Source organism: Mus caroli, unplaced genomic scaffold (genome assembly GCF_978045245.1).
Source record: "Mus caroli unplaced genomic scaffold, Mus_caroli_1 scaffold_7, whole genome shotgun sequence".
In the NCBI taxonomy this organism is placed as follows: Eukaryota; Metazoa; Chordata; class Mammalia; order Rodentia; family Muridae; genus Mus; species Mus caroli.
The window spans coordinates 77082981-77227159 of NW_028227262.1; the positions used below are offsets into that span (position 1 = coordinate 77082981).

The following is a 144179-nucleotide window of genomic DNA, read 5'->3' on the forward strand; positions in this document are numbered from 1 at the left end:
CCTGTGCCCCAGGTCCAGTCAGTGATGTGGATGGCTCTTCTGATAGCCCCTCCTTTCTTTCTCTCCCCTCTTAATTGTCCCCCACAGTGAGGACCTGCCAAGAGGCTGTGTTTAGTCACAGGCAAGGGCTGACACTTCCCAGGACATCTCAGTGTCTTTTTGGTAAGTCACTCATGCTGGAATTAGAGGAGCTCCTGCCCAGGGCAGCACTACACTCATGATCTATACCCAGCCTGTGACCACACAGCGGCTCTCCCAGACTTCTAGACAGCAGGAGCTGCCTCTGCTTTCCCCGGTGATTCGAACCCCAGAAACTCACAGCCAAGAGGCCTGTTGGAATCCAGTTATTGGCTGTAACTTCTGGCATTGTGGTTCGTTGAGGTCTTGGGCAAATCGCTTCCTCTCTTTGTACCTCAGTTTTCCCATATAATTGAATTCCTCAGGATTGAAAGGTATGGGGTGTTTGAGCCCTAGATACCCTGGGGAGCCGCAGGATTTTTCTGTGGGAGCCACAGTTGGGGTACCACATAGGCCGTGTGGCTGAGCTTGAGGGGATGACTGACCCAGAGTTCTTTCCAAGCACTGGGAAGGGAGGAATCAGTGTTGGGGAGGCTGGTGTGCCCTGATTTGGCACCTGCAGAATTTGTAGCTTGGTGGCCCCCACTTCTTCCCTAACCATTCTGTAGCTTTGACATTCTGGAGAACAGCCCATATCCAGATAAAGGCTGTTCTGAGCCTAGAGTGCCCTGTTGGGGACACCCCTGATGCCTAACAGATTTGTTAACACATAGTGGCTTGAGATCCATAGGACTTCCCAGGCTCCCAGAAGGTCCCAGTGCTTTGGACCTGTTATGTTGGAGTCTGGAGGTGCTTAGAACCTGGTGTTCACACATTGGTGACCCAAGAATCTGATTGTTCTACTGGAAGCAGGGGATAGCTGCCAGACAGCACACCTTATTCCATTAACAGTCCTTGAAATTGGTGGCCTCGGAGAGGGAAGGTCTTCATGGTGCGGCACCGCCCTCTGCTGGCCAGAATGGGAAGTACTGTCACACAGTACAGGTGGAGGTGATCTTATGGTAGACTTTCCCACCTGCTCAGCCTTCACCAGTGGGGACCTTCCAGCTCTCCTGAACCCTGGAGGGATACCGACAGGAATGCTCTTCATAACTCCACATAGAGTCATCTTGTGAGTGGCTGGAGGTGTGACTCAGTTAATAGATTGCCTGCCTATGGAGAGCCCCTGAATTCCATCCCTGCAGTGCATGAGTGGGGTGTGAACGTGTGCACCAGTAACCCCAGTATACTCAGAAAGTAGAGGCTGGAGGACTGGAGTACTCAGGTCATCCTTGGCTTCTTAGTGTGGGATACATGAGACTCGTGTGTGTGTGTGCGTGTGTGTGCACGTGTGTGCGTGCGTGTGTGCGTGCGCGTGCCCGTGCGTGTGTGTGTGTGTGTGTGTGTGTGTGTGTGTGAGTGTGAGAATCAGCTTGTGAGAATATAGCAGGACTCACAACTTCTAGAAGTAGTGATTTCATTAAAATCACTAGGTACCGTGGTGCACACCTTTAATCCCAGCACTTTGGAGGCAGAGGCAGGTATATCGCTGTGAGTCTGAAATTATCAGTCTGGTATACATAGCCAAGTTCCAGGCTAGCCAGGGATTCTTAGCCAGACCCTGGCTCAAAAAAGAAAGAAAGAAATTAAAATAGAATCCAAATGGACTCCACTGTACTGGGCTGGCAGAAAGGCTTTTCTTATTAGCTTTAGAAGATGGAAATGTATGGTCTCTTTGCCCAGGCTGTGATACAGGGAATGAGGAGAGTAGAGGAGGCATGTTTCAGTCTTCACAGGGCCCACCGTAAGCTCAGGAGGCTGTTTCCTGTGGTGACTGACAGCCCTGGCCTTGGCCCGTGCCCACTCCTGCTCTTTCCGCTCCACCCCACCCTCCACCTGTTGCCTGTGGCTACTGAATGTGTCCCTCAAAACTTCTCTGGAGCCTCCTCCTTTCCCAATCCCCTCAAGGTTCTGGGAAATAAAATCAGGAAAGTCAGGGTGCCCAGGGGAAGGACTATATGAGGGCCACAGCCATGTGGCCATCTCCAAGAAAGTTGCCGCCCTTGGCTGGGTTATAGCGCATGTTGTGGGACAGTGTGGGTTCCTGGAGCGAGCGATCTCTGCCCTGAAGCTGAAGCCAGTACACACTGCTCTGACAAGGATCCACTGCTTGCCTCCTTTTGAAGACACATGAGTCTGGATCAGGAAAGCGTCGTTCTGTTGTTAGATTCAAAGCTTGGGCCAGACATCTCCTCAAAAGCCAGGGTTGGCCACCTGCCTTTAACAGACTCATTAATCAGACAAGTAACAGGGAGAAGCAGAGACGAGATATGCATTCAGTGTAGCCATACTGGGAAGAGGAACAAAGAGAGGCAGTGGTGCCCACACCCTTCCCAGCTTTATCTTCAGGGTCCTGAAGGGTGTGAGTTATGTACAGAGGTGTGCATAAGTAAGCGGGTCTTGGTCAAGTTATGGTCCCTCATCATCACCGCCCCAGTCTCCTCTGTAAGGTGGTCTCTGGAGTTGGTTGTCCCCTCTACCTTTTCGTGGGTTCTAGACATTGAACTCAGGTCATCAGGCTTGTGTGTCAAGCGCCTTATCACTGGGCCATCCTACCAGCCCCAAGTGGCTAGACAAGTGTCAGCAGTGTGAAATCCCCCTTGGGATTGGTCCCAAGGATCCAGCCTTTCTTTCTGCCAGCAGGAGACACCTGAGGAAATTCCACTCCCGGTGGCTACTGCGTCAATGGTCTGACACTGGAGGGAGAGACTCAAGTGTTCCTTTAGAATATTCACATTCATGTCAGGATGGTAATAGTGTGACCTTCCCAAATGAGTAAGGGTCACTTGCCCAGGAGGTGGTCACAGAGTTGATCCTTTTTGTCCTGTAATCATAACTACATAGAGAGCCTTGTGGGTCCTTCTGGTCACTGTGGCTGCCGGGTCAATAATCCTGGATTTTTGACTCTCTGACCAAAAGGTACTGCGTGTCCAAGATCACCAGTTCCCAGAAGGTAGCCTCTTGGCCTGCTGGAGGCAGTTCATGTTGTCTTCAAGAGCCCTCTTCTACCTAGGGAAGTATGACTGTGCCCGCTATGAACAACTGAAACCTCCACATTATGTTTAGAAATGATCTCTGTGTTAAATATTGTTAACATACTAAGGGTGGAAAGATTGCTGATGCTTCTAATTAATTAGTGTGTGTGTGCGTGTGCGTGTGCGTGTGCGTGTGCGTGTGCGTGTGCGCATGCACACTGGCCTGGCACTCACCAAGTAGGCCCGACTGGCTGACAAGTGACCCCCAGAGAGCCACCTGTCTCTCCATTTCTCCATTTCTGGGACTATTAGAGTCAATGCATTATCAAGCTTTTTTTTTTTTTTTAAATGTGGATTCTGAGGCTGGAGAGATGGCTCAGTGGTTAAGAGTACTAACTGTTCTTCACTGAGTTCAATTCCCAGCAATCACATGATGGCTTGCAACCGTCTGCAATGGGGTCTAATGCCCTCTTGTGGTGTGTCTGAGTACAGCGACAGTGTGTGCACTCATATACATAAAATAAATACATCTTTTTTTTTTTAACAAGTAGATTCTAGGGGATGGAACTCGAGTCTCCATGCTTGTGAATCCAGCGCTTTACTGACCAAGCCATCTCTCCAGCGCTGATACCTTCCAGTTTAAATGGGTAATAAAGTTTAGACCTGTAATTTTAAGGGGGAAAGAAAGAAAACTTGACTCATTTTTGTGCCCCTCCTTGGGCTTTATGGGAAACTGGTGCCTCGCTGCAGAGATAAGTTTTGTTTCCTAGATTTACAGCTGAATGCATGCAGGATTTTGCTTGCTAAGGCTGTGGTCTGCTTTGTTTGACAACGAAAGTACTTACAAAGGAGAGGCAACGTGCTAAATTTATAATGCAGTTCAAAGTGTTTAAGGGAACGTAATGAATTACATTTGCAAATGATCTCTAAGGGATCCCAATGTCTTCAAGATGAGCTAATAGCTCGTTAACCAGAGAACATTGAAGCTCATTGTTCTTAGACTTCTGATTATAAACAGAATAACGAGATTTACAGAGAGCACAGCAGCTCCGGTGTAATGGGATCACTTCTCCTTTAATGAATGGGTCGTTAGCTTTAAGGCCTAGTCCTTTCTGGATTCGCCTCGGATATGAGAAACCAATTCTCACTGGCAGCTATGAAGACTAAAGGCCATCGTGGTGAAACTCTTTACCCTAAAGACCTCACCCCGTTCTCCATGACAAGAGAGAAGCTTAGGAGCGTAGGGACTTGCACAGCTGTGCAGGTACTCAAGCCAGACTTGCTTGAGCTTGGGCCCTTGATTCCAGATGGTCCATGGGTCTTGTTTCTTGAGTTCGCACTGGAGCTCCCCAGAGAGCAGCTGACATGTTTTAACATCTGCACCCCTTCTTTGGTACCCTCAGGGGATTGGTTCCTGGATTCCTGGAGGTGCTGAGGTCTACACACAGATGTCTTAGGTCGCATTTCCCATACCTACATTTATGACATTCACTTCTTTGCTTTTCAATTGTTATGCTTTGTAAACATTTCTTGCATTCATTTGCTTTGTGTATGTGGGAGGATAGCAAGCTAGTGGGGGTCAGTTCTCTCCTTCTAACAGGATGAGGACCCCAGGGATTGAACTCAGGTCTCGAGGATTGGCAGCAAGCACCTTTCTTTACCCATTGAGCCATCTTGCCTGTCTAAGATCATTATACTCTTTGCTGTTACTTCTTTCAGTCCCTGTACTTGGGCTTTAACCTCTTAACAACATCATTGTCAGGGCCATGATCTGCACTCGTGTCCAGAGCCTGTTATCCTGGGCGTGTTAACTTCAGGGGCCAGGTACCATCCTTACAGGTGGGCATTCCCCATTTCACATTCACTAACACTGTCACTTTGAAGGGTTGGGTGACAGAACTCAATTCTCTGATATGATGAGATGACAGAACTGAGGGTGAGGTTGGAGATCCCACACTGGGGAGTGGACATAAGCTTCTAGTTTTATCAGCAGAGCAGCTTGAGTGAATTTCCTTCTTGTTGGGAACTTAATTGTTCTTCCTGTGAAATGAGTTGTCACATGCTTTCAGAGTTTTATTGTGATGATTAGAGGTGAGGTTTACAAAGTGTCTGGTAGAAGTTTTATGGCTTGCAGTCTGTGTGTGACATTATTTCTTTCTTTTTTTTTTATTATGTATTTTCCTCAATTACATTTCCAATGCTATCCAAAAAGTCCCCAATACACTCCCCCCCCAGCCCCCCACCCACCCACCCCCACCCCTTGGCCCTGGCATTCCCCTGTACTGGGGCATATAAAGTTGGCAAGTCCAATGGGCCTCTCTTTCCAGTGATGGCCGACTAGGCCATCTTTTGATACAAATGCGGCTAGGGTCAAGAGCTCTGGGGTACTGGTTAGTTCATAATAATGCTCCACCTATGGGGTTGCAGTTCCCTTTAGCTCCTTGGGTACTTTCTCTAGCTCCTCCATTGGGGGCCCTGTGATCCATCCAATAGCTGACTGTGAGCATCCACTTCTGTGTTTGCTAGGCCCCGGCATTGTCTCACAAGAAACAGCTATATCTGGGTCCTTTCAGCAAAATCTTGCTAGTGTATGCAATGGTGTCAGCGTTTGGAAGCTGATTATGGGATGGATCCCTGGATATGGCAGTCTTTAGATGGTCCATCCTTTCTTCACAGCTCCAAACTTTATCTCTGTAACTCTTTCCATGGGTGTTTTGTTCCCAATTCCAAGAAGGGGCACAGTGTCCACACTTTGGTCTTCGTTCTTCTTGAGTTTCATGCGTTTAACAAATTGTATCTTATATCTTGGGTATCCTAAGTTTTTGGGCTAATATCCACTTATCAGTGAGTACATATTGTGTGAGTTCCTTTGTGAATATGTTACCTCACTCAGGATGATGCCCTCCAGATCCATCCATTTGCTTAGGAATTTCATAAATTCATTCCTTTTAATAGCTGAGTAGTACTCCATTGTGTAAATGTACCACATTTTCTGTATCCATTCCTCTGTTGAGGGGCATCTGGGTTCTTTCCAGCTTCTGGCTATTATAAATAAGGCTGCTATGAACATAGTGGAGCATGTGTCCTTCTTACCGGTTGGAACATCTTCTGGATATATGCCCAGGAGAGGTATTGCTGGATCCTCCGGTAGTATTATGTCCAATTTTCTGAGGAACCGCCAAACTGATTTCCAGAGTGGTTGTACCAGCTTGCAATCCCACCAACAATGAAGGAGTGTTCCTCTTTCTCCACATCCTCGCCAGCATCTGCTGTCACCTGAATTTTTTATCTTAGCCATTCTGACTGGTGTGAGGTGGAATCTCAGGGTTGTTTTGATTTGCATTTCCCTGATGGTTAAGGATGTTGAACATTTTTTCAGGTGCTTCTCTGCCATTCGGTATTCCTCAGGTGAGAATTCTTTGTTCAGTTCTGAGCCCCATTTTTTAACGGGGTTATTTGATTTTCTGGAGTCCACCTTCTTGAGTTCCTTATATATATTGGATATTAGTCCCCTGTGACATTATTTCTGGGGAGATGTGACACAAATGTCTACACACTCAAATAGGAAAACAATGACAGACCAAAGTAACAGTATTGCAAAGTAACAGTATCCAATTTGATGAATTAATTGGGGGTGGGGGTCAGTAGCAGGAATATAGATGAGGGGTTACTTACAGGGACAACTCAAAGGCAACTGTGCCATAGAAAGCTCAGCCCCGCATGAGTGACAACTCTTGAAAGCTGGTATCCAGGAGCTCATGGTATGAGTTGTTAGCAGCCTGACAGGTCAGAGAGTCTCCTCTAGACTGCTCAGCTGATTTCTGTCCTTAGCAGTCTTTACTGCTTATGTATCCACCGGGAAGGAGAGGCCTTCTGCATCTTGTAAGTTTCAGGAATTTCCTAAGAACTTTGAGTTTAATTCCTTTAGAATTTCTTAATGATCCCTCCTTTAAAACTTCCAGAGTCTTAAATACCTTCTGGGTTTTAATGAGGCTCCTGGCACCAAAGAAAATTGCTACACAATATAAGCATAGTTTCCATATTGTGTTCTCTGACCGGGCTGATAAGCCACTGAAAATGTCGTGGGAGTTCAGACTTCTTGGCTGCCAACCTGTTCACAGGGAATCAAATTCCAAGAACCCATTACTCTTGTCCTTTGTGTGTCTTGGAGATATGTTCTATTTCTGAAAGTTCTGTGGGAACCCTGGACCGTTTTCTGCCCTTGGTATTGGTATATATACTTTCCCACTTCCTTCTTTCAATTCCATTCTTTCTTCTTGACTCAAAAATAGCAGCACTAGGGGCACTTCCTGTTCCAGCTTTGGTATGGAAAGAGCTTAGAAGTCACGATTCCCAGCTTGGGAATGTAGTTCAGCTAATAAAGTGCTTTCCCAACATTCACAAAGTCCCGGGTACCACGTGAAACCAGGCATGGTGGTGCAGGTCTAAATCACAGCATTCAGGAGGATCACAAGTTCAAGACTACCCTAGGCAACATGGCTATTTTGAGTCTAGCCTGAGCTACATGAGAGACTCTATCCTATCTATCATCTCTTTATCTCTCTATCTCAAAAATCTGTTATGTTCCTCCTTATGACAAGGAACATGCTGAAAAAAAAAAACTAAAAATAAACCATTTTCAGTCATAACAGAAAAGTATGTTCTCAGGGCAATCCACTAACCAGTGTTGGAGAGATGAACAAAGCAGAGAACAAGCTCAATGCAGAAGTGGCCGGAACAGACTCCTATGGGTCACGGCTGGTTTTAAACCAAGATCCCAAAACACTGAAGAAAATCACAGCCTAGGCAGGAAGACACGGATATTTAAGGAAAACTGAGGCTAATGTGTGAAAGGCTCTACAGCAGTCAGATTCCTCAGAGGAAAAGAGTTTGCATTTATTCTGAAGAATTGCCGAATTTGATCATGGAGGCTAAGTCCTGCTAATATGCTGTCTGCAGCTGAAGATCCAGGAGAGGCAAGACTATAACGTGGTCCAAGTCTGAGGACTCCACAGCCAGTGCAGCAGATAATGTGCATTCTAGACCAAGAGCAGGGGGTGAGATAAGCCTGCCAGGCCAAACACAGAGGCAGGAAGAGGCGATTCCCTCTTTTCTGGTTCTGTTCAGGGCCTCAGGGCTATTGGATAGCACACTGGGGAAGGCAACTGCTTTACTTCTTCTAAATGCTAATCTCATTTAGAAAGATGGAAATGCTGTGTTGTGAAATAGAGTCTCATGTAGCCAAGACTGGGCTTATACTTGCTATGTACCTGAACGTCTCATCCCCCCTCCTCCTGCCTCCACATTCTGAATACTGGCATTGCAGGCTTGCACTGCCACGCCCCGCTCACACAGAGCAAACCCAGGGTTTTGTTCATGCTTAGTAAACACTAATTGAGCTGTTTTTAGTCCCAGAATAATGTTTAACATGCATATACTATGCCTCATTCAAGTCGATGCCTGACATTAAATGTCACAGGCCATAATGGAAGAAGCAAACTCATACAGGACAGATGAGCAAGCAGGAGGTTGGAGATGCTGGTGCAGAGCTGAAAGGGAAACAGAAAGCAGACACACCGAGACAGGGCTGGAGAGGAGGCTTGGCTGCTAGGACTGTGCACGCTCTCACAGAGGACCTGCGTTGGGTCCCCAGCTCCCACAACAGGTGGCACACAACTGCCTGTGACTCCAGCTCCAGGGGATCTGATGCCTCTGGCCTCTCCAGGGACCCACACTTACTTGCATACACCCACACATGTAATCACAATTGAAAAGAACTTTTGAGGCCATGTGTGAAATGCATATAACTTTAATCCCAGCACAAAGGAGACAGAGGCAGGTGGATCTCAGTGAGATTGAGGCCAGCCTGGTCTATGTCGTATAACCTATACACAAACAGGATAACTTGCACACAAACAGCAACAAGTCACAGTGCAACCTGTGCATGATGGGATAGCCGGAGCAGCGGAGAAATAAAGGAGAGGCAGTATTTGAAACAACACTGGTTATCATGATGGGAAAAATTTCAGAAATCAATGACAGATGCAAACAGCTCAGCTCCACAGTGCTCACCCGGCACTAGCAGCATAGCCAGCAGCAGCTGCAACAGTCCCACACCTCAGCTCATTGTATAAGTACAGACACCCAAAGAAAAACACAAAGCCTTCCAGGAAGCTGTAAGTGGGGTGCCAGAGAATGCTGAGGAACGCGTTCTCTCTAGAAGAAATGGATGGCAATTACATCAAACTTCTCATCGGAAACCAGCCAAGCAAACCATAGTGACATAAAATATTTAGGTCATTGAAAGAATACATGACCATTTGAATACCTTTTAGATTGTCTTTCCTTCCTTCCTTCCTTCCTTCCTTCCTTCCTTCCTTCCTTCCTTCCTTCCTTCCTTCCTTCCTTCCTTCCTCCTTCTTTCCTTCCTTTTTTCTTTCTTTTTAAAAACTATTTAAAGATTTATTTATTTATTTTATGTATATGAGTACACTGTAGCTGTACAGATGGTTGTGAGCCTTCATGTGGTTGTTGGGAATTGAATTTTAAGACCTCTGCTCGCTCTGGTCAACCCCACTTGTTCTAGTCAGCCTTGCTGGTTCCGGTCAACTCTGCTTGCTCAATCCCTGCTTGCTCTGACCCAAAGATTTATTTATTATTACACATAAGTACACTGTTGCTGTTTTCAGACACACCAGAAGAGGGAGTCAGATCTCATTATGGGTGGTTGTGCACCACCATATGGTTGCTGGGATTTGAACTTAGGACCTTTGGAAGAGCAGTCGGTGCTCTTAACCACTGAGCCATCTCTCCAGCCCTCTTTCTTTCTTTCTTTCTTTCTTTCTTTCTTTCTTTCTTTCTTTCTTTCTTTCTTTCTTTCTTTCTTTCTTTCTTTCTTTCTTTCTTTCTGTCCATCCGTCTTTCCTTCCTGTCTGTCTGTCTATCTCTCTCTCTCTCTATCTATCTATCTATCTATCTATCTATCTATTTATCTATCTATCTATCTAGTATATGTGTGCTTGTGTGAGGTTATGTGCACTGTGTGTGTGGGTGTCTGAAGATGTTGTAGCATGTCAGATCCCTAAGAACTGGAGTTAGAGGTGGTTGTGAGCTGCTTGTTGTGGGTGTTGGGAGCTGGACCCTGGTTCTCCACAACAGTAGTAAGTGCTTTTTATGGCTGAGCCATCTCTTCAGCCCTTACCATTGGTTAAATTGTGTCTGGTTTCCCTCTGCAACAGTCTCCCTAAACTTGAAGTGTTGAAGCCTTAGTGACTTCAGAAATAGGCCTTTGGGGACATGATTGGATCACGAGGATGAATTAATTTATTAGTCAGTGAATTAGTGGATCAATGCAGTCATGATTTGATGTCATTATTGGGAGATGGGAGAAACCAGGAGGCGGCACCTCACTGGCAGAAATAGATCATTGAGGACGTGCCTTTAAAAGGTATATCTTGTCTCTCCAGGCCTCAGCCGTTCTCTCTCTCTAACTCTTTCTTTCTCTCCCTCTCTCTCATACTGTCCTCTCTGCTCTCCAGTCCCATGAGCCCCCACCCCCACAAAGCCCCTATTCTCTTGCACCGGTTGTGTTTCTTGTTGTGACACAATGTCTAAGGCAAACAACTCAAGGGAAAACAGGCTGACTCCGGCTTAGAGTCCTAGGAGACACCTTCTGTGATGGATGGATGGAGGGGCATGCTGGCAGAAAGAGGGCAGCCTGTCTCACTGCATTCACAGTCAGGAAGCAGAGAGTGAACTGAGGCCCATCCCTGGTGACCTGCTCCCTCCAGTGAGGTTGCATTTCATAAGGGTTTCACAACCATCCCAAAACAGTACCACCAGCTGGAGACCAAGTGTCCAAATGTGAGCCTTGAGAGACACTTTATGTTCAAACTATATCTTCTAGATGTGACAAAGAAGATACACCCCTGCAATCTCAACAATGTGGCTGCCCAAACAAGAACTGAACAATGACAACACCACCTGATGTACCAACATAGATGGGAAAATCTCATGGGCCTACAACCCTAGATAAAGAGCTACAGGCTCTCAGAAAGGAAGAATTAGTCTTTCCAGGGATAGAGCCTTAGCTGGTTATCCAACACCAAGTGCTCAGACCTAAACACACACACACACACACACACACACACATACACACACACACACTGGACTTAGCAGATCAGCATGTTGCATAATGTACATATGTGTGTGTATAATACAATAATAATTAAGACAAAAATGATGATAATTATTAGAGAAAAAGGTCATGAATTTGAGAGGGAGTGGAGAAGTCATGCAGAGATGTGGGGGGAGAGAAGTGTTGTGGATAGACCTGGGGCTAATTATATTTGATGTTAAATCTGTTCTCCTGTGAGTGGTTGAGAACAAGGACTGAGTCAGCACTCAGGTGATTTCCTGTAAACCTGCTTCCCACCTTAATTTGTAAAATAAAGGAGAGCTGATGATTGGGCAGATAAAAGGGAAGGTGGAGCAGAAGATGAGAGAGAGAAGGAGAAAATGGAAGAGGGAGAGGACACAGGGAGGAGGAAGAAGGAGAAAAGCAGAGCAGAAGCACATGGCCTGGAGAAGCCACAAGTTCTAAGGAGTTTCATAGATGTGGAAGATGGTAGTGTAGCGGTAGATCTGCCCAGTCTAGGCGCACAGCATGGAATCATAGTAACTGTGTTGTGTTTTCATTTGTTATAGTGTTGAAAAAGTGACTGAAGCAAGAGTGACTCAAGATTCAACAAGGAGCCAGAGAGATGCTGGGTGGAGAGAGATGCCCTCATTATAAGGTTGGCTGAATTACAGAGAGAACTCAAGTCCCAGCCTCTGAGGGTGTCAGTGGTTAAAAGTAAGGGCATTAATTAGTAAAGAATAGGATCCTGTTACTTAGGGATGTGTGGGAAGACCCTATTGATGCTGAGAACTTTGATCCCTCAAACTCTCAAGGGTTTTTCTCACTTGAGGAAGTAAATAGTCTATGTTCAGCTTCACCCCTTGAAATATTCCCCTTTTCATCTTTGACAGAGGAAATTAACCCTTCATTGACTGCTAAACCAGCAGTGACCTTGTCTGAAGGAAATGCCAGGCAAGGCAGTTCTGATCTCCCTCAGGACCCACCAGTAGTTACTGCTAGCTCTATAACTAGACTTAAGGGACAGAAGGCTCCTAGCGATGCCGTCTGTGAGGAGGCACGCTGCGATACGAAAGCGCTTAATGTGTTTGCTAATTCATTCAAGCAGAAGTCTGAGTAGTCTGTGAAGGAATGGATAAGAACATAAAAGTGGATCAGGCTGAGTTTATCAATATGGCCCCTCTCGGTGGAGATTGTAAATTTAATATGGAAGCTCACACAGTGAAGAAAGGTATCTAAAAAAATTTTTTTTTAAAGATTTATTTATTTATTATATGTAAGTACATGTAGCTGTCTTCAGACACTCCAGAAGAGGGCGCCAGATCTTGTTACGGATGGTTGTGAGCCACCATGTGGTTGCTGGGATTTGAACTCTTGACCTTTGGAAGAGCAGTCGGGTGCTCTTAACCACTGAGCCATCTCACCAGCCCCAGGTATCTAAAATTTGAACGGTTGGCTGAAGCACTTGTCAAAAGAAGGCCTGCTGAAAAGGAGCTGGAGACATGTAAAAGCATTTTTAAAAAGCAACAATCTTTTCTCTATCCTGGCTAGCTCCCAAATAAATGAGACAGAGACTATAAGACTTATTTGATAAGCTTTACAGCCTAGTAGCTAAGCAGTTATTAATCTATTCAATCCCTCTAAGCTAATCTGGCTACCTCCCTGTCAAAATCCCCAAAATACTTGTGTTTTAGTATTGGTCTGGCTCTCTCTGTGTGTTCCCATGGTGTCTCGCTGACCCTCTTTACCAGGCAAATCCTCTCCTCTTTCTCCTCCACTGGCTGGGATTGGAAGTCCAGCCCTATCCTCTCTTCTGTTCAGACATTGGCTGATCAGCTTTTATTGACAAGTCAGAGACTAAATGGGGAACAATGTTTACACAACATTTAGGCAGGAGGTACTTACATAAGCATTCCAATGTCATGCCCATACTGCAACCAGATAGGGGGGCAGAGAAATCAACATTTGAATCATAAAAGACTAGTCTTTATGCAGTGTACAATAACATTATGCCTACAGAGATGCCTGTATCCTAAGTGTTGATGAAGGAATTTTAAGGTTCAGGGAAATTACAATGCTATGGTAAAACCTAATTCTCTACAATGGAAAGGCCCAGAAGAAATTCCCTTTACTAATTCTATAAGATGCAAACTGGTGAGAGGGGCACCAGCTCATTTGAAGAGCTGTGTTGTTGCCCTTTTCCTTGTGCCAGACCTTAGGGTTGGAGATGCTGCTGCTCAGTTGGGTGAATTAAATGCAGTGGGTTTAACTGGGTCCCAAGGTAGCAAGGACCAGGTGGCAGCAATGAGCTGCCAAAGGCAAAGTGATGATAGCTGTAGTGATGGATGCCATAGACAAGGTAGTGCTCACAATGGCCTGACCTGTGGTGTTCAGCACAGGCAAAGTGAATTTTATGGTGGCATCACTCATGGAGTCTTGGTATGAATTACTTAATTGTGGTATTTTCGGGCATGAAATAGAGAAGAAGCCCACTGAATTTTTGTTTGATCTGTATAAGCAGAAAATTTCTCAAACAAATGAAAGAAAGGCTACATTGGATTGTGGCAATCTCAGCCAGTGAATCCATTTTCAGACACGAGCCAGTTTGTAGACCCAGAACCCCTTGAATGAAGGGACAGCCAGGTTTTCCTGAGAAAGGACCTTGAGAAAACACCTAAAAGTTTTACTGTTACGTTTTCTCCAGTCCTTCCCCAGAGGAACCTATGGGCATTTTACAAGGGTAACTGGTCCCCGGAAGAAAGGAAACACCAGACTTTCCAGGCTCTATTGGATACTGGTTATGACTTAACACTGATTCTAGGCGATCTCAAGCAACATTGTGGCTCTCAAGTTAAAGCGGGGGCTTCTGGAAGTCAGGTGATTAATGGAGTTTTGGCTGAAGTTCTATTCAGAGTAGGTCCAGTGGCCCCAACACTCATCCTGTGGCTGATTCCCAGTCCCAGAATGTATAGTTGGGATAGATTTTACTTAGAAGTTGGTTCCCCGAGGGCTATTTTGGTTAGAAAGGTTAAATGGAAGCCTTTAGTGTCTCCTCTGCCAGGGAAAATAGTAAACAAAACATGTATCATTTCCCTGGAAGAGCTGTACAAATTAGTACCACCAGCAAGAGCTTGAAAGATGCAGGGGTGCTGGTTCCTACCACATCTCCCCCAGTGCAGAAGACAGACGGGTTGTGGTGAATGACGGTTGACTATCGAAAACTCAATGAAGTAGTGATTCTAATTGCAGCTGTGGTGTCCTTACTTGAGCATATTAAAACATCTCCTGGTACATAGTATGCTGATATTGATCTAGCAAATGCTTTTTTTCTTGGTACCTGTCCATAAGGACCACCATAAGCAATGTGCTTTTAGTTGGCAAGGCCAGCTACATACCTTTGTCGAGAGTCACACACAGTTTGAGACTTCGAAGGAGAGACAGAGTCCAGATACCGTTTGAGCTCAAGGTTTATTCACTAAAATGACAAGCATTAGTTCACAGAACGTTAATGGGGTACCTGATTCCAAAGCAAATGGCAGAGAGGTTCACAGGCAAGGCTCAGTGTGTCTTAGGTGGAGGCTCCTTCCTCTGGATCCTCTTATCTCGACTCAGTTGTGCTCTGGTTGGAGAGCCAGACAGCATGATGGTCTTCGCTGTCACAGCATCAGGGTCTCTGCCTGCCTGCTGTGGGCCTCTGCTTTTATTAGCTACAAAGAGCAATCACCCTCTAGCATGACATCGTTGCATAGAACTTCATGTACTTCATTCTTATTTGCCACACACAGGGCTGACATGAGCTGCAGAGCTGGCCTGAGCTGGCTGCTCCTCCAGCTCTTATCTACTACACACAACTGACAGGAGCTGCTGCTCCTCAATGTAACAGTCAACTCAGTCTTGTTCTAATTTCTTATTAATGTGCTCTCTATATCTTTACATTTTTACCTCAAGGATATATTACCTCTCCTGTCTTGTGTCAAAACTTAGTTAAAAGGGACCTCGATTGTCTGACTCTTCCACAAAATGTCACATTGGTGCACTATATCAATGACATTGTCCTGACTGGACCAAGTGAGCAGGAGGGAGCAGCTACTCTGGACTCACTGGCAACATACTTGTGTATCAGAGGATGGGCAATAAATCCAAACAGAATTCAAGGGCCTTCAACTTCAGTGACATTCTTAGGAATCCAGTGGTGTGGGACATGCAGATATTGCTTCAAAAGCAGAGGATAAGTTATTGTACCTGGCTCCTCCCACCACCAAGAAAGAAACACAACATTTAGTGGACCAACTGGATTTTGGATACACCACACTCCTCACTTGGGTGTGTGACTCCAGCCCATATATCAAGTAACTAGGAAAGCTACTAACTTTGAGTGGGATCTGGAGCAGGAGAAGGCTCTTTAACAGATTCGGACTGATTGTGCAGGCCACACTACCACTCAGACCACATGATCCAGCAAACCCAATGGTACTTGAGGTATTGGTAGCAGATAGGGTGCTGTTTGGAGCCTTTGGCAGGCCCCTATAGGTGAATCACAGAATCATATGGGATTTTGGAGCAAGGCTCTACCATCATCTGCAGACAATTATTCTCCCTTTGAGAGGCAGCTCTTGGCCTGGTTGGGCCTTAGTGGAAACTGAACATTTGACAATGGGCCACCAAGGTACCATGGGACCTCAGCTGTCCATCATGAGCCGGGTGCTATCTGACCCAACAAGTCATAAAGTAGAACATATATACAGGAATTTATTATCAAATGGAAGTGTATATGAGAATAGACCCAAGCTGGTCCTGAAGGCACAAGCAAGTTACTTGGAGATGATGCCCAAATGCCTGTGGATTTTACTCCTATTACAATGCTCTCTGGTGCTAAGCATGAACTATAGACTCAGGGGTGTGTGCTACGATTGATTGATTGATTTGGAAAGAGAAGGCTTGGGCCTGGTTTACTAATGGTCTGCCTGCTATGTAAGCACTCCTCAGAAGTGGACAGCTGCAGCTTTGCAACGTGTTTCTGGGACAACTGTGAAAGATGCTGGTGAAATATTCACAGTGGACAGAACTTTGGGTAATACACAAGGTCATATTATTTGTTTGGAAGGAGACATAGCCAGATACGGAATTGCTTGCTTACTCATGGGCTATAGCCAATGGATTGGCTGGATGGTCAGGGACTTGGAAAGAGTACGATTGGAAAACTGGTGAGAAAGACATCTGGGGAAGAAGTATGGGTGTAAATCTTTCCAACTTGATGAATTATGTGAAGATACTTGTACCCCATGCTGATGCTCATCAGAAAGTGACTTCAGCTGAGAAGTTCAATAATCAAGAGGACAGGATGACCCCATTCTGTGGACAGTCAGCCTCTTTCCCCCGCCATCCCTGTCACTGCCCAATGGGCCCATGGACAAAGTGGCTGGAATTGGGGAGGTGGAGGTTATATATGGGCTCAACATGGGCTTCCACTCACCAAGTGGACAGCTGCAGCTTTACAACGTGTTTCTGGGACAACTGTGAAAGATGCTGGTGAAATATTCACAGTGGACAGAACTTTGGGTAAAACACAAGGTCATATTATTTGTTTGGAAGGAGACATAGCCAGATATGGAATTGCTTGCTTACTCATGGGCTATAGCCAATGGACCTGGCTACAGCTGCTGAGTGCCAGATCTGCCAGCAGAAGAGACCAACACTGAGCCTCAGATAAGGCACCATTCCCCAGGGTGACCAGCCAGTGACATGATGGCACTTTAACTATATTAGGCCACTTCCTCCATGAAAAGGACAATGCCTTGCCATTATTAGAGTAGATACATATTCTGGTTATAGATTTGCATTTTCTTCACATAAGGCTTCTGCAAAACCACCATCCACGGATCTTATTTTAGCCTTATGGTCATGGTATCTCACACAGTATTATTTCTGACCAAGGAAATCACTTCACAGCTAGAGAAGTGTGACAGTGGGCAAATAATCATGGAATCTACCTTTCGTACCATGGTAACCATGGTAACCAAGATGGTTACCACCATCCTGAAGCAGCTGTCCTGATAGAAAAGTGGAACGGCCTGTGAAGACACAGTTACAGAATGGGTGGCAGCAGCCTGGAGGGCTGGGGCAGAGTTCCCCAGAAGGTACTATATGTTTTGAAGCAGTGTCTAACATATGGTATGGTTTCTTTGATGACCAGGTCCAGGAATCAAGGGACTAGTGTTACTCACTGTCACTCCTAGTGACTCACTAGGACAGTTTTTGCTTCTTGTTCCCACAACCTTAAGTTCTGCTGGCCTAGAAGTTTTGGTTCTAGAGAGGGGAGTGTTCCTGCAAAGAGTCACAACAAACATTGCCGTGCCACTTGGATGGATCACTCCTCCAGGCTTCTGATGCGATTAAGCCAACAGGCTAAGGAAAGATTAACAGTGTTAGGAAGGGTGATTGATCCAGAATACCAGGGGTGGTAGGGGTGGGGGTGGCGGGAGTTGGATTGCTTCTCTACAATGGAGCATGACCCTTTCTGGCTCCGGGGATCATTGACCAATATTGGTCCACAAAGGCAAAGGGAATAGAGACATGGGAAGAGGGGGTGGAGGAGTGGGGATGGGGGAACCAGCTGAGGGGAGACAGATCAACCTTACTTGGGGTGACTCAAGGCTTATGCAATTTTGGGGACTGTGATGGTTTGTATATTCTTGGACCAGGGAGTGGCACCATCTGGAGGTGTGGCCTTATTGGAATAGGTGTGACCTGGTTGGAATAGGCATGACCTGGTTGGAATAGGTGTGACCTGGTTGGAATAGGTGTGTCACTGTGGGTATGGGCTTAAGACTCTCACCCTAGTTGTTGTTTTTATAAGACTTGCCTTGGTCATGATGTCTGTTCACAGCAGTAAAACCCTAAGAAAGGCAGGGCAAAGGTCATTGGCTGAAGTCTTTCTGTACCAAAATGCATTATTAGCATTAAGAGGCATTCCAGGTCTCAGGTGCTAGATGAATGATTTCTTATCATGAGAAAGGAAGTTGAACCTGTGGTTTATGTGACACTCTGCAGGTAAAGATGTGTGTGGGGTTGAACTTCTCAGACAAGGTCAGAGAAGTGGCCTGCCAATGAAGGGAGTCCTCCATATTGCGCTGAGCTCAGAAGACAGACTTCAACCTTATTAACAGGGCAACCACGGAGGTGAGAAAGTTTATATCTGAAGTGCAAGAGATCCTATAAGGCATGTCTTGATGCTACCATGTCCTAAGATTAAAGTTAACGGGAAACTACAACAACCTAATCCAGGCAGGGTGACAAAGGACACAGACCCATGAGGAATGAATGTATGGGTCACTCCTCCAGGAAAAGAGGCAAGACCTGCTGAGGTGCTTACAGAGGGAGGAGGAAATACAGAATGGGTAGTAGAAGAAAGTAGTTATAAATACCAGCTAAAACCATATGACCAGTTATAGAAACAAGGGTTATATTTAACATATTTCAATTGTATTTGTTAAGAATGTGTACAGATATTCAGATTTTTTTCCTTACTTTCTCTATCATATGATGATGTAATATCAATTAGAGAATATCAATGGCTGTCATATTTAAACTTGAGATACTAAAAGAATCTCCCTCAAGGGCATTTTGACCTATTCTAATTTATAATGCCTTTGCAATTATACAAGAGTAGTTAGTTATATCATGTTAGGCACAATTATGACCTAACTGTTAAATATATAATGCATTTGCAGTTGTATATGGGATAGTTTATATTAAGTTTGGGCATTATTGTGACCTGGTTATCGTTTTCATTTGGAAAATGAACCTGTAATAAGGCAATGTGGTTGTATGTCAAATTGACAAGGGGTGAACTTGTGATGGCTGTTTTTGGTTGTCAACTTGACTACATCTGGAATTAACTAAAACCCCAAAATGGAGGGCACACCTGAGAGGGATTTTTACTTAATTTGAAGCAGGAAGACCTACCTTTAATCCAGATCAGCTGACCTGAGAAAACCCACCTCGAATCTGGGCCACACCTTCTGCTGGAAGCCTATGTGAGGACATGGAAGAAGGAAGCCTTTGATCTTTTGCTCTAGTGTCTCCTTCCTAGCACATCCATTTCTTCACTGGCATCAGAGTCTACTTCTCTGGGATTCCAGTGTATACTGAAGACCCGATGAGACATCAAGCCTTGTGGACTGAACAATTACTGGATTCTTAGATTCTCTATTCATAGCCAGCCATTGTTGGAATATCTGGACCACAACCTATAAGTCATTCCAATAAATACCCTTTATATACATATGCACATATCCATGAAATATATGTACAGATATGTATACATACACATATATATGGATGTATGTGTATGTAACTACATCTATCTGTCTACATATGTATTTCTATACGTTCTGCTACTCTAGAGAACCCTGACTAATATAGTGAGTAAGCTAGTAAGCAGTGTTACTTCTTGGCCTCTGCTTCAGTTCCTGCCTCTAGGTTCCTGTTCTGCTTGAGCTCCTGCCCTGACTTGCCTCAGTGATGGACTGTTACTTGGAAGTATAAGATGAAATAAACTCTTTCCTCCCCGAGTTGCTTTTGGTCAGTACTGTATCACAGAAGTAGAAAACCTAACTTAAGACACCCTGTCTCAAAAAGAAAAAAAGATGTAATCCCAGTACTGGGGAAGTAGATGCAGGAAAATCCACAGAGCTCCCTAGCCAGTCAATATGGCGGAATCCATGAGTTCCAGATTCAGTGAGTTCCCCCAACTCCTCCAAGATTTTCCCAACCTCCCCTCCCACTGGAATTCATCTCCTTTTGGTCTCTTGTTAGAAAACCATCAGGTATCTAAAGACTGATAATAAAATAAAATGAAATAAGTAAAACAAACAAACAAACAAACAAACAAAAAAAACTAGATAGGGCAAAGCAAACAAAGAAAAGAGCCAAAGAAAAGCATGAAACACACAAATGCAGAGACACACGTTTGTACACACAGGCTTCCCCTAAGAGCACAAAACCAAAGGCCATAATACATACACAAAGGGCCTGTAAGACTGGGAGTAGGGGCCCTGTAAAAACCTTAGGCAACAAAGATCCTCCAAAGATGGCACTGAGTTTATTTTGTGTTGGTCATCTACTGTTGGATGTGGGACCAGGCTTTCAGAGTGGTTTGTATCCCCAGTGAGACTCTGTTGGAAAAAAACTGTTTTTTTTTTCATTTGCAAGCAGTTATCAATTAGATATGGCTTCTGAATTAGAGATGAGGGCTTGTGTCCACTTCTTTTGGCACTGGGATCATATCTGGTGCAGACCCACAGAGGCCCTGTGCATGCTGCCACAGTCTCTGTGAGCTCTTGTGTGTGTCGGCCCTACTGTGTTTAGAAAGCCTTGTTTCCTTAGTGTCTGCCATCCAGTCTGTATCTTACAATTTTTCTGCCTCCTCTTTCAAAGGATTCTCTTGAGTCCTGAGGGAAAGAAATTCATGCAGGCATCCCATTTAGGACTGAGTGCTTGCTCCAAGATCTCTCACTCTCTGTCCATTGTCCGGCTGTGCGTCTCAGTATGTTTCCATCCACTGCAGGAGGAAGCCTCTGTGATGAAGGTTAAGACATCGATCTATGACTAGAGCAGAATGTTCTAGAGTAACACTTTATTAGTTCATTCCTTTAGCAGAGCAGGAGTATTCGATTTTTCCCTAGGTCCCTGGCCTATCTTGTCTCTGGTTCTTGACCACCAGAACAGTATCAGGGATATAGTTCATCTCATGGAGTGGGCCTTTACTCAAATCAGATATTGGCTGGTTACCCCCACAAGCTTTGTGCCACTATTGCCCTAGCACATCTTACAAGCAGGTCATTATTGTAGATTCAAAGACTTTGTAGCTTGATGGGTAGTTAGTTACCTTTCTCCTTCGGTAGTGTGCTGAACACCCTCGAGTATCCAGAACAGTAGTCTATGGGGTGATGGCTGTGTGTAGGCATCCACTCTACTTCTCTGTGTTCAGTGAGTCGTGTGGTTGTTGTCTTTGGGAATAGGGCTTTACTATCAGTTTAAGGACAACAGCCAAAAGCTTTGGCAATAGCCTGGGTTGGTTGGGAGTTCCAATGGGATGCCTTTGGCCAACAACTCAATTAGATATAACCCATTACCAGCACAAGAAGCTCATTTGGTGACCAGAAATGTCCAGTTGGGGTTCCATCTCCCATTATTTGATTATTCCATTTAGATTTAGGACACTTCTATTGTGTTAGTTTTCCCCATGACCCCCTCCTAGGGATATCCCTCCCTCCCTGCTAGTCCCTTACTCTCTGCCAAACCTCTGTGGTTATCTGGATGGTAGCCTGCTTATTAAAGACTCAACAGCTAACATCACAAACAAACAAGCGTATGCTGAAGTTGTCTTTCTGGGTCTGGGTTACTTCATTCAGGATGATGTTTTTATTTCCTACCTGCAAATTTCATGACTCTTTCTTTAATGGCTGAATGCATTCCATTATGTAAACTTATCACATTTAAAAATATATATTCATCCATTGGTGGACATCCAGGCTGTTTCCAATTTCTGGTTATTATGAATAGAGCAGCAATGAACATGGTTGAGCAAGTAATGTATAGTATAGTACAGTATAGTATGGTATAGAATAGTACAGTATAGTATGGTATAGTAACATGAAGTATCCTTTGGGTATATGCCCAAGAGTGGTATAGTTGGATCTTAGATAGATCAATCCCCATCTCCCTGAGGGTCACCACACTGATTTCCATAGTAGCTGTGCAAGTTATGCACTCCCACCAGCAATGGAGGACCCCTCACTCCACATCCTCACCAGCATAAGCTGTCACTTGTTTTATTGAACTTGATCATTCTGACTGGTATAAGATGAAATTTCAAAGTTGATTTACATTTCTCTGATGACTAACGATACTGAACATTTCTTTAAGTACTTCTCAGCCATTTGTATTTCCTCTTTTGAGATTTTTTTTTTCCTGAGGCAGGATTTCTCTGTGTATTCCTGGCTGTCCTGGAACTCACTTTGTAGACCAGGCTGGCCTCGAACTCAGAAATCCGCCTGCCTCTGCCTCCCGAGTGCTGGGATTAAAGGCATGCGCCACCACACCCGGCTGAGAATTTTCTGTTCATATATGTACCCCATTTTTAATTTGGTTGCTTGTTTTCTTGATGTCCAGTTTTTTCATTCTTTATACCTTTTAGAGATATTAGCGCTCTATTGTTGGTAAAAAAAAAATCTTTTCCCATTCTGTAGTCTATTATTTTGTCTGAGTTATGATGTCCTCTGCCACACAGTAGCTTTTCATGAGGTTCTATTTATGAATTATGTTCTCAGTGTCTATGCTAATGGTGTTCAGTTCAGAACGTCTTTTCCTGTGTCTATGAGTTCAAAACTATTTTCCATTTTTTCTTCTATCAGTTTCAGTGTATCTGGTTTTATGTTGAGGTCTTTGCTTCATACGGAGTTTGGGTAGTGTTGTAAATATAGATCTATGTGATTCTTCTACGTGCAGACAGCCAGTTTGACCAGTACCATTTGTTGAAGAAGCTGGGCTGTCTGTTTGTTTGTTTGTTTGGGCTTTTTTGTTTTGTTTTCCTCCCAGTGTGTGGTTTGACCTATGGGAATTGATGTTCTTCCAGAAAGAGATGACAGAGAAACAAAGATCGGGGACAAAGGCATGAGAGGGGAAGAGGAGCCTATAGCTAGGACATCAGATAGGAAATGCACAGACGGAGCGGAAAGGTTCTGTGTGTGCACCAGCTGCTGGAACCCTGCAACAGTCAGTCAGGGCTGGAAGCTCGGCACTAAGAACAGTACACACGGCTTCACGACACTAGGTGGCGCTGCGTGCCGGCTCATGAGTAATAGTCACTGGTTTTCTTTTCAAAAGCGAAGTCCCGGTGAACAGGCTCTGCTGAGTGGAGAAACTGCCAGAGGGGCTGTGAATGGCTCCCGCGCACACCAGTGCTGATGCAAAAGTAGGCTCCTAACTCCTGTTCTTGGCTTTCAAAGAATCTAGATAAATGGCTAGCAGAATCCTGAGTCAGAAGGCAGCCTGAAGGATGCTGAGGCCCAGACCACCAGCCCCAGTCGGTTTTCAGTGTGGCCCAACGTAAAGTCAGATTTCTTGCATCCCCCTTCCCAGGATACTTAACACCCAGATCCCCACGGCTTCTTCTATCCACAGTCACATTGTTGGTTTTTAACGATGAGTCAAGGGAATCTTCCACTAGTATTCCCCTGGGAGTCCAGCTGCCCAATGATTTCAGTTTGGCCTGCAAAGTTTCAGCTGAGGTCATGCCTGAGCCTACATTTGTCAGTTTGGTTTGGTAAGATAAGTGAGCCATGCCATGCTGTGCTTTGAGAAAGTATGTCCTGTTGTGAGTTGACAGTGTGTGTCACTTCCTTCCCTCAGCAAGCTCACTCTGTCTGCACTGAGTTCCAGCCTCCTGCCTCCTGTTGATCACCCCCTGGCCTTGGCTCAGACTTGCTGAAAATGGCGTTTTGTCCCATGGTTAATAGCTTTGATGTCTGAAGCTACTGCTGGCTTCCAGCCATAAGGCCTGACCCTGTGTCCAAAAGCTTTTATTAAAAGAGAAATGGGATGGGGAAAAACTGGTAGTGTGCTTGCTCTTTGAGTGTGAGGCTGGGAGTTCAGATCCCAGAACCCATGTAAATGCCAGATGGTTAATCCCAGCACTTGGGAAGGCAGACAGGGGTGCCCAGAGCAAGCCTGAAAGCTAGACTAACCAGTATTGGTGAGTTCTGGGGTCAACTCGGAGATGCTAGCTCAGTGATTAAGGTAGAAGGAGATCAAGTGAGACTTAATGTCAATCTCAGGTGCACATGTGCACACACATGTACTAGCACACACACGCACACCAATCTACCTTTATCCTGCTTACTGCAACTTTACAACATGTGAGTGTGTATGTGAGGGGGGAGGGAGGGAGGGAGGGAGAGACAGAGACAGAGACAGAGACAGAGGGGGACAATGCAGGAAGGATGCAATGCATAAGCAGGTAGTTTTTCTTCTAAAGTCAGAGTTCCTGTGGGTGGCCCATCTTTCCTCCAGCATGGAAATTTCCTAGAGGAACCCTGACGCCAACGTCCTCATTACACTATCTTTGCTTAATTACGTTCCCCCTCCTAGATGGAAACTCTGGTACAAAGGGTCTGAGCCTGTGTTTTGCAGCCTAGGGATTTGGCTCGCAGGGCTGCAGGCACTGGTGGTGGTCATCTGATGGAGCAGGGCCGTATTTTTGAGAGCCCTACTGGGCACTAGGATACAGTCATTAGTACCTGTCTGGAACTGTGTTTTGTTTGCACAAAATGGCATTAGCAGTGGAATGGCCTGTCAGGAGAGTCAGCCGGAGCCACAGAGATGGGTACCCTGGGGAGGGGCCTCCACTCGGTGTCAGGGCCACAGTCTCAGACCTGGAGGATTTAGTGTGTGTGTGAAAATGAAGCCATCATCAGTTCAATTTCAGTTCCCAGTTTTGGAAAACTTGAGGGTGCATTTTCCATGGACAGATCACCTAGGGCCTTTATTCTGCCTCTGTCAGAGCAAAGCCAAGTGGGGAAAAATGGACTCTTGAGTCAGCTGATGCTACATGGAAGGCCCTGCAAGGCGCAGGATGGTAATTCCTTAGATATGCCGACTTTGCATTGTGGCTTCTAGGACTAGTATTTCAAAAAAACAAAACAAAACATTTTCTTCTCTCTCTCTTTGCTTACAATCATTTCCATCAATGTGTGCTGGTGAAAGGTTTTGACTTTGTCCTGCATGGTGGGATAGCTTTTAAGCTACTGGGATGTTAATTTTTCCACTAAGGAAGTTACCTACTATTTCTGTATTCACACAGAGACACAAAAAGTAAATAAATCCAAATAAGTGGGTTTCCCCCCTAGCTCACTGAAATAAAGAATACTTACAGTGTGTCACCTTTCAGCAGCAGTCAAGACGGGACAACAAAAAGGGCAGCTCTCTGTCTCTATAGGAAACTGGGACTCTGACAAAGAACAAGAAGACTGTGGTCTTCCAACGTCCCATCATTCAAGCCGTGCCTCTCCTGGAAGAGGAAAGATCCTTCCTGGCTGTGGGGAGCTGAGCCAAAGCACAGTATGGGGATCGAGCACGAGAGGAGGTAGGGAGACCTGAACGTGAGGTCTTTGCCGAGTTTGAAGTCCCTTCAGCCTGAGATGGATGAGGTCAGGAGACCACTAAAAGTGACTCTGGGATAAATCTAAAAACTACAAAGTAGATATATGAATGAGTCGTATTGTCCAAAGACAACACTGGGACATCTGATCTGCTCAGGAATGGCTAGGCTGCCTGTATCTTCCAGACAAGCCATAGCAGGCTCCTGTGCACAGGAGGAAATGCTGGTCTGTGAATCAGGAAGTCAGCCAGATGCTTTCTCCATCCTTGTCAGCCTCGCTGTGATAAATAACACCATGTCAGCAGAGCAGGGAGTTCAGCAGGCAAGCCAAGGTTCTGACCCTTCTGACCTCCCCAGATCACAGAACACAGTGTTCTCCAGTGGAGGGCAAGTGACATGTGCTGGCCATGGGCAGAAGTGGGGAAGGAAAAGCCACTGATAAGATATTCTATCTAACGAAACATCTTCCGTGCCAGTCCAAACTCCTGTAGGTTTTTGGTCTTTAATTTTGCTTATTGGAGTGTGTGTGTGTGTATGCATGTGCACATGTGTATGTGAAATATAAGGTATGGACTGTGCCTCCTCCAAATGTGTTGAGATAATCCAAAGTGATGGTGATAGTGTTGGAATGGGGCCAGAAGGTGTTTGGGGAAGCAATATTTGAATAGTTGAAGTAATATTGTCCTGGTTTCATTTCCACTGCTGTAATAAAATATCCTGACCGAAAGCAACTCAGCAAGGAAAGGGGAAGTTAGGAGCGCTTCTTGCTCTTCCAGAGACCGAAGTTCCATTTCCAGCACCAATGTTGAACCTTGCACAACCATCTGTGACTCCCGCTCCAGGGAATCCAACACTGTGTTCTGGTCGCTATGAGCACCCCAACTCATGTTCACTTACAGCTGCCCCCAAACCACAAATAAAAAATAAAATAAAAAGGCAATCCCCCTACAGATATACCCAAAGGCCAATCCCTTGTAGACAGGCTCACTGAGACGCTCACCCCAGGTGATTCTGTTTGTTGAGTTGACAAAGCTAAGCACCACACCACCGAAACTCGGCTATCTCCTTGCCTTTAGATCTGAGCAAAATGGACTCCTTTTGTTTGTAAGCCTCCTTGTCCAAGGTTCACCGCATAGACTAGGAGAGTGCATGCATACAGATTATTGAGCATCACACTTGAGGAGCAGAAACACCTTTTATGCACCAATACTCTAAAGAGACAACTGGCTGCTTTAAAACGGCCAAGTCTGTACTACATACCTACCATCAAGCTTTATTGAATAAAAAAGGATGTTCCCCATAAAGACAGGAGTGTGATACAGCTAGACTATATGTTCTGGTTTCTAAATCTGCTTTAAGGAGCTCATTACAACTGCCTGGAATAGGAAGCAGCTTCCAGCCCATGACTATTTGTCCTGGCTTTATTTCTGTTACTGTGACAAAATGACCCGGCCACCCCAGGTCAGACAATCCATTCCAGGGAAGTCAAAGCCTGCAAGAAGTGTTAGGCTCTGAAAAGCAGGGTGCACAACCTGTTTTGCAAACGTAAGCAATAATATGTTTCCCAAAACGTATGGCTGTGAGTCCAGCTATGAAATGGGTCCCTTCAGCTATTGATGGTTTCTTCTAAGACATTACTTACATTGCTAGGACAATTATGAATTAAAAAAAAGTCTGTGTATTGCTTATCTGGCATAAAAGCCCCCCTGAGCTAAGATTCTAGGCTTGAGCTCTTCATCATGTACCTATCTTAGAACACCCACTGTCTGTCTTTAAATCCCACCAAAGATATGAAGTCAAATACATATGCCCTGGGGCTGGTATGTAGCTCAGATGGTAGGGTGTGTGACAAACATTCAGGAAGCCCTAGCTTTGATTTCCCAAACCTCATAAACCAGGCTCTAATCCTAGCATTTGGGAGGTGGATGCAGGAGGCTCAAAAGTTTAAGATTATCCTTGGCTACATAGCAAGTCGGAGCCCATGTCCTGAAGGACTTTGATAAGCAAGGCTTTATTACGGGTGCCTTAGAGGGATTAGAGAGTCGGCAAACAGCTTATGGCTAGTTACAGATGAACATCAGAGTTCTCAGTTCCTTATAGCTAACAATTTCTTCTCACTCCCAATGGTCGGTTCCAGAAAATACCTTTCTGCTGCTGGTGCAGCAGTGCACATATGCAGACATCAGACAACTTAGACAAGTACATTCTGTCCTTTTGCGATGTGACACCTGAGAATCAAACTCAGGTCCTCAGACTTGGGGCGCTCTCCTTGACTCACTGAGCCATCCTGCTGGCCCTGATAGGATCTTCTGATGGGAGTAACTGTCACTGTGGAGCTAGGTTTCCGTTGGCCTACTGCTGTTACTCAGCCTTAACTGCCCCTCCCTGCACACAGCCATTCCAGCTGTCGTTCTGCTCCTACGGCTCTCTGCTCACTTAGGATGTGCCCTTGCTCAGCAACTTAGTAGTTTAGACTGACCTGTCGTTAATGCCAACTTTTATGGGAACTGAATTTCTACAATGAGGCAAACACAGTCCAGATAACACAACTAAGTAGCAATATATTGCTCATTTGGGACATTGCAGTGTTTTTAGTGAGCAGTAGCTCTCTCTATTCATACAGAATTCCATTTTCCGTGGTTTCAGTGCCCCTTGGATGGCTACAGTAAGAAAGCATTAAGTAGAAAATTCCAGAAAATAAATAATGCATCCATTTTAAGTAATTTTGTATTATATTACCACAATTACTCTAGTTATTATTAATCTCTGTTAATCTTTTAAAAAATAAGTTATTTGTATTTTATGTTGATTATGTTTTGCTTGCAAGTTTGTTGTGTACCATGTGCATGTAGTCCCCATGGAGGCCTGAAGAGGGTAGAAGAGCCCCTGAAACTGGTGTTACAGACGTTGTGAGCCACCATATGGATAGTGGGTAAGCAACCTTGGTCCTCTGAAAGAGCAAGAACTGCTTTTAACTGTTGAATCATCTCACCAGCCCCATCTAATTCTTCTGTTGTGACTGATTTTATAAGTCAGCTTTTTGTAACTTTAATTTTTTTTAAAAAAATATTTTTAATGATGGTTCTTTAACACTTTAATCTTCCTTGTAGCCCACCACCCACCAGAAGTAGTGGAAAAGAAAGTGGATACAGGGAAATGGACGTGTTTAGAAATGGTTCTTTGGAGCAACTCCCATCTGTGCTGTCTGGAAATTGACAGTTCAGTTCACAGGTTAGCAGACAGTGACAGCTCGATCGATCGATGCACAGATAACACCAGCAGTCCAGTTGGGATAGCAACACAAATCAACAGCAGTGACACTACCTAGCAGAGACCTGAGTCCCTGGAAGCGGCAACAAACTGCAGCACACCACTAAAAGTGTTTTTGTGCGTTTCTGTCTATGGAGTCCCGACAAATGCAGCTCAACTATGCAATGTAAGGCAGACCAATACATGTGTGTTGTTAGCAAAGAATCCTTTACGTGTCCTTTCACATGCTTGCTTTAGCAGAACATCCTCACTCCTGTGTCTGCTTCAGCAAAATGTTCCTCCATGAGTCTGCCTTAGCCTTTCACACCTGTGTCCACTTTAACAAAACACTCCTTCATGTGTTTGCCCCAGCAAAACACCATCCAAATGACTGCCCAAAGAACCCTTACATTTCCACTTCAGCTTTTTCATGGGTATTAGGTCCAGAAACAAACATAATTATGGCTAAGGTTCAGTACTATCCAACGAGTCTTAGAATGAATCCCTGAAGACAGGGAGGGAGGTGTGGCACCACTGTTGTACGGTGGGGTGGGGACTGTGGCACAGCTGTTCATATTGCTGCTGTAAGGTATCTAGAGAGCCCAGAGATTCCTGTTGTCTGCATGCAGCTACACAGAGGTAAGAGCCTCTGTACCTGCAGAGGCTTGTACTCAGCTCAGCACCCAAGATGACTTTACCTCAGTTACTTCGCTCCTGCTGTGATGAGACAAGACTGTGGTGGTTTGAATGAGAATGGCCCCACGGGCTCACATATTTGGATGGATTAGGGGGTGTGGCCTTGCTGGGGGTGGGCTTTGCCGTTTCAAAATTCCATAGCAGACCCAATTCTCTCTTTAACTGATGCTGGATCGGGGAGGTAGTTCTTAACTTCTCCAGCACCGTGCCTGCCATATCTGCCACCATGTTCCCCACCATGATGACAACAGACTAAACCTCTCAATTGTAAGCCAGCCCCAGTTAGATGCTTTGGTTTGTAAGAGTTGGTGTGGTCATGGTGTCTCTTCACAGCAATGGAACAGTGAAGGCAACGACCATAAGCCCCTTAAGGAAGAGGGTTTGTTTGGCTTATGGTTTCAGAGGCCTGGAGTCTATAATGGTGGAGGCACAGCATGCTGGCAGCAGCTGGTCACACTCTTATCAACACTGGGGGGAGGGGGGATGATACAAGACTCTAACCCATCAAGGCCACCTCCAGGGGTGCACTTCCCCCAGCAAGGCTATACCTCCTAAAGGCTCCATAACCTTCCGACACAGGAACCCCACCTGGGGACCAAGTGCTCAAATACACAAGCCTCTAGGACATTCCACATTTAGACAGCACACTTGGCATCTCACCTTTAGGCAGAAGAAAATCTCTAAACGTGTCTTCCTTTATGTGATACCAAACATAATCTACTTGGAAACTTTATTTATAGACAGGGTTTCTTATATCCTGAGCTGGTCTTAACTTGTTATGTAGTTAAAGATGACCTTCAATTCCTGAACCCCTAGCCCAGGGGCTCTCAACCTGTGTATCTCGACCCCTTTGGGGTCTGAGCTGTCCTTTCACAGAGGTTGGATATCAGATACCCTGCATTTCAGGCATTTATATTATGACTCATAACAGCAGCAATCATTTTACGGTTGGGGTCACTACAACATGAGGGACTGCATTAAAGGTGACAACCTTAGGAAGGGTGAGAACCACAGAGGCCCGTGCCACTGTGCCAGCTTATGTTGGGGACTGAATTCAGGGCTTCATGTGTGCTAGGCAAGTACTCTACCAACAGACTGACATCTCTGGCTCCAAACATGCTTTTAAGAACAGTGACTAAAAGAACATAGCGTAGTCGAGCTATCACACTGGGACATATCTTTCTTCTTTGCTCAGTAAATTGCAATTTCTTTTTCCTTTTCTTTCTTTTGTTTTTGTTTTTGTTTTTTTTTGTTTTGGTTTTTTTTCTAGACAGAGTTTCTCTGTGTAACAGCTCTGGCTGTCCTGGAACTTGTTTAGTAGACCATGTTGACCTAAAGAAATCACAGAGATCTGTCTGCCTCTGCCTCCTGAGTGCTGGGATTAAAGGTGTGCACTATCATGTCTGGCTCAGCAATTTCTTAATATCGGGCATTAGTAAAAATCTTATTTAGACAATTCAAGTGAACTGTTAAGGCTGCACTTTCCCTGTAGAGAACATGGTCAAAAACATCTGTGCATGCATGTATAATGAGTGGTCATGCATATTTAATGAGTATCCATGCATGTTTAATAAGTAGCCCTCCTTTCTGGTTTCTCTGAGTCTTCCACTGAGGGTTGGTCGTATGAGTCCATTGCTTTGTGAATACAAATTCATATCTGTATGCCATTACCTTGGATGGTGGAACAGGGGTTAATAAACAGTCAGAAAGTTGGACCATGATGTCTCTCTCTCCAGAGGAGGGAGTGCTTATGTGTGTTTATACCTCCTGAATGTATCTATGTTCATGAACACTCATGTGTGCATGCACACACGCGCGCACACACAGGTCATACATTTGGATGATGGGAACTTCTCAAGGGAGAGGATATAAGACACATTCCTTAATTACGCTACAATGCTGGTCTAAAATGTTCTCTTGAGATAATACAAGGGCAAATTCTATAATTCCTTTGATATCTAATAAGGAACCAAAGGACTGGAATGTTGCTAGAGCAAAGGGATTCTTTACTTTAACAATTGCTTTTTGTTGTAGTAACTAGGGTCATAGCTGCCACTCAAACCACTGGTGACCAAGATGTCATCATTCAGTAAGAGTAGTCTAATCTGGGTCCAACCAATAATGAAGACACGTTCTCCCCCATGATCTATGGAAACAGACGTTGCTTTTTTATGTATAAACAAGAGGAACACCGAATTGCAAGAGGCCTAGCATTAGTGGCATGATTTTATAAGGTTCTGGCTGAGCTTTGTCCAAAACCATGAGTCACCCCATACTTATTGCCATCCCTAAAGCATCCCTAGAGCCAGAACTAATTATACTTAATATAAGGATGGAGCATAGGTTCTGCAGGTAAAAACAAAACAAGTAAAATTCACCCAATGTTCTCCTAGGAGCACATGAGTAAACAGACCACATCTAGCCCGCCAAAGTGGCTCAAACACTAGCAATTAGCAGTGTGCCTCAAATGTTCTGTCTTCTAGGTGATGGTGTTACTGGAAGTCAACCTTAGAGGAGGTCTGTTTCCACACAAACAGGTATGGGGGTAGAGTCAGGGATGCTGAGGTGTTGGGGGCTGGGGAGATGGCTCATCAGTGATGTGCTTATCACATAAGCCTGAGAACTTGAGCTAGAGACAGTGTGGTGGTTTGCATGGGATGCTCGCCATAGTCTCGGGTCCCAGGTTGGTGGTGCTGTCTGGGTAGGTTTCAAAGGAAGTGAATACTGTGGGTGGGCCTAGTTCTGTTTCCTGCTTGCAGTTCTGATATGAACCCTCCTCAGCTGCTGCTCCAGCTGCTATGCCCGCCTCCTGCTGCTTCTGCTCCACCAGGGCCGACTCTTACCCCAGATGAATTCTTTCTTCTGTAAGTTGCCTTTGTCACGGTGTTTGAAATGTAATTAAATCAGGTAGATGGATCCCAGGAGCTCATTGGCCTGCCAGCCTGACCTCCTTGGCAAGTCTCAAAAATTAAAAGGTGGAGAGCAAGCGAGGAAACACTACTCGAGGCTGGCTTCTGATCTCCACATATACCTGCATGTACATACAGGTATGCATATACATGTGCATGTTCATGCCTAGAGCTGATTAAAATGTTCTTGAAGATGCTTTCACACCATCTCCTATTGGCTTGTGGTCTCCGGGAAGCCTTTTTATCTATCTATGGCATTTGCTCACTGTCTATGAGGAAGTAAAAATGGGAGGGAGGGGGCAGACACAATACAGATGCAGATAGGACATTGAAGAGGATGCTGGCAGCAGGACCAGGCCTGAAAGTTGATGGGACAAGTATTGGTATGGACTGGGGACAGGATTCCCTGGGGCTGCAGGGCAGTGGAGTGACCTGAGGGAGGCACTGGAGGGCATGGGCAGGGAGGGACTACAGAGCAAAGGCCCAGCACAACGGATGGATGGGAAGCAGCTGCATACACCTTCTGACACCAGGGACCAGGCCACTGAAGGGACAAGCTAGAGGTTGGCAGAGAGGCAACTGGTAACTACTGTGGTGGTTTGAAGGGGAACGGTCCCTAGGGGCTCATATTTGAATGCTTGGTCCCCCACTGGTTTGGGAAGGACTAGGAGGCGTGGCCTTGGTGGAGAGGTGTCACTTGGGGGTGAGCTCTGAGATTTTAAAAGCCCCCATTCCCAGTTAGCTCTTTCTGCCCTGTGCTTGTGAGACATGAGCTCTCAGCAACTGCCCCGGCCTCCTGCGGCCATGCTCCCTGTGATGGTCACAGACTCACCCTCTGGAACCTGAGCCCCAGATTAAATGCTTTCTTTTAGTCACAGTGTTGAAAGTTAAGGCACCCATCACCTCTCCAGAGGGGCCCCGTGACTTAGATCACGTAGCTAGGAGTGAAGCACCCTATCTGACCCTCACTTTACAGCATCCAGGTGAGGTTTCCACTTAGCAGAGAATGAAGAGATTTTCCTAAAATGAACGAATGAAGGAACAAACACTCAAAGTCACTAAATCACAGGGGCTCCTCAAAAGCTTTTATTCTTTTCTTTCTTTCTTTTCTTTTTCCTCTTCCCATGGCCTGGATAACAAAGGCTTTGTCATAATTTCTATGAACCATCTCAGACAAACAGCAGAGTGCCTTAAATAATACTTAGATGCTTTGGAAGGGCAGAATAAACACACACACACACCTCCAGAAGTTTAAAAGTGCCCTGACAGTGTAGGAAGTGTGGCTCCTTCCACCCTGGGGCAACATCACGGCGCTCAGCTGACAGTGGCTCACCAACCAGCAGCCTCCAGGACAGCTGCCCTGCCTGAGTCCTGGGAGCCAGCTGGCAGATGGACTGGCAGAAAGGGGTTACGAACTTGTCTAGCAGCTGCCAGAGGTGATGAGTAAGCCCTTCATCCCGGAGATAGGAAGTTTCTCTGCCATCAGTTCTACCAAACAGAGCAGCAGACCCCAGAATCGGACATCACAGCCATCATCCAGGGGCCAGAAGCCCCTCTCCTCCCACCTCAACACCTGAGCAGAGTACGTGTGTACAGTTTCTGCAAATTAAGTTACTTCCTTAAAAAACAATAAACCATACAATTCTCTTTGAAAAGTCCTTCCAATCCCATTCTTAAAATTAACTTACAAAATTGTGCAAAACCCAACACTGACTTCAAATAAATAGGACAAAGAGGTGCGCAGAGCAGAGCTTTTGTTGTTGCTGTTGTTCTTTCTTTTCCTTTTTTTTTAAAATGGAGTTTGAAAACACTAGCTGCACATCGAAGCAGCTGCAGGGTGAACTCCCTGTGGAGGCTGCTCACCATGGCTCTCAGCTGCGTTGCTAGGTGAGGTTTCCTGTGTTCCGAGTTCTCAGTGGATGCCGCCGCTGAGGTCCTCCACCACGCCCCCCTTGAGGAGTTTCAGGAGGAACTTGGTCTCTGTGGTCACATTGTGCATAACCTGCCAGTGCATGGCGCCCATGCACTGACTGTCAAAGTAGTGCAGAGGGGTCTTGGGTTGATTGAGGTCGTAGCCAAAACCTGCCAGGCTGACTTCATCACACAGATGTGTAGCCAAGACAACGGCAATGACGCCGATCGTGGGGATGTTCTGGGAAGTACACAGACCAGTTTATGCATTAAAAAATTAGTATTTCAATTATTTTTAACTCATTTCATTTTTGAGAAATATATATATCCTTTTTTTTTTAAATTATTTTTGGTTTTTCAAGACAGGTTGTTTCTGTGTAGTCCTTCCTGGCTGTCCTAGAACTCACTCTGTAGACTAGACTGGCCTCAAACTCATGGAGGTTCATCTGCCTCTGCATTCTGGGTGCTGGTTTAAGGTGTGTAACATTGCCTGACGTCTCTTTTTTTTTATTTTTAATATGAGTGTGTGTGTGTGTGTGCGTGCGTGCATGCACACATATGCACTTGAACACACATGTCACTGTGCATGTCTGGAGGTCAGAGGACAACTTCCACGAGCTTTCTCTCCTTTCACCATGTGGGTCTGAGATTGAACTTGTATGTTATGTCACATTCATCCCTGTATTTTGTTTTTTTGTTTTGTTTTGTTTTGTTTTGTTTTTTGTTTTTCGAGACAGGGTTTCTCTGTGTAGCCCTGGCTGTCCTGGAACTCACTTTGTAGACCAGGCTGGCCTCGAACTCAGAAATCCGCCTGCCTCTGCCTCCCGAGTGCTGGGATTAAAGGCGTGCGCCACCACGCCCGGCTTGTTTTTTTGTTTTTTGTTTTAAAAGATGAAGGTCTTGCCACGTGCCCCAAGCTGGCTTCTGCCCCATGATCTCCTGCTTCAACCTCTGCAGTGCTGGATTACAGGCATAGGCCGCTCTGCCTGGTTACATTTACTCCTTTCAAAATAGATTCAACTAACTTTCGCCTAGCAGGTCCAAGGCTCATCCCACTGTGGCTTCTCCCTTCTGGCACGCCCTCTGTCTGCACAGCACCATGGCACGCCTCCTAGGATCTTTGACCCTAGCACAAAGCTTCCTGGATCTTCAGTCAAGTTTTGGGTAAAAGCAAGTGCAGAGAGCCTGCGGTTGACAGCCCTCCTGACCAGGTGTAGGCTGTATTCTGTATCTAAAGTGCATGGACCCAGAAGTACCTTTCTGCATTTCTGGTGTGCTTGTGCATTCATGGAGGACATCTTGGGAAAAGAACTCCCCCACCCCCACTGATACTTGTGTTTCATGTATGCCTTATACATATACATTTTATAAGGTATTTTTAATGTATCTACGTTTTGGTTATGACCTATCACATGAGGCCAGGTATGAAATTTCCCACTTAGGATATCATGTTGGCTGTCAAACAGTTTTTGATTTTTAGATTCAGGATGTTCAATGTGAATTTGGCTTTGGACAGCCTTTACTCTGCTGATGTTTCTCTCATTTTAGTGGCGATGATGGCTTCCATAAATATTTCTTTTCTGTAAACTAGAGCAAGAGTTCCCCAAGAGCTCAGAGATGCTGATGGGATCAGGGAGGCTTCCAGGAGCTCTGTTCATTTTAAACTGCATCCTGACCCATGGGCATATACGTATCAAAGCCAGCCTCACTGGTTAAAAGGGGTTGTCACAGCCAGTCTGCATGCAGCCAGTCTGCATGCCTGTTCACGGACAGAGGGAAGAACACCAAAGAAGCCTCCGTGCTGTGTGGCTGTGCAGCCTCCCGTCTTGTATCCTCCAACATGCAGCCTGGAGCTTAAGTGATAGGCAGGGCACTCAGCACGCAGGGGATCCACAACCAGTGCCTGCACAACTGTGTGTGAAATCAACTGTTTTCCTGGTCATGCACGTGCTAAATCTTGTTTAATAAAGATTTCCTAACTGGGTGTGGTGACATGCGCCTTTAGTCCCAGCACTCCAGAGGCAGAGGTAGGTGGATCTACATCAATTTGAATTTGAGGCTAGCCTGCTCTACAAAGTGAGTTCCAGGACTACACAGAGAAATCCTGTCTCAAAAAAAAAAAAAAAAAAAAAGGATTTCCATACAAATTAAAGACACAAGCCTCGTGCCGGGCGTGGTGGCGCACGCCTTTAATCCCAGCACTCAGGAGGCAGAGGCAGGCGGATTTCTGAGTTTGAGGCCAGCCTGGTCTACAAAGTGAGTTCCAGGACAGCCAGGGCTATACAGAGAAACCCTGTCTCGAAAAACCAAAAAAAAAAAAAAAAAGACACAAGCCTCACTACCAAGCTACGATTAAGAAAGGATGCTCCACACCACCCCCTTCTGGCGGCATATGCTAATTGCAGGTTAACACCCTACTCAGTGGACAACCTAGAACAAAAAAGTTTTTCAAATTAGGTGGCAAAGAAAATCATCTGGGTACTTTTGAAAATCCCCATGTACAGACCACAACACTGACCAATAAAGTCTGAATATCTAGGGTGGGGCCAGCCTGAAGAGCACTGTCTTAGAGGGCTGCCTTTATTTACTATCATCTGTGAAGTGTTAGTAAGTACCGACTCTTACTATCTTGTAGAGGTAAAACAGACAGAAACTTCTTAGATGAACAATGTGCCCATTAGTGTGGTCGTGGGGCAAAGCTATCTTAAGTAACCTCTCCGTGGTGTGTCTCTCTGCTAAAGAGTACACCAGGAAGAAGGCTAATTAAGCCACGATGAGCCCTGGCACCAGGGAGTGTAATGATAACCACATAGGGCTTGTCTGGTCAGTGAGGTTTCCCTACTACAGATGCTTCTAGAACAGCGGTTCTCAATCTTCCTAATGCTGAGACCCTTTAATACAGTTCCTCATGTTGTGGTGACCCCAATTATAAAGTTATTCTTGTTGCTACTTCATAACTATAATTTTGCTAAGGCTATGAATCATAATTTAATCATCTGATCTGGAGGATGTCTGATAGGCGACCCTGTGAAAGGGACATTCACTTCCCAAAAGGGTTGCAACCCACAGGTTGAGAGCCGCTGTTCTAGGGAGACGGCTGTGTCCACACAGAACTCGAACACGTTTCCTCTTGTCCACAGAGAACAGTCAACAGGGTAGCAACAACAGTACCTTATCGTGGCCCCAGAATCTTGACTGAGGCTCTGAGTACTGAAGGATGTCAAAGGCAGTTTCTTTGATGATAACTGGGTTCAAAATCCTGAAGTGCTTTGGCTGGAGTGGGACTTTTTCTGCCACCTGCTTCCAAAAGAAGAGGCGAACCCAAAAGGGCTGCGGAAAGAGTGCAGTCATTAGAATGCTTAGTGATGTCATCCTGTCAACAGCGGTGATAAGAGATTCACTGCTAGTTATGCCAGGCCATGGGCCTGACTCCAGTTGGCTTTGTAACCCAAACCCTAGAGTGTCATCACCTCAATGCATGCAAATCCAGTACTTCCACCCAATAATGGAACCCTGAAACTTGCAGTTTACAAAGGTGGCACAGACCTGAACAGAACAGATAGAACCAGTTTATTTGCTTGAGAAAAAACTGCCCGGGGATGACCTGAGAGCGTGTCTTTTACAGTCCACAGCCACTGTGTCCCCAGAGGAGGCAGTATGCTGCTGGCTGGACTTAAGGGTACTGAGTGCTGTGAATCTTGCTGGATGGGTTCTCACCAGTACCCACTTTCCACTGACTTCATCTCCTAGTCTCATAAAGTTGCTTAGCAACAGTCTGTAGGTCACTTCATTTTCCCATCAGAAATTCTATGCCATAGAAAATCCAAGATCATAATAATCTGTAGAAAATCAGGCTCTGGAGATAGAAATGGCTCCATTACACAGTATGGAGCTAATTTAAAACAATGTATATTTTAGCTTTCTAGGGGTGTGTGTGTGTGTGTGTGTGTGTGTGTGTGTGTGTTAGGCAGAGAAAGATCTCTGAGAGTCATTTCTCTCTTTTTTACCTTGCAGCTCCCTGGGATTAAATTTGGGTCATGAGGCATGGTAATGGCACCATAATGGCTCACCCTCTGAGCCATCTCCAATGACCCTATTCTCTTAAGGTTTTTTTTTTTTTTATTCTTTTGGTTTTTGGTTTTTTTGAGACAGGGTTTCTCTGTGTAGCTCTGGCTGTCCTGGCACTCACTTTGTAGACCAGGCTAGCCTTGAACTCAGAAATCTGCCTGCCTCTGCCTCCCAAGTGCTGGGATTAAAGGCGTGCGCCACCATCGCCCGGCGATCCTCTTAGTTTTAGAGACAGATATTTGTGATCAGCTTGATAACTGAACTGTGAAAACTATTTCCCTTTAATGGGTGGAACTACAAAGTAACATTATTTGATTACTGGACAGACCAACAACAGGAATCCAAGTGGAAGGCTCTCTCTGCCTTTCTAGAAGTCTTTGGATTTACCCCAGTGACAGGATCCCGACTATAGCATTTTGGAGAACATCTTTGGGATGGTATATATATATACATATATATTCTTCATCCTAGCAGTCTCACTTCTTGAACTAACTAAAAGCTATTTGAGTCTATTCTGGAGAACAAGGTAACTAATCTCAGAATGGAAAATGTGGTCCTAAAATTCATACTCCCTTTTAGTAATGACCACCATTTTCACATAAAAGTCTCTCCTAGTTTTAATTTACTTGTTTGTTTCTAAGACAGGAGGATCACAAGTAGCCCAGGCTGGCCTCAAACTCTATGTAGCTGAGGATGACCCAGAGCTTATCCTCCTGTCCTCACCTCCCAAGTGCTGAGCTTGTAGGTGTGCACCCCTATGCCAGGCTTTATGTGGTGCTGGGTACCGAACCCAGGCCTTCTGCATGCCAGGGAAGTATTCTACAATTGAGCTGCATTTTCAGTTCCCCAGCCCAGTTCTTAACCAGGTTCTAGAAGCAATTTGCAGCAAGAGTTCTGAGGGGTTTCTACAGACAGGGAGAGTGTAATTTGAAAGACAACACAAAAGTATGAATTCTACTGTGTCTGTTTAAAAAAATAAATGTCCATAATTGCAATCCAAGATGCTCTAAGTTTTTACCTATGTCTGACTGCCCAAGGACTTTGAGTTCTTACCAGGCTTTCATTTTTTACCATTGCTTGAAGCCACTTGAAATCAACACTCTTAAATAAAACAGTAACGAACAAATCATTGGCGTAGTATTCAACGTCCGACAGTGGAGCACCCTCTGGGTAAGTCATCCTTATAGTAGTTTTATTCCCAACGTGCTCAGAGTAACCCTCAACTGGCGCACTGTTCAACCTGATCAAACAAAAGGGAACAATTGACAAAGGAGGCCATTAACCATCCGGTCATACCACGTGACACCCCCACATCCTATGCCATGTCCCCCATGACTCAGGACATTGTTGGAACAGGCGTCCCTCCCAATGGCCTCTGTGCACTTCTCAACACTGACTGTCCCTTGTGGTCCTAACTGAACGCAGCCTGCAGTCCATGGAGGAACACCAGCATATGGCCTTATGACTGTCAACGTAAGTGGTTCTGGCATGTCCTGGTGTTTTAAGCTAATCCAAACAGAACATTTGGGGCTTTCCTGGATGTTAGTTTCTTTGAAAATCTCTTGTTTGCTTTCATAATTAAGAGTTCTTGACAGAATTCCAAAGTTTCCCAAGTACTTGGGGTTACAGAGATGTGGCCTCCCTTCCCCCAGCCTGGAACCTGCTTGCTCAAAGGTGGAGCTACGTGCTCATTCGTCCTGCCACGCCTACTGTTGGAACCTGCCTTTGCTGCCTGGAGGCACACACGTGTTCTTCCTGCTACTGGACCCTGAGTTACTTGGCGGGATATTGGGTTCCCTCCCCCTTCCTTTATAACTGAGTGTCTGGAAATAGTAAAATTGAGCTTTGATCAGGATTTGTCTTAGCTCCATTCTTTCTTCCGCCCTGTCTAGATTCCTCTCTTTTCAGCGAACTGCCATTCTCAGTTGAACCGTTCGTGTTGTGGACTGCGGGCAGGCCGCAACAGTTGGCGCCAGAACTGGGACCTGAAGAATGGCAGAGGGATGCTAAGAGAAACGACTGCTGTGTGGAGCTCCACAAGAAAGGAAAGGATCTTCGTATCGGAGGAGCATCGGAGCAACGGACAGGTACACATGCTAGCGCTAGCCTAAAATTTCAGTTTTGTAAAGTGTTGCTGAGGATGCGGTAGGATACGAATCAAGTTTGAATCAGTGCTGACCCAACACTGTTTCTGCTTGGGGTCAGTAGTTCGTTAATCGGAACTAGATACGGAGACAGGCGGTGTGCCGCAGCTTTTTAGAAAGCTGCTTAGGTGGAAGAAGGAAGGGTTCAAAGTCAGAAATCTTTTAGATAAGATAGATAGCTGTTGTCCATGGTTCAAAGAAGAAGAAACGCTAGATTGTGGAACCTGGGAGAAAGTTGGTGAGGCCCTGAAGCGAGTTAGAGTTTGAGATTAAGCTTCAGAGGCTGAGTCTCTTAAGATATTTCTAGTTTAGATAATGATTAATGTGGTTCCTATCCTAAATAGTAAAATTTAAGATAAGATATAAAGCAATGCCTCTTTATTAAAGCGTTAAAGCTTGCTTTAATAGGTATTCATAGGTATTAATTGATATCCAAACTTCGTAATATGATAGTAATGCTTCTAATATTGATTTTAACAGTGATAAATTGTTTTAAACATAGGTTTTGCTTTCCCAAAGTTGTAGATATTATCCTAATCTTGCACAAAAACTTAAAAATTATGGTTAAAACTGCCATTGTTCCATTGACTGCAGCTTGCAGTTTGATTGCAAATTTAAGATTAATGCTCAGATTAAAAAGTATTTTACCTTTGAGTCAATACAGGGCTCTGGGCAGTCCCAGAGCGGCTTGTGGCCCTTTCTTTTGTTTTGCAAACAATGCCTAAAAAAGTTTTTCCCTGTGTTCAAGAAAATTTCTTTTTAACAGTGTTACAGATCTATTCAGATGTTTAAAATAATGCTTAAATTCAAAGATTTTTGCTTCTAGTAAACTAGTAATCACTAGAAAATTTTGCCTCTATGTATGGCTAATATAGCTTTACATTATGTAAGAAAAATGTTTATTGTTTCTGCTTCTTTACAAGAAGCCAAAAGTTTTAATCTTTCAGTATATATTGTTTCCTAAGTGGAAAGTATTTTATTAACTAATGCTTCTCAAGGGAAGTTTACCTTAAATCCTTGCTTGTCATTTTTCCAGTTTAGACTAGCTTCTAGCCTTTTAACTTTATGGCAATAGTACATCAGAGACTGTATATTCAGACTTAGTAAAATTAGTCATTTAATAGAGTCATAATGATTTTTCACTCTTCTTCAGTGTGACCAGCCATTCTAACTCAATCTTAGACTGGTCTAATATTCAGTTCAATTATTAGAGATTCCTATATTCTAAATTACCTAGCAAAGTTAATTCAGAGCATTTCCCCCAAGGTCACCAAAGGCTCATCTTGCCTTCACCTTATTTGTCCTAAACTTTTTGCAAACTGACATTAAAGGTCAGTCTGCAGCGGAACGCCACTGGCACCCAGTTACTTCTAATTTGGGATTAACTTTAGCTTTACAATTTGCATCTAAATAAAGTACCTTGACTTCTCCAAACAGAAAATTTACATTGCTACACTCTCATTGTTTAGAATTCTTCCTTTTCTCAAGCAGGTCAATCTACATTCTCCGGTTCTCCGCCCCTAAGAGCAAACAGGTGGTACTGCTAATCTCCCTTCCAAGGACATCCCAGCATGTGGCTTTTCAGTCTAAGATAAGATTTAGATTTACCAGGAGAGCTAGGGAAGTAGAAATTTCATATATATTTACAGAGATTAGTTCTTATTTTGATAGAGATGGGCTTAGTCCCTTAGCTGGCCTCTGGCTTTCCACCCTTGCTGTTACTGCAAGGTGTCCTTAGTTCCTCAGGCTAGGGAATAACAGGTATGAAGAGGAAAGACTTTCAGCTCCTATTTTAACCAAAATTAATGGTGTTAATACTGACATAATTCTTGTCTAGGCCTTGCTAAATCTGAGGTTGACAAGTCTCATATAGAGACCACGCATTAACTCAGAACTGCGCTACTGATTCATAATCATATGAATACAGTATGGGTACCGCTTGGCGCAGGAGATTACTGCGGAGGGAAGGTCCAGCTTGACCGTTTCTGAGTTCCCTGTGCGACACACCTGATTTGTAAGAGGTTGGTATCTGACTCCAGCTAAAAACCAAAAATACTTAAGGCTCTGCCTCCCCTCCCCAAAAGATACCAAGAGCCACAGATGTGAGTTGTTATAATGCTCACGGGAGGAATCAGGTCAATGTCCACCCAAGTCAAGGTTAAAGGCCCACTCATCTATGGATGAAAAGAATCATTTGATCACCTCTGTTAAGCATTGCCTATTTAAACTTAATTAATAGGGGGGAGAGAGGTTGGAGACCTTGCTGTCGTAAGGGCAAGCCCTTCACTGCCTCCCACCCAAATAAAAAAGCCAACTGGCCTTGTACTAAAGAGCTGGTCTTAACCCCTTCTCACTGTTTCCCCTGCCTTTCACCCAAAATTGCGGATAATTATCAGCTCAGTGTTATTCTAAAATTGTTTAGTTAAACTCAGCCAGGGTTCCAACGCCCTACTTAAAATGCAAACAGGTAGCTACCTATTCAGCACTAATTAGCATTATAAAGTCAGAGCCTACAGCCCAGCGCTGCTATTCAGTCAGTGCTTTAAAGACAGTCTTAGCCAGATACAGTTTACCATTAGAAAAGTTAGGGAATCCCATGGAAACAGGTTTTTTTTTTAGCCCTAAAAAACTCAGGCAGAACTATTGAACATAATTTTTCTGCCTCAGGCCACCCCCTTTTTTATTTTTGTTTTGTTAACTAATGGGAGGAAATGTGGCCTCCCTTCCCCCAGCCTGGAACCTGCTTGCTCAAAGGTGGAGCTACATGCTCATTCGTCCTGCCACGCCTACTGTTGGAACCTGCCTTTGCTGCCTGGAGGCACACACGTGTTCTTCCTGCTACTGGACCCTGAGTTACTTGGCGGGATATTGGGTTCCCTCCCCCTTCCTTTATAACTGAGTGTCTGGAAATAGTAAAATTGAGCTTTGATCAGGATTTGTCTTAGCTCCATTCTTTCTTCCGCCCCGTCTAGATTCCTCTCTTTTCAGTGAACTGCCATTCTCAGTTGAACCGTTCGTGTTGTGGACTGCAGGCAGGCCGCAACACAGAGATGTGCCACTGTGCCTAGCTAGTTAATGGTCTTCTGAAATCCCATGAAAGTGTCTGCAGCACAGTTGTGTCTAAACTTTCTTTTTCATGGCTACTTCCTCCTCCACACCTTAAACACCGAATCCCTTGGTTACTAAACCAAGCTAATCCCTTGGTTATAGGTCAACTAAATGCCAACGCGTGCCACTGGGCCACACTGTTTTCTCCTGATTGAAACTGAAGGGCATGGATTATACACACACACACACACACACACACACACACACACACACACACACACACTGATCCTGAGCATCGTGGCCTCGTTCTCAGGAAGGCACGCTCAAGTTCTCAGGACTTGCTAATGCAACTTTCAAAAATGGGTCAGCAGAGAGTAACAGTACAGATGGACTGTCAGTGGACCGACTTAAAAATCTTTCAACTTTATGATGGTTCAAAGCCATGTGCATTTGACAGAAACCCAATTGTGAACTTTGGATTTTGACTTTTCCTGGGCTGGTGACGTGGATACGGTAATATCTTTTTATGCTGCGATGGGGTGGCAGCCATGTGGATCTCGAGGGGAAGTGACAGGCACTCTACACTACGTGTGATGAGCAAACTAATGATTAGGCTCTGTGGAGACAACGAATCCCCACTCCTCACCTTCCCTTACATGCACGCATGGGTTGACATGGGGAGTCATTCTCAATGGCTCTCCACCTTAATCACTGCGACAGGTCTCTCAAATGAAGCCAGAGCTCACCAGCATGACTACTTTAGCAAGCCAGCCTGCCCAGGGGATCCCTTGCCTCTGCCCTCTGAGCCTGGCATTATAGAGCGTGGAATGTACAGCCGGGCTGTCATGTCTACTTGGCATTTACTTGGGCACTGGAGGGCTGAGCTCCAGTTCTGAGACATGAACCTAGGCACTGAGCCACCTCCCTTGCCACCCCTCAGGCATCTTTTGATGGAGGAGTATGCTGGGTGTGCAGGTGGAAGCCTCCTGGTAAGCTAAGGAACATCTGTAGAGACGATGCAGGGAAAATAAGCTCAACTGGGCGTGCTCGACCAGGGCGTTTGGGAGAAGGTAAACGGGAAGGAGCTGTACTATCTCCACGGATTTATGAAAATAAATGTTTCTTAATCTTTCTCTTTCTAACCAGGCTTGATGCACCCATCACTGTCCCTGGTGCACAGGAGCCTTCCTGCCCTTGAAGCGTTCATGCCCAGTCCTGCCACCCCAGGACATTAAGTCTCATTTCTGGTCTCTCTCAGCTGTCTTAGCCCTATCCTCCCACCAGGTAGGGTTCTTCATTCAGCTACCCCTGTCTGACTCCTCTCTGGGAAGATACACACTGCTATCCTTCTAAGCCAGCTTGATATGCCATCTGTCCTGGAACTGAAGGTCTGCACTGTCAGCATGGGTCTAACCCACTTCTTTCCCACAGCCTAGCCATGAACCACTGGATGGGTGGGGCTCCTGGTCCTGTCTGGCACAGGGCTACTTGCATACAGGCATTAATTTGCTGCTCAAACAGGCCCCGGTACAAGGTTCTGGAAGCCCTCAGCCCTTGTATTTAATCAGTTAGGGACTGAGATCTTTGTGTCTTCCATGGTACCAGACACTCATGACATCAACAACTGGGATTATTTCTGAGAAGAAAGCACTTAACACTGCCAGGCAACAAAAAGCCCGAACAGGTGGCAGCTGTTTCACGTCACCAATGACCTCCCTGTGAGACCTGGCCCACTCTGCTCTGCTCCCAGTCATCTGCGGCTCCTTTCTGCTTCTTCCTGGTTTCTATTCCTTGCCCCTTTGAATAACCTACTTTTCCTACAAAGGCCTCTTACCCACTGCACCTCGTCCCAGCACCCTGCTTCCCATGCTCTCCCCCAAAGTAGCTGTGGCATTTACAGAGCACCATCCTGTCACTCACTGCTCTTAGCACTTTACCGTTCGTGTGTCTGGTCTCCACAGTGGACAAACCCTACTGCTTCTGGATGAGGAAACTGAGGCACCATGGAGTGGCTGGCCCAAATCACAAAGGTCCCATGTGAACATCCTCATTTGGGGAGTCAAAATGGCTGGGATGGGTTTTGTCATGTCCCTTGCTAACCAGTTTTTCCCCACTTCCGGGGTTCTGTTAGTGGTTCCGCTAAGGTCAGAGATCCCTGGACTAGAAATCTTTCTATCACTTGAGATTAGTTTTCAAGCCATTAAAAGGGTCTGTCAATTACTTTTCAATATGTCCCCCAGATTCAGTCTTGTCACTATTTCCACTCTTTGTGTGTCACCCCCAGCCACGCATGTCACACCTTCATCCCTAGGCTCTGTCTTCATTACCCTCTCTTCCGTCAGCCCATGGGTCTCTGCAGGACAGACTGAATGGGGACCCAGATCTTGTGGCTAATTTACTGCAGTGTAACCCAGGGTTGGAAAAATAGGCCCCAGGTCTTGAAGAAACCAATTCTATTTTAAAATAACTTGTCTAAGGAACCAATCAAAGCTGGATAAAAAGACATGTGCATAAAAATATGCAAAGTAGTTTCACAATAAAAAGTAAAGAGACATAAATATTCTAATGTCTGGCAAAAGAGCCACCAAAAAATTATCTTCTTCTAAAGGAGCGCTGAGATACTAAGACCTCAGAAGCTAATCGTGAGTGTGAGTTTAAACTATCTTGTAGAAACACAGTGGAGGGCTGGAGAGGTGCCCCGTGGTGAAGGGCACCTGCTGCTCTTCCAGAGTTTGGTTTCTAGCAGCCATGTTGGGTGGCTAACAGCAACCTGTAACTTCACTCGGGAGATTCTGACGGCCTCTTCTGACCTCCACGGGCACTCCCTCGCATGTGCACACATACACAGGTTACACAAACCAAAAACGAAGTCAATCTTTAGAGATAGACAGAAACACAGACACAAGCTCACGTCCAGAGCAGGAGCGAGGGGGGCTGCACGGCAGTTGGCAGTGGCTGCTGATTCCTGCTACAAGTAGCCATCATTTTCTTCCTGATAATGGGTATGTTTTACATTTATAACTGGAAAACCTTTCTCTTTCCTGAGCTATCACTAAATCCAGGGCCCTGTGTATTGTAAGCAAGCATTCTACCATTTGGCTACACCCCTAATCTAAATAATTAAATAGGAAAAAAACCTTTTAGGCACTGTGTGGTGGCACATGCCTTTAACCCTAGGCAGAGAGATCCTGTCCTAAAAAACAAAAACCAACCAACCAAACCAAACAACGCCCCCAACAACAAGCCCCCAAACCAAACAACTATGCAAGCGAGCACCAACCCCCACCCCCTTTGAAGAGTCAGAACAGCAGTGAACTCTAGGATGGCTGTTTCCTGCCTGTGCTGAGTTCTAACTGCCCTGGAGGCTGGCTGTCCTCCCAGGGCTCACTGTCCCTAAACTCTGTCCCCAAAGCCAGGTGTTGCCCTCCTGCCTTGCATCAGCCTGCAGGCCCTGTCTAACAGTACTGGTTACCAAGCCCCCACCTCCACCTTTCCAAACCTCTGTGAGGCCTGGCCAGTGACGGCAGCCCACACATAAGCCTTGGATCTAGGGTAAGCAATGCAGTTTGGACACTTGGCCATTTGTGATTTTGTTTCAACACCCCCAAGAGTTGAAGCGGGGGTGCTGAAGAGCTCCCACTGTTCCCTGTCCCTGGAAGATTCTAGAGAAGCAAGGCTGGTTTGGAGTGCATGTACCTTATTACCACATCGAACTGGTTGAGGGCGAGACCCAGCTCTAGTCCGTGCAGGATGCCCCCGTTCCCAACAACCACACAGCGCTTGCAGGCCTTGGCTCTCAAGTGTTCAGGAAAGTCATGCTCGGGCAGCATATCCAAGAGGCTCTGGACTTTACTGGAGAACTTCCGGAATCCAAAAGGCGGGTCATACTTGAGCTCAGCTTCACTGGCCGTGGGGACCTTCTGCACAAAAGGCTCCAAGTTGATGCTGTACCTGTCCTCAAATAACCGAGCCATAGCTGTCTTTGCGTACCTGGGCCGACATTCCTTCTGTAAGACTTCCTGCGCATAGCTCTGAGCTCTCTGGAAGGGGATGACCAACATAGGCTTTAAAACCTCTCCAACATTAGAAATGACACTGCCTAGACATTCAGCCCTGTGATTACCATCTGATGGTACACAACATTTACCTTTTAGGGTTAGTGTTTTCTCAGGAACAGGCAGGAACCAGAGGGCCACATCTTATGACAAGAACAGAAACTCTACAAGGCCATTACTTTCATTATGCCACCGAGACAAACTGTCACCAGAAGATGGGCCCTAAGTTGGCTGAGTGTACTTATCTGCAGTTTGCAAAGTGGTCAGATCTATAGAAAACACAAGGAAGAATAGTGGGACCAGGGACTGAGGAGATGCAGAGATAAGGAATGTGTCTGACAGGTACAAGAACAGTATTTTTGAAAGATTCTGGAGGGCCAGAAAGATGGCTCAGTAGGTGAAGGTGCTTGCTGCTGACCTGAGTTTAGTTACTCTCTGGGACTCACAGAATAGAAGAAGTAAGCTTACTCCCCAAAGTGGTCCTCTGACCTCCATACTGTGTTATAGTGAGCGCGCGCGCGCGCGCACACACACACACACACACACACACACACACACACACGCACACAGTGGTATGTTTGCTTGGCATGTTGCAATGCTCTGATTTGGCCCTCAGGACTGGCTAAGATGGTAAATTTTGTTCTACAGCTTTGTGCAGTCTGGAAGACAATGACCTTCAGTGTTATCAGAGAACAAGTGTCCTGACCGCACAGAACTTGCTGGTTCCTGTGCAAGTGCCCAGGGCTGGTCCTCCTATCAGCGAGGCCAGCTGCTGAGGCCCAGTCAGAAGACTTCCCACATGCTGCTCCTGCTGTGTGCTTCCCATCTTTGTGTCCAACAGCCCCCCCCCCCCCTGCTCCTGGGCAGCTTTCTCTTGTGTGCCCACGAGTCCGGGCAGATGTGTGGCACAGGCTCCTGTAGGTCGCAGGATACCTACTTTTAGGACTGTATCTTGTCTTCAAACCTGTCAGTGTATCATGGAGATTCTTACTGTTGTAGTCATAAACATGACCTCAGCTGATCTTCCTTGGTCTTATTATTTTTACTCTAATTTTTTGTTACACTTCAGTCTGTGTATGTGTATGTGAGTGGGTGTGTGTGCCTGGTGTGTGTGTGTGTGTGTTTGTGTCCGTGTGTATGCGTTAGTGTTCATGTGTGTGGGGTATCTGAGGCCAACCTATGAGAGCCAGTTTTCCCCTTCCTCCGAGTGGGGCTAAGGGAGGAACTGGCTGTTGGTCTTGGCAGCAGGTGCTTTTTACACTTGGAGCCACCTCATCAGCCATTATCTGATTTTTATAAAATATACTTTCGAAGGAAACATTTCCCCCATCTCAGTAGAAAAACCTTTAAAAATATTTTTAAAGTGTAGCCTTGCAAAGGTCTCCAGAGTGAGCTCCAGGCCAGCCGGGGCTACACAGAGAGGCCCTGTGTGTGCATTTGGGGGATTTACCTCCTTTGGCAAAGGGGAACTGGCTAATGGTTTCACAGCCTTGCACCCCCTGTGACACCCGAAGATAAGGTCACCAGTGAGTTCCCTTTGTGGTTTCAAGGTGGCACACCCAGGAGAATGAATCAGGGCTGCTCACGTGCCAAGGCCGGAAACAGCAGCTTCTACGCCTATGGGAAAGGAACGAAGTTACTCCACACATCAGCAGCTCACACATGGACTGACATCTTCCTGAGGGGTCAGTCGGAACACCAAGCAAGGAACCTATCATGGCCCGAGTCCTCACCAACACTAAGCAGGCGAGGCTCCGCCCTTCATGGGGCCCTAATCCCAACCTGGGGGGGGGAGGGGCAAACAGAAGGGTCCTGCCACTGACTTCACTCATTGCTATAGTCTCCAGGTCTCATGATCATAGAGAGCCATTTTTGGAGCCCCTGAAACCCAGTTCACCCGTAGGATCCAGGCCCAGTACATGTTTTCACAAGTCACCTAGGAGCCAAAGGGACATCTGCAGAGTGCCAAAGGAGGCCCAGGGAAGGATGCTGGAAGTGTGCGCGCAGCTCTCCTGTGCTGCCAAATCTTCTCTTTAGAAGTTTCCTTTGGAGAGGAGTGAAATTTCATTCCATTCCCTGTCCTGGAAAAGCATTCAGTTTCAGGCTTCTCATTTAATCTACTGTATTGTGAGCAGAGCCCAAGGCCCAGCTGTCACCCTCTGTAGTAACCCTGCCTGTCTCACGGCTGGGGCTGGGGACCTGAGGGAGCGAGCGCAGCTAACAGCACTGGAGAGGGTGAGAACGCTGCGAGCCTGGTTCCACATGTTTAAAGATGTGCTGAGCTCTGAAGGTGCCTGCCATCACAGGGCAACTTTAGCTAACGACAGTACACTTTGGTGCCTCTTCTCTTTTCCCTACATGGGGTTCCCAGCTTAAAAAAAAATCAAAGGTGGGACAGTTCACTTTAAGGAACTGGGGTGCTCAGAGGAAGCAGGGGTTCCGGGCCATGGCAGCCAAGTGGAGGAGGGCTGACTGGGAGGCGCCATCCTGGCAGCTCTGAGATCCAGAGAGCTGATGTTCCTCTTTTAAGAAACAAGATGCTGTGTCAAATCTAGGGGTGGAAATAAAGGCTTTAGCTCTTCAAAGTGATCCAGGTTGAGCTGCAGGCCACCAGCAATGAAGAATAAAGACACCTTGAAGGTCCAGATGTCACTGATGTGATAATTTACCATGGGCCATCACATCATGAATATCCACTGAAGGACATTAAGGGCAAGGCGACCTCCTCAGCAGGACTGCCATTTCCACTCCCTGGCTTGGGGGTCATGTTTCTTAGACATACAAACAAGTGGCAGACTTTCGAGTCCACATGAAGCTCTATCCCCATTACATACTGACTTTATAGTTTCAGGAGAGGAGAGAATTTAGGTCAAAGAACTTTGAGTTAACTAAATACAGGAAAGAGCTTAACTCAGTCATAGCTCCTGGTATCTGGGGACCAGTTATTATAGAAACACACATAGTTTTCACATCTGTAACTGCACACTGGTCTCTTCCTCCCTTTGCCTAGTGGCTGCCACAAGTGAGAGCAAAGTTCTCAGCCTTCTGGGGATTAAAAGCAGTCAGAATTTAAGGATAATACTCAAGGGACAGATGCCACAGTGAACCCTCACTGCCGTAGTGGATGTGGGCTCTGTGTGGAATCCGTTGAGAAAGGGCTCTGCAGGAATTGAGCAGTGTGACAGAAAGCCCCAAACTGAATTACGCTGAGAACGGTGTAGAGTGCTCTAAAGGATTAAGTCCTACTGTGTGATTTCATGTCTATCAACATGGAGACGGAAAGGCTGGCAGCTGCAGATCTACTTAACTAGTAATATCTTTGTTAGGGCAGTGGATGCTGGATGGAGGATGGAGTCGTGGCTTTTTTTTAACCTCTGACACATTTTGGGGTAGTCTGTAGAAAGTGGGGTGGTAGCAAGCACAGCAGAGAAGTGTGCAAGTGCTACTGCCTCGGATCAAGGAGCAGCTATGCAGGGCGAGCCTGCTCACTGTGAGCATGGTAAAGGGAGGACCGCAAGGCCAGAAGAGCTGAGGTGTTGGGTCCCAATTAACTATGCTGCACAGAATGCTGTCCTCAGGGTGACCTGTGGTCTTCAGCTCTCAGAAAGAGTGGGCCAAGTTCAAATTGCTGCTGCCACCACTCAGATCAAGCCTAAATTGACACAATATGCCAGTCTCTTCTCAAGTATCTTTTAAGCACAATTTTGGATCTCAGACACACTTTCAATGTGTTTAAACCTCCCTTCAGAGACTACCATTGGTCTTGTTAACAACTGGCATGTTAATGGACATTTTTAAATTAAAAAAACCCAAAAAAACATAAACTCCACAACTTGGCAGCTGTTCTCCCTCCCCTGCGGAATGAATGGCAGCTGGACCCGGTACAACTAGGAACACTAGTATCTGATAGGATGGACAGGGCGCCATTCATGCTTCCAGTATCTGATAGGATGGACAGGGTGCCATTCATGCTTCCAGATGCTAGCGGGGTTCACTCTTCTGAGACTACACATGTACAATCATTCAAATCCACCCACATGTAAAGCCAGATGTGTAACACACATCTGCAATCCCAACCCACGGTGTACCAGAGATAACAAACTAGTGTGCTGTCTGCTGTGGTTTTAAGGACCTCCCCTCTGTGCCTTTTTCCATTTCAATTCCTGCTGAGCCCCACCCCAGGCCCTCCATGATACGCTGCACACAGCAGAGGGGGACATCTTACCAATACCTTTCTGAAATGTGGGGCAATGTAAAAGGGTGAAAACTGTTTCTGATGTTGCTGTTTTTTGTTTTGTTTTGTTTTTCAGAAGGATGGGTGCAGTGAGATGCCTGAGCGGGTAAACATGCTCCCCCATCCCTCTAGAACCTACACGGTGAGAAGCACCAATTCCTGTAAGCTGTCCTATGACCTCTACGTGTATGCTGTGGCAGTACTCACCCACAGACACACATACATAAAGGGAATGTTTGAAAAAAGATGTTGAGAGCTACTGCGTGTTTAAGGTGAGCCTGAGCCACATAGAACACAGGGCACCTCGCCTCCAGTTCTGTACCAGGACTCTCGCAGGCTTCCAGGGATGATGCACACATAACAGTCCCTCAGCTTCCCTTCCGCAAGGGAGAGCTAGAGCAAACCTTCTCCAGTATTCGCCCCTGAGGGTTTTGTTGTTGCTTAGTTTTAGAAACAGGGTCTTGCTCCACAGTGCACACTAACCCCAGTCACTGCCTCATCCTCTGGTGCTGGGAACACCATTGTGGGTCCTTTATGCCCAGTGCCAGTGTTAGCTTTCAGCTGGAAAAAGGAATGCATTATGCTAAGTGCACGAGCCAGCAAAAGAGGAGGGTGGGCTATATTTACAGAAAACAGGCAACAGCCTTGGAGAAAGGGATTCATGGTTGCCTGGGGCAGGGAGTGACTGCTAAGAGTCCTGAAGTTTCTTTGGGGGATGACGAAAAGGCTCTGTACACACACCGTCATGCAGCACAGCTTCGTAAATGCATGGAAGACTGTGCACCACACGTTTTAAACAGTGAATTTTATGATGTGTGAATTATATGTCAATAAAGTGGTCAGAAAGAATGAGGTTGAGAGGGAATGAAAGCAGCTCCACCCAGTGCACCCAGCACGGGCAGTGCTAGATGATGTAGGGCGAAAGGAAGCAGGACCACGGGCCATGAAGCCCCCCACAGGTGGAGGAACGGGGCTCCACATGCTCCCAAAGGTAATGAGAGACCAAGAGTCTGAGGTGTGACTCAGCAGGTTCTGTTTTTAGAAATTCTACTGTGCAATCACAGGGCATGTCTGAGGCAAAGATAAAACAGAAACAGACAACAGGCGAGAGGAAAGAACTCCTAAGAGCCTTTACTTAGACTCTCAGGAATTGTATGAACTCAATTCCACTCACAAATAATTTACAGTTCAGACAGACTGGTAATATACTCACATCAATTAATATGAGAGTGTGTGGCAAACGGAAGATCTCAAGCCTTTGTTCCTGCGGTCTGGTTGCTAGTTGAATACATCTTTCTGTTACTAAGGTCACCTAGGCAGGTCCCATCATTTCCCCAAAGCAGATCTTTCAGGCTATGTAAGTGTTCCCACCCTTTCTATGCAACCTCAGAAATGCAGTCCCGAGTCTCCTTTAGGTTTTAATCAAGTCACTAGGGCCCTGAAGAGCTTTAAAGAGCAATTGCTACAGCAATCATGGAGCTGGAGCAATGGCTCAGTAGTTAAAGAACACTGGTTGTTCTTCCAGAATACCTGGGTTTGAGTCCCAGCATCTACCTGGAGGCTCACAGCCATCTATAATTCCAATTCTTGGGGATTCAATGCCCTTTTCTGGCCTCTGTAGGCACTGCACACTTATGATATACAGACATACAAGCAGGCAAAACATCTATACACAAGCTGGGTTTGGTGGTGGCACAAGCCTTTAATTCCAGTACTCAGGAGGCAGAGGCAGGCAAATCTCTGAGTTCGAGGTCAACTGGTCTACCAAGCAAGTTCCAGGACAGTTCAGGGCTACACAGAGAAATCTTGTCCTAAAAACCAAAATCCAAAACAAAACAACAAAACCAAAAACCTATATATATATAAAATTAAAAGAAAAAATCTCAAAAACAAAGCAATAGTTATGGGGGGAGGGGTGGTTGAGTGTCAAAGTACTTCTGCACTAGCCTGAGGACCCATGGGAAAAACCAGGCATGGTGGTGTGTGCACACAAAAATTCTCTCTCTCTCTCTCTCCACACAAAAATTCCCCCTCTCCCTCTCTCTCCCTCTCCCTCTCTCGTACACACACACACACACACACACACACACACAGTTGTCTGGCCTTTAAAAGGACAAGTAGACAAACCCCGGTTATTAGTGTAGTTTTGGGGGGAACTAAGGAATGCAGGTAGTCAGGTCTCTACTTCTGCCGGGTGGACTCTGCATGGTACGACATTACCACCCTACACAAAGCACCATGTTCAGCCTCATGTGAGAGACTCATTCTCTACTCCACTATACAGACTCCAGTGTCATCAACTGGCAGGTAGTTCTGGTGCATATAATTAAAAGGACGGGAAAGTAAGATCATGAGAAAGTGAAGGAGCTCAGCAAAGAAAGACAGAAGAATCCACAGCGATTCAGTAAGCCGCACTAAATGCCATTATTTTAGGCCTTTCCCTGGAGTCAGAAAACAGGATTGTCAACAACCCCCGATCCAAGTGTGCTCAGAAAGGCCATGGAATTGAACGGGCTTCAGGGGGGTAGAGGAGGGAGCTCCAAGCACAGGACACTGGACACACATGGCTCCCAAGCAGATGTGGATATTGATAAAACAGGGGAAGGCTGCAAGCATCTGAGGACAGTGGGGCAGCGGGAAAGCAAAAACCTGTTCCCACCTAGAAGGCTGGGAATGGAGGTAGCTCATAGCCTAGGTGATCCTTGAGCTATCTGTATGCCAGGGCCTCCCTCAAGCTCTTTCAACAAGGACTGGAGGTGGCTAATAGCCCAGTGGACCTCTTCAAGACCACACAGAACCTCCCATGGCCCTTAAGATAACACATCCAGCCGATCTTTAGAACCCATCTTCATGGAAGAAGTGGCATACACTTTGAGAAGAGTTTCGATGTAATTAGGCCTCCTTGTGCACACGGGACTGTGTTACTCCAGGAAACTTTTCCCCCAAATTGTCCTGTACTTAAATATGCCTAAAATAAACTGTGTAGTGTCAAGACTAAAAGTTTGAACCAACACTGACTACTGAGTCATGCTGAACTAGACTTCCCTCTTGCCTCACGTGGCTCTTTACTCTGCTGGCCGCACTGTTAATAGAGATCCCATAGAACCGAAGCCCAGGAGTGACACATCACACACAGAACTTTTTCATCGGCTGTTTTAGAAGAATGATGGGCAGCAGCATGGTAAACTCCACGGTAGGTGTCTCAACATGTATCGGGGAGAGCCCACTAGTAAGTGGAAAATAATTCTGCAGAATGGAAGGGCCAGATGATGGGCCTGAAAGAGGCCTCTGTTTTTGGAGTGCTAAGATTGGTTTTTTCCTTTGTCCTAGCTAGCTTTAACTATCAACTGGACACAGCTTATAGTCACCTGAGAAGGGAATCTCAACTAATGGACTGCCCAGATTAGCCTATGAGCTTATCTATGGGGGACTATATTGATTGGTGATGTTAGAGGGTCCAGCCCACTGTGGGCAGTACTATTCCTTAGGCAAGGGGTCCTGGTCCTAGGCTATATAAGGAAGTTGATTGAGCATGAGCCTGTGCAGGCCAGCAGGCAGTGCTCCTGCATGGTTTCTGATACACTCCTTGGCTGTGAGTGAGTTCTCTGGCTAGATGGTAATTCTGCATGGAATAGCAGTCAGGTCTATCTTAGAGTTCCTGCCTTAACTTCCCTCAATGATGGGTTGCACCCTGTACATTAAAAGAAAGCTCCCCCCACCCAAGTCACTTTTGGTCAGAGAATTTTATCACAGAAACAGATGCGAGGTTTTCACAAGGAGTTCTATGTCATACTGCAGAGATGGGGCTGCAGCTAAAGTATGTGCTTGGAAATGTCCCAACTGAAACCGCACGCACTAGCTCACCTTTATCCGGTCAGGGTCCACAGAGTGCATTCTTTTCATGTCACATTCTCCATCAGTGTCTTTCAAAATGAGGCTGTACAGGAGCCAGACTCCAAACGCAACCAACGTGCACCTGGGGTGGGGAGGGGCGGGAGTCGGGTACAGTAATGCATTATGTGATGCGGGGAGAGGGGAGTCAGGTACGGTAATGCATTATGTGATGCACAGAGAAAAATATACACCAAGTACAATCCTGATTCAAATGACACCAAGGCAGGATCAAAGGCAGCAGTTCTCAACCTGTGTGGGTCACGGACCGGGGATCCTGCATATCATGATACATATCACGATACATTACGACTCCTATCAGTAGCAAAAGTATATTTATAAAGTAACAACAAAGGGTCACAACATTAGGAAGGTTGAGAACCACTGACCTAAGGTCGCCACACAGTGAAAGGAAGGTGTCATTTCCTGATTAGATGATCCTCTATGTTATAAGCAAATATAGACTCTCCCCACCTACTGCCACTTGTTGCAAGGGCAGACAATCCAAATAATAAAATCCAAATCACAGTTTTGACAATGGAACTAAACAGAATAAGTAGTAGAACTGAACTGCAGAATCTTTGCTTCAAATTTGTTTTCTGCTTCTTAAGATATTGTCAAATATTTAACAAAGAAAGTATCTAGGTGCAGGGAGAGGTAGAAAAGCCACAGATGTAGTTCTCATGTATCAAGTTCGCAAAGGTTTTTAAAAAGAAACAATCTTACATGGTGGCTAACAACCACCTGTAACTCAGGGTGGAGGGGATCCTCTCCTGGTCTCTGGCACCAGACAAGCACATGGTGCACAAACATTCTTGCAGGTAAACATTAAACAAACAAACAAACAAACACACACCTGTAAACTACCATCAGTTACCCTTAAGCACATCAAAGAGCTGTCTCTACGTCTCATAAATTCACACTAGCTTAGCATCACATATACACACCCACACATGCACACAGACAGACAGATGGATAGACACACAGTCTTTGAAGGAAAGACAGTGTCTAGTTTTGGCTCTAGAGATATCCATGTGTTTGTTTGTTTTGAGACAGAAGGGTCTCTCTGTAGTCCTGGCTGTCTTGCAGCTTGTTATGTCGACCAGGTTGACCTCTAACTCACAAAGATCCTCCTGCCTCTGCCTTCCAAGTGCTGGAATTAAAGGTGTGTGCCACCATGCCCAGCCAAGATCTCAGTTTTAATAAATCCCCAGTAACACTGATGAATGAGAAGTTAAATGTCTAAGCCACAATTTAAGAGCCAGTACATCTATAGTCTTAAGATGTATTTCCTTCTATTTTATGTATATGAGTATTTGCCTGCATGTATGTACATTTACCACATGTGTGCTTGGTCCCCAAGGAGGGCAGATGAAGGAGTCAGCTCTCCAGGAACTGGAGTCAGTTTCTTTTTTTTTTTAATTTTTAATATTTTTATTACATATTTTCCTCAGTTACATTTCCAATGCTATTCCAAAAGTCCCCCATAGCGCCCCCAACTTCCCTACCCACCCATTCCCATTCTTTTGGCCCTGGCATTCCCCTATATTGGGGCATATAAAGTTTGCAAGTCCAATGGGCCTCTCTTTCCAGTGATGGCCGACTAGGCCATCTTTCGATACATATGCAGCTAGAGACAAGAGCTCCAGGGTTCTGGTTAGTACATCATGTTGTTCCAACAATAGGGTTGCAGATACCTTTAGCTCCTTGGGTACTTTCTCTAGCTTCTCCATTGGGAGCCCTGTGATACATCCAATAGCTGACTGTGAACATCCACTCCTGTGTTTGCTAGGCCCCGGCATCGTCTCACAAGAGACAGTTATATTTGGGTCTTTTCAGCAAAATCTTGCTAGTGTATGCAATGGTGTCAGCGTTTAGAAGCTGATTATGGGATGGATCCCTGGATACGGCAGTCTCTAAATGGTCCATCCTTTCATCACAGCTACGAACTTTGTCTCTGTAACTCCTTCCCTGGGTGTTTTGTTCCCAATTCTAAGAAGGGGCACAGTGTCCACACTTCGGTCTTCATTCTTCTTGAGTTTCATGCGTTTAGCAAATTGTATCTTATATCTTGGGTATCCTAAGTTTTGGGCTAATATCCACTTATCAGTGAATACATATTGTGTGAGTTCTTTTGTGATTGTGTTACTTCACTCAAGATGATGCCCTCGAGGTCCATCCATTTGGCTAGGAATTTCATAAATTCATTCTTTTTAATAGCTGAGTAGTACTCCATTGTGTAAATGTACCATATTTTCTGTATCCATTCCTCTGTTGAGGGGCATCTGGGTTCTTTCCAGCTTCTGGCTATTATAAATAGGGCTGCTATGAACATAGTGGAGCATGTGTCCTTCTTACCGGTTGGGACATCTTCTGGATATATGCCTAGAAGAGGTATTGCTGGATCCTCCGGTAGTACTATGTCCAATTTTCTAAGGAACCGCCAAACTGATTTCCAGAGTGGTTGTACAAGCTTGCAATCCTACCAACAATGGAGGAGTGTTCCTCTTTCTCCACATCCTCGCCAGCATCTGCTGTCACCTGAATTTTTGATCTTAGCCATTCTGACTGGTGTGAGGTGGAATCTCAGGGTTGTTTTGATTTGCATTTCCCTGATGATTAAGGAAGTTGAACATTTTTTCAGGTGCTTCTCTGCCATTCGGTATTCCTCAGGTGAGAATTCTTTGTTCAGTTCTGAGCCCCATTTTTTAATGGGGTTATTTGACTTTCTGGAGTCCACCTTCTTGAGTTCTTTATATATATTGGATATTAGTCCCTTATCTGATTTAGGATAGGTGAAGATCCTTTCCCAATCTGTTGGTGGTTTTTTTGTCTTATTGATGGTGTCTTTAGCCTTGCAGAAGCTTTGCAGTTTCATGAGGTCCCACTTGTCAATTCTCGATCTTACAGCACAAGCCATTACTGTTCTATTCAGGAATTTTTCCCCTGTGCCCATATCTTCAAGGCTTTTCCCCACTTTCTCCTCTATAAGTTTCAGTGTCTCTGGTTTTATGTGAAGTTCCTTGATCCACTTAGACTTGACCTTAGTACAAGGAGATAGGAATGGATCGATTCGCATTCTTCTACATGTTAACAACCAGTTGTGCCAGCACCATTTGTTGAAAATGCTGTCTTTCTTCCACTGGATGTTTTTAGCTCCCTTGTCAAAGATCAAGTGACCGTAGGTGTGTGGGTTCATTTCTGGGTCTTCAATTCTATTCCATTGGTCTATTTGTCTGTCACTATACCAGTACCATGCAGTTTTTATCACAATTGCTCTGTAGTAAAGCTTTAGGTCCAGCATGGTGATTCCACCAGAGGTTCTTTTATCCTTGAGAAGAGTTTTTGCTATCCTAGGTTTTTTGTTATTCCAGATGAATTTGCAGATTGCACTTTCTAATTCGTTGAAGAATTGATTTGGAATTTTGATGGGGATTGCATTGAATCTGTAGATTGCTTTTGGCAAGATAGCCATTTTTACAATGTTGATCCTGCCAATCCATGAGCATGGGAGATCTTTCCATCTTCTGAGATCTTCTATAATTTCTTTCTTCAGAGACTTGAAGTTTTTATTATACAGATCTTTCACTTCCTTAGTTAGAGTCACGCCAAGATATTTTATATTGGAGTCAGTTTCTTAAAGCCCCTAGCAGATTGTGCTGGCTCTAACAGATGCAAATGCTGAGGAAAGTGGCTGGAGAGAGAGGATGCAAGGAGGGGTTGCTGGGAGTTCTCACTTCATGCTGCGCACCAAAATCTCTCTCTGGGATTGAGTACGCTGTCAGGTAGAGAGGATATAGTATTGTCTATGAAAATGGCTTGGCCAAGTCAAAAGGGAGCAAATCTCCAAACAAAGAATGTATCTTATACATAGGAGATACAGTTAATGACAGCTCTCCGGAGCAGAGGGAAATATGGGTGGGGGGAGGGAGAAGGCATTTCACTAGGCCCCTTGGTACTTTCTTACTAATCCATGAACTCAGTATGATGCAGGCCTTTCTCTAACCCTATGTGCGTGCCTATGTGTATGTATGCACACGTGAGTGTGTGTGTGTATGCATGCATACTCCTGTGATATGTGCATAGGCATATCACGTGTGTCACAGCTTGTGTGGAAGGCGGGGGACTACCTGTTAGAGCTGGTTCTCTCCTCCCACCATGTGGGTCCCAGGGGATTGACCTCAGGTCGTCAGGCTCTTTAGTGGTAACTTTACCCTCTGAGCCACTTCCCTGCCTCCTGTGCCTATTTCTGAAACAGGATCTCTTATTGGCCTAGAACTTTCCAAGCAGCCTAGGCTGGTTGGCTAGTGAGCCTCAGGGATCCAACCATCTCTAAGACTTCCCCAGCTCTGGAGTTACAAGCACATGCCACCTCATCTAGCTTCATCTCACAGCACCCCACCCCCACCCCTTTTTTGTGAGACAGAGTCTAATGTATCTCGCAGGATGGCCTCAAAATCATTGTCACTTAAAGAAGATCTGGAGCCCTTGATTCTCCTGAGTCCACCTCCTAAGTGCTAAGGTAGCAGGCACACCGTACCACACCTAGTTTATGAAATGATAAAGATCAAATCAGGGCTTCTTGCATGCTAGGTGTGTCCCACTCAGCTGAATCCCCAATTTGATTTTTTTTTTTTTAAATCAGAGGGTATTAAGACATCCCCACACCTGCAGCACGTGCCTCTCTTCGCTGTACTTCCTAGCGTGGTCTGTCACACACACACCACTCAGCACAGGCCTGGGTCTGTCTGGATGAGGCCCTATATAGCAGGCATCAGGTACAGTGCTAGGTAAGCTGTAAACCTTAGTAGCCACCAGACGGCTGGGACCAAATGGGATTCAAATCTTTATTCGCATAAACGTCCATGAAGTGAAGTGGGAGACCAACTTCTATCTCTCCTTGCCCACCCGCTTTCTCTCTCTGCTTTTTGAAACAGATTCTTATGCAGCCTAGCCTGGCCTTGAGGTCCTTCCCAGACTTGAGTGACCACACCACAGACGTGTGCCACAATGCCGAGCTTGGGTTTACATCTTTTCTATCTGAAGACTTTTGCAAAATTTTCAACCGGGGGGCCTGTGGAAATGGCTCAGAGGGTTAGAACCACCATCCACCATGTCTAGTGAATTGAGTTTGATCCCTGACTCCCTTGGGTTGTCCTCTGATCCCCGGGTGCATCCTGTGGCGTATGTTCACTGTGAATGTACACACGCGTGTGTGAACACCTGCATGGTAAATGAATACAAATAGATTTTTAAAAAAATAGAGCTGATGAGATGGCTCAGTGGGTAAAGGCACTTGCCACCAAGCATGGAAGCCTGAGTTTGATCCCCATAGCCCACATGAAGGTAGACAGAGAGAACTGACTACCAAATTGTCCTCTGACCTTAAAAGCATACAGCTGCATGTGAAAACACACACACACTTACACACACGTACACATGCACACACACACAACGCATTTTAGTTTAAAAAAAATAAAAGAGACAAAGACAAAAAGAGAAAGAGAGAGAGAGAGAGAGAGAGAGAGAGAGAGAAAGAAAGAAAGAAAGGAAGGAAGAAAGAAAGAAAGGAAGGAAGGGAGAGAAAGAGAAAGAAAGGAAGGAAGGAAGAAAGAAAGGAAAAGAAAAGGAAAAAAAGGAAAGAAAATGGGTTTGACTGGTACCAAAGAAACCTGCCAAGTTCTTCCTCTGTTAATCTTCCTAGGTGCTGGAATATAAGAGGCCCCTGGCTTAAACGCCTCTCTCTTCTCCAGTGTTTAAGGAGCCTTTAGCTCACCAGTTCACATGAGCTCACGATAGCTACAAATGCCTCTTTTGATAAGCAGTGGCATGAAGAACAGATGCTCGTAGGCATCCAAGCTCAGAGGCTGGTCATCTGCTGGGAATGGAGCTCACCACCTACCAAATACAAGCAGTGGATGAGGCCGCTCATCCACATCTGGAGTCGTCAACTCAGCTGTGGTGAAACCTGCCCCTTGGACCCTGTGCTTTCCTCTCACGCCAGGTGGGAACCTCACCGACACCGTCCACCTAGATCTAGAGGGGTCAGCCTCAGGGCCTGGGGCTTGCGCTTACTTGCAGATGTCTTTTATTAACAAGCTGGGTCTTCTCATCTTGTGCTGGGTTCGGGTGTACCATGGCAGGGAGGTCCTTGAGCAATCACTTCTCAGCTTTGCAGAGGTGAACTCACTTGGCATTGCTGGGAGGAGAGAGGAAACGAGGGAAGAATTGTTAGGTGGACTATAGTTTATGAGACTAAAGTGATACAGCTGTACCTGGAGTACCCCTCTGTGAGAAAAGGGATGGATTCCCAATACAACAACTTGGGTGAAACGGAAGGGAGCTACACTGTGCCCATGATGAAGGGTCATGCACTGTATGAGGACAAAACCACAGAACTAAAGAGCATAGCAATGGGTGCCAGGAATTATGGGTAAGAGGAGGAGTGCTGGTACATGCCTATCACCCCAGCACCTAAGAGGCTGAGGCAGGAGGATGGTGAGGGCAAAAGCTACAGACACCATCTCAGGAATAAAAAGGACTGTGGAGTGTGGTGCTGTGAGGGACCCTGAAGCAATGGAAATGTCCTGGTCATGAAGGATCCCAGCTCCACAGTTTTACAAGATGCCGTGGTGGCATGGAAGTACAGAAAATCTCTAGGTTGTCACAAACAAATCATTTCATTTGGGCTGGGGGAATGGCAAGATGGCTCAGTAGGTAAAGGCGATCGCCAGGAAGTCTGATGAGCTGATCTGAATCCCTGGATCCCACATGGTAGAAGGGGATCAACATCTGAAAGCCATCCTCTGACCTCTGCATGTGCACTGTGACCAGAGTGTGAGTGTGCAACGAGAGAGAGAGAGAGAGAGAGAGAGAGAGAGAGAGAGAGAGAGAGAGAGAGAGAGAGCACGAGTGTTTTTCTCTAATATCAGCCATGGTTCTGAGGAACACACACACACTCACTCACAGACAATAAATAAATAAGATTAAAAAACCAGAAATGTTTATAGATGAGAGAGCTACTTTACAATGAAGGCCACAGGGAAAACGCCTAGGACAATGCTAACTGAGCTGGAACAGGTATGCGGTGCTTACGCCAAGACTCGTCTTACTACACATGTGATGTTTAATGATTTTAAAAACCATGAAGAGTGGCCGGGCGGTGGTGGTGCACGCCTTTAATCCCAGCACTTGGGAGGCAGAGGCAGGCGGATTTCTGAGTTCCAGGACAGCGTGGTCTACAAAGTGAGTTCCAGGACAGCCAGGGCTACACAGAGAAACCCTGTCTAGAAAAAAAAAAAAAAAACCATGAAGAGATTTTTTTAAAGTTAAATTAAACACAAGTGCCACATTAAGAGAAACAAAGAAAAGGAGACTATGGCAATTTAAAAAACATTTCCTTTAAATATATATATATATATATATATATGTATGTATATATATATATATATACACATATATAGATATATGTATGTATATATCTGAGAATATACTTACCTTTTCTCTTTTCTTTTGCTGCAGGGTTGGAGACTGAACCAATGTCTCATACATGCAAGTGCTTTAGCCCTAGCCACACTGCCAGCACACCCTTCATCACTGTGTGTATTATCACAAGAAAAACTGTGAAAGAGGTTGTTCCTCTCCTCCCCCTCCTCCCAGCACCCACTCCTCCCCAGCAGGACTTGGAGTTTTAGTTGGAAACATGGCCTGCTAAGACAGAGACTACATTTCCCAGATGCTCTTGGAGTTAGTTATGCCCCGTGCTTAAGTTCTAGCCAATGAAATAGGAGCAGAATTCCTACTTGCAGCTCCCAAGGTGTTTCCCCCCCGCCCCCCACCCCAGCACCGTCCCTCTTCTCCTTTCCGCCCTTTCCAGCTGACTGAAGTGTAGAAACATGAGCCACTTGGGAACCACACAGGAGGATATCTAGTATATCTCAGCCAACTGTGAGAGCTAGAGTTATGTTTGAAGCTTTAACTACTATGCCTCAAAGATCTATAAAAACAAAAATGCCTCTGTAAGCCCACTTGTCCAAGGGCAAGATATTTTCTGAAATGTTGGAGGCCGTTACTCATGTGTGATAAAAGCCACTTTTCACTTCCCTAAACGAGTTTGATTGAATCAATTGTACCTGACGTGCTTGTTCACAGAGATAGGAAATATGGAGGCAAGAAGTACATAAAGATATATGCTTGCTCCTGATTGGACCTGGTGGAAAATACATAGCCTTATGGGTTCTGCCTTTATAAGTCACTGAAAAACGTGACTTGCTGCCATTTTCTGGGAACCTCAGAATGGTCCTGGCCAGAGCCCATCATCTTGGCCAGTAATTAAAGCTTACTTTAAATCTGGCTCAAAAAGTTGTGGTAACAGCCTTATTCTCCACCAGGTTAACATTTTCTGGAGGCCTCAGTGAGATTCAGACCGCCCACCCAAATTCTAAAGCCAGACTTCACTCTGGAACTGCAGAGCCGAGGGGCTGCTGTGGGAAGCACAGGCCTTGAGATGCTCCAAGGGTTTGGAGTTGCCTTCGGTTTTATGAGCTATGGAGTGTAACTGCCATGTTAGGAATCCCGGGAGCATCTATGGAGGCCTTCTGGTTTTGAGTCACAGTCTAATTCTGTTAGGTGTGATCTGTATCTGGGTTGTGTGGGAGCTTCAGCGAGACCCCAATTATTCTTCTGTCTAGGGCAGATAGTGAGACACTGCCTGTCTGGCTGGCTCTAGATGGTTGGAAAGCTTCGTCTGTTTGTTGTTGGAAAGTTTTGTCTGTCTGTTGTGTCTGTCTGCTCTGCGTGTGTGGACGGGTCTGTTTTCTGGTGTGTCTGTAAGTTCTAGTGTAAACCCTGAGCTGGGACAGAAATGGGTCATGCTCAGTTGAATGTGTGACTATATGGTGGCTACCACATTTTGTTTCTGACATTCTTCGAGTATGTAACCTTCCTTGTTCTGTTTTCTGGGTTATATTTTTGCTGTCTCTGCTGCAGCCAGCCACCACTACTACCATGGCTTCTTTTATGGCCAGGGCTCAGAATTTATCTATGAGCTTTCTGGCCACTGGGTTCAGTTTAGCGAGGATTTAAATGTCTTTTGGTTGTGGATAATATTAAAGTTGTTTTATGTTGTTCTTATTTATTGAAAAGCTGGCTCTGGAATTGGGTCATGGCTCTCCTTTTTCCAGACCTAGGCATGCTTTTAAAGTTTAGATGTCAGGGTTCAGGGAAGCCACCGGATGTTGTGATAGGGAGAAGAAAGCAAGTCAGAACAGCCAAAAGAACTAGACTATTGGTTTATGTGAAGTTTCTGTACCTTATGATTTATAACTTTATTGGGTATGGTGTAAAATTTCTGAAAAATAATTAAATTAAAACTTGTATCACAGGATTGATAGTTAAAACTCTACGCATAGGTAACCTAAAGGGACCATGTGGCATGATGCCATTTCGTGATATAAGCAACATGTGGTTTGCCACCATCTTAGCTGCTGTTCCGCATCGGGAAGGAGACAGCCACTTGGCTGGCAGCCATCTTTGTTAGGGATGCAGAGGGTGAATTTCATGTGACTTCACCACTACCACGTTGATTAAAGGTGACCGACCGCATGGTATAAAATCAAGGAAGCAACAGGGTCTCTGAGATTTTGGACTAGGGTGGGTTTTTATATAATGATTTCTGTCCTGAAAACAAAGTCATAAAAACAAGGTTTATGAAAGACAGGATTTAAAAACAATGTTTGTTTAATATGGTATTAACGCTTCATCTCCATGCAGTTAAGTACAAGAGCATACCTTGTGCTAACAGCCAATCTTTGTAATATAAGAGTCACCTGGATGGTACTGGTTTTAAAGGCATGAAGTAGCCATGGAGAATAGCTGAGGCTTGGCACTGTGTGGCAGGGCTGGTGCCATATGACAGCCCCCAGAAACAGCAGCTGCTGTGAAATGGAGCCAGCTGGCACCTAGAAGGCAGGCTGGGTATAATGCTGAGGACAGGGCCGCAGAGGTGACTCAGGCCCCCCTGGGAATCCCAGAGGAGTGAATCCCAGGTACTGAGCACTGAGTTGTCAGTACTGTTGGAGCTTGGCTTTGTCTTGTTCAGATTATGGTTTTGCTCTGGGTTTTTTTTTCCCCCCTCTTGAAATAAAAAAAGGTACTTTATTTTATTTTTTTACTATTATAGGAGCACACAATTGAGAGATTTTAAAACGTCTTTAAGAGAAAATTTTGTTGTTTTACAGAAAATTTAAAATTAAAAAAGTGGATATTTTTAAAAAGAACAGCTTTTAAAATATTTAAATGTATAAGGCTATGGGATACTTTAAATTTATAGAATGTTTTATATTATTAATATTTGGCCTTAAAAAATAAATAAAAGGCTAAAAAATTAGGGCCACAGCTATGAGCACCAAACGCTAAACACCAAAACCTTAAATATTCCTATCTTTGAAGCAACAAGACAATGACCTGAAGAACCTGACTAAGAACTGGATGGGTGTCTCTCCTTACCTAAGGTCTATTCAGGCTGGAAGGGGCTACCTTGAGAATGTAGTCTCCCTTCCTTGTCTTTGCTAACCTTGTTAGGCTTTAGCTATTTTGATAATCTGAGTAATATAAGAAACTAATATTCTATAGTGGTACACTGTAAAAGGCTCAGCAAAGTTCCCAGTATCTATGTGGACTGTGTTTATGAGTTACACTTTTATTTTGATACTAAAGAGCTTCAGTTCCTTCAGAAATGATTGTTTTTTTAAAATTCAAACTTCACAAAAATAAAGCTGTAAAATCCTAGTCTTATAAAAGCTGCTAAGCCATGCTTAAGACATGCAAGTTAACAGTCACAGAGTAAATGATCAAATTCCATAATGTGTTCAGAACCTCACATGCTGAGTACTAATATCATTAATTATAGAAATAAGCTTTATTTACTTTTTTTTTTTTTTTTTTTTTTTTTTTTTTTTTTTTTTGGTTTTTTGAGACAGGGTTTCTCTGTATAACCCTGACTGTCCTGGAACTCACTTTGTAGGCCAGGCTGGCCTCAAACTCAGAAATCTGCCTGCCTCTGCCTCCCAAGTGCTGGGATTAAAGGCTGCACCATGGCCCTGGCTATTTACTTTTCAAGGTTAAGCCTAAAGCAAGTGACTAAAAGCAAGCAAAGTTTATTACTTTGTATATACTTAATAGATATTGGTCCTTAAAACTTTCTAAAGGTCTGCTGAATTTGGAATTTAGAATGTTTAATGTAAAAGAGCTTACCATGACAGAGACCCCAGCTCCTAGTAGTAGAAGCCAGATGAAGGCTTCTAAAGATGACGGAACATGACACCTTCATCTGGATTCTGGTAACCTTAACCACTGGGCATAACTGCCTCATGCCTCGTCTGCCATCAAACTGTGGCCACTGTTGAGTTGATTGCTGTACTCTTGCCTGGTCAAAGTAAGGTCAGCTGGGAACAGAACTCAAGTCCATTGAAAGAACCACAGGGTAAGGTCAGGCCCCACAAATTCCTCACCTGTCCTCCACATAAAATTCTCTCAGATCTTCTGGGCCTGGTGACTGAAGACCAATGTTGGCCTGAGACCTCGGCCTCCCCCAAAGCCATCGTTGCCACAGAGCCTAGGGTGACCATCTCGATAATGAGTAAGTCTCTGTCATTTTAATCGGAACATAAACCATTTAGATACTTTCTGCTACAATGTATCCTTCTCGGATCTCTGCTGGCATTGATGGCTAGGCTAACTGTAGCTCTGTCAGTTTAACGGCAGCAGGCAACGGGCTCCTCCCTGCAAGGCTGCAGCAGCCTAGAGAGTTCACTTCATATGTAAAAACTAGGCCTTGCTGTTTCTAAAGCTACTAAGTCTCCAGTTGGGAAAGGTAGATGGGGTTTCCTTGCCAACAGGCTTCAAATTAAAGGACTAACCGGTTTCAGATGTAGCTATTTACTGTTCTTTTACTCAAAGCACTTGCTTTGCAATGGCTGCTCTCAGCAAAAACCATTTGTGCCTGTAGTAAATGACTAGATGGATATCGGGTTTAAAGTTTATGTAAGTTCTGAGGGTCTAAGATAGTGTTCTAAGGTGCAGAGAGGTCTGAGAATGTGAAGGCTTAAGTTCAGAGGATCTAAGAAAGTGACTTAGGGCGTTCGTTGTAAAGGTTTAAGAGAATGATTTAAGGTATATGAAAAATGGGAATGTTTCATATTTCTTTACCTCTCTGTTCTTGTTATACAAAGATTTCAAAAGTTCAGAGTTTTAACACTGATCAGTGGAATTCTGACAGGTGGTAGAGCACTGATCGTTATTATAGTCACAAGGAGTTTAAATTTTATTTGGTTGTCTTCTAAGTATAGACTTAACGGTGCTTCTCACTGGCTAAAATTGTCTCTGTCAAATCTATATGTCCATCCCACTGGACAGAGGAGAAATAAATGTTCATCTTTTTTAACCTGAAACATAGCTTTTGCTGATTCAAAGGTGGGAATCTACTCCAGCTGTCTTACAGACACCTGCTTGCTGCTTTTTCCACAATGTAGATTTCACTACAGATTACAAACAGTGGCAATGCTTATATATCTAAAACTTTTCTCTCTTTAGGTAGACTGAAAAATCCTGGAAGCTCAGGGAGTCTAAGGAGTCCTAAGACTTGAATCTACCTCCCACAGGTCAAAAGGACTCCAGATAAGAACCACATAAGTCTCCCCACACCTATCCCTGAGGACGGGGTGGGTCTCTCTCTCCTTCTCCCCCTCTCTCCCTGCTTCCCCTATCTCTGCCTTGAGACTCTCTCCTTCCCAATTACTAGGACTATAGGCCTAAAAGTTCCAAGTGTAAGATTTTCCTTTAAGTTTCTTAAACTTTAACTTCTAGCTTGTATCTGTCTCAGCAGATTTCCACGGAGACAGATTTCGGGTGACAGGTACCACCCAGTAATCAGCTGCAGACTACAGACTGATCCAGATGGCTTTGAGCCCTGGACTTGCTGAAAGCTGACGTGGACCAAGCCAGCTGATGTGGATTGCTCCCTGTCTCTCCAGCTGGGTCAGCTCACCAGATGCTCCTAATGAATGCTCCATTCCCTGAATCTGAGGACGACATCTTAATTTCAGCATGAAGTAGTTAAAGAGAGTAGAGTATGCCACCCTGTGTCCTCCTCAACAGGCTGTGATGTTAGGTCAAAAGGACCTGGCACAGGAGACAAAATGGCTACCTATCTCGCCCACTGGCATACCAGGAAAGGTACTTGTTGAAAACAAATAGACTCAGATCTATCAACAGGTAGGTTAACTAGCTGAAACTGGTCTACAATACAATAGGATACCTGACCTGCTTTAGACAGAACAAGGAGGTATTGTGTGGCTTTAAGAGAAAAATTATTTCTATAACTGTTAGAGATAATCTGGCTGTCCTAAAATAATTAAGGAAATAAATATTGCAAAAAAAAAAGGGGGGGTGAAGGAGGGGCCTGTGATGACATAAATGACCTGTCCCCATTCTCATTTTCAGGCTCCTCCTGGATAGTAACTGATGTCAGCCAATGCAGGGCCTTTGACCTTTCTGTTTCTACTAATTACTGTTGGCCCTTGCATCATTAATGCCTTAACTTGATGATATTCTCATCTGGGTACCATTAAGCTGATGGTTATTAGAGCCCAATGTAAACAGGTACCTGCCACAGAGTCGAGGATTTGACTCAGGATACAACCCGAGGGGGATTGACTCAGCACCATTTTCTGGGAACCTCAGAATATTCCTGACCAGAGTCCACCACCTTGGCCAGTATTTAATTAAAGCTTGCTTCAAGTTTGGCTCAAGATATTGTGGTAGTGGTCTTATTCTCAGCCAGTGGGATTATTAATACAAGGTCACAGGGTGGAGCTGTTGCTACCCCGCCTGGACTTCAGGATGATAAAGAAGACACCTATTTAAGCAGCTGCTAATCCTTAAGTGCTATAACCTGCAGTTCCCAGGGGGAAAAAAAGGCCACACAGCTGTGTTGAAGATTCTAAACCAGCTATGGGGTTTGAACTTTAGAACTTGGGAGAGCTGGAAAGCTGTTGATCCAGAATCCAGATTATCTTGGGCTATCTTAATAACCCCCACTAGTCACTGAACACCCATGTTCTACATCTGAACTATTAACTCACAACCAACTTAAGGGCTAACACTGTCATCACACAGTATCTAAAACCTGCAGCAGAGATGTCCCCACTCTGCTGTACCCTACCTACTATGTGATGGGTAAATTACTTTAATAATTCATGAGCTTCTTTTGTGTCTATAAAAACTTCACATAATTGTTTCCATGTTCCCATTGCTTCCTGGGCCTCAGTTGGCTGTCCCACATTCTCTTGGAGGTGTGTCACAGTTACTTTCCGCTGTCAACATGACACAAACTTAAGAGTCATTTGGGAAGAGGGAACCTCAACTGAAGCACTGTCTCCAACAGACTGGCCTGTGGGCATGTTCTCAACTGTCCGCTGATGCTGGAGGGAGCAGGCACTGTGAATTGTGCCATTCCTAGGTAGGTGGGCCTGGGCTGTATTCACACACTGAGAAAGCCACAGGGTTAACTAAGTCAGTAAGCAGCATCCGTCCATGGTTTCTGCTTCAGTTCCTGCCTTCATCTCCTGACCTGGCTTCCCTTCATGTTGGGCAGTGAGATTAAATAAATCCTGTCCTCCCTAAGTTGATGTTGGTCATGGTGTTTATTACAGCAACAGAGTAATACCTAAGAGTGTTAGGTATCAATTAAGCAAAATTGTATCCTAGCTCATATGGACATCAATGGCTATTATGATAAATTAACATATTTAGTAATATATTTCTATATTTAGCTTTTCTATCTGAAAGGCTAAATATACTCACCCCCCCCATCTTCTTGGGGATTGAACCCAGGGCTTCTCATACTATGTGCTTTATCTACTGAGCTACCCATCCTGGGCCTCAAGCTGCACCCCATTACTTGGTTTACTTTCTCTCTTCCCCTTTGCAGGCAGGATTTCACTACGTAGCTCAGGCCCACATCGAACTGGCAACCTTCCTGCCTGAACCTCCCTAATGCTGGGGCTGGAGGCTGTACCACCACACCTGGCTCGACTTTTGTCATTTTCCTTGTGGATAATGGATTCTTTGATTCTAAAAGGGTAAAACCCTTTTTATCTTAAGCTGACATTCTTGCTCATCCTAGCACTCAAGAATCTGAGGCAGGTGGACTGTCAGGTCAAGGGCAGCCTCTCCTACACAATAAGACTCTGTTACAAACATAAGTAAACTGACACGCAAGTTATTTCATTCTTTTTTTCTTTTCCCTGCTTTAAACAACCTGTCCCTTAACTCCAGGTCGTCGTCGTCGTCGTCTTCGTCGTCTTTGTCTTCTTCCTCTTTCTCTTCTTCCTCTTCTTCCTCCCTCCTCCTCCTCCCTTCTCCTCCTCCTCTTCCTCCTCCTCCTCCTTCTTTTTTTTTTTTTTTCCAAGACAGGGTTTCTCTGTGTAGCCCTGGCTGTCCTGGAACTCACTTTGTAGACCAGGCTGGCCTCGAACTCAGAAATCCACCTACCTCTGCCTCCCAAGTGCTGGGATTAAAGGCGTGCGCCAACACTGCCCAGCCTCAACTCTAACCAGGCAGATATTCTACCAATTCTAGACTGAGAATATTTCATATCATAGTGTATCATTCTACTTGAAATACACTAAAACAAACAAACAAACAAACACAAAAAACCAAACCACCAGTGCCAAAGACCTGATTAGGAAAACTTTGCTGAAGACAAATGAAAAGTTACAACAGCCAGGACCCTGAGACGTTTTCAAGCACAACTGTACGGTCAGCCTAGGGGAGCAGTGAGTGCTTATAGGCTGTTCTAGTGGAGTCTGGAAGACGCAAGGAGCACCAATGGATACACAGACAGTGGAGCTTGCAGAAGGAAGAAACAAGACTCATCAGGGCCAGACAGCAGCCAATCCTGTGCTATTATGGCCAAGAATCTGGCTTTACTCACCCCACTGTTCTGAGAACTGAGAGAAGCTAAACTTAAGAAGATAATGGTCTAACTCTTGGCAGAACTTTCAAGGCAGAATGGTGATATCCTGGCTGATGCAGACAGAGCAGCTGTAGCTGACAGATGAGCAGTACTTGCAGAGGCTGGGAGAATATCAAAGGGTTTCCTCGGGGTTAGCACATCTGATACACCTGAGGTCCCATGGGGGTCTGGCTACACATTAAGCTGGCATCAAAACTTGACAATGTCAAGCCATCCCCCACATGGTATCGGCGTTGATGGTACCACTCCATAGGCAAAAGCCTGAAAAAGAAATCCCAATTCGTCCTCAGGACGAATCTGCAGGTGCTGCGGTAGTAGAGCTGGAGGGGTGGGCGCATCCCAGTCCATTGGAGCCTGTTAGATTTCATCACGAGCTCTAGAAGTTGGATCTGGAGTCACGGGGTTTGGTATTTACCCTGCTAGATGTTGGATTTGTTTTTCTGGGGTTGTTTTATGCCATCCTCTTATTTTGAAATGGGAATGTTTATTTTGTCCCAATATATAGCTTGCTTTTTTTTAAATTTTATTTTATAGATGCCATTGTGAAGAGACATTTCTTAACGTGTTGGGATTTTTAAAGATGTAAGAGTTGTTCAGGTTGGACAAGTTTATGAGATTAACAAGAGACTTTAAGGACCTGGGGTGAAAGGATATGGCTTTAAAATGATGTATTGTCTTGTCAAGCTGATAAGATAAGGGATAGTTAGATGGCGCTGGCCTTTGAAGCTTCACTAACAACTTCTCATAGAACAGGCTTATCTTTGAAGGTGTCTATGGGGGATTATCTTAATTATAGTAACGGAGGTGGGGACCTACCCACGGTTCACTAGGCAAGAGATGCTGAAATGCCCGAGAGTGGAGACTGCTGGCTGAGCACCCGCCTGGGTTTGTTTCTCTCTGCTCTGACCACCGCTCTATGTGCCGTGGCATGCCGGAACTACCCCCTCCCAGGGGCAGCTGCTTAGGTTTATATGCCCTTCCTATACAGACACTTGTGCACTTCGGGGCATGGCATTCAGGCTTCCTTACTTTTCAAAATACGATTTGTCTCTTGTCTCCCTCACATGAATATAGTTTCTTCAGGTCTAGCCTATAGTGTCTCTCCAGGGCTCCCTCCTAAGTGCTTGGCTCCCTCGGGCATACCAATTTAACCCTATCCTTACTCAGGCGACTGGACCACAGCCTCTCCTTTGTAGCTTCACTAACCATTTCTCATAGAACAGGCTTATCTTTGAAGGTGTTTTTCTACTCATACCCAAAAGTGTGATGGGTTTTTAGGAGGCTATGTGTTTGATAGGAAAACATTTCTTATTAAAGTCCGGGGAAGAAATGTAACTAAGAGCACTTGCTGCTCTGGCAAAAGACTTGTCCAATGGCTCACAGCTGCCTGTAACTGAAGCTGAAGGGACTGACACCGTCTTCTGACCGCCTCAGGTAACTGCATTTTATCATGCATAGATACACACACACACACACACACACACACACACACACACGAGTACAGAAGGGGAAGAGGGAAAGACAGAGGGGGAAGGGAGGGAGGGAGAAGTGAAGGAAGGGAGGTGGAGGGTGTCTCAGTGTCTCAGTTAGGGAAGAGACACCATGACGAATGGCAACCTTACAAAGGAAAACATTTAACTGGGGCTGGCTTATAGGTTCAGAGGTTCAGTCGATTATCATCATGGCAGGAAGCATGGCAGCCTGAAGACAGACATGGTGCTAGAGAAGGAGCTGAGAGTTCTACATCTTGATCTGAAAACAGCCAGAAGGAGACTCTCAAAGCCCACCCCAACAATGACACACTTGCTCCAACAAGGCCACAGCTATTCCAATAAGGCCATACCTCCTAATAGTGCCACTTCCTGTGAGCCAAGCATATTCTAACCATTACCTGGGCTAAAATTAAATCTTAAAGTGGGGGGGGGTGAGCCTCTAATTCATATGTATACTATTTCACCTTAAAGAAATTGAACAAAGGCCAACTATGTTATATGTACCACACAAGGCAGCTGGAAACAGAAGGAAACAGGCATAATATCATTGTCTCTACTTCTAGAGGTTAAAAAGATGTCCAAAAGTGAAATTTTCTGAATCAGTGATGGACAAGTGAATTATTATTTATATCATATTGCTATAATCTATTATTATTATTTATATCTTGCTTTATCATTTAAGTTACAGCAACTTAAAGATTACATGCTGTGTAATTCCAAATATTTGCATATATTTTGTTTGTTCTGTTTTTTAAGACAGGGTCTCTCTACATAGCTCTGGTTGTCCTGAAACTCACTCTGTTGACCAGGCTGGTCCTATACTCACAGAGATCTTCCTATCTCAGCCTCCTAAGTGCTAGGGTTATAGAGTGTGCCACCATGCCTATACATACATACATACATACATACATACATACATACATGGGGGTATTACATCAGGGCACAGCTTGAAGGAAGGACTCAGCTCTCTCCTCTCCTTCCATGTGGGTCATGTCACTCAAGTGCAGGGTCATCAGGCATGGCGACCATGCCTTCACCTGCTGAGCCATCTCACCAGGTCCCAATTATCTATTTCTGAAATGAGTGAATTTTAGGAACGGAGAGAAGCTAGTGGTCGCAAGGAGGTAGACGCTGACCAGGATGGAGGCAGGAAACAAGTGAATGTGGATGTACAAGAGCGACGGGAGGAGACCTGAGGATCTTAAAGACTGGCTGAGGGGGCCTAGAGAAGTGACGGGCCTGTGCAGAATGTGCCCCCCAAATGTAACTTCGTGAGATTAAGAACGAGCCTCTACAGACAAAGTAAAATAGATATCTCAAAGCCTTTGTAAAACAACGCAGTGGCAAACTGACCCTATGGATACTTGCTGTCAAAAGAGTAGATGGGGCGCCCACGCACGGAGTGAGAAGGATAAGACTGCATCTGATCTTACCAGATCCTAAAGCATCTACTTCCCTGGCTTGCTGTCTGAATTTAACTTTCCCAAGGACATACCTGTGTGAGTAGAGGTGTCGAGAAACCCATCTCACCCCTCTCCACCTCCGCTGCGTGGGAAGAACAGCAGGCAGGAGCGGCATCCATGAGGGCTTAAATACCGCAGACTGTTTCAAACAGCCTCTGAGTGAGCAAACATGACTGGAGTGAACGTGTCCAGCCAAGGACATGGGGATAAGATCTGTGGGGTGGGAGGTCTGTGAGAAATGGATTTCACCACAGAGAGGAATTAGCCTAGCTGGCTGAACGCTACATTCGCACTGACCGTGAGGTAAGACCTGGGCACACACTACTGCGGTCTCACAGGTGAATGAGGAACCTGGGGGCCCCCCCCGCCCTGAGTGGACCAAGAGGAAGAGGAGGCAGCGACAGATTGACTAAGATGTGATGAAAGGAATGTGGTGATGAAAGAGAGCACACCAAAGATCCGTGTCCCACTCACAGGGAGAAGCAGGCATGAGTGTCAGGCTTTGTGTAGCTTAGGGTGGCGATGAACCTGACGTGACAGGTGATCAGATGCCAGGGCCTAGGAGGACGATGGGATGTGGACTGTGGTTTGACAGTGTCTGTCCTGACAGCCAGCCTTCCTCCACGGAGCCAAGGGAATTAAGTTGCAAGGCGTTTTTTTTCCCAGTGTGTCTGCACTACCAGTTACTATCCACACATGGGAAAAATAAGAGACAGCTGCTAGAAAACTTTTGTGATTTTGTAAACTTGTAGTGGAGAAAAGACAGCATGGCGGATAGGCTTCCTGCAGGGGAGCAAAAGAAAGATTGAGTGTGCACCTTAAACTTCCTAGTAACAACTGCAAAACTCATCTAGTTCTGGCAGAAGTAGATGTGGATGGGGCTGGGCACATGAAGCTAACAAGCTCAGCCCAGAGACCTAGCTACTGTGGGGGCAAGAACAAATGCCTGAGAATGGTCAAGAAGGAATGGTGCTGGGGTGCAGTGCAGACAAGAGGAAGGCAGGACTGGGGTCTGTGCTGGCACAAGCTAGGCACCTGAGAGGAGGGAGCCTCCACTGGGAATGTGCTTCCGTAACACCGGGCTGTAGGACATTTCCTTACTTAGTGATTGGTGAGGAAGGGCCCAGCTCATTGTAGGTGTTGCCATCCCTGAGCTGGTGGTCCTAGATTCTATTTAAAAAGCAGGCTGATAAAGCCACGATGAGCAAGTCTGTAAGCAGCACTCCTCCAAGGTCTGCATCAGCTCCTGCCTCCAGGTTCCTACCCTGCCCGAGGTCCCATCCTGACTTCCTTTGATGACTGTGATGGTTATTCTTGGTTGTCAACTTGACCATATCTGGCATTAACTAAAACCCCTAAATGGGACACAAAATTCCAGTGAGGAATTTTGCTTAATCTGAAGTGGGAAGATCTACTTCTAATCTGAAGACACACCTTTAATCTAGATCTTTTGAAGCAGAAAGACTTGGCCTCTAATCTGGGCCATGCCATCTGCAGGAAGCCTATGTAAGAAGGAAGGGTTTGCTCTTTGCCTGTTTCCTTTTGACTTGCTAAGAAGTCTTCATCGCCCTTAGAGTCAATTTCTTAGAGATTCAAGTATATACTGAAGACCAGCCGAGACATCCAACCTCATGGACTGCACAAATACTGGACTCTCCGACCTTCTAGTTATAGGCAGCCATTGTTAGGTTAGGTAGACCACAGCCTATAAGCCATTCTAATCGATCATTCATATATATAACATATATATGTATATATTATTGATTGATTATTTATTTATTTAAATTCTGTTACTCTAGAGAACCCTGACTAATATAATGAACAGTGATGTGAAAGTGTAACTGAAATAAACCCCAAGTTACTTTTGTTTTTTGTTTTTCCCCAAGTTACTTTTGTTTTTCCCCAAGTTACTTTTGGTTTTGATGTTTCATCACTTCTGTGGTGACTCTAACAGCAGAGCTGTCTGGGGTTTTCTGTAAGTTATGTATGCTGCTTGCCGGGGTAAAATTTCTACAGTAAGGGAGGAAATAGGTAGGTCTAGAACAGACAAGGCTCTAGATAAGGATAAGGAAGGTAAGAGATAAGGTCCCTACAGTGATAAAAATCCCAATGAGGAAGACCAGTGCTCAGACTTCACTTGGAGAAAACTACCTTGAGGAAGTTGAACAGATGAAAAAAAGAAGTATTAAGGTAAAAAAAAAAAAGCTTTGAAGGATGTGGTAGCTTACACCTGCAATGTTAGCAACCAGGGGGCAAAGGCAGGAGAATTACCTGCTTGGGGTACAATCTGAAAAATCTGTCAAAAAAAAGGGGGGGGGTAAGGATAAATTTGGTAGCTTTGTGGGGTTTAGATAGTTCTGGAACTCTCATCATCTAAGTTGAATAGTTCCTGGACAAATTTTTAAATTGCGTAACCCAGGAGCAGGGGCCACCATAGAAGCCCCAATGCATCCCCAGGAAAGGGTAATTTGTCAGTTAAGTTTCACTGGTCCTGCCAATGTACACGGTAAAGACATGGAGACATAACCACGGCTGAGTCCCTGCTTTGGATACCAACCTTCCAAGAAGGTAACATGATCTCGGAGAGAGGGTGCTGTGTCTGCGCTGAGCAGGGCAGTCTGCAGCTGTCAGTGGGCAGGCAAGGCAAGCAGCAGCACTGGGGTTAGCGAGCGGGGGCTGCGCTGTAATAGGCGCCAGTAAGTTCTAAATGAAAGTCTCTCCTAGCCTCACCCCAAAGGGAGAGGCAGCTTGAGCAATGATGGACAAAGATGCTTCTTGCTTGCTTCAAAATGGAGCCCCATGGAAGACACCATGCTGAGTGAAATAAACTGAATACAGAAAGACAAATCCCATATGTGCGATTCTTAAAAAATAAAAAACCCTCAAGAGTACAGACAGAGAGAATTCAATAGCAGTTACAACAGGCAGGAGCAGGATAGGCATTGGGGGACTGAGAAGGAGGGCAAGGAAGCAAAACAAAGCAGAAGAAGTGCCATCCCGAAGGAAACTGGCAACAGGCTTGGCGGAAGGTTGGACACTGTCCCTTCAAGTCTAAAAATCCAAAATTCTTATTTGTTTTTATACTTTATTTCTGAAGCTTGCCACAGAAAAACCTGATCTTTCTCTGTTTCTATTATCTCTTTCCAAAGCATGTACTTGCGATTTGTTACCACCAAATTATCCTTACTTTTCTTTTCTCTTTATTCATCCTTTCTGGACTCTTTCAGAGGTAGAATCAGTTGCTATGCCAAGCTGGACCAGAGACTAATATTTTCTATTCCTTGACCTTTTTTTTTTTTACAAAATTAACTCTTTATATGTGAGATGAAAAAAGTTGTCTAAATAGTTAATGATTTTTATAAGAATTAAATGAGATAATAATACAACTGAAAACCTGACCCAATGCCCTTCGAAGCTTGTGTTGTGGGCAGTTCACTGGTGCATGAGGGAGCAGGTACTCAGAGGTGACAGAGCACAGGCTGGAACTTAGGACCGTTTGAGTTCGTAGAGGGAACGGCTGCAGAGAGCACAGCTCACCTGATCACAGAGCTCTGCTTTTCAGCTCGGTTTCCCCTGCCACCCTGGCTATGTTAATTTGGGGAATACTTAGCTTTCAAGGCTCAGGCTGACAAATTAAATTAGGCTGCAAACATCAGCTGTCTCTCTGTGCCGCACCAGACTCAGCAGGCATTGCAACAAAAATTAATTGCTGAAAATCTATGGCAATCACCCAGAACTGATAAAAACCAACTTGTAATATTGCTGCTCAAAATTAACAGATTCTAAGGTTAGTACTTCATCTGAGGCCTGAGACAGAGGCATTCCCTTTTAGGACTATTTCTGGTTATGTTATTTATCTAATTATATTTTGTTATCCAGAAGAACAACTGCCCTGTTGCTGCTTAGACTATTCCCTTTTAGTAACTTGGGTTAGGGGAAGGAACAGAAAGCAGATGGAAATAAAATGAACAAGTATAGGTACCTAATGTACCATGTGAGGGCTGAAGCTAATAATACCAGCTGGGTGTGGTGGCACATGCCTATAACCCTGGCACCGGGGAAGCTGAAACAGGAGGATTGCTGCAAGTGTGATGCAGATCCTGGGGTATACACCAAGTTCAAGGCCAGCCTGAACCTGTCTCAGAAAAACCCAAATCAAAACAATTATTTAAAGTAGGTCAAAATGTATGAGGGGCTCTTGTTAGAGACGTGTGTTACAGGCACTCCAATCACAGAGAAGGGGGCTGCAAGATGACAGATCCACTCACTGGCTTTATTACAGAGACCACTTTCCTGTCTACTTACTGCAGAACCTGTTGTAAACCTCACAGAGCCGCTATGAAATGGCTCAGAAGCACACCATGCCTGTGCCTTACACAGGCATGGCTTTGGATGCTCTTGATTTCTAACTTCTTTCTCCACTTTAGAAATCAACCCACTCTTCCTTGCTCAAGTGATTTCCATCCCCACACAATCTAGGTAGCTAACCACAGGCTTGCTTTAGCATTGCAACACACACACACACACACACACACACACACACACACACACACTTACTTAGAATCCTAGCCTGTAACAACACAGAGATAAGGTCTTCTGCATCATTTTTCCACTTTGGTGCCGACATATTCAGCTCCACAGTTGGTGGGGAGGGTTGGTCCCATTTATCATCAGACATTCAGCCGCACCTCTAGACCACTCCTCCTCCTGCTCCTCCTGTGTGTCAATCAAAAGTGTCTCTTGTGGACACAAAGAGGAGGCAACTCACAACCACCTATAACTCCAGTTCCAAGGAATCTGAGGTACTCAGGCCCCCATGGGCACCTGAACAAACTTGGTGCACATAAAGTGACATAGGCAAGTACAAATACACATAAAAATAAATAATAAATAGTCCTTTTAATAAAATTTTATTTCCTGGGCCAATAGGATAGCTCACTATGGAAAGACATTTGCCTCGAAGCTTAAAGTCCTGTGTTCAACCCAAGGCCCGCATGGTGGAAGAAGAGGCTCCCGGAAGTTGTCCTCTGGCCTCCAAACTCCTGCCATGGCACTCATGCCTACACACACACCGTCTCAATAAAATGTAGTAAGATTTAAATGTCCCTAGATGTTACCACATGTCCCTGGGGGAACAAAAGCACCCTGGCACTGTTGGTACAGTTAATGATACATATTAATATTCCAACATATTCCTCACAGAAGAGTCAAGAAAGGTAATCAGACTTACATGCCAGGCTACAATAAAGAGGAAAAACTAATGACAACCTCCCTCCACCACCTCAGCCAGGGCTTTGCAACCACACCTTGAACAAGAGCCACTTGAGGCTATAAAGCATGCAAATCCCTATTTCGTGCCCAGAATGTGACACCTGACTGGATTAGATGCGGGCATTCAATATCTAAGATTCTGTGCAGGGGTTGAAAATGCACAATTTCAAGAGATCTTGGTTTATCAGGTCCTTACCTGTCAATGGTATACAAGACAACTAACTCGAATTGGTCTGAGCCCACACACAGGTGGGCTGAACAAAGCAGGCTAAGAGTGGGTGCACAGCAGTGGGAGGAGAGCACCCACTCACAGATCCAGCTGATGGTTGTTGCGTGCTTCACCCATCTCAGTCCCATGTCACTATCTTCCTTTCCCACATCCACAGGGTGGACAGGGCCTAATCCAACTTTCACAAGCAGTTACCCCCACAAACCACAGAAAGTGCTGTCACTGAGTTCCCTCCAACACCTCCCTCCATCACTTCAGCCAGGGCTTTGTAACCACACCTTGAACAAGAGCCACTTGAGGCTATAGAGCATGCAAATTTCTATATTTCATGCCCAGAATGTGACACCTGACTGGATTAGATGAGGGCGTCCATTTTCAAGCAAGCTCCCTCGTGTAATGTGGGCACAGTGCTTTAAAAATAAATCCTCCTTTTAAGCAAGTTTTCCACAGCATAGATAGACACATGGGATAAACAGGTTCCGGCCTGAAGGCTGTCCAGACTCTACAAACGGAGCCAAGAAATAAGGGTCGGTCTGCTATGAAGAACAAAACCACTGTTGTGAGAATCTGCAGCCTCCTGTTGTGGCCAATTAACCCTTCATGATTCACTTTAGTCCACACCAGTGAGATTCCCTCTGGTGTGAAGGGGAAGATATTACCATCACTCAGTCCTCTGCTCTTTACAAGGTTAAAATATTAAGATGATGAATTCTGAACGCTTGGAATACTTTCTAAAACCACTCATTCTCTAAAGTGAGAAATGTGACTCATGGGCACAGATGGTGCCTCTCCAATATCTTACCCAATACTCCCTGGGGCTTGCCTTTCTTGCCTTCCTCGATTAAGACCCTTGATAAAACAGCTTATCACCTCTCAACCTGCTCATTTGCTTTGCTGCTTGACTGCCCTGTGCTGGAGATAGCCAGACATCAGTCGATTTACCTGTGTTCCACACTAATGTAGGAGATCGCTAAGTGAGAGTTCTGTCCCTATGTATGAACTCAGGAGCCTAAAATAGTGTCACTATGCAAAAGGCACCGAACAGGCACTGCTTGCCCAAAGGGACTGATTGAAGCATGAAGGGATGACCACCAGCTTGCACTGGTCACTCAAATTCACCTGTATTCCTAATCACCAAATCCAAACACAACCATCACTGTATGTTTCTTTTCTATTCTAATCTATCTATCTATCTATCTATCTATCTATCTATCTATCTATCTACCTGTCTGTCTTTGTTTTTTTGGAGTCAGGATTTCTCTGTGTAGCCCTGAAACTTGCTCTATAGTCCAGGCTGACCTCCAACTCAGAGTCCCGCCTGCGCCTGCCTCTGCCTCCCAAGTGCTGGGGTTGAAGGCGTGCACCATTACTCCTGGCTCACAGGATGTTTCTTAAGTGTCCAGGTTGTACATAAGACCCTTGAATGTGAGATGAGGAAGGCACAGGCAAACCGATCAATGGCTGTCCCACATACCAGCAGGGACAGGCCTGGGAGCAAAAGCAACTGGATCTGTCTGGTGCTGTCACCTTCCTCAGAACAGGGAAGAGTAGAAATGCTCAACTATTTGTCAATTTGATGTGGGCCAAGTCATGGTTGGAGTAAGTTTTCTAGTTGCAAAAATTCAGGTTGGGCAAAACCTTTCTGTTGCTTGTCTTCCTTCTTGGGATGTTAGAATCTTCACTTGTCTGACTTTCCAAAGAAAGAACAGTAAATAGCTTGGCTAGTTGAATGGGCACTAAAATGTTGGGGCCAGGGAGGGAGAGAAAGGAGTAGTCTAAAGACCCCCCCCCAAAAAGGAAAGAGTGGACAGGATTTTTTTAAGTTCCAACACACAGAGAGAGAGAGAGAGAGAGAGAGAGAGAGAGAGAGAGAGTACAACAATGTTTATTTTGGGCTGGGCTTGAGGGCAGACAGCCATGAACGGTGGAGAAGAGAATGGTCTGGCTGGGAAGGAAAGGTAGAAAAGAGGGATAAAAATTCGTATCAGTTTCCCTTCCTCTGCTGACCGGAGCGCTGCAGTCTCTGCAGAGGGAAGCTGCAGACAGAGCAAGACCTGTGAGCTTACCCACCATAAACCATTACAGGCCCCAACTTGGAGATCCTCCTTTGAATCCAAGAACTGGTTCCCATCACTACCTTTCCACAGAGGAACCCAGCTGGAAGTACAAAAGATTCCTCAAACTGGATTTTAAAATGTTGGGGGTGGGGGCAGCACAAACTGGAATCAGTCTGGAGGGGGTGGAGGATAGAAGTTTTGGGGGGAGGAATTGGAAGGATCATCAAAGTACATTGTATGTATGTATGAAATTCTCAAACATTAATAAAAATATTCTGCTTTTGGAAGTGTAAGATTTCTACTGAAATGTACAACTTGGGGTTCTCTCAAGGCACTGGGATACTTTTTTGTTTTGTAGGTCTTGTTTTGGGACAGTATCTTCCCCATTACTCCACAATAATTTCCAATTCAGGATCCTCCCGTTCAGTCTCCCGAGTGCTGGGATCACAAGTGTATGCTGCAATGCCAACAAGGGCAGACCCATCTTTAGTAGGCAAATGTGTGGCTTGTGTCTTATCTACTGTCGAGGACTAGATCACAGCATCTTACAGGGCACAGATGTGTGTTTGGGTTTAAATCCACTTCAAAGTCTGCGTGGGAAACGTCTCTCACAGGACTGTGGTAGGTCTAGTTTAAGTCAGGAAATGGGGAGTAGGGGTGGTCGGAGCTGGTTGACCAGATGCCCCTGAGGCCAGCCACAAACCAGGAAGCCTCTTAGAATATCAACAATAGTGGGCATAGCAGAAAGAACTCTGAGGCCAATGGAGACCAGGTCTTCATTCTGTTTCCTGCAGAGGTCAGAAGGGACAGATGCTGAGGAACGCTCAGCAATCCAGGAAATGAGCAGCAGTGGCCACCCAAGATGCAGCCAGCCATGCCACAGCTTCTGTGTCCACAGTGTCAGAACACCCGTGAGCTGGAGGCTGCAGAGATGTCCACTTTGCTTTCTGAAACAATTCTATACTTAGAGAAAGACTGCAAGAACGATCCTTACATTCTCATCTACCCTTCATCCAATAACTGCCCCCCCCATGGTTAACGTGTGTGCTGCCGTTCTATTAGTATATAATATGCATAATTTATTTAAATGCCTGAAAGAAAATTGTAGGCACTGTCACCCCTAAATATTTTATTTTCCTAGAAATGAAGTCATTCCTTATATGAGCACAGTATAATGATCAATGCCAGGGCCTGGACACTGACTTGAAACTAGAGTCTCAAGAAGAGTTCTCTAGTCATTTCAAATGATGACAACTTTCAAACAAAAACAGAAACAACTTTTTTCTTCCTTTTCCAGGATACCATCCAGGATCACATATGAGGCCTAATGTCATGTCTCGTTGGCTTCCTTTAATCTAAAACAGTTTGGTTATCTCTTGTGACCTTGACATTTTTTTGAAAAGTACAGGCCAAGTGGTTTGCAGAATGTTCCCTAGCTGGGGTTCGTCTGATGTTTCTTGACGATTAGATTGAAGTTATGCACTGGGGCCAGAGCAGCAGAGAGTGAAGTGCTTTTCCTCTCAGTGTTTCCTCAGAAGGTGCACGGCGTTCACCCGGCCTGGCACTGGTGGCACCTCGGGTGAACAGCTGGTTAAGGTGGTGTAAGCCAGTTGCTATTTTCTCTTTGTGAACTAATAAGGGACTTGATGGGAGATACCTGGTGCCTTAGTTACTTTCCTATTGCTGTGAAGAGGCAATGGACCAAGGCAACTCAGTTTAAAACAAAAAACAAAAAACAAAAAAAAACCTTTAATTGCTTATAGTTTCAGAAGGTGAGACTGTGACCATGGGGGCAGAAAGCATGGCAGCAGGCAGGCAAGGTGCTGGGGCAGTAGCTCAGAGCTTACATCCTGATCCTCAAGTTAAAAGCAGAGCGAAAGAAACTGGGCCTGGCATGGGCTTTGGAACTCTCCAAGCCTATCCCTAGTGACTCACCTCCTCATCTCCCAATCCATCCTAAACAGTTCCACCCACTAGGGACAAAGCAAGCATTCAACTCTGTGTGTGTGTGTGTGTGTGTGTGTGTGTGTGTGTGTGTGGTAGAGAAAAGGATCAATTGTAAGTTAGGTGAGGTCACATTCGCACCTCAGGAATAAGGCTTGTCAGTTCAGAGTTGGTGACAATGAATTAGCACCTGGGCCTCTTCCCATATTTGCTTCTTGAAGCCTCAACCCACGCTCACTCTTAGCTGGGAGGAAAACGAGGTGGGGGCTGGAGAGGCGGCTCAGTGATTAAGAGCGCTTGTTGCTCTTGTAGAGGACTCCAGTTCAGTTTCCAGCACCCACACGGCAGCTCACGACCATCTATAACTCCAGTTCCAGGAGATCTGATGCCTTCTTCTGGCCTCTGTGAGGAGCAGGCATGCCTATGGCACACAGACACACATGCAGGCAAATACTCATACACATAAAATAGAATTTAAAAAATCTATAAAAGAAAGAAAACTATAAGCCGGGCGTGGTGGCACACGCTTTTAATCCCAGCACTTGGGAGGCAGAGGCAGGCGGATTTCTGAGTTCAAGGCCAGCCTGGTCTACAAAGTGAGTTCCTGGACAGCCAGGGCTACACAGAGAAACCCTGTCTCAAAAAAACAAAACAAAACAAAAAAGAAAAAAGAAAACTATATGTCCTCTAGGTAGGACCCGAGACTGTATTAGTTACAGAGTGTCTATCAAAGACTTTCTGAGAATCCAGAAGCAAGCACAGATGCTGAACCCAGGAAGCTGACACCCAGTCACACCAATGCCTGTTTTTGTTTTGTGTTTACTTGTTTGAGTCTTTTAATGAGAACACCGAGGGGGCTCTACTCTGTGATTCTGCCTCCTCCTCTGGTATAATGGTGGTTAATGGTGGGACACTAATTTGCTTTATCTAGGAACTATTTCAAGAGGCCAGGGAAAGACATAAGGTGACTGACTCTCTCTAGTACTGTCTGTCTTACTCTTTCCGTTTTCTGTTTCTGTTAATCTGGCTGACCAGCATCCTGCCCTGCCCCATCAGCAACACTGAGGTAACCAGACTGCAACCACACACAGTTTTTATGTAGGCGCTCCATACCTGAACTCAGGCCCTCACATTTGTACACATTCTTTTCCTCCTCCAGCCATCTCTCCCCAGCCTTGAACTCTTGCTTTTTACAAAGTTAGAAACGTCAGAGAATATTTAACAGTGGAAAGAAGATTAGAAGGACATCCTACAATGCAGGGGTGCCCGTTACTATCACTCTTCTTATCTATATTCTGTCAGCCTTTATATCACATAAGCAGGGTTGAGCCTTCTTTGACCTGAATTCCACTGGGGATGAAGCCCTATTACAAAGGGCTGGAACTTTGTCAATCGTCTCAAGGATGGTCAAACAATTAGAATCCTTCCAGAAGCATAAGAGAGAAGTTAATGTATAACACAGGCTGCCTTTGGATATTAGGGCTTAAATTTCTCATATAGCCTTGGTTGGGAAGGGCTGGTCTACACTGGTATGGAATTCACTTTGTTGTTCTCGTAACAATTCTCCCTATCCCTCAGTTTTGTTTTGTTTTTTAAAACTAAGTAGCCTTAAATCCAATGTAATAATCTTCCTACCTCTGGCTCCCTGGGTTACAAGCATAAACATTCATGCCCAGATTTATAATCCTATAAATAAACATGTAATAAACAAATATTACATACCAGGAACTGAGGATAGAAAAATAAATAAAGCATAATTCCTTTCCGCTATGAATGACCAAGGACCCCCAGATACACAAAGCACCACCAAGGTCTGATAGGTAAGGAGCCACAAATCCATCAGAGGAAACCAGGGAGGCCATCCAGAGGACATGATGAGCCATGCCATGGGTGCTCCAGGATAAGGAGGACTTTAGAGTGGGTTCCAGATGGAAAGAAGATGATGTTGGTTAATCCAGAGGTGTGCTGAGGCTCCATACCAGGGTCCTACGGGACAGCGGTCAGAAGACACAACTAAGCAGACCCCAGGACATCCACTCCGTGGTTCTAAGCAGGACGGTGGCGAGAGCAACCTGTCCCTGGGTGGTCAAGAGGTCACTGAGCTTGTGGTGGTTTGAATGAAAAGTCAGCATTAGGAGTCAGCGTTCGTCCTTGCTGGAGGAAGTGTTGTTACCCCCAGGGTGGTCGCTCTTCCTGGACTCTAGACTGGGCACTAGGGCGAAGTGTTACAAGAGGTTTTAGAGCTTTGGGGGCAGAGAATCTTTTAAAAGGCTCCTCCGAAGAAGGAACGTGTCTCTGCTCTAGTGCCTTAGTTACTGAATAGTGACTTACTTAGTCTGAATAGGAACTGGAGGGGACTGGAGGGCAGATGTCACTAGTGTAGGGACAGCAGGTCCTGCCTGGTTGGAGAAGTCTGAAGATAATGTTTGAAGGGCCCAGCCCGAGAGGGACAATATCCTGAGGCTGGCAGAAAAATGAGCAGTCCCTACCAGAGGTGCTGAAATGATACTGGAGGAATAAGAGGGATTTTTCTAAGTGGAACTGGATGTTGAAGAAACCACTTTTGAGGCTTGACTAGAGATGGAGACACCCCCTCATGAGGTAGTATGAGACAGAAGGCTGACCACGGAGACCCAAGTTCTGATGGGATATCTTCTGAGGGATCGGAATACATTATTTGCTGCAAAGACATGGGAATCGTAGCCTCATGTACTATCTCCAAGCCTCGGTCTGCCCTCTGGGACTTCTTACGTCTTTTTTGAGCTGAACACCCTTCTTTATAAAATGGGAGGGACAGGGTAATGGTGCCAAGCTCACAGCGCTATGGTGACATCTAATGAGCTAGTCTATGTAACGTCTCTACCCCCGGTCAGGACAGACTGAGAAAACCACTTCTCATGGTTTACAAGAGAGGGAGCGGGGAGCAGGCTTTGAAGACTGAGTATAACGAACCGACTATAAAATATTCATTAACGAATTACATATGGTTAGAAGCTGTGGGCTCTAGGTGCGTGTGACTTTAGAAGTCAAAATCTTCCAGAGAAGTGGAAACTTGAATCTTCCTGTTTCTTTTTATTTTTTTTAAAAGATTTATGTTTTTATTCTTATTTTTCATTTTATTACTTTTATGTGAGTGTGTGTGTGTGTGTGTGTGTGTGTGTCTGTGTGTGTGTGAGTGTGTGTGGGTGTGTCTGTGTGTATGTGTGTGTGTATGTGTGTGTGTATGTACACATGCCATGGTATACACGTGGAGATCATGCATATGGAGAGCTCACTCCTTCCAGCATGGTGGTCCTGGGTATCAAACTCAGGTTGTCAGACTTGGCAGCAGAGGCCTTTGCCCATTGAGCCAACTTGCCAGCCATTACTTTTATTTTGTAATTCCGTGTGTAGCACAGGCATAGGTATGTATGTGCATGTGAGTGCACGTGCCCGCAGAGGCTGGCAGAAGGCACAGCATGATCCACAGCTGGAGTTACAGGCAGTTGCGAGCTGCCCGACTTAGATGCTAGACATGGAATTCCAGTTCTCTGTGAAAGCAGCATCTTTCTCACCACAAAGCCAGCTCTCTAGTCCCTGCCAGCTTCTTTTTACCTTTCCGTAAGGGAGGAGGCTACTAGAAAAATTTAAATTGTAGGTATGGCTCAGGTTGTTTCCACTGGAGAGCACCCAAACAGAAGGAACATACAGATAAAGATAGGGGTAGCCTGTGCCAGCGGATAACCCCCGCTGACTAAGATCTCAACTGCAGAAAATGGCAAGCAAAGAGAAGGGAAGATCAGAAACCACTTCGTCCTCTTGAACTTCTCGCTGCCTGCCAGTCCAGATAAAGAGAGAAATAAGCACGCAGGGGTGAGTAACAGCAAGCTAGAAGACGCTGAAAAGGCAGAGACAGATGAGGGGACAGGATGGTGACGACCTCTTAAGAGAAACACTTGGTTCTTGATATACATAAGCCCACCATTATGGCAATGATAGTCTTATGGTACTACAGGCCTGTAATCCACAGCATTGAGGGGCGGAGGGGGGAGGGAGGGGGAGGGCTGTCAAAACTCAAAGCCAGACTGGATTTTACGAACCCTTGCCTGAAAACAAACACCTTTAAAAAGTGGCTTCAATGTTCAAAAAAAACTTAAGTATTTATCATTCATAAAGTAGACCTTTCGCACGCTGTTTGTTGAGCTTATCAAACCCAGTCACATGATACCAACCTGATGGTATTAAACCTGAAGGGGAAAAAGAGAATGCCAGAGTACAGGGGTCATTCATGATCCAAAAATTCACCCCTGCGTATTGTCAAAATGCTTTCTATTGCTTAAAAACTCAAGCAAGAAAAGGCTTTTCCTGTAGGTAAGTGAAACAGACTGGGTGGAGGTTTGTTTGCATTCAGCTGGGTGGAGACTAAGATCAAACTAAGCAGTCAACTAGACACATTCTCCACTTCAAGAGGATCTTGGAGCTCAGCCTGCCCTGTGCTAGGACCCAAGGAGAGCCAGGACTCTGTAGGACTGCTCTTCCTGGGGCCACAGAGAACAGGGCCCAGCAGAGACTTCCTACTGAAAAAGCACAGCCAGCACCATCATCTGCAACTGCCGCCTTCATCGTTGAGGATGAAGGAGCTCCCACCGTGGTTCATTCTGAGACTAGACTAAAAGAGTTTTGCCTGGGGGGTGGGGTGGGGTGTGTGTCCTACTGCCCGGCAGGTTCCCAAAACACACTCAAGGCATGCCTTATCAAAGCCAGGCACCAGCAGAGCAGTGACAGCGGCACTACCTGGGGCAGACAAACACTGGAAGTTGCTTGACATTCAACAACTTGATGACAGATAAGAGGCACCAAACTTACCCCGTGACCACCGCGAGCCACAGCACTGAAACCACAGGCAGCACGGGGTTCCCTGCTCCTTCCCTGTCACTGAGTGCTTACAAAGGAAGACACACGCTACAGGTTTCCAAGTCAGCATGGTGTGAGAGAAGCACGTCAGACCAGGATAACTGCTAGGAGAGGCGGTGACTGACTGGGTAGGTCACAGGTCCTGGTGTTTTCTGTCCCTTGACCTGAGGGTGGCACATGTTTCTTTAGGTGGCTCTGCTTTTTCCTACACACATTTCTAAACGTGGGGGTCAGGTCATTAGGCAGCATGCACCTTAGCCCACTGAGCCATCTCACTGGCTTCGTGTGTGTGTGTGTGTGTGTGTGTGTGTGTGTGTGTTTATATCTATCAAGACAGCATCTCATATACCCCAGCTGACTTTTAACTTGCTCTATAGCAGCAGCTGATCTTGAACTCCCAGTCCTCCTATCCTCCTGCCTCTATCTCCCAAGTGCTGAAATGAACAAACGTGCTCCAAGTACCTACACAACATTTAAAGAGGAGCAAACCTCGTCTGGTGTTCAGGTAAGCTAATGCCGATTGATGGGGAGCCTCTCACTTCATTTTCTCCCTGCTCCTCCTTCACACACCCCACTAATTCTCTCTGTGCTCCTGGGTTTCTCTCCTGGGAGAGCTCTAATGGTGCCATCCATATTTATGGCTTCCTCCCACACCCCCTCATGGTGGTGTGGTGGATGCCTCTGCTAACACCTGCCACCCACGCTGATCCAGTCCTTGCTTCTCCATCCTCCGCTGTTATTGCATATATTCCCAGTTGTTTCTATGCCAAGCCTTCCCAGCCAGACTGGCAATGAAGAGCATGCTCTTGGAGGGTGACGACCGTCCTCTTGGTTCCATAAGCAGAGCAGAATAAAGTCCTCCTCTAGAGCTAGATAGATGTGGAGGGTGACTCTTTCTCCTCCCCACATGTCTTGGTTAGGGTTTCTACTGCTGTAACACCATGACCCAAAACGACTGGGAGAAAACGGGGTTTCATTTCAGCTTACAATCCCACATTGCAGTCAATCCCTGAGGGAAGTTAGGACAGGAACTGATACACAGCAGGAATCTAGAGGCAGGAGCTGATGCAGAGAGCATGGAGGAACACTGCTGGCTGACTTGGTCCCCAGAGATTGCTAAACCTGCTTTCTCATACAACTCAGGACCACTAGCCCACAATGAGCTGGGCCCTCCCCAATTAAGAAACTGTCTCCCAGGCTTGCCTCCAGGACAATCTGGTAAGGGCATTTTTTTTTTTCAATTGATGTTTTCTTTTCTCAAATAATTCCAACTTATATCAAGTTGACATTAAAAACTACCCAGCACACCATTAATCTGCCACGAGACAGCTGCTAATTCTCTACTACTTTGCAAGCCCAGTAAGGGAGCAAGAGGTGGAGGAGGCAAGCCAACGACAGGTGTGTTTCTTGATTATCTCCCTGTCCAGTCACCCATTTGACTTGTTTTGATGACATGGGGCAGTGACCAGTGTATGTCAAGCTGAATGCATTTGCAGAATCATCATAAATGTGTGCTTTTAGTATCTCCTGCCAGCCCCCAGCATGCCATTTTCCAGAAGCCTTGTCACACCTCCTCTTACTCTGTTTAAGCCAGGCATGTTGGCACAAGTCTGTAATCCCAGCACTTGGATCAGTGGTTCAAGGCAAGCTTCGGATGCACCAGTGAATTCAAAGCCAACCTGAGCAACATGATATCCCTGAGTCAAAACCCAAACCAACCAAACAACCAACCGGCCAACCAACAAAACAGCCATCCAAACCTCCAATCATCTCAATTTCTTTTCAAGTCTCAAAGAAAACACCATCAACCTGATAGCCACAGCACCAACCACATAGCAGACATGAGTGTCAGGAGACGCAGCACTCTGACTACAGTGCTCTGCAAGTTCATATTAATACTCTCTTGACCAAAAACTTGAAAATCAGACAATTCCTAGCCCTGCAACCAGCAATGTTAGAAACCATTCTGAGCTATCAGGATGTGGAATTACACAAAAGAAACCAAAAGCTACTTTTCTGGCCTTTTCTTTCAGCAAACAAATCCCTCTTCTCAGGCCCAGCATTTGTGTAGGTCTGCAGGTAGAAGAGGATTTATAGTCATAAACCAAGGGAAGGCTTGGCTAGACACCAGAGGGCAGAGATGAGTGTGAGTCTCCTTCTTTTGTAAGTCTAAAACCCAGCACAGATCTTGGCTGAAGGAACCTGAAACCCATCCGTCCCAGAAAAAGCACAACACATAAAACTGCCTTTTCCTCCTTTTAAGTACATCTACTTACATTTACACCGAATTTTGCAAAGGCAAAATTCATATATATGAACTGAGACTGAATTACTGGGTGGGGGGAAAGGTATAAAAATTTCATTTCCAAGTCAGCTAGTGATTCTACAGAGTTCTCGCCAATGACAGATTTATTTTAAATGGTTAAAACCACAAACTCATTGTGGAAGAGACCCAAGCCAACAGCAAGTTAAGTCTTCCAGTACAGACCCGGAGAGCAAGCTCCCCACAGGAGGATATCAGTGTCTGCCAAGGTCATCCAGCTGATGTGCAGTAGGGACAAGAGCTTTCATTTACTGGGATCCTACCAATTGTTCTCTAACACCCTCTCCGCAAAACAAACAAATAAAACAGCGCACAAAGAACGCGTCCCCTCGTCAGGACACAGCTTAAAATTTCCAAGAAACCAAAACGGTCGCCCCAATGTGTCTCCTCCGCAGGACTGGCCGCAGAGAGGGGGCAGGGAAGGTCGCCAGTGAATTTCTGCCAGCAGAAAGCTACCCACTTTCACACTGCACGTCTACCCACATGGATGCACCAAGAGGGTTCAGGAGCCACTAGTGACCCTGCACAAGGTTCCCCAAAGCAGTCAAGGGAGACACTGAGTCTATTCGACTCTGCGGGCTCAGAAGGTTCCAGCAATGAATTAAAAATCCCAGAACCAAGCGACGTGAAGAGGGCCACCCCTGCTGGACCTGCCACGCGGGGCGGGTCATCCTTACCCGCAGCGCCGCGTCCACACCTGCGCAGGCTGCGCTGGGGGCGCCCATGTAGGCAGCCGGGGGCCGCGACCCTCCGCCCGTGTCCCCTCGCAGGCGCGTCCGGCGTCGCAGAGCTGGGGAGGTGCCGCTGGGCCTGGGGTATGAGTGGGCAAAGGCGGATCGCCGCTATCTGGGCTCCCCGGTGTCCGCTCTGCCGACTGGGAGCTGCGCCACGTACCTCGGCAGGCAGGTGCCGCTGCTTGGCTTCGCAGCTTCTGGGGCCTCCGCGCCGCGCCGCCCACCGCCTCCTTGTGCATGCTAGGGAGGGAGCGCTGGCAAGCCGCCAGCCCCGGGCCCCGCGCCCCAGCCCGCCCCCGGCGCCGCGCTCGCGCCCATTCTGCCCCGGACAGTCCGCTCCCCGGCGCGGATGCTGAGGGGAGTGGGGGTAGGCGGGGGCGGGGTCGCGCGTCACGAGGATAAGGGAGACCAATCAGAGTGCGCCGAGGCCCCGCCTCCGAGCGGGCTGTCCCCCCGCCCCTCCGACTGCCAGTGCGAGGGGGAGCGGGGCGACTCCCGCCGAGATGTAGCTCGGGCGCCAGGCAGCCTAGGATGAGGGTGCCCCGCGCTCGGGGATCTCTCCAACTCTCCCCAGGCTTGCGCGTGATTAGATGGTGGAAGGCGTTCCGGAGAACCTAAGGTGGCTCTGAGCATCCAATTAGGAATCGGAGCTGGGGAACTAAGGGGCTTGAATTCACGTGCTTTATTCACCAGCTGCCCACTGGTCTTCAGGTAATTACTGGTCCTGGGTTCCTGAGACCCAAGAGACAAATACAAGCTAGATCAGCGATTCTCAACCTGGGGGGTCGCCTAAGACCAATGGAAGACACATTTATTTACATTTATGATTCACAACAGTAGTGGAATTACAGTTACAAAGTATCAACGAAAATCATTTTTATGGTCAGGGGTTACCACCACAACTTGAGGAACTATTAAAGGGTCTCAGCATTAGGAAGGTTGAGAAGGATTGGGCTAGACGGTTGTTACTGTGCTAGTTACCAAAGCCAACCAACTTGTTTTAACAGGAGAAGGAACTGAGGTCTCTGTGGGGCTGAGGGTGAGTAGCTTTGAAGCCATTTGGAGGCCGAAGCAGGAACAGAACCTGGGCTTGGAGCGCTCAGATCCCATTTGTCTGAAAGCTAGTGACGCCCTGGCCTCTCACACCTTATTCAGGAAAGGAAATGCCATACGATTTTTAAAAACACATGTAATAAATCCCAAAATTGGTGCATTAAAAAGGCCTAAAACTGGACTGGATCTCCCTTTTAGGATATTTCTTCCCATGATCTTCTAGAAAAGCCGACAAGAAAGGGATCCAAAGCTCAGAGTAAATGATATTATAATGAAGCCAAGTTCTTCTGAGGATGCAGACCCTTTGTTACTGCGTGTGTGTGTGTGTGTGTGTGTGTGTGTGTGAAATCCCCTAGTGCTTTAGTCTTTGTTATAGTGGAATAGCTTGCCTTCGACCTCAAGAACATTTAACCACAAAGGGGCAGTCTGACAGTCAGGAGGCATGCTTTCCAAGATAACAGCTTCAGTTTTCTTGGTGAAAAAAGCAAACTCCTTTTTGGGTCTGCTCAAGGTCCCGTGATAGATCTGTGTGTCAGCTGAGAAAATTGAAGCTTTGTAGTGGAAGCTTGTCAGCCTGTACCAACAGGAAGAGGGCCTGGGCTAGCTTTTAGAACTCCCTTCTCCAGCCCCAATCAAGCATGGCTATCCATCTTTTACCGAACAATAACCCTCTCATTTTGAAAAGGAAGATCCTAGACCCTGAGCCAAGAGCTGTTATCAGTTTTCCTTTTTACAGCAGCTTGCTCTCTTTGCTCTTTCTCCAGGGTGGAGAGTAGAACAGGGTCGCCTGGGGACTGGGGTATGCTCTCTGGGTAGTCAATGCCAAGAATAAAGACATAGGAAAGAATGAAGTAGGTGGATTCTACTTTCATGGCTATCCAAAACAACAAATCTGTATGATTTTAAAGCGAGGACACTGGAAATAGTCTAGAAAAGGAAAAAAAAGATGGAAAAAAAGTCTGACATGTGGCTAAAGCCAGTGGGTTGGCCAAGGCTGGTCAGACAGTAGCTAGCCGCCTGGAATGACTACAGCAGAAAAGAGATTGCAAAGCAGCTCAGTCTCCTACTATTGGACCAGCCTGAGGCCTGCCTGTGTGGTCAGATGCTCTGACATCTCTGTGCCTCGGTTCTCTCCCACATCTCCCTGTGTGGAGCCCCACCCTCTTGGCAGTAAGGGCTGTCCTGGAAGCTGGAAGCATCCTGCCTTACAAGGGTAGGTGTAAGTTGAGGGCAATGAAGTGTAAGGGGTGAACTCTACCTCCTGTCTTAGTCTCCTGGGACATTTGTTTCAAGTATTCATGAGCTCTGTCACCTGGTTGACACTTAGTGAAGGAAAAGAAGACCTGCTCCCAAAGTCCCCAAATAACACTCTAGAATCAGCCACTAGATTCCAATGGTTTACTGAGTGGCTTCAGAGAGGCTTCCAGGCTCTGGCTACCGTACAGTAGGACTACTAATAAGTCAGAGATAGCAGCTACCACCTCCTAAAGTCACTTTTTCCATTTACTACATTAGTTAATCTAATGACATCCTCTCACCCTCCCCTTGTGAGCTGCAGTATCCTATTGGTAAGTTTGTCTCACTTTGGGTTCTATTGGGTGGGTTCTGTTTGAAGTTAAAAAAAAAAAAAAGATAAATACGGTCTGTGTCCTCCTTGGTGTCTCTGGGACCCTTTCAGAGAATCTCCACAGTCAAAACTATTGTATAATAATCTCATGACACAAAAGGTGAACCAAACTGCCCATCACTAATCAAAACAGCATAACCGATTGGGTGGGGTAGTACATGGATGGAATGAATCCCAGTGTACTGGAGTGGACACAAGAGGATCAGAAGTTCAAGGTCATCTTCAGCTCCACAGCCAGTTTGATGTGAGCCTGTGCTACATAAGACCCTGTTACAGCAAAACAATTCATGGTACCCAATTTTTTTTTTTTTTTTTTTTTTTTGGTTTTTTGAGACAGGGTTTCTCTGTATAGCCCTGGCTGTCCTGGAACTCACTTTGTAGACCAGGCTGGCCTCGAACTCAGAAATCCGCCTGCCTCTGCCTCCCAAGTGCTGGGATTAAAGGCGTGCACCACCACGCCTGCCTATTTTTATTTTTGTTACCTTTCATTCATTCATTTCTATAGAAATGACAATCTTTTTCTTTTCTTTTGTTTGTTTTGTTTTGTTTTGTTATTTGAGACAGGGTTTCTCTGTATAGTCCTGGCTGTCCTGGAACTCTCTCTGTAGACCAGTTCAGGCTGGCCTTGAACTCAGAAATCCAACTCCCTCTGGCTCCTAAGTGCTGGGATTAAAGTCGTGCACCACCACTGCCTGGCTCTTCTTCTTATTTTATATAACAGAATGGAGACTACATTTAAAACACTTGCTTCAAAGTGATGGAATATGATTGAAAAATGTTTTGGTAATTGATTTGTAAACAGAATCAATCATGTATTTTCAAAAAACATTTTTTTAAAAAGAGTGTGTGTGGGGGGGGGACTCTGTGTATACATTCATCTAGTATATGCAAGTCTTTGCATGCATGTGGAGGTCAGGATGGGACACAGGGTGTCTCTGTGCCACTCCATCTTATTCCCTTGAGACAGTATCTCTCAGTGAACTAGGCTGACTGGCCAGTAAGCTCCTGGAATCAGCCCTTCCCCCACCCCAGCACTGGGGTTCCAGTACAGGTGACCATGCACAGCTTTTATGTGGGGTTTGGGGATTTGAACTAAGGTCTTCATAGTTACTCCGCAAGTGCTCTTTCCCACTGAGCCACGTCCCCAGTCCCAATTAATCTATTTTTATCTATTTATAAAATAGGTATTTAAATTATAGGGCCCTATGCTGATTAGACACATGCTCTGCACTGAACAGTACTCCCTGGCCTACGCTTATCATTTTTAATGAAGTAATGCATATTATTTAGAGGGAAAGTGCTGTTGTTTTAGACTTGTTTTGAAACAGGCTCTCACCCTGGCTGGCCTAGACCATCCACATAAACCAGGGTGGCCTTAAACTCAAAGAGCTCTGCTTACCTCTACCTCCTGAGGGCTAAGCTTAAAGTTGTTGTTCATCACACCTGATGCAATAAATATTTTAAAAATATATTCAGTTTTAATTTTTTCTTTGTTTTTGTTTTATTTTATTGTATTTTTTGTTTGTTTGTTTGTTTGCTTGCTTGCTTCTTTTTTGAGACAGGGTTTCTCTCTGTAGCCATGGCTGTCATGCTCAGCAAACCAAGCTGGCCTCGAACTTACAGAGATCTGCCTGCCTCTGCCTCCCCTAGGGCTGAGATTAAAAGTGTGTGCCACCACTATCAGACCTGTTTTAATTTCTAACTGGGCAACAAACATGAGGTAAAGTCTATATTTAGAGGGGTTTTGTTGTTGTTGTTGTTGTTATTTGTTTTGTGGTGTTTTTGGCAGCCTCAGTAATTTCTAGAAATAAAAAGGAGTCCTATCACTGGGCACAGGAACCAGCATGACCTAAAGGAAATCTCCAGAAATGCCTCCATTTCCTGCTAGCAGCCTCAGAGGAAGTGCAAAAAATAGCATTTAGATGGTAAGCAGGGTAGAGCCGAGGAAGAAACCAAGGCTGTGCAAACACAGAGTGCAGAGATTAGAAAGGAGACATTTCTCAGGTAGTTACAGGCATTTTTGAGATAGTAGATAAAAGCAGTCCTGAACCCTCCCTCCATTCCAGTTCTATGAGGCTATGGGTTCCTCTGTGGATTGCACTCGCTCCCCTCAAGCCTCTGAGTGGTATTCTGTGTATATTTGTTTGTGTGTGTGTGATTTTAACAAGCACCCAGGACCTCAGCTCATTCTCCTAAGAAGTCCTTCCTTCTGCAGTCGTTCATATGATACATGCCGGCTCCAGAATGAACTGGGGAGGTGGCTGGCAGAGTGTGGGGGGAAAGGGATCTGGAACAGAAATGGTGTCAAAACAGTGGCACAGAAGGCTGCCGGCAGTGCTGCCTCTGTCTGTAACCTCTAGTGACCTGGAATTCCCTGTGAGGCCCAGGCAGAGGGAAAGAGGGACAGAGGATCCCTCAAACTCTTGGCACTACTCCTGCCTCGAGCGCCCTGGGTGCTAGGATTATAGGGTCTGCACCACCATTACCGGCATAGAACATTTTTATCTTCTCTGGCTTTTCTGGGTTTTGTTTTGTAAACATTTTACATAAACCACATTGCTTTTACTCAGAGGAGCAAATCAAATGTATAGTACCACTTTTTAAAAAGTCCCCAACCGAGGGCACAGCTTCAGAGGGCAGCTTAGGATCAGGATAGGACAAGGGAACTCTCAGGTTGCATTGCTCACAGAGAAGAAAGGAGATTTTCCCTCTCCTGCAGATCGGCCCAGAAAACCAACTCCCTTTCACTCTCAGCTTTGCCAGGACCCAACCTCAAAGATCCCAGCCATGAACAAGAGTGCTCCAGGGATAAGGAGTCATTAATTATGCCTGAATCAAATTGGCTGGGATGTTTGTAGTTGAAAAAAGAATAAACACACTCACATAAAACAGCAATGGAGGAGACAACTGTATATTAATATTAGAAAAAGAAAAGGAGCATATAAAATGTTAAATTAGAAAAGAAAACCGAGCTGGGAATGTAACCCAGTTGCTAGAACACTTGCCTAGGATATTTGAAGCCATGAATTCAATCTCCAGCATCGCTTAGCTGGGTATAGTCCAAGCCTTCAGCAGGACTGGTTAAAGGTCATTTTTTTGGCCACATATTGAGTTCAAGCCAGCCTGAGATTAGAAAGGAGACATTTCTCAGGTAGTTACAGGCATTTTTGAGATAGTAGATAAAAGCAGTCCTGAACCCTCCCTCCATTCCAGTTCTATGAGGCTATGGGTTCCTCTGTGGATTGCACTCGCTCCCCTCAAGCCTCTGAGTGGTATTCTGTGTATATTTGTTTGTGTGTGTGTGATTTTAACAAGCACCCAGGACCTCAGCTCATTCTCCTAAGAAGTCCTTCCTTCTGCAGTCGTTCATATGATACATGCCGGCTCCAGAATGAACTGGGGAGGTGGCTGGCAGAGTGGGGGGAAAGGGATCTGGAACAGAAATGGTGTCAAAACAGTGGCACAGAAGGCTGCCTAAAAGTAGATAAATAAACAAAGAGGATATGCAAGGTGTGGTGGCACACATCTTTAATCCCAGCTCTGGAGAAGCAGAGGCAGGCAAACCTCTATGAGTTCGAGGCCAGCTTGGTCTACATAGTCACTGTGTCTCAAAGAAGAAAAGAAAGGAAAGAAACACAGACACAGGTTTTATGCAGCTAATAGCCAAAACAATTAAACACTAGTGGGTGTCAGGGCTCAGTGTTTTATTCCTTTTAGAAATTCTATTTAATGTTGTTATGCTGTTTTTTTGTGTGTGTTTGTTTGTTTTACAATAAATAAAAGCTTGGAGAGTCATTGGGACAATTCACTGAGGTCTCTCTCAGGCTTCTCCAGATGGCCTGTTTCTTTTTGCCAAATGTCTCTCTTCCCACAATCAGGATAGAAGGACTTTCCCTGAGGCTGGTACCTTCAAAAGCTGTGAGGACTGCGGCCTGTAGGACCATTCTGTAGGAATGCAGAGGGGAATGGGGGAGAGAAGTGCCTCTGTCCGACTGAAGGCGCGTGTGCTGTAGGGGTGCAAGCTTTCCATTATCCTCTGACTCTACCTACCACACCCAAGGATCCCAGGCTAAGCTTCCTGAAGCAGCGGCTCTATGGTGTCAATTGTTCCTGACTGACTGTCCCTGTCCCCTTCCCCAGACTCCCAGAGGCTGGAGTTCTGTAGCAGCCAACACAACCCACTGTCTGCTGCCCCGGAGCACAAAAGAAGTTGGTGCTTTGAGGTTTTTCTAGGAATGTTTTCTGTGAGCAGTCACCAGAGAAGGGTGCCAGATTAACAAGGCAAGGGAAAAGAATTTGCAACAGGACACCACAGAAAAGCTGCGTGTGGGCAGAGCTGATGGAGGCCACGCCCCCACAGGGACCCAATCCTCTGGCAAGTGTGGGACCCAAGGGGTTAGATTCGGGCACATTCTGGCAGGTCTTGAAGCCTGGTCTTCCCTCACCTGTGTTCCGTCACACTCCTTTGTAGAGTGCCCGTGACATATCTTTTCATAACTTACTTCAGTCTATTTTCATGACTCTCTTTTGAGGTACAGCCTTCTTCTTCTTCTTCTTTTTTTTTTTTTTTTTTTTTTTTTTTTTTTTTTTTTTTTTTTGGTTTTTAGAGACAGGGTTTCTCTGTGTAGCCCTGGCTGTCCTGGAATTCACTTTGTAGACCAGGCTGGCCTCGAACTCAGAAATCCGCCTGCCTCTGCCTCCTGAGTGTTGGGATTAAAGGCGTTCGGGCCACCATGCCCGGCTTGAGGTACAGCCTTCTTGTCCCCATATTTTAGGGGAATTTAGAGCAATGAAAGAAACTGCTGGTGTTTACCTGTTTAAGACGTAGCAAACTCAAGATTTGAACTCATGTGCTATGAAGCTGGCTCAATTGCCATGCAAGCGCGAGGAGCTGAGTTGGTTCTCCACCCCCACCCCTCACACCACCTGCAAAGGCCAGGTCTGATGATGGATGCTTTGAATTCCAGAGCTGGGGAAGCAGAGACAGGATCCCTGAGGCTCATTTTTCAGCCAGCTGAGCCTAACTGTTGAGTCCCCGTTCACAATGAGAGAATGCATCAAAATACCAAGGTGGATGGCTCTCGAAGAATGCTACAGCACATGCCCACACCCATCCACATAAAACATGCCTACCTACACACAGAAACCATAAGGTCAGGCTTCGCAGATTGCCTGAGTCATAGTCCTGAAAAACCAAATGGGCTAACTTAGGGAAAAGATGTTTTCCAGCAAGCAAACAAACAAGCAAATTAACAAAGCCACAGTGAGTACACATTCTCACACCCAGACACTGCATCTTCGCCAGGAGTTGGGATGGCAAGCCGAGGCCAGCTCTCCCTTGAGCACATCCTCAGGGCCAATTCTCCCATCTCCTTCAGGGTCAACTTTACTGTGTTGCCCTAGCAAGGTGTGGGACCCACTCTTTCCAAGTGCTTCAGCCAGTGAGAGTGACAGAATTCTCTCTCTCTCTCTCTCTCTCTCTCTCTCTCTCTCTCTCTCTCTCTCTCTCTCTCTCTCTCCCTCTCTCTCTCTCTCCTTCTTAAAAAAGATGTATTTATTTATACGTATATGAGTGCACTGTAGCTGTCTTCAGACACACCAGAAGTGGGCATCAGATCCCATTACAGATGGTTGTGAGCCACCATGTGGTTGCTGGGAATTGAACTTTAGACCTCTGGAAGAGCAGTCAGTGCGCTTAACCTCTGAGCCATGTCTCCAGCCCCCAGCATTATTTCTTAAATACATCAGGGTTGTTCTTTTCAAGTTGTTATTTAGAAGCCGCCTTGGCCAAGGAGGGTTCAGCTGTAGGCGTGGCCACAGATCCTTCAGCCTGTGTACAGCTGCAGCAGTTAGAAGTCAGTACCTGAGCATGGACATTCTGGATGTGGAACTCAGGGGAACTGAGCATGGGACTTGGCCTTTCTGATACTGCTCTATCCTGTTCTTCTTCAGTCAAGGGAAATCCTGCTCTTCTGGAAGGTGGACAGAGAAATACTATATCAAAATATTTGGAAATTAGACATAGATAGATATGAAAAAAGAAAACAAGCTGATTTCTATCAGTGCTATCTACTAAAAGCCAGCAATGTACTCTGTCCTGCAGAATGATAAAGAAACATGACGTTCGTATCTATAGAGATCAGACATCCCAGCTGGGAGCAGAAGAGCATCCTCGGGCTTTAACACACAAACCAATCAACCTGACCAAACCAAAGCTGTTGAAGGAGACATGGAGACTTGGGGTTGGTCTCTGTGAATGGACTTGTTTCATAGTGTCTGTGCATCTGGCACCTTTATCAGCCTGAAGGAAAGCTAGGAGACATAGACCCTGTCACTGCTATAAATGTATTTATAAATGTATCTATAAATGTATCTATACATGTATCTATAAATGTATCTATAAATGCTATAAACCTGTGATGCTAAGTCAGGAACTGAAGCCCTGGCCACCACTTGGTTTTAATTACATGGGATCCTGAGCAGAAAGTCTAGTTACACCATACCTAGATTTATGCTGTGAGATAGAAGGTGTGGATTTTTTAAAATATATTTTATATTTATATTTATTTTTATTTTATGTGTATGAATGTGTTTACCTGCATTTATATGCATACCATATATAAGCAGTGTCTGCAGAGGCCAGGAGAAGGCACTGGCTCTCCAGGAACTGAAGTTACAGATGGATGTGAGCACCTACCATGTAGGTGTGAAGAACTGAACTGGGAGCCTCTAGGAGAACAGCCAGTGCTGTCAAACACTGTGTCATCTCTTCAGCCCCAGATTGTGGTTGTTTTAATGTCAACTTGTGGTCATTTGTTACACAACACTAGATAAAATGCCTATCACATTTTTGAAAGCTAGATTCAAATTTTCCTGGTCCTGAAGTAAAGAATCACAAAGTAATAGAACTGGTGTTGTAAGAGACTTGTTAATAGATTTCAGTAGGACACATGAAATCATACAAAATAGAATTTAGCTAAGGGAGCCCCACCTCCAAAATACCCCAAAGATAGGTAGTACGCTAACTAGTCCTATTAGAGATACGCTAAATTTACCACACTAGGATATAAATAGTCACCAGGATTGATCACCCATTAGGTTCGTCCCCAAAGAACATGACTCTAGCAGACAGCACAGGGTCACGGATACTATTAAGTCCTTGTCAGCCATTAAGTCTCTTGGGCTCTTATCAGGAAAAGAATAATTCTGCCAGGTGTTCCCACTGATGGACAGATTTTCTGGAGATAGTCTTTAAAGGGACCCTCTCTGCCATCCACATTAGTTTGTTTGTGTTCCATGTGGAACCTGTTATCCAACCAAGGACCACGGATCAGGTTGTAGGTTATCAGAAAGCTTGAGTAAGCTCAGTAGTGTGAGGTTACTGCTTTTGCACAGTTTGCATCTGATCTTGCTGCTACTGCGGCACACAGTAACTCTTAAGCTGTGGTATGCTTCTGCCTGAGGTATTAGAGCAAAGATAGTGTTTTCCAGTGGTTACTGCTGCACAGGAAGCTGTTGTCTCTATGACTGTAAAGGGGGTGTCTTGATAACAGAGTCCTGTAAGATCATATGGTTGGAGAATGCTTTTCTATCTCACATTTTCAGCTAACACCAATTCCTAGTGGACAGCGTCAGGGGTGATGGGAACATCTCTGGACAATCAGATGCAACGCTGAAAGAGATTGCAACAAACTTCTTGGCTGGATTTGAAGCATAATCAACCCCTTGCCCCCGCTCCCTGGGAGCCACATTAGACACAGCTTTGGTTTTGTCAATTCTAGTAAAAATTAGTCTCAGGGGGTAGAGAGACAGCTCAGCAGTTAAGAGCACTGGCTGGCTGCCCTCAAGAGGACCTAGGTTCAAGTCCAGAACCCACATAATGCTCACAATGGTCTGTTACTTCAGTCTGTGGGGATATGACATCCTTTTCTGGTCTCTGTGGCACTGCACAAATATAATGTACAGGAACACATGCAGCAAAAACACTCATATGCATAAAATAAATAATGACTAATGAAAAATAGGCTTCATTTATAAAGGATTACTCTCATACTCCTGATATACAGAAATTACATATATAAAAGTTTCATCTTATGAAAAACATTAAAATTGAAATATAATGTTGAAAAAATATTGAAATAAAGGTTGAGGAAATGGCTCAGTGGATAAAGCACTTGTTTCACCAGTGTGAGAGCCTGAATTCGTATCCCCAGAGCCCCCACAAAAGCTGGGTGGGCATGACAGTCTTCTGAGATCTCAGTGTTCAGGAGGCAGAGGCAGGAATGAGTCCCTGGAGCAAACTGGCTAGAGACACTGCCTCAGTAAAGTGAAAAGTGACCAGTGAAGACACCCAACATCAACGGTGGGCTTCTGCATCCTTGTACACACACATCCATGCATGCACATGTATGTCTACACACATGCATACACACCAGCCACGCAATACATATAAAAAGAAAAATATTCAAGTAGAATACTGCTCAAAAATTGTGAGGAATTCTCAGTGAACACATCATGTGGCCACTCAAGTCAAGTCAAGACCAAAGGACACAGGTTATCTGAAGATAGCCTGTGGCTCCTTCTGGTCACCACTCTCACCCTCCTCTTATGTTGATATTCTCTCTTCTGTCACCCCATAGGGTAGTTTATCCTACTGTCTCCTTACTCTGTATAAAGGAAGTCCTATAGCAAACAATTTTATGTCTGTGTTCTCTTGGAAGAGATAATTGGGTTTGTGGAAGAAGCAAATATATATATATATATATATATATATATATATATATATATATATATGCTTACTATTTTTGTGATGGTTTGCATATGATTGCATAGGGAATGGCACTATTTGGAGGTGTAGCCTTGTTGGAAGAAGTCTATCACTATGGGCATGGGCTTTAAGACCCTCATCCTAGCTGTCTGGAAGCCTGTCTTCTTCTAGCTGCCTTTGAAACAAGATGTAGAACTCGGGGCTGGTGAGATGGCTCAGCAGATAAGAGCACCCGACTGCTCTTCCAAAGGTCCTTAGTTCAAATCCCAGCAACCACATGGTGGCTCACAACCATCCGTAACAAGATCTGACTCCCTCTTCTGGTGTGTCTGAAGACAGCTACAGTGTACTTACATATAATAAATAAATAAATCTTAAAAAAAAAGATTAAAAAAAAAAGATGTAGAACTCTCAGCTCTTTCTATATCATGCCTGCCTGGATGTTGCTATGCTCCTGCCTTGATGATAATCTGAATCTGTAAGCCAGCCCCAATAAATATTGTCCTTATAAGAGGTGTCTTGGTCATGGTGTCTCTTCACAGCAATAAAACCCTAACTAAGATAATATTTATATTTATGTATCATACAAAATGTTTATCATATTTATATTCTTTCTTTCCTTCTTTCTTCATTGCTGGTGATTGAACTCAGGGATTTGAACATTCTAGGCAAGCATTCTACCACTGAACTACACACCACTTATTTATCATTGCTGTATAGTGTGAATGTATCATGATCTTTTTAAAAAAATCTATTGGTAGGTGTCTTAGGTAGGGTTTCCATTGCTATGAAGAGACACCATGACCAAAGCAATTCTTATTAGGGACAGCATTTAATTGGGGCTGGCTTACAGGTTTAGAGGTTTAGTCCATTATTATCATGGCAAGAAGCACGGCAGCCTGCAGGCAGACATGGTGCTAGAGAATCTGAAGATCAGAAAGAGGTTCACATCCACACTGGGCAGAGCTTGAGCACAGTACCTCAAAGTCCACCTCCATGGTGCTGCCCTTCCTCTAATAAGGCCACACCTACTCCAATAAGGCCACACCTCCTAATAGTAGCACTTCCCATGGGCCAAGCACATTCAAACCACCATAGTAGGCATTTGAGTTGTTTTGAAGGGATCACAAATGCAACTGTGAATATTCTTGCTCCTGTCTTTGGTGGTTGCAATGGGTAGTTTTGCCAGCAAAACACAATCTGATTCACATGGGATGAGGTATTGTCTAGATGGGTTTGACCTGTGAGGACTTTTCTTAATTGGGTTAACAGAGGTGGAAAAGGCCCATCTTGAATGTGCGAAAGGCCCATCTCAAATGTGGGCAGCATTATTTCACGGTAGCTCCTGGACTAAATGGAAAGGAGTCCACAGAGCACTCAGCATGCATGCTTGCACTCTGCCTCTGCTCTTGACTGTGGATGTAACTAGTTGTTCATGATCCTGCCATCTCGACTTCGGCACCATTGTGGGCTATCACCTGGCAGTATGAGTTAAATGAATTCCTGTCTCCCCAAAGTTGCCTTTTTTGGTTTTGTTTTGGTCAGGGAATTTTCATACCAACAGAAAGGAAACTAGAACTAAAAGCCCATGCCGCTTTTAGCCTTCAAGAGTGGGAATAATCTAAAAAGGACCCATGTAGGGGTGACTGGGAATCCTATGATCATCTCACTATATGACCTGTATCATAATTTCCCTGGAGTCAGCTGGTCTGAATGTACTGAAGACATGGTTCCTGACATATGTCATATATTCAGCACAGCTATATGGAGACACTTGGTACAACTGCAGCCTAGAATTTCCCAAACTTTAGACTCACAGAAGCTGTCTTTGTAATTTTCGACATATCCTCAAACCGCACAGTTCCTTCCTTGTTTATTATTTTTCTTCAGATTGCCCAAATATTGTCATTTAATTATCTGCTTTATGGCCAGCAAAATAGCTCAGCAGGTAAGAGTGGCACAAAGCATGAAGACCTAAGTTTGATCTTAGAGACCCACATGGTCAAAGGAGAAGATGGACTCCCCCTACAAGTTGTCCTCTGATTTACACACACACACACACACACACACACACACACAGAGAGAGGCAAGCACAGCATACATAAACACAATCTTTCTCACTTACTCTCAGATACATACACACTCATGCCCACACTGAGGTGAGCCCGTGCACATGTGTGAACAGATACACTCACAATTTTTTTAAAGAGTCTGCTTTAGTCTTGTCTTAATCAATAACAACTGTGATCTCACATTTTACTGTGCTACAAACATTCTTTTTATTATACAAGAAAACAAACATATAATTGGCTATTCAAATAAAATTGTCAGCCTGAGGGAGGGAATCTCCACTGGCCTCTTCTGGTCCATCCATGCCCTGCTCCATCTGGGAAGTAGAGGTCGGCACACGGCTTCAAACAGTGCAAACAGTTGCCTTAGCTTGCTTCCTGTTGCTGTGTTAAACACCACAATCAAAGGCAACTCAGGGGAGAAACTGGCTTATCTGGCTTACACTTCCAAGTAACAGACCATCACTGAGGGAAGTCAGGCTGGGAACTCAAGCAGGAGCCAAGCAGGAAGCATGGAGGGCGGTCACTTACTGGCTCACTCTCCCAGGCCTTTCCAGAGGAGCTGTGAATTGGGACAAAATTACTATGTGCTGTTCCTATTTTTCTGTTTCACCCACAGCTGACAGAGATGGTGTTGTGTAACAAAACTAATCCTGAGGAGATGGCACACACATCTCTTCACCCTACAACAGGGAGTTTGTGACAGACCAAAGTACAGATCTCACTGTAAGGGTCCATGATTCACCGAAGAATGATACTCCAGACTCAAATAGTATGCAAACACAGAGAGTGTTTACTCTGCAAGAAGTCCAACATGCGGGGGGGGGGGGGGGAATCCCATTCCCAAGATAGAGAGAGAGAGAGAGAGAGGGACAACCAACTGAGCTGGCAGGCCTGGTTTAAAGCACATTAGGGGATTCCAAGGTAGGTGACCTTTATCTTGCACCATCTCTAGGGACATTCCATTAAAGGGCGTGGGGGCTGGAAACTGAGGTCTGGAAACTGTTGCTGGGGAAGTCTGGAAACTCCTGCTGACCCATTGTCTTTGCCTCAGGCCAGGTGGCAGGCAGCCTCTGATGGCAAGGCAGTTTCTGACTAACTACTTGAAGCCTGAGTTTTGCTGCTGCTGCTGCTTCTGCTTCTGCTTCTGCTTCTGCTTCTGCTTCTGCTTCTGCTTCTGCTTCTGCTTCTGCTGCTGCTGCTGCTGCTGCTGCTTCTGCTTCTGCTTCTCCTCCTCCTCCTCCTCCTTCTAATAACTGATTTTCATGGGCTTGCCTAGACTTAGGCATAGTCTCCTAAACTGCCAATTTGAAGCCTGTCGTGGAGTCGGCCTAGCTTTCTCACCACCAAAGTCCAACTTTAGTGAACCACTGAGTTTTACTGGGGTTACTTATAGGAGTACGGGTGAGGAGTTACTGACTGGAGCAGAAATGACTCAAAGACAGGTGCTCACCAAACCCCTTTGTACCACCCTTTTCCTTCCTTCCTTCCTTCCTTCCTTCCTTCCTTCCTTCCTTCCTTCCTTCCTTCCTTCTCAATTCCCCTGCCCTGAGTGTGTGTGTGTTTGTTTGTATGTGCGTGTGTATGTGTGTGTGTGTATGTGTGTGTGTGTGTACCAGTTAGACTAGACTAGCTTGCCAAGGAGCCCCAGGGAGCCTCCAAATCTACACCTACAACTTAGCAGTTCTGGGGTCACAAGTGTGCATCACCATGTCTGGTATTTTCTTCTGGTTTCTGCAGCTCGAAGGAAAGTCTTTGTGCTTTTGAGGCAAGCACCTCACTGATGGAGTTGTCTCCCCTGGTCCCTGAGCTTGGACTAGCTACATCAGAGGGAAGCTTGCTGCGCAAGGGCTTGGTAATCTAGTCACTAATGGTATTATCATCCCCCACATCCAAGGTCCCGGAGGTGCTGAAAGCTAGGGCTGCTTTGGTGCAGGAGCTGGGCACCTTTGTGAGTTCTTGCTTCCTAGGCTCTAGGGCAGATAGTCCCAAGGGCTATTTCTGTAAGACATCAGCCGTGCCATCTGTTACCACAATAACTGTCTCCAAGTCACAGACCAAGCCTCCCTGGGAACTGAGTCCCTCGGGTATAAGAGGAAGATAATACTCCAATGAGGCTCATGAAGGATGCCATCAAACTGAGACAATGTGTTCAAAAGTCTTCAATGTACCCCAAAGTGTGGTTCATATGTATTAGCCTTTATTCCAGAGCCCCAAACCCCCACCCCCGTTTGGGGAGCCTTGTTAAATGAGTAGGTGTTGGTAGCCAGTAATGAACCTTTGCTTCCTTTTCCAGAAAGTTCCACAGGGAAAGGCTGTGTTACCAATCAGAAACATTCTGTGCAGAAGGCTAAAGGTTTCCAAAGATAAATCACTGATGGGGAGCCATCCCTGGGTGTTGGGAGTTTCCTCAAGGCTTCCTTAAGAAGCACTAGAAATCAGACTTTTAGTCATAGATAAGAATAGGGGACAGGGAAACATGAGATGACCCAGCAATTCTTGCTACCTTTCAAAGGACCTAGGTTCAGTTCCTAGCATCCACATATGGCAGCTTACAACCTCCTAGGGGCGGGGTTAATTCTGGGGGATCTGTCGCCTCCTCCTGGCCGCTGTAGGCATCAGCATGCACAGGGTGCACTTACATACATTTAGGCACATACACATACACAGAAAATAAAAATAAGTAAATATTTTTTAAAATGAGAAATATGTAAACTGGATTTGGTAGCTTCTGCTTGTAAACTAGTACATAAGAGGCTGAGACAGGATTGCCATGAGTTTGAGGCCAGCCTGTGCTACAGTGCCGACGCTATAAAGAAATGAGTTTTAAATTCACAGGCTGACTGTAGGGATGGCAACTCCTGAGCTTGCTTCAATTTCCTTCCCAGGATGCTTTGTTGTTGTTGCAGTCTCTATCCCTAAAGGGATGGGTTTGGTTACCAATCAAAAACATGAGCTTGCTCAGTCTCCTTCCCAGGATGCTTTGCTGGTGCTGCCATCTCTATTCTTAAAGGGAAAGGCTGTGTTACCAATCAGAAACATTCTGTGCAGAAGGCTAAAGGTTTCCAAAGATAAATCACTGATGGGGAGCCATCCCTGGGTGTTGGGAGTTTCCTCAAGGCTTCCTTAAGCAGTAAGAGAGAAAGAAATCTTTCCCCAGGGTAAGGGAAAGATTTGCCAAAGTGTTCCGTGAAGGCTGGAGCCCCCCGTGTCTGGAGGCTTGTTTCTGCTCACCCGGGTTGCAGCTGTTCTCTCTCGTCTTTGATCGTCATTCCTGTGTCCCATCCAAGTTCTTACCTCCTAGCCAAAGCACTTGATTCCTGTTTCCTAGCCTCCCGTTGCCGCCTCATCCTGTTAAGACAGATGCCAAATAAGCAGTGTATTGGAAAGAGTTTCTCAATTAGCTTTGGTGCAGCCCAGCATCCCCTCTCTAAGTGTCTGGCTCATAAATTAATTTGTCCTTAAATCGAACTCAATTCCACACATCACTCCTCTATCCTCAAAGTCTCACCAGGCTCACTATTAGCTCCCGAATTAATTCCCATCAGCTGAGCTCAGCCTTAGAAGTCTTCCTCCATCTGGTTCCTCAGGGTAACAGCCAGCAGATCCAGACCAGACTCAATAACAGTCCTGGCAGATGCAGCCTCTGGCAACAGTGTTACTTAGTAGTGAGACTGGGACTTGGGTATGAGACCTGGTTCCTTTATCAGGTGCTTATTGGCCTCACATGGGTATCAGGTGCTTGCCACTCTCATGTCCTGCTCTCAGGATCTTCTGCATCATCTCTGGTCTGATGCTCTGCCCATAGTTCACCTACAGGCATCATACCTCGGGTGTCTGCACAGTTGTCACCCAATCCCTTCTACCTTCATTTTTTTTTTTAATTTTACTTTTTATTGGCTATTTTATTTATTTGCATTTCAAATTTTATCCCCCTTCCCAGTTTCACCTTTATAACTCCCCTATCCCCTCCCCCTCCTTCCTGCCTCTATGAGGGTGCTCCCCCACGACCCACTCACTCCTACCTCAGTGCCCTAGCATTCCCCTACACTGGGGCATCAAGCCTCCACTGGACCAAGGCACTCCCCTCCCAGTGATGCCCAATAAGGCAATCCTCTGCTACATATCCAGCTGGAGCCATGGGTTTCCCCCCCCCAACCCTCTATGTGCACTCTTTGGTTGGTTGTTTAGTCCCTGGGATCTTTGGGGGGTCTGGTTGGTTGATATTGTTGTTCTTCCAATGGGATTGCAATCACTTTTAGCTCCTTCAGTCCTTGCCCTAACTCCTCCATTGGGGACCCCATGCTCAGTCCAATGTTTGGCTGTGAGCATCCATGTCTGTATTGGTCAGGCTCTGGCAGAGCCTCTCAGGGGACAGCCATACCAGACTCCTGTTGTAAGACCCCCGAAGCTGGGCCTCCACTCAAGTCCCGGGATGAGCTGGCCAGCACCCCAATGACTCGAGAGAAAACCACACCTGATGCAAACTGCATTATTATTATCAGCTAGCTGAGGCCAAACTCCTCACAGCTCGCAGCTCGCAGGGCAGGGGAGTTTGACCCCCAGTGGTAACAGTAGGGGGCTTTTAAAGGAAAAGTGAGGAATTGGGAGGAGTTGGGAGGAGTTGGAAGGAGAGTTGGGAGGAGTTGGGAGGAGAGTTGGCTACAGCTCCTTTCTGGCGAGGCGGGGGTGGGGGGGGGTGGGGAGTGAGCTGTAGCTCCTCTCCAGCATCTATCTCCATGTCCTTGTAGGTCTTCCTACAATTATCGCATCTCTGGCTATACGGCACAGAAACAAAAAGGCTTTTTGCTGGCTATAGAGAACAAAGAGCTTCTTTCTGGCTGTATTTTTAGAGATCAGGGAAAACAAGTTTGGGGAACGTCCAGGGGCTTTACCTTCCAGGGATAAAGGTTCTAAGTTGGGGGCCCCTACTGTCACCAAGTGCTTCTTGGCATCACCAGTAGTGTCTGGGTTTGATGTCTACAGATGGGATGGATCCCTAGTTAGGGCAGTCTCTGAATGGCCTTTCCTTCAGTCTCTGTTCTACTCTTTGTCCCTGCATTTCCTTTTGACAGGAGGAATTCTGGATTGATATTTCTGAGGTGGATGGGTGGCCCCATTCCTCAACCGGGGGCCATGCCTATCCACTGGATATGGTTTCTACATGTTCTCTCTCCCCTTTGTTGGGCATTTCAACTAATGTCCTCCCTGTTGGGTCCTGGGAACCTCTTGGGTACCTGGCATATGGAACTTTCTAGTGGCCACCCCCAGTTCCCCTTCCCCTCTGCTACACACCTCCTTTCAAATTCCTGACCCTCTGTACTTCTCCCCCATCTCCTCCCATATCTGAACCAGTCATTTTTTAAAAGCTAAAAACAAAATATGAATCAGGTATAAAATTGTAAGCTTTTAAAGTTAGGATAGATGGTAGTCTGCCTTATCTAAATTGACAGATATGATGGACTAGGTGTTAAGTGTATATCATACTTAATAATTTACATAGTTGTAATGGTTATGCTCAATTTATTTCTGAAAGAAAAGAGCCTTTTAATTGGACAGAAGGGAGAAATGTTGTGGGTTGCCCAGTGATATTTGTATTCTGATGTTAATTCTGCTTCCTCAGGAGGGGCTGCCCTGATGAGGAGTGGATCACGTACTCATGTGATTTCATGTGACCCTTCTCCCCATTTTAACTGGTCAAATAAAGGCTAGAATCTGCGATTGGGCAGTGGAAGGGACTGGAGGTTCAAGAGAGTTGGGGAAGAGTAGGGAACAAGAGAGGAGAAGGACTGGGGAAAAAGAGGTGGAAGGAAGATGGAGCAGAACCACATGGCCTGAAGAAGCCACAAGTAGCAAGGGATCTCATAGCTGGGGAATAGATTAGTGTAGTGGTAGATCTGTCAATCTAGGTTGTAGCTTATAAATATTATAACTAAGTTGTGTGGTTTTGCACGGGCTTATTGGAGTTGGAGATATACTACAACATATGTGTGTGATGTGTATGCATGTATGTGTGTGTGTGTTTGCATGTGTATGGGCACAGGTGCCTGGCATATGTGTGGTCGTTGAGATAGAACCGGGTTCTTAACTGAACCTGGAGCTCTCCAATACAGACTTGCTGTCCAGCTTGCTCTGGGAGATCTGTGTCTAGCTTCAGAGTGCTGGAATTACAGGCAGGCTGGGCTGCCCAGTCCACCCAGCATTTATGTGGGTGCTGAGGCTCTCATGTGTATATGGCAAGTGGTATATCCAGTGGGCCATCTCTCCAGCCCCTGTACTGCATATTCACGTTCCTCTTCCAAAGGCCCAAGTCATTTGCAGACGTCATTCTCAATCAGGATGCAGTCTGACCCTATCTTAGGGGAAGTCCCCTGCAACAGCATCTCTAGGTTTCTGCTCAGTCTCCCCAGAGAGAGAGAGAAGGTCTTCTGAGCTCCTGCTTGGAAAGCAAGGATCCAGCTTCCAGCACGTTGCCACCCCCAGCACTGAAAGGGCTAGAAGTTGCTGAGTATAGTAATCAATATCTCTCTTCGATCTCTCTCTGCAACTTAAATTCCATTGTCTTCCGGTCCAAGCCCACACTCGATGGGTAGAGTTCTGACTTCTGCTGAATTGAGACAAGGCAGTATCCAAGGGAAGGAAATGCACCAGAGAGCACAAGTCCAGCTGGTCCTCCGTGGATGGCCCACCAAGTGTTCAAAGTAACCTCTACACACTTAACCTCTCATCCAGACCTCTTCCCAGTCGTCTCCACTTTAACTACCCATCTGTTGCCTGCCATGTTCCAAAGTCCTTGGGGCTCTCTCTTCTATCTCTCTGTGTTTGTGCCCGTGGGCATGCATGTGGTAACCAAAGAACAAACTCCAATGTTGATCCTCAGGCACCACCAATCCCGTTGGTTGATTTTATTGTTTTGTTTCTTGTTTGGCAGCTGGAGTTTTTGTTGTGTCTTTCACTGGCCTGGAAGTCACCAAGCAGGCTAGCTGGCTGACCAGCAAGCTTCAGGGATCCTTCTGTTTCTCTACCTTGCCAGAGCTGAGACTATGAGTGGGTGGTACCACACCTGTCTTGAACACATGCCATGCGTGCATTGTGGGGATGGAACTCAGATCCCCATACTTGCAAGGTGAATACTTTACTGACTGAACCATCTTGTCAGCCCTTCTTCTACCTCTGAAGAGCCGGTGGCTTGGGGTTTGGCTTGTGTTCTTTGCTCAGTCATGTGTCCCCCTCCTTTGCTTTCTTTCCTGGTTCCAGAATGCTACTGCTATCATTGTCTTCTCTCGTAAGATCTTCCCACAAAGCATCTCTTTAAGCCCTTGTAAGAGTGGAGGTTTAAAGGCAGGGTTGCCATCCATTTGTGCTGCCTCAGCTTACTCTCATGCCTGTCTTCTTTTTTTTTTTTTTTTTTTGGTTTTTCGAGACAGGGTTTCTCTGTATAGCCCTGGCTGTCCTGGAACTCACTTTGTAGACCAGGCTGGCCTCGAACTCAGAAATCCGCCTGCCTCTGCCTCCCGAGTGCTGGGATTAAAGGCGTGCGCCACCACGCCCGGCTTTCATGCCTGTCTTCTGCTCCAGGCCATGCTGAGAGCTTGGTTGGTCTTATGTGGAATGACACGTCAGTGAGTTTTAATGAAAGCTCAGCCTCACCCAAACTGGTTCTTGCAACAAGAAATATTTAGTGACAGAGATCAAGACAAATGGACAGCCTAAACATTGGGAATCTGGAAAGCCCAGTGTAGGCTCTCTAACTTCTATATCTTAACCACCAGCATCCTAACCAACCATCAGCATCCTTTTGCTGCTTATATGTGGCATCAATCCTGCCATTTTGGATACTAAGGCTGAGTTGGTTTTAAGCCATTTTTGTTCACCATTGTAACTAGGCTCTGCAGTGATCCACTTATGTCTCTCCCTTGGATTCTCATGTGCAGTCTTTGCCTCAACCCCTCATACTCATGGGTCTGAAGAATGGTAAATATGTAGAGGTTTGTTTTTTTTTTTGTTTTTTTGTTTTTTTGTTTTTTTTTTTTTTTTCCTCAAATCCCCACACTGTCTCCTCCAGCTTCGAGTAGACTTAGAGTCTAGACAGGTTCACCTATAGACTTTGAGAAAATTAAGAAAATATACTACTTGGGATTCCTACAACACACAAAGCTCTAACACAGTCAATAAGGAGACGGTGTCCTCTTTGGTAGGAGCCTACATGCAGTGCTCCACCCAGGCAGCACACGTGGGTCCAGTTCTACTGCAGACCAAGGGGTCTCTCTGAGGCTTTCCTCTGAACTCATGGCTAATGCTGGCCTGTCTCCCTCCCTCTCTTTTCCTTTCCTTCTCTTAGTTAGAGGAGACTTTGATGAAATGAGCCTCAGCTGACAGTGGAGGCAAGAATGAATGTCCTTTCTCAAGTGTCTACTGTTTGATTTTTTTTTTTTTAATGAATGGAATTTGGTGAGGAGCAGTTTCTAGATTTGCAGAAAAATCAAGCAGAAAATACCAGCTAGTCCTACCACCACCTCTAATAAGTGTGTTGGACTAGTAGGAACCTGAATTCTCACTAGCAAGCCATGAAATCTGTGGTTGTACAGTCTTGGGGTTGTTCCTCCTATAGGTTATAAGAAGCACACGATGCCATGTGTCTGCCATACAGTATCACAGAGAATAATGTCTTCGTCCTAAGAACCCTTTGGCTTGCCAATGTTTCCTTTCCCTTCTCCCTCTCCTGCCCCTGCTCATAGGAATTTTTAACCCTGAATGTTCTGCCCCCTGTCATCTCTGACTACTTCATTGTCCCTCTTGTAGGGGTGGAGAAGGAGGAGGAGGAAGAGGAGGAGGAGGAAGGGTATGGTGATTAATCTTCACTATCAATGTGACTGGTCTAGAATGCTGAGGAGACACACCTTTGGGTGTGGGGAGCATGAAGGTTAGGAATCAACACTGAGTAAAGCTGGAGAAGAGGGGAAGTGAGCTGAGCATGGCCCTCCTGGGTCTCCGCTCCTAGACTGGACCCAACATGATCACCTGTATCATGCTACTTTGCCTTTCCCACCATGCCAGACTGGACCCCCTCGACCTATCAGCGAAGATGAAATCCTCCTTTCTTTCTTTCTTTCTTTCTTTCTTTCTTTCTTTCTTTCTTTCTTTCTTTCTTTCTTTCTTTCTTTTCTTCCTTCCTTCCTTCCTTCCTTCCTTCCTTCCTTCCTTCCTTCCTTCCTTTCTCTCTTTCTTTCTTTCTTTCTTTCTTTCTTTCTTTCTTTCTTTCTTTCTTTCTTTCTTTCTTTCTTTCTTTCTTTCTTTCTAAGGTTCTATATTTTATTACTGGCCAAACATCCTAATCTAAGACACGAAAAGTCTCCAGGTTTAAAATGTTGAAATCCATCTGGTAGGACTGATTGATGACAATTCAGTATAAATCCTCAGTCTTGCCATTGTGTGAATCCTTACAGACCCACCTTCGTTCTCCTCCAGTGTCTTCTCTTAGAGTTGTACCTGATTTTGTTACCAGTTTTCATCCAGATCCACTGAGGAATAGGACGATTTTGCTTTTGTTTCTTGGCCAGGAATCGCTTGATTTGGAAAGTCTTGTGAGAAGACATGGTGAGAAGCCGAATCAGGAGTAGCATGCACGATGGCAGAGGAAAGGAGAAGAGAAAGGCTGGGACCGGAAGAAGCAAACTCCTCCTTTCTTTCTTTCTTTTTTTTTTTTTTTTTATACATGGCAGGTTCTTTTCTTTTCTTTTTCTTTTTTTTTTTTTTTAAGATTTATTTATTTATTATATGTAACTACACTATAGCTGTCTTCAGACACTCCAGAAGAGGGAGTCAGATCTCGTTATGGATGGTTGTGAGCCACCATGTGGTTGCTGGGATTTGAACTCGGGACCTTTGGAAGAGCAGTTGGGTGCTCTTGCCCACTGAGCCATCTCACCAGCCCCCAAACTCCTCCTTTCTTAATGTTGGTTTTTGTCATAGCAAGGAGTGAAGTAGCTGGTATAGTTGAGAAGGTTATGAGGGAGGCCATGGCCTTCCTTGGTGGCCAACTTTTCTCCTCTAATCTCCCACAGAAAGGAGCCCAGCCAAAAGAAAACTCAGCACAAGTGAAGCAGGCTACCCCTTCCTTTCCCTCCTCCCCTGCTGCTTCGTCCTATCCAGAAAAAGGGAGCTGACATCAGCACACATTTCAGAAGGACATCCCACGGAAACAAAGGTCCTTTACTCCATGGCGACACCTTAGAGCATCTTTATAAATACACACTTTACTATGTTACTAGAATGTTGACGGACAGTGCGTTTCACTGTGCCAGTGAAGGACATCTGCTAAAAATAAAGTCTGTGAAGATTGTTTTGCCTCGTACAATTCTGAGAAAGAGTTTCCACTAACAGAGTCCAGTCCTGTTCCTTCCAAAAACTGACTCTGGTTGTCCTTTGTGGACCACAGGGATATAACCACATGGGCAGGACCGCAGGCAAAACAACAGAGTTTGTAGGAGTGGGTATTCCTCCTCCCACACTGAATTATGCTGTGGTGAATGTCAGCATCTGAAGACAGACTGATGCTGACATCAGCCCCTCTGTGCCCGTAAATACAGGAGGGTTCTGCTACCTGCTGTTCATCAGGAGGATGCTGGCCAGGGTCTTGATGACCTTTGTCATTAGAATGGAAGACTGAATGGTCTGTAACTTCTTACTCTTTGCTGTTCTGTGATAAAATACTCCCAACAAGATCACTCTAAGGGAGGAAGGGTTTATTTTGAGTCACATGTTACAGTCTGCATTAGTGGGGGAGTTTGGGCAGCAGCTGGTCACTTTGCAGATCAAAGGAAGCAGATGGAGGGTAAAGATCAATCTATTCCTTTCACTCAGCCCAGGATCTCAGCCTAGAGAACAGTCCCACAGTGGGTCAGTCTTCTTATCTCAATTAACGTGATCAAGATAATCTCCCATAGGCATTCCCAGGTGCTTATCTCCTAGGTAATTCTAGGTCTCTGGCAAGTTGACAGTTGAGATTGAACATCATGCATAGGCTCTATGAGTTAGAAAGGCCTCGTGATCAATAGGAATCTACAGTTGGCTGAATGGTGTGCTCTTGCTGGCCTCAAACTCACTATATACTTAAGGTTGTCCTTGAACTTCTGATCTTCCTGCCTTCACCTCCTGAGAGCTGAGATTCCAACCATGCACCATCAGGATTGGTTCATATGGCTTGGGGGTGGGTGGGGGTGGGTTTTGAATCCTGGGTTTTTTCCTGCATGTCAGGCAAGCACTGTATAAACTGACCTACATTCCCAGCCCTGGATTCATTTTTCAACACCCTGTAGTTTTACCTTGCACTTGGCTCCATGAATTTCTCTATGTAGCCATCCTGATCCAGGGATGGGGCAAGCCAGAATGGTAGGAGGACACTCTGAGGGATCGAGCATCAAGGGTTGAAAACCACCATAAAGCATTCTAATCTCCGAATGACTGGCAGCAACTAGAATATGCCAGCTAGATCTCTGTCCTACATGTGGGTGGCTTGATGTGAGGGTCCAAGAAAGAGCCCAACATTGACTGAGACAATCCTTTGGAGAAAGGACTCCTGGGCTTGGAGAGCAAGGATCAGAGGGGTGATCTGAGCCATGCTGGTTGTGATACTTGGATACCTCCGTCTCTGCCTGTGCCCCACTTCCTTAGTCTAGATTTTGAAGAGGAAGAAACAGAGACATGCTTTCTCTGGGGCAGGCATGAAGCACAGCATCCTTTCTATTAGGACCAGAGGTAAAATTGGGTAGATTCTATACATTCTAACACATACATAGATGTATACATTCACGAACACATTCATGTATAGACAGTCTGACTGTCTTCATTACTCTGTACTAAGATTTTACTCTCCATAAGAAATAGTCCAGGCTGGCCCACTGGGTAAAAGCACTTACCCGCATGGTGAAGGAAAGAGCTGACCCTGAAGATTGTCCTCTGACCTCCACATGTGCACTGTGGTATACATGTGCCCTCCCCAAATAAAAACTGTAATAGAAAATAAAGATATAATCCCCTAGACCTGGCATCGTGGGTGCAGTATGTGCGTGTTCTGACTGTCCCTTTTTCATCTGCTCCCTATGTCAGAGCTGTCATGAGTGCTTAGCCATGTTACTCCTAGCAGACTCTCAATGCAGCCCCCTAAGCATTCTGGGTAGTGACTAAAATTACAGCATGTCAAGACCATGGACACAGACTTGAAGCCATGGGAACAGCAGTCCTTTTTCTGGACCAGTCTATGGGATGTTGTATACATAAAAAAATAATTTGTCTGTTTTTCATCTTAGACTCCTGGGGCATAACTTCTAAACCCTTGGAATTCCCTAAGTGGTAGGAATGTCTATGGTAGTCATGGTGGGCCCTGGGTCACTCCCAAGTTTATACTAACAAGGTGACTGTTGGTGACTGTTGTGTATGGGCTGGATAATGATCTAAATAACCGTATTTTTAGTTTTGTGCAGATGAGTTTATTAACCATAAAGAAAGCCAAAGTAAAAGAACAAATAGAAGAGATAAGGAGAGAGAGAGAGAGAGAGAGAGAGAGAGAGTGAGAGAGAGTAGATAGATAATAAACACCAAATTAGATGCTCAAAACATCCAGCAACAAAACAACTAGGGAACTTTCATTAGACAGTCTGGGGTGTGTGGTAGAGTAGCAGACAGATCAGAATATCCTCTTAGGTGAGACTTCCTAGTAAAAACACAACAGCTCCCCCACCCCCCTGCTGGCCCACAGCATGACGTGCTGTGGTCCCTCAGTCTCCCAAGGTTGCTTCCCCAGGCATGGCACAGGGTCCCCCACTCTATGGCAACAGCAAGACACAGCATGCTCGACTTCACGCTCAGCGCCAAAGCTGATGGTGAGGCCATTCTGCAAGTCCTTCAGTCCACTTTTCAGGAGCAGGGGATGACAGAGTCAGTGCACACCTGGCAGGACCATGGATATTTAGCAACGTACACAAACAAGAATGGCAGCTTTGCCAATTTGAGAATTTGTCCACATGGATTGGTGTTGCTGGACCTTCAGAGTTACAACAGTGATGTGCAAGGCAAACAAGAAACTGACAACCTTTTGAACAAAATAGAAGAAAAAAATTAAAGAACTGAGTCAAGACAGTACTGGGCAGGTGAAGCAATTACCATCCATAGTTCGAGGAGGGGCCATTGACAGATACTGGCCTACTGCTGATGGGCTCCTGGTTGAGTATGACATAGATGAAGTGGTGTATGATGAAGATTCACCCTATCAGAACATTAAAATTCTACACTCAAAGCAGTTTGGGAATATTCTCGTTCTCAGCAGAGTTGTTAATTTGGCAGAGAGTGACTTGGCATATACCGGGCTATCATGGGCAATGGTAAAGAAGACTACACTGGCAAAGATATATGGATGGATTTTGGGAGGTGGGATGGAGGCATATTATGTGAAATTGTCAAACTGAAACCAAAGAGGGTCACTATGGTAGAGATTGACCAAATGGTCACTGATGGGTGTAAGAAATACATGCAGAGAACATGTGGAGATGTCTTAGACAATCTTAAAGGAGACTGCTATCAGGTTCTTATAGAAGACTGAATCCAGTACTGAAGAGGTACGCCAAAGAAGGGAGGGAGTCTGATTATGTGATTAGTGTTTGACAGCTGTCCCTATCTCTACATCTCCAGAAGATTCCACACGGGATTTCCTCAGACTGATCCTCCACCTGTCAATGAAGGTTCTGAAACAGGATAGAAAATACTTCTCACAGGGGAACTGTGTCAACTTGACTGAAGCCCTGTCGCCCTATGAAGAACAGCTGGGGCACCTGTATCATCCTGTAGAATTCTCAAAAGAGATTGTCTGTGTCCCTTCATACTTGGAATTGAGGGTATTTTACACTGTTTGGAAGAAAGCTAAGCCTTAAAGATGAGCATCCCCTGAATGTGTGCTGTAAGCCTCCTTCCTGACCTCCATATGCCGTATATGCCATCAAAGGAGTCAGGCAACTGCTCATGAATTCCTTCAAGTGGTTTTTTTTTTAAAGATTTATTTATTTATTATATGTAAGTACACTGTAGCTGTCTTCAAACACTCCAGAAGAGGGCGCCAGATCTCGTTACGGATGGTTGTGAGCCACCATGTGGTTGCTGGGATTTGAACTCTGGACCTTCGGAAGAGCAGTCGGGTGCTCTTACCCACTGAGCCATCTCACCAGCCCCGGTTTTTAATTATTATTTTTAATTTTAAAAAGCCAATGGGAAAAATGTATATTTTGATGAGTTAGGGTGTTAATTTTTAAAAGTCAGCCGAAGGACAATTAGACAGCCTAGCAAAGACTGTGGAATGCACTGACCCCCTAAAATGTGATTTTAGTATCCTTTTTTCCTCTGTGTGAGGTTGGGTTCTTGTTTTGCTTTCAGTAGACCTTTAATTTGGACATGTGGAGGAGTGAACATCTTTGTTTTGTTCTGGAGAGACATCCCCGATAGTGTTTCTCCCCTCTCACCCCCAAATTGACTTAGATATTAAACTTTGGTGATTTTAAAGGTTTAAAAAGAGTGATTAGCAGTGCTTCCATTAAAATGACAAAGGAAAAAAAACCACAACAACAGAAATGGAAGATCATTAAAGGGGACTTGCAGACACCTGGCAGAAATGGACCTTTCTAAGGCTGTGACTCTTTAATACAGTTCTTCATGTTGTGGTGACCCACTCTCAACTATAAAATTATTTTCATTGCTATTTCATAACTGTGGTTCTGTTACTGTTATGAATCGTAATGTAAACGTCTGATATGCAGGATATGTGATCCCCATGAGAGGGTCATGAGCCACAGGTTGAGAACCACTGCTCTAAAGACTCTTCTTGTGATTCACTCTTACAAGTCCTTTACAGTAAAGCTGTAACCCTGGGAAGAGCATTGGGGGCTCTTCCACAGGACTTTAGTTCAGTTCCCAGTACACACATCAGGTTCCTGACAACCACCTATAGTTCCAACCCCAGAGAAAGCCAACACCTTCTTTTGGCCTCTCTGGGAAGCCACACCAACATGGCATTCAGTCATAGAGACACCAAATGACACACAAATAAAAACAAACCATTTTAAACCCCATTGAAAGCACATCTATAATGTGTGGTAGCTGCTTTGTTTTGTTCGTCCTGAGAGTATCAAAAGAAAATTATCAAAGAAAAGGGGGTAAGGAGAAACCCTGATTTTTTTTTAGGCAGATGAGTAGCAGTTTGGGAACCCCTAAGATTATAAACTCACATTAGAAGCAATGGTAGTCTTTGGGGGGCTGTGTCCTCAACCTGCGAACCTACTTTTGCTAGGAATAGCTGGTGTCAGGATTGCAGCTCAGCTCAGCTGATGTGAAAGCCAGAGGAAGCCACCTACCCCCTTCTCCCCCCTCCCTCCCCCCAGGCTCTCAGAGTTTGTAATGTCCTGGCACGGAGGGTGTCTCTGAGGACAGTGAACCTCGGATGACCTCACCTGCCTTTCCAGTGAGGACATTCTTCCTCCACGATAACCTCAAAGAAGCAAGGCTTTGGGAATGTTGTGAGCTGTATTTTTTTCCCCAGTGGCTAATAGGTATAAAGGTCACATTCATAGCCTTACTACGAAACTCTTTCCTGCACTGGCTCCTGCAGTAGTTTCTATGTCCCAAGTTTCAGAAAGGGCCTCATGTGTCATAAACAAGCATAGCATAGGGTGCTGTGTGGCCTGTTGGATGCTACTGCTTTCTTTGCATAACACTGGACAGATCGGGCCTGCCACTAGCTATGGTTTCACAGATCTGGCTTGCCTCTAGCTATGGTTGGACAAACCTGGCTTGCCTCTAGCTATGGTTAGACAGACTTGGCTTGTCTCTAGCATGGACAGAGCTGGCTTGACCCTTGCTATGGTTGGACAGTTTGCTCTTTCAAAACACTCACAATGAAACTTAATTACTGCAAGAGTATTAATAGATGGGCCCTTTGTGGTGACACATGATTATGATCCCAGCAGCTTCAGGCCAGCCTAGGTTGCACAATGTGGTCCATGGAATGGGGAGGTGGTTTAAGAGGTGTCAGAATAGGATTAACATTACCACCTGAATGGATCTGAACCCTCTAACTCTTCATTTAGCTTTGACCCTCCACCTCCTCTTCTCTCTTTCTCCTCTTCCCTTCCTTCTCTAGCATTTCTGATTTCTATCCACCATCCACCGTGTTATGATGTAGCAAGAGGACCTCACTAGTTGCTAGTTCCTTAGTTCTAAACTTCCCCACTAGAAGTCAATACTATTTATTTATTTATTTATTTAAAAATCTTTCCACTATTTGGAAATGACTTGGGCTGTGGCCTTCTATCACAGTACCATGATAGTCACAATAGACTTGTGACTCCCAACAAATTCTCCCTCCCTCCTCTGCCTCAGTCAGTGCCCTACAATGCTGAATTTCATGACCTGCCTCATCCAGGCTTTTCTCTGGCTTTTTGATCAGGTTGAGGTCACCCTCAGCCCCTCAGGTTCAGAGGAGGTGAAAGCTGCCTGCAGGTGCTAGCCTGTGATGTACCACAACACCTTTATGAAGTGGAAACTTAAGGGTTCTTTGGAAAGTCAGTTATGTTGGATGGTGTTTTGCTGGGACACACATGTGAAGAAATGTTTTTGCTGAAGTAGACACAGGTGAAAGGATGTTCTGCTAAAGCAAGCACATGAAAGGACACGTGATGAAGGATTCTTCACTAACGACACGCATGTATTGGTCCGCCTTACATTGTGTAAGCTGAGCTCCATTTATTGGGACTCCATAGAGAGAAATGCACCAATAATTTTCTGGTGGTTTGCTGTGGCTTCTTACCACTTCATCAGACTGGGACTGGTTGTCATAGTTATATCATGACAACTTGACACAAGCTGGAGTCATCACAGAGAAGAAATGCTTCTGTGAGGTCCAGCTATAGGATATTTTCTCATTAGTGACCATTGGGGGGGGGCTGCCATTCCTAGGCTGGTTGGTGGTCTTGAGTGTCTAAGAAAGCAGGCTGAACAAGCCAGGGGAAGCAAGCATCCCTCCATGGCCTCTGTATCAGTTCCTGCTTCCAGGTTCCTGTTCTGCTTGAGTTTCTGTCCTGACATCTTTTGGTGATAACAAGCAATATAGAAATTAAGCTGAATAAACCCTTCTCTCCTCCAACTTGCTTTTTGGTCATGATGTTTCATTGCAGCAATAAAGCCTGGACTAAGACACATGCCCATGTGTCCGATTAAGGCTTGGTCCCCAGCTTATAGAGAAATTTTGGGAGGTAATGGAAAGTTTAGAAGGTAGGACTTAGCTGGAGGAGGTCAGTCTCAAAGGGAGCCTCCAAACCACAGCCCATCCTCATTCTCTTTTGTTTCTCTCGATGTTCACTCGCAGTTAAAGCAAGCAGCTCTGCTCCACCATGCCATTCTATCGTGATGCCCCATCCTACCATGGGCCTAGAAATTTCAGAGCAAGCCACCATGAATAGAACTTTTGAAGCCCTGAAACAGAATAAATCTTTCCTCTGTCACACTGCTTCTCTCAGGAATCTGTCACAGTGATGAACACTCTAGTCTTCCTTACCAGTTCCTCAGATGCTCAGTTGATATCAGCTGCTTCTGACTTGAACTATTCAAGCACTCTTGGTCTGACACATATTCCCAGGCTACCCCAGCACCCCCCATGCATCACCAGGGAACCTCATCCTGTCCTGCTGAAGCACAGCTGACCTGGCTTGGGAGCTACACACACCTATAGCTAAGATGGTCTCCTCCTCCTTGTTTGCAGTCTGGGAGAACACTGACTGCCACCGTTCCATTCACCTTAAGTGCATTAGGCCTGAAGCAGTAGTGCCCAGAGTACAGGAGCAAGGCTGCAGGGCTCTGGTACAGGGCACTACCCTTGAATGTGGCTGCTGAGTCTGCCATTAAACAACTATGAGCTCATTTAGTCAGTTCTGGGCCCATGGTGGGACAGAACGTCATGATAGAGTGGCATGGTAGTACAGGCACTGTCACTCTTGCTCAGACTTCAGACTTCATTACCTCACCTGTCCCATGAGAATTAGACTCCTTCCAAGAACATTCAACATTCTGAGTTCCAGGCCAGCCTGGTCTAACAGAGTGAGTTCCAGGATAACCAGGGCTATACAGAGAAACCCTGTCTCGAAAAACAAAAAAAACAAAAAACAAAAGCTTTTTCCTATAAAAATAAGACAGCTCAAATGGTCATCAAAAAGATTATTAAAGAAAAAATTTCAAGGTTTAGAGTGCCAAAAGCAATAGGGTCAGATAATGGCCCTGCCTTTGTTGCCCAGGTAAGTCAGGGTGTGGCCAAGCATTTAGAGGTCAAATAAAAATTACATTGTGTATACAGACCTCAGAGCTCAGGACAGATAAAAAGGATAAATAGAACCCCAAAAGAGACCTTGACAAAATTAACCATGGAGACTGGCACAGACTGGGTGCTCCTTCCCCTTGTCCTATTTAGAACCAAAAATACTCCCTCTTGATTCAGTCTTACTTTTTTGAGATCCTTTATGGGGCTCCCATGCCCATCATTGTCTTAAATGATGTGTTTAAACCTACATGTTGTTGTAATAATGATCTGTATGCTAAGTTAAAAGACTTGCAGGTGGTGCAGAAGGACAACTGGCTACAGAGAACGAGCCAGGTACCCCAAAGACATCACCAGTTCCAAGTTGGAGATCTGATCTACATGCACCTGCATCATGCCCAGACCCTCAAACATCACAGGAAGGGTCCCTGCCTAGTCCTGTTTACTACCCATTCTTATCCTGTTTTCTGTTCTTAACCTTTGGCCCATACATCCTTAATTGCTTAAATACAAGTTTTAATGCTCAGACAATAATATCAGTAGCTACAACAAAGTGAGACATCATTTCAGGATTGAAATGTGCCAGAGACAAAGTGGGAATGTAATATCCAAAATAAATTCAAGACTACCCAGTACCTTCCCCCTTCAAAAGGACTTTCCAAACTGTACTAGCGGGACAAGTACAGAGCCAGATAAAAAAGCTGGCTGACTAAACAAATACAGAAACATAGTTTTAACAGTCAAAATTATTAAGCTTCCAAAACAAGATTAACAATTCCCCTGTCCTGCCTCACACTAAAAACCTCAAGGACAGACAAAATGAGAGTCACCTTTACAAACCAGCCAATGTCTAAAAAGGTTATTGGCTACACCAATTAAAATAAGCCAAACTACCCTAGTGCCTATATCTGGCCCTTACAAAGGTATAAAAAGTGTGTTCTTTCTTTGTTCTGGGTCTTTCCTCCTGCCTGCGTGCTGAGAGGGGGTTCCCCAACATGTTGGATAAGTAAAACCCTCATGCATTTTGCAACAATGGGGGTCTCTGTGGTCTTTGTGTGAGTGGGTCTTTTGACAAGCTACAACAGTAACACATCTGCTGGCACCCTTCATCACGCTTTCAAGTCTACACATATACTTTCTGACTTGAAATACAATTGCATCACTTAATTGTCAAAGGCTTCACTGACCCCATCTGTAACCTATCCTGACTGCTAAGCCTTTCTGATCTGATCTTCACATTTCCCTTTAGATCCCATTCCTCTCAGCTCATCCTCTTACCCAATGGCATGATACACAGGTGGGTACCACCTATCACTGTGAAACAAACTCAAGATTGGCTTTTCCAAGTAAGCATTTGTTGTGTCATCATCATCCAGGTGTGACTAGTTATGAGGCCTAGTCTGGGATTTTCCTGGATCAGGGTTGCAGTTTCCTGACTCAGTGGTTGGTCTGAGAACTTTCTACAGTCCAACTGCCTTGGGGTGCTTTAGTGATCTACTTGAGTACACCATGGTGACTAATCAGGCAGGCATGTGGGAATATCTATGGAGGATCAGTTTGATTGTGGGTGGCACCATTCCCTAGGCTGGGCCCTGAAATGTATAATGAAGAACACTAGCAAAAGAACAGACAAGGAGGATCCTTTTGTTTCTCTTGCTTGTGGGTATGATGTGACCAGCTGGTTGAGTTTCTTCTTTGTCTCCTCAGTGATGGACTGTAACCTGAGATTGTAAGTCAAATAAATCCCTTCTTCCTCTCAAAAAAAAAAAAAAAAAGTTTTGTGTGTGTGTGTGTGTGTGTGTGTGTGTGTGTGTGTAGTGCTCCTGTCAAAATGGCAGCAACACAACACCTCCTCAGCCTGCAACCATCATGGGAGCCAGGAAGGACTTCCCACTCAAACCTATGAGCCGAATGCAGGGAAAAGGAGATGAAAAATAAAAACAAAAAACCGCCACCAATCCCTGAGCTTCCCACAAAACCCACCACTCCCTGAACAGGAAAAGCCTCCAATCCCTGAGCTCTCCAAGCTCAGAATTTGAGATCCCACCAAGCTTCACTCTGGCAATCTCTGCCCTGAAAAGCTCTGGCCCTAAGAAATCCTATATAAGCCCTGTCCTTTGTCCAGTTCCCTGATGCCCACTCTCAAGAGCAGAGGGCAGTCATTTCTAGGTTTGTCCCTCCACACCCCAGACCCTCCACTAAATCCTTCATGATATCTCCTGCCTGTTGTGCCTCTCTCATCAAAAGAAGCCAAGAAGAAATGAAGCAATGAAGAGAAGAAGTGAGGAGCAGGGCTGAGGCCCCTGAGTTCCTGCTGGGGATAACCTCCCCTGGGAGCTGCAAACTTCTGCTAAGGAGGCTTCCTCTCAGAGCTGTATAGTTCCTGAGCTACCAAGTCTCAAGATGCTTCTACTGGGACACTGTCCCAGCCCAGAGCTGTGTGGTTCCCGAGCTCCTGTGTCTCAGGCTACCCTTCCACTGGAATAGCTTCTTCCCTCAGAGCTGTATGGCTCCTGGGCTTCCGAGTCCCAAGATCCCCTTCCACCTGAGCAGCAAAGCATATATTCTATACCTGTATGAGAATGCCATTATAAAACTCATCATTTTGTATATTACATATGCTAATAATAATAATTTTCTTATTTTTGCAATTAAAACATGTTCTATAGCTTTTAAAACTGTACTTTCCCCTCCCGTCTCCTTCCTCACCCCTGCAGTTTTCTGCTAACCCATAGTCTATATAGCCTCAGCAGGCAGTTACTATCTAACACAGTCCATTGGTGCATAGCCAAGAGACCATGGTTGGCAGCAATTGCAGTTACAGTAGAGAGAGGTGAGAGACTACACATCCAAGAAATTCTGATTTAATTATCAGATCTAGTCCCTGTAAAACCCGGGGCTCTCTGTAAATTTGTAACCTGAGTCAGTCAGTTCCTCACACTTGCTTGGCTCATCTCTGAGTGTTTCCATGAATTCCTAGAATCAATGATCCAGCAAAACCTTTGTAACTTTTTGGTAATCACTGTTGTTTGAAACACTTCGGTGAGCAAATTGTTGTCAGAACCAAGCTCCCATCAGGAGAGAACATTGGGACGTCAGCTGATGTACCCAGGCCAGGCCCTCCTGTTGACACAACCACATCATCATGATTGACAGGCAGAGGGATCTGTTCCATTCCCATGATCCTCAGAGACAAATGAGAATAAACGATGGCTGGAGCTTTCTTTTTCTGGTTCTGGGGGAATGTCTGTCACAGACAGAGTGAAAGTAAAAGCCGCAAATAGCAAAGCCAAAAATGCAAATTCGAGGCAGGAGCAGACCAAGCATCCATTCAGGAAAAGCCAGGGGACTCTGCATGAGCATCCCACGGGCCCTTGCCATGAGGGACCCAACTGTTCAGACTTTGCCGTAAGGAGGGCCAAATGCTTTACAGTGGACGGTCATTCCAGAAGAGACCTGGCCACTGCCATATTTATTTATTTATTTGCATGCATGTGTGTATGTATGCATGTATGTATGTATTGAGAGAGAGGGAGAAGACATGAACATACTATAGCATATGTGGAAGTCTGAGGACATCTAGGAGTCAATTCCATCTTTATACCATTTGGGTCCCAGGCCATCAAGCTTAACAGCAAGCGCCCTTATCCACCCTGACCCACGGAGACCTTTCACCAGCCCTAGGCCAATTTTTGAGCATGAAAACCTTGTCTTCCGTGCCCCTGTGCCAGGGATGGCTCTGATTCCAAGCATGAATGGAAACCCGATGACAAGTGCCTGTGTCCTGCCAGGTCTCCTGTGTGGTAGTTTGGTGTTGCCCTCCCAACCGACCTCCAGAACCTTCTCACTCCCGCTGGCTTCTGCCGTTGCTCCTGCGAGGGAAAAAGAAAGGGAAAGTTTAAATCAGTTGCTTAAAACACAAACCAGACCTGCAAACAAAAACATGTTAAAAATGGAGGATCACCTGGGCAAATTGGCATGGCCTTTAGGAAGCAACCCTCTGGAGTTTCACACAGGCTTGGCCCATGCCTGTGAGGCTGGCAGCTCTCAGTACTACACCCCAGATGTTTAGCACTAGACAGAATTAGAGTAGTAGTTTGGATTTCATGGGTATGGGTTCTAATCCCATTATCACTACTTACTAACGGGATGATTTTGGAAACATGATATAGTATTAATAGTAAACAACAGGATGCTGGAGAGATGGCTTGGGACACTTGTGGTGAGAGACAGATCTTTTGGGTTTAGACTCTGTCTTAGAGAACCTGACCAAAGGTTGAACTCAAGTTAACAGGCTGGTACCTAGCACCAGTTTCCAGGTTATTCCCCCAACAAATCTATACCTCCTGGTATACATCTACAAGTCTGCCCCTGGTATTTCATTTCCTAACAACCACCAATCAGGGAGAAAACAAAAGTTAAGTTTATGGTTTGGCACTAATGCCAGCCACTTATTTTAAAGGCCATAATGGTCCCCTCAGTCAGATGTGTGCCAGGCTAGATAACCCTTTCTTGCCTTTATAAATGCTTGTCTGAAACTGGGCTCAAAGCTACATCCTCCTGTTCTATTGCGCTAGAGACGGGTGTGGCCCAAGCTCGAGTTTGAATAAAGAGACCCTAATGTGATTCCATCAGAATCAGCTTCTTGGTGGTCTTTCGGGGTTCATGAACACTTTCTGGCTCAGCAGTGACTCTTCCAGAGGATCCAGACTATGGTGCACATATACTTGTAGGTAAAACACTCTTGCACACAGAATAAATAAATCTTAAAAGAATATCTACTTGATAGAGCCATCATGGGGATTAGAAGTAGAAAAAAAACTATACAATTTTTGGCTCAATGCTTAGACTCTAGAAAGCATCTGATAAGCTAATTATTTGGGGGTTTGTTATTAAAGCTGATCCCATTGGCTTCCAAAAGGCTTGGAGATTAGAGAGAGCTCGGCACAGGAACTTTCACTGTCCCTTTGTGATGGCTAGTATTAAAGGTCACTTTGACTAACTCTAACATCACATGGGGATGGGCCTCTGGCCATGCCCTGGGGGAGGGGGTTATCTTGAGGGCACTACTTGATATGGGAAGACCCATCTTAACTTTGGTTGGACCATTCCCTGGGCATAGGATTCTGGGCTGAATAAAATGGAGATGGCAAGCTGAGCCCTCTTGTGTGCGTGCGTTCCTCTCTCCTTCCTGACTGCTGTGGCCTTGACGTCCTCACCATGATAAGACTGCACCTGTGAACTGTGAGCCAGCACACTCTCCTCCTTTCAGTTGCTTTTGTCAGGGTATCAACAGGAAAAGAAACTAAGGCAGCCTCTCCTTGTGCCCCCAACAGAACTTCATATATGATGGCTGCCATTTAGTGAGTGTCTGCGGTGTGTCATAACTCCAGGAGGCTACACAGTTCCCTTCGTTGTACTGGGAGCTTTGCGGCTGACTGAGTCATGGTAGGAGGATAAGTCATGATCTTACTCACAGCTCCCAGCAATCCTGAGAAGTGGGTAGTCCTGCCTCCATTCTAATAGATTCTCATTCTACTTGTTATCACTGGAGACTGTTTACTGACAGAAGAGAGCCTGTTCTGAAGGGAGAGTCCCATCTGGGGGCTGGGAAGATGATAGGACTCTCTAGATTCTTGAGAGCAGGAATAAGGCCCAGCATACCTCCATCTCAGACTTGCGGATAGAAAAGTATTGCCCGCGCTTTTGTTCCCCCTGGTAAGAACACGCTCAGGGCAACCAGAATCTTCTGCGGCACAAGCTTTATTGCTTACCCCTTCAGGAGCCAGTGGAGAAGAGAGCGCCAGAGAAGGAGAGAGAGATAGAGAGATAGAGAGAACGATAGAATGGCGGAAACCCGTCCCTTTTATGGAGGACTGTCCTCCGCCTCGGACGTGTCGCTCCCTGATTGGCTGCAGCCCATCGGCCGGAGTTGTCATCACGGGGAAGGCAGAGCACATGGGGTGGGAAACTACCCCAGCGCATGCACAGATGGTTTGATTACACGGGTGCCAGTGCCATCAGCGCCATCTTGTAATGGCGAATGTGAGGGCGGCTCCTTACATCTCCCCCTTTTCTTTTATTTAAGAGCAATAGGCCACCCATTCTAATGAGAGTGGAGATAGAGGTGAAATCCCCAGTGTGCAAAATAGGGGCTTTACACAAAACCTCCTCCCAGGCTCATCACCCGAAGGGTTCTTGGTTCGCTCCCGTGTCGTTTTTCCTGGGGGAAGGACACTTGGACACTCAACCTTCTTGAAAGATGACATGTCTCCCTAGAATAGGCTCATATATGCCACAGAGCCCTTCTACTGCAGTGCTTGGCCGTGCAACTCTCTCGGGCTGCTGAAGCACACTCACTCTATCCCGTGCAATGAGACTAGCCTCGTGGGGTGCAAGAGCTGAGTGGCCAGCAACCTATTGCTTAAGCATAGATAACCATATATCAGGGGAAGCACCATGTTCTAGTGCTGCAAGCGCCTGGGAAATAACCACCTTGTCTCTCCTAGTTTGGGCCTTAAGCTTACAGACCAACCAGAGAAGCAACACTAATCCACAGCAAAGAACAGCTCCAAATAATCCCACCCCCACCCATTCTTTAAAGAAGGAAAATGTTGGGGAGATAATCCTTGGTCAGGGACAGGTCCAAGTGCGTGGGGCAAGTCTCAATTTTCAAAGGGTCTGTTCAAATTTAGCCGTCCAATTCTGTATCTCCCAATGCTGCTCTCCCTTTGTTGTTGTTGCCCTGGGCATCACCACGATGAGGGACATCAGGATTCCCTTGGTCAGTCTGGATTTTTCGGGTGAGTCTTTCTGGTATCCAAAATGGGTTGTCTTCATTCTGTGGAAAAACACAAACAGCTCCCCTGGATCTTATCAAAATAGGATCCGGTCCTTTCCATTTGTTACTTAAAACATCTTTCCATTTAACCATTTCTTTGGGCCTATCTGGCTCTGAACAATGACGTTCAGCCGCTGTATGGCCATGAGCATCAAGATTTAAAAAATTGAGTGTAAAGAGTGCCATAGACACAGACATTCTTGGTACTCGGGGTAGAGCCTCCTTGACTCCCCCTTTCTGTTTTATTAGATAGGATTTGAGGGTGCGGTGCACCCGCTCAATAATACCCTGTCCTTGGGGGTTGTATGGAAGTCCAGTCAGGTGGATTACGTCCATCTGACGGCAGAACTGTTGGAATTTTTGAGATGTATAAGCTGGTCCATTATCAGTCTTAAGTAGTTTAGGTTTCCCCCAAGCACTCCATGCCTCAAGGAAATGTTGAATCACATGTGAGGCCTTTTCTCCAGTTAAAGGAGAGGCAAACATGATGCCAGAGCATGTGTCAATGGACACATGGAGTTATTGAAGTTTTCCAAAGGAAGAAACATGTGTAACATCCATTTGCCAGACCTGTAGAGGTCGAATACCATGTGGGTTAATTCCCACATGAGGAACTGGCAAAAACTCACAGCAGCTTTGACATTGAGTAACAATATCACGGGCTTCTTTTCTCGTCAAGGAGAAATGACGGCGTAATGTTTCAGCCGTCACATGAAAATTGTTATGAAAATTTCTTGCAGCCTCTACCGGGGATGTTAGGGCAGCAGCCACCACTTTAGTGGCTTTATCTGCCAAATCATTCCCCAGAGCCATGGGGCCAGGTAGGCCTGAATGGGCTCTAACATGAGTAATATAAACAGGAAATCTTCTAGATAGCAAAACTAATTGTATCTGCTGAAAAATATTGGCAACTTTACTGGAAGGCTTAATCACTCCAGCCACTTCTAAAAGATTTACTGCATTAACCACATAACAGGAGTCTGACACAATATTAAGGGGTTCTAAAAAGGTTTTTAAAACTTCTAAAACCACTAAACACTCTACCACTTGAGGTGAATTTTCATTATATTGTTTGGATACTACTTTACCATTAGCCACATAGGCACCTATGCCAGTTTTTGATCCATCAGTATATACCACAATCCCATTTTTAAGTGGGTTTCTTGCTGTTATTTGTGGAAACACAACAGATTGATTTTGGGCAAACTGTAAAATTGGATGTTTTGGATAATGGTTATCTATTTGTCCTGAAAAGGAGGTAACTAAAACTGCCCAATCATTAGATGTGGCTGCCAAGGTCTGAACCTGTGCAGCGGTATAAGGTACAATTAAAAGATAGGGATTTCGTCCAAAATGGGTGATCGCTGCTTTTAGGCCTTTAAGGGCGAGCTGTGCAATTGCATCAGGATACCAATTTATTATTTTAGCTGGGGATACATTTGGATGGATCCACAACAATGGCCCATTCTGCCACAAAACTGCGGTTGGCAATTGTGCTGTCTTAAAGACACACAAACTAAAAGGCTGCGAATCCTCAATACGTTGTAATTGTGCATTCTGTAAGGCATCTTCCACCTTTTGTAAGGCCTGGCTAGCAGCTAGAGTAAGAGCCCTAGGGGAGGAGATATGAGAATCTCCTTCTAAAATATCAAACAAAGGCCTTAACTCAGCGGAAGGAATCTTCAAAAAGGGTCTGAGCCAGTTAATATCCCCCAACAGCTTCTGAAAATCATTTAAGGTATGGAGGTGATCTCTTCTTTTTTTTTTTTTTTTTTTTTTTTTTTGGTTTTTCGAGACAGGGTTTCTCTGTGTAGCCCTGGCTGTCCTGGAACTCACTTTGTAGACCAGGCTGGCCTCGAACTCGGAAATCCGCCTGCCTCTGCCTCCCGAGTGCTGGGATTAAAGGCGTGCGCCACCACGCCCGGCTAGAGGTGATCTCTTCTTATCTCTACCTTTTGGGACACAATCTTATTTGGGGATACCACAGAGCCCAAAAATTGGTCTGTATCAGAAATTTGGACCTTTTCTGTGGCTATCTGTAAACCCCACTGACTTAAAGTTTTAAGTAGGAAAGGATATGCCTTTTGTAGCATGGTAAGATTTTTATGGCATAGAAGGATGTCATCCATGTAAAGAAGCAAAATTAAAGAGGGGAATTGTTCCCTCACTGGCAAAAGAGCTTCTTGCACATAAAGTTGGCACATTGTAGGACTATTGGACATTCCCTGTGGTAAGACCTTCCATTGATACCTCTTATCAGGTTCCATGTGATTAATAGAGGGAATGGTAAAGGCAAATCTGGGCCTATCCCTTGGAAACAAAGGTATAGAAAAGAAACAATCTTTAATATCTATAATAATTAAATTCCAGCCACGTGGTAAGGCGGAAAGTACAGGGAGACCCTTCTGTACCGGACCAAATAAGTTCATTTGCTCATTAATGGCTCTGAGGTCATGGAGCAGTCTCCACTTTCCTGACTTTTTCTTAATTACAAAAATTGGAGTATTCCAAGGTGAGGTAGATGGTTCAATATGGCCCAGTTTTAATTGTTCATTTACCAGTTGAGTCACAGCTTCCAGTTTTTCAGAGGATAGGGGCCACTGAGGAACCCATACCGGATCCCCTGCTTTCCATGGTATGGGTCGTGCTGCCCCAATGGCTCCTAGAAAAAACCCAGACCCTGTCTATCTTGGCTTCTAGTGGGTGAGATGGGCTCTGTCCTTCCTTGCTCTTGACGTCCTAACCCTTTTCCTTCTTTATAACCCATCTTTGCCATGATATTTCTTACTTTAACCGAACACCCTCCCGACGGGGCATTCTCATTGGACAAAACAAGGCCCAAATGCCGCATAATATCCCTCCCCCAGAGGTTAACCGGGAGTGGGAGCACATAAGGTATGAATTTCCCTCGCTGCCCCTCGGAGGATTCCCATGTCAAGGCAACAGAGCTTATAGTGGGACATGATTGATATCCTAGGCCCTGTAATGAATGAGATGACTCTGTGGTGGGCCATGCTTTGGGCCACCAATGTGTAGAGATTATACTTTTATCTGCTCCGGTATCAAGGATGCCTTCAAACTCTTTTCCGCTGATCTTAAGGCGGAGCTTAGGTCTATCATTCAAAGATACAACCAAATAGGCAGAGTCATTTCCAGAGGAGCCCATTTTCTTTGTCTCAGGTCCTGCAGATTTCTCCCTGGTATTATCAGGGAGGAGCAGCAGCTGAGCTATCCTATCTCCTTTACTAATAGAAAAAATGCCCTTAGGGCTTGAACACAGGACCTGTATTTCAGGGGAATGTTGACAATCCATAACTCCAGGGTAGACTACTAAGCCCTGCAAGGTGAGTGAACCCTGGCCGAGAATAAGGCCCATGGTTCCAGGGGGCAAAGATGGTATAGGCTCCACCGGCACCGGCTGAATACTCATTTGAGGCATTAGTAGGAAGTCGGAGGCAGCACACAGGTCCACCCTTGTGGGTCTTCCTGGGTCGCCTCTCTGACTACTTCCTGGGTCCTGACAAACCGGTTCCCATATCTTTGAGGGCCCTGGGACCGAGGGCCCGATAGCCCGTTTTTTGACACATCAGCTGATTGGTTATCAGGTGGGGGAAGGAATCTGCCCTTTATATCCCTCACAGAGTGACACTGGTCGGCTCTATGATAGCCCTTGCCACACTTAGAGCAAAGAGTGAGGGTCCCCCCCTTTTTGTCTGGAGCTCTGCAATCTTTCTTAAGATGCCCAGGCTTCCCACAGTTAAAACATGTCCTCCAATCATTTCTGCCTATAGAGCGTTTTTGGGATTGGAGGATGGCGGCCGCTAAGCCTGCATTGGTGAGAGGTCCCCTGAGCTCTCGACAAACCCTGAGCCAATCCTGTAAGCCTTTATTCTTTCTTGGGGCTATGGCCGCTCGACACTCCTGTGTGGCTTGCTCATAAATGAGCTGTTCTACCAGAGGTGCGGCTTGCTCTGAATCTCCAAAAATACGCTCTGCTCACAAAATCTGAGAAGGACTCCTGGGGTCCCTGGATGATCTTTGTTAATTGTCCAGTGGCTTCACCTGTTTGGGAGAGCGCCTTCCAGGCCTTAATAGCCGCGGAGGAAATTTGGGCATAAGCTCCCCAGTGATAATTTGTTTGATCAGCGGTATAAGCTCCCTGACCCGTTAACAGGTCAAAGGTCCAATCTCTCTGCTCTGGAGTCAAAGCGGCAGCATTTGCTTGGGCCTGCGTTTGTGCAGCCTCATGCCATAGTGCTCTCCATTCCATATATTTGCCCGCACTGGGGAGAGCGGCTTTTGCAATCATTTGCCAGTCGGCAGGAGTTAATGCCTCGCCAGCAAGCCTGTCTAACTGCACCAAGGTAAAATTAGCATTGGCTCCATATTTACGGACCGATTCGGCAAGCTCTTTAATCTGTGTATAATCTACCGGAGCGTGAACACGCCCACCCTCGGCTCCTTCAAAGACCGGAAATGCCTATTGTATCTTCCTTTGTGCCTCTCTTGAAATGAACGAGTCCGCGCACTGCCTCTCTGCACAGGGCTGACGCACTACGCAGGGCGGGGGCTCCGCATAAGGCGGAGGTGCACTATGACTTTGAATCCGACTGCCCGGAGGTCGAGCAGCAAGCTGGCCTTTGCCAGCCGCTTTTGGCTTCTTTCTTGACCTATAAGCTCGCATTTCTCTCTCATAACGAGCTGCTTCCTCCTCCAAGTCTGTTTCCTCAGAAGGGCTAATTTCTTCATCTGATTCACAGCTACTAAGAACTGGCTCTTTAAACTCGTCTCTTTTCTCCTCTTTCCTTCTAATCTCTCCCCAGGTATTTTTCCCTGACATTAACTTTTCTTTTTTCCTTTGTTTTTTCTCCTCTTTCCTTCTAATCTCTCTCCAGGTATTCTTCCCTGACATTAACTTTTCCTCGGGTTCAAGACCCGTGGAAAGGCCTGTATACTTATTTGGTGCACCATGTTTCCTCTTTTTTCCTGCTCTCTCTCCCCGATTTACTTCTGATAGACTGTCTTGAATTTTGTCCAGAATTCTCCACCCCACCTTAACCACTTGTTGACATATGAAAAGGAACAAAAAGGCTTTTAACACTAGAGAAAGTTCAAGACCAGACATACCTTGTAAAGCTGTAACGCGTCTCACTGCAGTTCTGGTTCCGCTCCGTCCCCCAGCTGAAGAGTTCTGAATCCACACCGGATCCTTCTCAACAGTCTGTTTTGCGGGAACACTTCATTACCACAGTTCCCCAGCTGAAGAGTTCTGAATCCACACCGGATCCTTCTCAACAGTCTGTTTTGTGGGAACACTTCATTAACCGCTCCTTCCCCATGATGTAGTAGCTCGCGGGTTTCGGCGCCATTTATTGCCCGCGCTTTTGTTCCCCCTGGTAAGAACACGCTCAGGGCAACCGGAATCTTCTGCGGCACAAGCTTTATTGCTTACCCCTTCAGGAGCCAGTGGAGAAGAGAGCGCCAGAGAGGGAGAGAGAGATAGAGAGATAGAGAGAACGATAGAATGGCGGAAACCTGTCCCTTTTATGGAGGACTGTCCTCCGCCTTGGACGTGTCGCTCCCTGATTGGCTGCAGCCCATCGGCCGGAGTTGTCGTCACGGGGAAGGCAGAGCACATGGGGTGGGAAACTACCCCGGTGCATGCACAGATGGTTTGATTACACAGGTGCCAGTGCCATCAGCGCCATCTTGTAATGGCGAATGTGAGGGCGGCTCCTTACAGAAAAGGAAATGGAATTCCTTCTGGTGGGCAGATGACAAAGGTCTCCAGTATCTTGCATTAGGGGTATTGGAGCCAACAACATACCAGCATCTTGGGCCAGCTGGTGGTGACCAAGCTATCTATGACACATGTTGTAAGAAGGGAAGGCATTATTGTGAACGGTATTTTGTGGCTTTAAAAGAGTTTCAACATGCTGATAACCTGTTTGCAATTTTTTGGAGACAGTTTCATATAGTCCAGAGAGCCTTTCCTTGCTACACAGCTGAGGTTGACCTTGAACTCCTGATCCTCCTGTCTCCACCTCCTGAGTCAGGGATTCTAGGCTGACACCACCACACCTGGCTCCAAGGAGTTGCTGTGAGCTGAGATTCACTTTGCTTTACAATCCCTATCTTAGTTAGGGTTTTACTGCTGTGAACAGACACCATGACCAAGGCAACTCTCATGAAGACAACATTTAATTGGGGCTGGCTTACGGGCTCAGAGGTTCAGTCCATTATCATCAAAGCAGAGCATGGCAGCATCCAGGCAAGCACGGTGCAAGAGGAGCTGAGCGTTCTACATCTTCATCTGAAGGCTGATAGGAGAAGACTGGCTTCCAGAATTCTAGGCATCTAGGAAGAGGGTCTTAAAAAGAACATTGTGTAGCTTAGCATTAGAAGGTCTGTCTTGGAACAATGGCTTGCTCACTTCTGGTTTTGAAGCTGGGGTGGGTGGCCCTTGTCCAGTGTTGGTTTTCTTTTCTGTAAATTGGGCTTAATGGTCCTCAGTGGGCAGGCTGCTGGGTGGTTTAAATTGAGAAAACATCACAGCATCCAACAAAGTCATTGGTTCATAGAAGGCCTCCCACAGATAACACAATCCTGTTCATTGAAAGCCCTACTAGGAATAGACACCTAAAATAAAAGCCATCCCCTATGTCTAGCCACCCTGTATGAGGGGGACATTTGAGAGTTGGGATTTATGCTAACAACACAAAAACTGCTTACAGTTATATTATGAACTATCAGTCAGAAACTTTTAGTGGGGTGGGGTATGGACATGCCCGAGTGTTGTAGAGATGGACATACAATTTGCCAGAGTCTCCTTCTACAACAGGACTCATGTGTGTGTGTGTGTGTATAAAATGTTTATATATATATATATATATATATATATATATATATATATATATATATACACGCACATATATACATACATACACACATATATATATATACATACATACACACATATATATATATCAAATTTGGTGTGAGAGTACAACTTTTGTATACACTCAGGTGCCACAGAGTGCCTGCGGAAGTCAGAAGACAACTTGCCTGGTTTGGTGTTCTCCGTCCACCAAGTGGATCTCCAGAATTGAACCCGGATGCTCAGTCTTGGTGCTGAGAGCTTTTTCCCACTGAGCTACCTCATTAGCCCTCAGAGTCTTCTAGAATTCTCTCATTTTCCCCTGCTTACACGTTTTGACACGTGTGGTGGTTTAATAGTGATTGCCAACTTAATGAGATTTTGGATCACCCAAGTGACAAAAGCTCAGTGTGTCCCTGGGGAGTTTTCCAGAGTGGGTTAGCTGACAGGAAGACCCATCTTGAATGTGGCCGCACTAGAATAAATCCTACCTTCTCAGATTACTTATTCATCTCACTGTCATGGCAAAGCAACTTTAAAAGGGGTTCCTTTCCCACATTTCAAGGGTTCAGGTCATCACAGTAGTGAAATCATGGTTATGGGAGCTTGAGGCAGCTGGTCATATTGTGGCCGCAGTCAGGAAGCAAAGAGAGTGTTTCTTCTCTTCTTTCAGACAAGCCCTTTTAATCCAGTGAGCCATCTGGCCAGCCCAGATGTTACCAGGTAACTAAATTGGTAGAGTGCCTACAATCATGAGGACCCAAGTTCTCATCCCTAGCACACACATAAAAAGCCAAACCTGGGAAGACGGCTCAGTAGTTAGCATATAGGCTGCATTTGCAAAGAACCCAGATTCACAACCCTCTGTAACCTCAATTCCAGGGACTCTGATGCCCATTTTCTGCCCCTGCCCTGTCACTGCACATACACAGTACACACATAGATGTGCAGACAAAGCACTCATACACATAAAATAATAATAATAATAATAATGTTTTTTTAAAGATTTATTTATTATATGTAAGTACCCTATAGTTGTCCTCAGACACTCCAGAAGAGGGCGTTAGACCTCCTTACAGATGTCTGTGAACCACCATGTAATTGCTGGGATTTGAACTCAGGACCTTTGGAGGTGCAGTCAATGCTCTTAACCACTGAGCGATCTCTCCAGCAATAATGATGTTTTTAAAAGCCAAACCTTATGTACATCTAAATTCTAGCATGAGAGAGGCAGAGACAGGCAGATCCCTAGAACTCTGTGCTCAGCCAGCTAATCTGGTAAAATTGGTAAGCTCTATTCAAGTCAGTGTGAACTCAAAAACTAAGGTGGACAACCACTGAGGAAGATATGTACTCTGTCTGGCTTACAGACTCACACACACACACACACACACACACACACACACACACACACACACATACACACAAACACACAAACACACGCCCCCTGAAACAAAACAAAACTGATTTTACAACAGTGAAAATTCAGAATTCATTTTAGCTTCTCTTTGGAGTAACCTTTTCGTAGTTTACATTCTTGGTAAGTCATCCTGCTAAGTGGTAATTGCTTGAGCTTCAGGGGAAAATTCTGAAAGATTTTGGTCAACCTTTTTAAAATAAAAAAAACCTGCAATGTACCCCACTAGTCATTTGGCTTAGCCCATTTCTGTGGCAGTGACTCCATTTATTGCTGTGACAAAGATACTGCTCAGACTATTGTCAAAGAATAAACAATATTATTCAGTTCAGGGCCTATATCCATAAAATGGTGCTAGTGACATTCAGAGAGGATGTCCCTCAGTTAATCTCTGCAAACACTTTCACAGACACACCCAAAACCCTGCTTCCCGGGTGATTCTAAATCTAGGCAAGTTATGAGGATTAACCTGAGAAAAGTTCGCTTGGAAACCTAAATGCTTTTTGTCTACAGCCCAAAGTTAGCACCAATTATGAGTAAATGACAGTTATTTCCATCAAATTAGAGCCATTCCTCCCTATGGGTGGCTTTAATGTGATCTTTGAGTAGCTTAGGGTTTCAAAGTGATTTCTTATACCTTTTTAGGGAACACACACACACACAAGAGCCACAGGTTTCTTTTTAAAAATTAAAGCATCCAGCAAGGCTTGGTGATACACTCCTTTCATCCCAACCTTCAAGAGCGGAGGCAGGGGGATCTCTGTGAATTCCAGGACAGCCTGGTTTATATAGTGGGTTCCAGGGCAGCCAGAGCTATGCATAAAGACCCTGTCTCAAAATCAATTAATAATTAATTAATTAAAATTATCTTTGATTTATTATTTGGCAGTTTCATTCACAGAAAGATGTATCTTTGTCATATCCACTCTCAACTCCCCTGTGCACTCCCCTTGGGCACTCCTAACTTGTGTCTTCACTGCCAGGCCCTGCTAGTTAAGGTGGAAGTCTACCATTGTCCAGATAGTCTCCTGAGCTCTGTGTAACATGGGACTTCTCCTTCTCTGACTTTGTCTTGGGGGCTTGAAACATCTGTACCCTCTACCTGTGGACTGTAGCCTTGGTGAGATTACAGGTCCAACTTCCTTTCTCCCGATCAGAAATCCATTCAGGAAGCACCTGAGATTTCTGGAAAGCCTCCCCATGCTAAAGAGGCATCTCCATCAGCCTTCAGCCAATGACATTTGCCCATACAGGATATTCCTACTAACCCCAAACAATAGAACCTCTGACTCACCCTGAATAAAGTTGATCTGTCTTCCTGAAGCTGATCCCAGAGTGTCTTCATCTCTGTTGTACACCCTCCTCATTGACTCTGCTCCCTTTGTCCTCATGGGCCAATGACCCCGGGAGAAGGGAGGCCCATGCTTCACATCCCCTCCTCTGTCTCTTCCCCACCATCTACTGAGTCTCCTTAATGTCGCCTATTGAAGTGTTAGCAGCTCTGGTTGGCTTGATCTTGAACAGGTCATCGTTGAGCTGCATTGAGGCCGTGAATGTAATGGCCACAGCATGTCCGGAGGAGGAACTCTTCTCTGTCCTCTGACCTTTCCCTCTTTCTCCCCTCCTTCTGTGACGTTTCCTGTACCTTAGAGGTCTAGGGATTGATCCCGATGTCCCATTTAGGGCTGAGCACAGCATGCAGCAGTTACTTATTCTCAGCTCTTTGACGTCTAGGAATTCCTGTGTTACTGCTAACCCTTGCAGAAATAAGCTTCTGTCCAACGCTGAAGGCGGCTCAGATCTATGTGCTGCATCACAGAGTTGGAGAAAACCACAGACTTTATGTTAGTGGGCATGGATAGGGCTGAGGAATTCTAGGGTAAGACCCTGCCTTTTCAAAAACAGGTACTGACCACTCAACCCACCTGGGGTCCTCCCAACACTCCATAGCCACAGAGGAGCAATGGTGTGTGACCCACCCCACCCCCACAACAGAGCATCTGTTGCTTTCACAGCTATTCCTGCGACCAGGGGCTCCTAAAACAGGATGTTTGTTACTAGGCTGCCCATCCTTACGAGCCCCGTGCTGCTGTGCCTGGCAGGAAGTATGAGGAGTTCCTTTGGCCTGCAGGGCTTGCTTTGTTTGATGTGGCCTGGGACGGGCTCAAGTCTTGGGTTCTCCCCAACTTCCTCAACTGGATAAAATTAATTTGGCACAGAGCAAACAAAAGCAGCACAGGGGTTTTTAAAGTAAACTAGGGAGCCCCTTTTTATGACAGAATTCAGTCTTTAAATCTTTATTATTCGCCGGGCGTGGTGGCGCACGCCTTTAATCCCAGCACTAGGGAGGCAGAGGCAGGCGGATTTCTGAGTTTGAGGCCAGCCTGGTCTACAAAGTGAGTTCCAGGACAGCCAGGGCTATACAGAGAAACCCTGTCTCGAAAAACCAAAAAAAAAAAAAAACTTTATTATTTTTTAACTATGTGTGTGTGTCTGTGGGGCAGGTATCTGATGTGAGTGTAGGTGACCACAGAGGTTGGATGACCCTGGTGCTGCTGTTATGTTCAGTTGTGAGCCATCAACATGATGCTGGGTCCTCTCTCAGAGCTGAAAATGCTCTTAACCACGGAGTCCTCTCTGCAGAAAACCCTCCTATCTTATAAAGACTTTAATATATATATAAAAGTTTCTAGCTTTAGGACACGCTTCCTTCTCTTATGCAGAACAGGAAGCCACATAAACCTGGTGGAACTATGGTTGATGGCTCTGGCTTCCTCTGTGATAGTCCTCTGTCCCACTAGGTGCAGGTGCCATAAAGTCTGTTGTGGTTCACTCTAACCATTTGCATGATCACATCAAGGACTTGAAGACTTGGCTAAGCAGGACCCTTCTTCTCTTTTCCTTTCTTAGTCTCATTCATAATACTCACCTGAACACCTTCATAGCAAACAGACATAGATACACACACAAGTACATACTGTATTGTGATATATACCATAGATACACACACCACCCCCCATAAAAATATCACACACACACACACACACACACACACACTATTGTTTGGAACATGAATAGAGTGGGTACTAGACTCTATTCTTTCCCATGCTAGAATGTTTCTCAAACCCTGGGTCAAAAGGAAATGTCGCTGTGGGAGGAGGAGTTACTGACCTACGGTCTCCTTATCTCACCATGAGTAATTTGCTATTTCCAGCCATTGGCAGCAAATCTGTCTTCCCCTCCATCTCGCCCATTCCAATTCTGTGTCTTTTCAGCCATGGCCACTATCTCCAGTCAGTCAGGAAAGTCCTTGGGAGAATAAACATGCCCACCACTAGAACACATCAACTTGTTAAGAAAGAAAAGAAAAAGAAAGCTCTGTTGTCCTGAGCCCCTTAAGGGACACGTTCTCTGCTGCTGGGTCTCTCCAGGATTCAGCAACTGGAGTGTTAAATGCACAGTATGAAGTAGAGATGGGAAGGGTGAACTGACAGTGCAGAGCAGCCTTTCCTTCCTCCTTCTTCCTGTGGTGTTGAATGAATGCTGCACCAGCTGCTTGGGGTGCAGCAAAAGGAGCATCAGCAAAATCCTCGGAGCCAAGCCGAACAGGGACTAGAACCTTTACGTGTCTGACACATGTCTGTCACACCACTGCATGGGTCGTAGAAGCAAGATGATAAACTATTCAAGGCCATCATTTGGCTACATAGCAAGTATGTGGCCAGCCTGGGCTACATGAGTCCCAAACACAAACACTTCCCAGAAGGCCTGAGGTTGAAGCTGATAACAAAGCTGTATAACAGTCGTTCAGTAGAGGACAGGGAATGTATTCTGGAAGAAGAGATGGTACGTGCAAAAGCCAGAGGAAAGAGACAAACCAACTCACTCAAAGAACAGGAAAGAAACCATGGGATCTAGAGTTTTAAAGCCCACGTAGGAAAGGTGGAAACAGCTCAGAGTGGTCCTGAGGCAGGACTGATCATGCTTGAGAAAACCACCAAGAACAGAGTGCCTGGTCTCACCCCTAGCTGGGCTGGATGCTGGGTGGACAGCTGCCATGTCATGGGCACCACCGCCTGGAGCAGCTGTGAGCTGGAAGATGAGTGGTACCCAGGGAAGCAGCTGCCTTTCTACAGGACTCATCACTCCAGGGAGTGTGCAAAGCAATGGTGATAGCCATTCTGAACAGTGTTGGCTTGGATAATGAAAAGCTCTCAGGAAGTCTGAGGCTCCCCCATAGTATAGATTTAGACTATGCAGCTGTAGGGAGAGGGGACAGCCATGTCTGCAATCTCTGTTTGAGAGGCAAACACACAGAGCACCAGAGGCTGAACAGACTTCAAGAAGCTCAGGGCTAGTATGGGTTTTACTTTATTTATTTAGCTGTTTTGTTTTGATTGTGTATACATGTGAAGGGCATAGAGAAGCCCGTAGCAGTCTGTTTTTCCCTTCCACCACAGGCATCCTGGGAGCAAACCAGGTTAAGCAGCAAGGGTCTTTACCCACTGAGCTATCTTACCAGTCCCTGTCTTGGATCTTTATTCTTGGAAAGGGAAAGAAACGGACTGGAGAGATGTCTCCAAGGCTAAGGGTACTGCTGCAATTTTGGAGGACCTGGGCTAGTTTCCCAGCACCCACATGGCTACTCACAACCATCTGTAACTCTAGTTCCAGGGGACCTGATGACCTCTGGCCCCCACAGGGACTTATGCATGCGGTGCACAGACATAGTTGTAAGCAAAACACCTACAACAGAAAAAATCAAGTTAAAAAAAGAAAGTTAAAAAAAGGGAAGGAGTATTAAAATTTATTATTATTATTTTATTTGTGTGTGTGTTTTGCCGGCATGTATGTCTGTGCACTACACGTGTGCCTGGTGCCTACGGAGGTCAGAGGAAGTCATGAGATCCCTGAGAACTGGAGCCACAGATGGTTGTGTGCAGCAAGTATTCTTAAACTGACTTCCAGTATCACAAATCCTGATTTCCAATATCTCTTTCTTTTTAATGAAAATCTTATTATGTTTATCTATTTGTATTTATGTATCTGTGTGGTCCTAAGTATGCCTCAGCATGTGTATGAGCACATGTGCAGGGGCCGGAGGACGACTTGTCTCAGTTGGTTCTCCCTCCCCACCAGGTGGG

The 144179-nt window shown here is 45.4% G+C and overlaps 2 protein-coding genes, 1 long non-coding RNA gene and 1 pseudogene across 6 annotated transcripts; 2 read left to right on the forward strand and 2 right to left on the reverse strand.

Moving 5' to 3' along the window:
* Window positions 1–33310: 33310 nt before the first annotated feature.
* Window positions 33311–92340, reverse strand: St3gal5 (ST3 beta-galactoside alpha-2,3-sialyltransferase 5). Of its 4 annotated transcripts, none has more exons than XM_021164689.3 (7): window positions 92199–92340; window positions 61671–61794; window positions 55569–55680; window positions 47112–47455; window positions 39277–39463; window positions 37327–37485; window positions 33311–34396 (listed from the first exon to the last, which is right to left on the reverse strand). In XM_021164689.3, exons 1-7 carry the CDS (start codon window positions 92275–92277, stop codon window positions 34157–34159), a joined length of 1245 nt encoding a protein of 414 aa, XP_021020348.1. In that variant the 5' UTR covers window positions 92278–92340; the 3' UTR covers window positions 33311–34156. The 4 variants fall into 4 exon arrangements, with proteins under 4 accessions (XP_021020348.1, XP_021020349.1, XP_029334371.1 ...); XM_021164690.3 differs by having other exon boundaries at window positions 91982–92215; XM_029478511.2 differs by lacking the exon at window positions 55569–55680 and having other exon boundaries at window positions 92199–92330.
* LOC110296139 (uncharacterized) lies at window positions 66984–68539 on the forward strand. The gene is made up of 4 exons (XR_003836924.2): window positions 66984–67034; window positions 67132–67233; window positions 68187–68254; window positions 68479–68539. It is a non-coding gene; the product is annotated as an uncharacterized LOC110296139 (long non-coding RNA).
* Window positions 92341–114994: 22654 nt separating the features above from the next.
* On the reverse strand, window positions 114995–115150 carry LOC110297088 (large ribosomal subunit protein eL39-like). Its single transcript, XM_021165872.3, has one exon. It carries the CDS (start codon window positions 115148–115150, stop codon window positions 114995–114997), a length of 156 nt encoding a protein of 51 aa, XP_021021531.1.
* A 3230-nt stretch (window positions 115151–118380) lies between these two features.
* On the forward strand, window positions 118381–119479 carry LOC110297091 (spermine synthase pseudogene; annotated as a pseudogene).
* Window positions 119480–144179: the final 24700 nt, after the last annotated feature.

What these genes read in the sequence shown, in the direction of transcription:
- St3gal5 (XM_021164689.3), bottom strand. Translation starts at nt 92,277, where the DNA reads ATGCACAAGGAGGCGGTGGGCGGCGCGGCGCGGAGGCCCCAGAAGCTG. An exon ending in CAGTTCGATGTGGTAATAAG is followed by an intron (nt 39,464 to 47,111) that starts GTACATGCACTC and finishes TTGTTTGATCAG; the next exon opens with GTTGAACAGTGCGCCAGTTG. An exon ending in TGGTAAAAAATGAAAGCCTG is followed by an intron (nt 37,486 to 39,276) that starts GTAAGAACTCAA and finishes CTCTTTCCGCAG; the next exon opens with CCCTTTTGGGTTCGCCTCTT.
- LOC110297088 (XM_021165872.3), bottom strand. Translation starts at nt 115,150, where the DNA reads ATGTCTTCTCACAAGACTTTCCAAATCAAGCGATTCCTGGCCAAGAAA.